Source organism: Gopherus evgoodei, chromosome 5 (genome assembly GCF_007399415.2).
Source record: "Gopherus evgoodei ecotype Sinaloan lineage chromosome 5, rGopEvg1_v1.p, whole genome shotgun sequence".
Taxonomy (NCBI): domain Eukaryota; kingdom Metazoa; phylum Chordata; order Testudines; family Testudinidae; genus Gopherus; species Gopherus evgoodei.
The window spans coordinates 90,421,346-90,565,524 of NC_044326.1; the positions used below are offsets into that span (position 1 = coordinate 90,421,346).

The following is a 144,179-nucleotide window of genomic DNA, read 5'->3' on the forward strand; positions in this document are numbered from 1 at the left end:
TCCATGAGTGCTTTAGCCCTGGATCACCCACAGAGTTGGCACCTATGGCCACCACATTCATATGGAGTTTATAGGACTCACTCTTTGGAAGTTAATGGGAAATAGTTTTGTTCTAGGAATAATTTTACTCTTTGTCTTCAGTCCATTACATTTCAAGGTCAGGGTCTCAGGCATCCTGCTTGTTTCCATTTTGTTACAATAACATGTATATTCCAGTAACAGCATTATGGATGCCTCCGTTTTAAAGAAAGATCCTTCAGATTTAGATTAATAATGATAATTTGTCCATCTGCCTTTTTTGCCAATGAAAGATTTCACACAACATATATTAGAAGAATGCTTATGGGAAGGGGCTAGGTTTAGAAGATAAAATAAAAAAAGAGCAAGTTAAAAATTACTTAGAAAAGTTAGATGCCTGCAAGTCACCAGGCCCTGATGAAATGCATCCTAGAATACTCAAGGAGTTAATAGAGGAGGTATCTGAGCCTCTAGCTATTATCTTTGGAAAGTCATGGGAGACTGGAGAGAGTCCAGAAGACTGGAAAAGGGCTAATATAGTGCCCATCTATAAAAAAGGAAATAAAAACAGCCCAGGAAACTACAGACCAGTTAGTTTAACTTCTGTGCCAGGGAAGATAATGGAGCAAGTAATTAAAGAAATCATCTGCAAACACTTGGAAGGTGGTAAGGTGATAGGGAATAGCCAGCATGGATTTGTAAAGAACATATCATATCAAACCAATCTGATAGCTTTCTTTGATAGGATAACGAATCTTGTGGATAAGGGAGAAGCGGTGGATGTGGTATACCTAGACTTTAGTAAGGCATTTGATACGGTCTCGCATGATATCATTATCGATAGACTAGGCAAATACAATTTAGATGGGGCTACTATAAGGTGGGTGCATAACTGGCTGGATAACCGTACTCAGAGAGTAGTTATTAATGGCTCCCAATCCTGCTGGAAAGGTATAACAAGTGGGGTTCCGCAGGGGTCTGTTTTGGGACCAGCTCTGTTCAATATCTTCATCAACGACTTAGATGTTGGCATAGAAAGTACGCTTATTAAGTTTGCAGATGATACCAAACTGGGAGGGATTGCAACTGCTTTGGAGGACAGGGTCAAAATTCAAAATGATCTGGACAAATTGGAGAAATGGTCTGAGGTAAACTGGATGAAGTTCAATAAAGACAAATGCAAAGTGCTCTACTTAGGAAGGAACAATCAGTTTCACACATACAGAATGGGAAGAGACTGTCTAGGAAGGAGTATGGCAGAAAGAGATCTAGGGGTCATAGTGGACCACAAGCTAAATATGAGTCAACAGTGTGATACTGTTGCAAAAAAAGCAAACATGATTCTGGGATGCATCAGGTGTGTTGTAAACAAGACAAGAGAAGTCATTCTTCCGCTCTACTCTGCGCTCGTTAGGCCTCAACTGGAGTATTGCGTCCAGTTCTGGGCACCGCATTTCAAGAAAGATGTGGAGAAATTGGAGAGGGTCCAGAGAAGAGCAACAAGAATGATTAAAGGTCTTGAGAACATGACCTATGAAGGAAGGCTGAAAGAATTGGGTTTATTTAGTTTGGAAAAGAGAAGACTGAGAGGGGACATGATAGTAGTTTTCAGGTATTTAAAAGAGTGTCATCAGGAGGAGGGAGAAAACTTGTTCACTTTAGCCTCTAATGATAGAACAAGAAGCAATGGGCTTAAACTGCAGCAAGGGAGATTTAGGTTGGACATTAGGAAAAAGTTCCTAACTGTTAGGGTAGTTAAACACTGGAATAAATTGCCTAGGGAGGTTGTGGAATCTCCATCTCTGGAGATATTTAAGAGTAGGTTAGATAAATGTCTATTAGGGATGGTCTAGACAGTATTTGGTCCTACCATGAGGGCAGGGGACTGGACTCGATGACCTCTTGAAGTCCCTTCCAGTCTTAGAGTCTATGAATCCTAAGTTTTTGTTAGTAAGCTTGAATTCACTTGTTTGTATACTTACAATGGGAGATTATCTCAGTTCACTGGGCTAGAAACATTAGTGTAACTGGCTTATCTCCATTGACTTCCCTGAAGTTTCCCTAAGATTTTTCCAGTGTACACAAGATAATGATCTGGCACATTGTCTTCCAAGAAATGTTTTAACAATGATGACATTTTTTTTTATTTTGTTTTTATTTTTTTACTATTACACTTGATTATTTGAGCTGCTGGCTGCACCCAGACTGATGACCAGGAAGTTTTCTTTTGTGGTAAAATATTAAATAGATATGGGCAAAAACTCAAACCCAAATCTGGAAGAAATCTTCTTTCTAGATCTAGTTTGAAAGTGCCAAAATCTTGCCTAGGGTGGCAGAAATCTCAAAAAAGACAGCTGACCTTGTATGATTCCTACCATTTTCCATTAACTATTGTTGAATCTGAACCAGTAGTTCTCAAACTTTCGTACTGATGATCCCTTTCACATAGGAAGCCACTGAGTGTGACCCCCTCTTATAAATTAAAAACACTTTTTTCTACATTTAACACCATTATAAATGCTGGAGGCAAAGTGGGGTTTGGAATGGAGACTGACAGCTCGCAACCCCCCATGTAATACCCTCACAACCCCCGAAGCGTCCCAACCCCCAGTTTGAGAACCCCTGATCTGAACCAAAACCTCAAACTAGATTTGGTTTCAAAACGTGAAGCAGAATTCTAGCATTAGATATTAAGGAAAACCTGACCTAAATCGAACCTGGTTCCAGCTCTGAATACTGCCTCTTCTGGCCATCTGTAGTATTAAATAAATTCAGTCCATTGGTTTTCACATGGGATACTCGGGGCATAGTCTAGTTGCCTCCTTCTCCATTATATAATGGCTTCTCAGTGAGAATCGTCCGCACGTTTGTTCATTAGCACAGGGGTGAAAGTTCTATTCTCTAGCTATATTAACATAAACTTCACTGGGCTGCGTAATCCTAGGCACTTGAGACCTAGAAGGGCAACCGTTCTGTTTGTTAGATTAGTTGTAATGTCTACAAATTAATTCTGCCAGTGTAATTTGATTCAGATGAATGGGATATCACCGAGTCTAGCATCTTAAAGAGGGGCATCTGAGATATATTTGTAAATAGGTGGTGGAGTTCAGGACAAGTGTCCTTTTCAAAGGATAAAGTATTAAAAGATTGTTTATTAAGACTAAAGTAGCTTTGTCCAATGATCTGGTTGTATTATTGTAACCATTTTTATAAAAAAATCTGTATCTTAATTCAGTTCACATATTTTTTCGAAGTTGCTATTTATGTGAATACTTATGTCTTTGATGGAACTGGAGCTTAATTGGTATTTTCTTCTTGGTTACTTATTTTGAAAAGCTCAGTTTTGTCACAGCCAGTTTTTAATCCTGAGCAACTCCCAAATGTATTTAGTGCACTGAGTTTATTGAGTAGTGCATGTTGGGGCTGGGCTAATATATGGAAAGGTCATTTATGTGCCGTGAAATATGATCAGGGATGTCTGCAGCCAGCATGCTTTTGAGTTCAGATGTGTGCTGCTAACGATTCTATATCTACAGTTTACAATATTGGCCAAATTGTGCTCTCCCCTGGCAAATCTGTATCTAATTACTTATGCCAGGCTTATCACAATGGTATCAGAATGTCCCCCTGCAGAAGGTCAAGGAATCCCACAACTTTCAGTGTGCAGACTTTCCTCCAAACCAACACTTGGGGGAAGAGTTGCGGCATTTGCCATTGTGTAGGGTAAGTGGTAGACACAACTTTTCTAATACACAGGTATTCCAAGGTCCAGAGGGCAGCCACACAGACCTCAGGGCAGCTGCAGAGGGTCTGGCATTCATGTAGATGTCAGAAACCTATGACATTTTTACATATAGAAAAGATATTTGAGATCAGTTGTGAAGGGTTTTTAATTAATTTTTTCTCTCCCTCTGAGCTCTGTAAAACTAGCCTAGTTTTACATTCCCAAGTTCTCTGTGGATTTTTCTCTATATATTGTAGATAGTTATTTAGTTTTAGTGTAGTTATTAGTTAAGTAGTTAGTTTTTGGTTTTTCATCTGATCCCCAATGCCAAGGGATGCCTCGATCACCAGGCTTCAAGCCCTACCTCTCCTGCTATGCCCCTGAGTGACCCACACTCAGGTTGCTTGAAGTGTCTGGGGAAGCTCATTTGGGGGCTTCTGCAAGGACTTTAAGCCTTGCACAAAGACGGTTTGGGAGTCCAGGCTAAAATTTCTACTAATGGAAGTGGCACTGAGACCTCCATCTGGGCCAGGCCAGTCAGACTCGGCTCCAAGTGCCATGGTGTCAGTAAGGAATGATCCTCCTATCGTATCACAGTCCCAGCACTGATCATCATCCCCAGTGCCTAGAAGAAAGCGTAAGAAACAGGCTGCTGAAAGGCGGTGATTCCCGGCAACCAAGATCTGCCAGGCATGGGGATCAGTAGAGTGCAATCTAAACCCAGGCACTCCTCTGCCTCGGCACCATTTACTCTGGCACCTATGTAGGTACTGTTGAGCCTGGAGCCAGAAGAGGCTTCCACATTGGTGGCACTGCATGGTACTTATGCTATCTTAACTACACCAGAGGCATTTGTAGCTGTCAGGGATCTCCTCTCATTGTCAGGTATCAGTATAAGCAGCACCACAGGAGTTACCATTATCGGTGCCAGCAGGTATGGAGGAACTGGTTGAATTGTTTTAATACTTGTTGCCATGCCAGCCTCACATACCCAGGGCAGTTCATCCTTTGGCATTGTCTGGTATAGAAGATAGAGTTTATTGGGACAGTGTTGGACTCTACCCAGGCCAGGGCATTCCTCACAGAATTACATTTCCTATCAATCCATTCCCTGGTGACACACCTCAAAGGTCATTCAGTTACAACAGCCTGAAACTGTTTGAGGCTCCTAGGCCATATGTCCTTGTGCACTTAGTTGGAACAACACACTGCACTACACCTTAGACCCCTCCAGATGTGGCTGGCCTCAGTGTACTCACCAGGCCATCTCCATCTGGACACTGTACTCCTGGTAGCTTCAGAGGTTCTTATCTCTCTGGATGGTGATTGGATCCTCTCAACATTTGTGCGGGCATTCCCTTCATCCGTCCTCAACCATCAATGACTCTAGTCTCAGATGTATCAGCTCTAGGATGGGGAACTCACCCTGGGACCCCTCAGAACAAAGGGCCCTTGGTCTTGGGCATGGCTCTCTCTTCATATCAATGTCAGAGAGCTCAGAGTGGTTCATCTTGCTCGTCAGACATTGCTGTTTCATATTAGGGACAGAAGTTTATTTGTTCTTACAGACAACACGGTAGCCATGTTTTATCTGAACAGGCAAGGAGGAGCTCGCTTTTCCCTCCTTTGTCAGGAAGCAATTCACCTATAGGAATTTTGTATAGCCCATTCAATCAACCTTGAGGCCTCTACTGAGAGCACAGAATGAGCCAGACAGATCACCTGAGCAGGTCTTTTCCCAGTCACCATGAGTGCTTTGTTCACCTGGCTATAGCCAGAGCATTTTCAAACACTAGGGGATTTCCCCAGATAGACCTGTTTGTGAACAAGTACAACAGAAAATGTTGCAAATTCTGCTCCCTTCAAATCTGCAGTCCAGGTTCCATCACAGATGCCTTCCTGCTACACTGGATGAGACAACTTTATTATGCTTTTCCCCCAATTCCACTCCTACACAGAGGGCTTTTAAAGATCAAGTGGGACCATGCCTGAGTTTTTTTATTAATAGTCCAAGCATGGGCCCGCCAATACTGGTTTTCCACTCTGCTAGACCTCAGGCAACTCCAGGCTTGCTCCCATTGCACCCGCATCTGATCTCTCAGGACCACAGTAGGTTGCTCCACCTGAACCTAAGTTCACTCGTAAAGCCAAAGCACATTTTATTTCTAAAGTAGCCTGCAGAGGCATATGAATGCTGCTAAGTCCAAGCCTTCATTTCTCTCTTGCAACCCATCTTCTGCGAGTTCTTCACCCTTCAAGAATTTGTGATGCATTTTTTTTCCCTGCAAAACTGTATTTTCTCTGAGATCATTTTAAGATTTTCTATCTTCGGTTTCAGGGCTTCATGGGATGAGCTTCTGCTCTAGGTTATACCTGTGTAGATCCAGCATTATTCTATTGACACCGGTGGGGCCCAGAGGGATTATATTTACCTTTTAGTAGCACAAGGACATAGAACAAAACTCTGGCTGAGGACATGTTTCCTCCAATTAGTGATGGACTGGATTTTGCTACAAGGCATCCAGGGACTTGCATTTTATTTGACCACATTTGATAAGAGCTGACTCTCTAATATAAAGAAAGCGTGGGAAGTAAATCCTAATAAAGAGAGTGAGGTGAAATGAATGATAAGTATCATCTGTTTTGGCTGAGTATGTTTAATCTGTATTTGATAGTAATGTTTCCAACTGAACACTTTTTCTTTTTTTTTTAACAAAAAGTTCAGGTTGTCAGTGTGTTTGGGTGACTCATTGTGCTGGCCCGGTCCAAAAAGTCTGAATCAGACATTACAATCTAAATAGAAAAGTCAGACAGTATATAAGCAAATGTCAAAGGTACATTCTCCCACTACACTTCCTGCTTACCCTATCGCTCTGTCCAGGTGTTTTAGCCAGTTTGTTACACCGTTATTGCCCCTACCTGCCTTTCTTAACCCTACCTACTTTACTGAAACAGAAACAAACAGTGTGTGTGGTGGTGAGGTGGAGGGAAGCAGTAATGTAGAGAGGAACAGGAGAGGAAGAAAAGAATTAGACAGTCAATGGTGTTTGCCTACTTCACAAAAAGTAGACAGGGTGTGTGTGTGTGGTGGCGGAGAAGGGATGGACAGACCATGGCTGGATGGGAAAAAATAGCCAGTCAGAGGGTGCCTGTGTTACTGAAAAGATCTAAGGTCTCTTTGGTCCCTTTGCAGTCCTTGCTGCTCTTTCCCCACCACCTACCTTCAGAGGATCTGGGCCTGGGGAGATTCCCACTCTGCTCTGTGGGTTCCTAGACTGGGAACATCCTGGTGGTCTGTCTTGCACTGAGATGTAACTCACTGCATAGTGCTTCTTGTAGCTTCAGTAAACAATTATTTGCATGATTTTGCTTTCATAAAGCTCAACAAGTATCTCAATAGAAAGAAAAAGCAGCACATCAAGTCTGCCAAATGCTGCCTTAATTTCTGCTGTACCCACCTAGTGCAGTGGGGTATCAGTGCAAAGAACAGAGAAGTGCAGAGTTCTGTAAGTTCTGCTTTTCAACCCAAAACTATTGTCACATCGTTGGTCTGTATCTCCCCTGCTATGTAAACTAAAATATAACTCTGTCAAATAGAACATACTTGTACAGTCCTACAAAGGGATGTGTCCTAAAGACACTGTCTAGCCCTCACCATGTAACTTTACAGAATCACTTTAGTATGGAAACACCTCTTTAAAGGCCTAAAAACTGGAATGATAGGAAAGAATTATAGAAAATGCCAAAAGAAAGAGGGATGGGGATTAAAAGTGATATCAAGGATGCAAGGCTATCATGATGTAAGATTCAATTATAGCCATCTGATCCACATCGGGTGCACGAAGGAAGTGTGATTAATATACTGTGAATCACAGACTAGATAGTTTTTCACACCATTGTTAACCTGGATCTCCTGCTGGGCTTTTGGGGCTTTTCCTAGAAGGCTGGATATTCAGTTATTTTTGATGGTAGAGGGGTTGATGCTAATGAGTAGGAAGGAAAGAGAATAAAGCAAAAAAGACACCAGTATAAGATTTTTCTGTAGCTGACACCAGCGAAGAGTATTATCTACGAAAGTTTCAACTAGTGTTAGACAACTTAGTAACAAGGGAAGTTGGATTCTTGAGTCATTAGGAGTAATTTGGAAAACACACCTGTTTTAAATAAGAGAAACCACCACTTTTTCTATTTTCACCACATCTGAATAAAAATATAAGGTATCTCAACTAAAGTAAAGTTTGTTTCCATCATAAATATGTTTTTCCCTTTCTCACTGTTTACTAAGTCATGAACTAGCTTGCATAACTGTATGGATAAATATTGCCAGAAACACATACCAGATTGTTTGAACAACTCTTGAAACCAAATACAGGATTGTTGGGTTGTATTTAATATTCTGTATGGTTTTTCTAGTGCATAATAAATGTTTTGAAGCAAAGTGCTTTCTCTCTTTGGATGTACCTAATGTTTTTGCCACAGACACAATTTTTCTCTGCTAATTACCAATGTGGCATTTCAAATGGTTTTATCGCGACCAGGGGCTGCTAACAGAGAGTTTCGCAAGGGAGTTCTCCAGTGAAGGAGGAGCAAATACAGCATCCTTAGGGTAAGTGACTGTCTGTATTACGTGTTTGTTTGTGTTTGGGGATTACTTGCTGTGTGCTGACCTTGTGTTTGTCAGTCTGGTTGTTTGGTTGTTTGAAGGACTGTGTGCTGTGGCTGGCAGTTGGAGGCTGTTAGCTTCAAAGGAAGGTCTGAAAGCTAGGAGCCTCTGGTAATTGGCTGAGCCTTAATCAGTGGGCAGGGCATTCACACAGGCCAGGGCTTTATAAAGCAGCGCACAAGCGACCAGACAGCTTTGCGACCAGGGGCTGCTAACAAGGAGTTTCTCAAGGGAGTTTGCAAGGGAGTGGGATGGGAGCGGGGACCCGTGCCAGTTCTATCTGTGTCCCTTTATTCCCCTTGAAACCTATAAACCAAACTACATTCAAAACCTCTTGCTTTAAACCACCCTTCCATTAACTAGGAGACAATGCAGGCAGAAGCCCAGCTGCAGAGTGGAGGCTATCCAGTTTATTGCACTGAGTGCAGCATGTATGATCACCTGCCCTGTGGGCAGGTGTCGTATGTGTGCAGTCGGTGAAAGGGGCTCCTGGCCCTCAGAGACCACGTACGGACTTTGGAGGCCGGGGTGACGGAACTGGAGGAGCTAAGAGAGGCAGAGAGGTATGTTGATGAGACTTTCTAGGACACTGTAGAATTGTCCCACCTCCGGTCAGACAGCCCCTGTGCTGTTGAGGAGGATGAAAGGTCCAGGGAAGCAGAGCAGTCAATGGGAGCAGAGGGAAACCTTCCCGTAGTTGGGACCGTCCTTCCAGATGGTGCTTGGGTTGCCTCTCGCACTGAGGTTACCTCTCTGGGGGAGGGAACTCCAGTTGCTAGGAAAAGGCAGGTGTTAGTAATGGGAGATTCGATCATTAAAAACGTAGATAGCTGGGTCTGTGATGACCAGGAGAACTGTATGGTGACTTGCCTCCTTGGGGCAAAGGTTGCAGATCTCTCGAGGCATCTAGACAGAGTTATGTGTAGTGCTGGGGAGGAGCTGGTCGTCGTGGTACATGTAGGTACCAATGACATAGGGAAGGGTAAGAGAGATGTCCTGGAGGCCAAATTTAGGCTTCTAGGGAAGAGACTGAAATCCAGGACCTCTATGGTGGCATTCTCAGAAATGCTCCCAGTTCCACATGCAGGGCCAGGTAGGCAGGCAGAGCTTCAGAGTCTCAGTGTGTGGATGAGACGATGGTATAGAGAGGAGCGGTTTACATTCATTAAGAACTGGGGAAACTTTTGGGATGCGGGGAGCCTATACAGGAGAGATGGGCTCCACCTAAACCAAAGTGGAACCAGACTGCTGGCACTAAACATTAAAAAGGTTGTAGAGCAGTTTTTAAACTAGGAGATGGGGGAAAGCCGACTGCTGCAGAGGAGCATGTGGATCGGACACAGACTTCTCTTAGAGGAGAGTCTGATGATAGAGAATCTCCAGGTTATAGTCAGGAGCAGAGGATGGAAGAGGATAATGTAAGGGCCAGATCAGATGATAAACAGTCACAGAAAAAAGAATCTGGCACATCAGAAGGGAAGACAACTAAACAGGGACAAGTTTTTAAAGTGCTTATACACAAATGCTAGACGTCTAAATAATAAGATGGGTGAACTAGAGTGCCTTGTGATAAAGGAGGATATTGATATAATAGGCATCACAGAAACCTGGTGGACTGAGAGCCATCAATGGGACACAATCATTCTGGGGTACAAAATATATTGGAAGGACAGAGCAGGTCGTGCGGGGGTTGGGGAGTGGCACTATATGTGAAAGAAAATGTAGAATCAAATGAAGTAAAAATCTTAAGCGAATCCACAAGTTCCATAGAATCTCTATGGATAGAAATGTCATGCTCTAATAAGAATATAACATTAGGGATCTATTATCGACCACCTGACCAGGACAGTAATAGGGATGATGAAATGCTAAGGGAAATTAGAGAGGCTATCAAAATTAAGAACCCAATAATAGTGGTCGATTTCAATTATCCCCATATTGACTGGGAACATTTCACTTCAGGACGAAATGCAGAGATAAAATTTCTCGATACTTTAAATGACTGCTTCATGGAGCAGCTGGTACGAGAACCCACAAGGGGAGAGGCAACTCTAGATTTAATCTTGAGTGGAGCGCAGGAGCTGGTCCAAGAGTTAACTATAGCAGGACCGCTTGGAAATAGTGACCATAATATAATAGCATTCCCATCCCTGTGGTGGGAAGAACATCTTAACAGCCCAACACCATGGCATTTAATTTCAAAAGGGGGAACTATGCAAAAATGAAGAGGTTAGTTAAAAGTGACTAAAGTGAAATCCCTGCAAGCTGCATGGGTGCTTTTTAAAGACACCATAATAGAGGCCCAACTTCAATGTATACCCCAAATTAAGAAACATAGTAAAAGAACTAAAAAAGAGCCACTGTGGCTTAACAACCATGTAAAAGAAGCAGTGAGAGAGAAAAAGACTTCCTTTAAAAAGTGGAAGTCAAATCTTAGTGAGGCAAATAGAAAGGAGCATAAACACTGCCAAATTAAGTGCAAGAGTGTAATAAGAAAAGCCAAAAAGGAGTTTGAAGAACAGCTAGCCAAAAACTCAAAAAGTTATAACAAAATGTTTTTTAAGTACATCAGAAGAAGGAAGCCTGCTAAACAACCAGTGGGGCCCCTTGATGATCAAGATACAAAAGGAGCACTTAAAGACGATAAAGTCATTGTGGAGAAACTAAATGGATTCTTTGCTTCAGTCTTCACGGCTGAGGATGTTAGGGAGATTCCCAAACCTGAGCTGGCTTTTGTAGGTGACAAATCTGAGGAACTGTCACAGATTGAAGTGTCACTAGAGGAGGTTTTGGAATTAATTGATCAACTCAACATTAACAAGTCACCGGGACCAGATGGCATTCACCCAAGAGTTCTGAAAGAGCTCAAATGTGAAGTTGCGGAACTATTAACTACGGTTTGTAATCTGTCCTTTAAATCGGCTTCTGTACCCAATAACTAGAAGTTAGCTAATGTAACGCCAATATTTAAAAGGGGCTCTAGAGGTGATCCCGGCAATTACAGACTGGTAAGTCTAACGTCAGTACCGGGCAAATTAGTCGAAACAATAGTTAAGAATAAAATTGTCAGACACATAAATGAACATAAACTGTTGAGCAATAGTCAACATGGTTTCTGTAAAGGGAAATGGTGTTTTACTAATCTATTAGAGTTCTTTGAAGGGGTCAACAAACATGTGGACAAGGAGGATCCAGTGTACATAGTGCACTTAGATTTCCAGAAAGCCTTTGACAAGGTCCCTCACCAAAGGCTCTTACGTAAATTAAGCTGTCATGGGATAAAAGGGAAGGTCCTTTCATGGATTGAGAACTGGTTAAAAGACAGGGAACAAAGGGTAGGAATTAATGGTAAATTCTCAGAATGGAGAGGGGTAACTAGTGGTGTTCCCCAAGGGTCAGTCCTAGGACCAATCCTATTCAATTTATTCATAAATGATCTGGAGAAAGGGGTAAACAGCGAGGTGGCAAAGTTTGCAGATGATACTAAACTGCTCAAGATAGTTAAGACCAAAGCAGACTGTGAAGAACTTCAAAAAGATCTCACAAAACTAAGTGATTGGGCAACAAAATGGAAAATGAAATTTAATGTGGATAAATGTAAAGTAATGCACGTTGGAAAAAATAACCCCAACTATACATACAATATGATGGGGGCTAATTTAGCTACAACGAGTCAGGAAAAAGATCTTAGAGTCATCGTGGATAGTTCCTTGAAGACGTCCACTCAGTGTGCAGAGGCGATCAAAAAAGCAAACAGGATGTTAGGAATCATTAAAAAGGGGATAGAGAATAATACTGAGAATATCTTATTGCCCTTATATAAATCCATGGTATGAATGCGTACAGATGTGGTCTCCTCTCCTCAAAAAAGATATACTGGCACTAGAAAAGGTTCAGAAAAGGGCAACTAAAATGATTAAGGTTTGGAGAGGGTCCCATATGACAAAAGATTAAAGAGGCTAGGACTCTTCAGCTTGGAAAAGAGGAGACTAAGGGGAGATATGATAGAGAGATATAAAATCATGAGTGATGTGGAGAAAGTGGTTAAGGAAAAGTTGTTTACTTATTCCCATAATACAAGAACTAGGGATCACCAAATGAAATGAATAGGCAGCAGGTTTAAAACAAATAAAAGGAAGTAGTTCTTCACGCAACGCACAGTCAACTTGTGGAACTCCTTACTTGAGGAGGTTGTGAAGACTAGGACTATAACAGCGTTTAAAAGAGAACTGGATAAATTCATGGTGGTTAAGTCCATAAATGGCTATTAGCCAGGATGGGTAAGGAATGGTGTCCCTAGCCTCTGTTTGTCAGAGGATGGAGATGGATGGCAGGAAAGAGATCACTTGATCATTGCCTGTTAGGTTCACTCCCTCTTGGGCACTTGGCATTGGCCACTGTTGGTAGACAGATACTGGGCTAGATGGACCTTTGGTCTGACCCGGTACGGACGTTCTTATGTTCTTATCCTGATTCTTTTTTAGACCATAAAAGTGGATGATTCCAATTATTCTTCTTGGGAAGCAGGACAAAATAAATAAAAGTTTTTGGGGGTACAGATCAAGCACTCATATCCCTAGTGGTTAAACTGAATTTACAATTATGTCTGCAGAGTACCCACAATTGCTGTCATCCTAAAGCATAGGAAAGACACAAACTATTTCAGTTCACTGTCTCTTGATGTTTTCTTCAATAGCTGTTCCCTTTAGAAGGGGAAAGCAATAACCCTACATAATTGTTGCAAAGTTAAAAAAATCATTATCTGTAGAATTACACTTAAAGGTATCTCAAGTATTTCCTTTTAAACTCAGTTGTCAAGAGTAAATAACTTGACCTGAAACTCTGTATACTACATTAAATCAGGAACATTGCAGAAAGAAAAAGAAGCAACATTATTTTGCCTAAATAGATTTTTGAACCTATTAAATTATAATAAATTATGAAGTTATGTCTCCAGTGCCTCCTAGAGCATGCTGGTTTCACAGTTAACAGTGTTGACAGAACATTTGTTTGAAGCAATGTCAGACATTTTCCTTGCAGACGTGTTATTCGCTGTGGCTAGGTATACAAGTACGTCCCTGTGTCCTAATTATTTGAAGAGAGACTTTCTTTAAAATGGACACAAAAGTGGCTTGGTAATAATGGAAGAGTTAATATAATAGCTTTTCTACTGGCTAAAATTCTTTGAGATAATATAATACAGTGGTATTACCATATGTGATGGGGTGTTCATCCCACGTCAGCCCTGAAGGGGTTGAAATGGCTCAAAAGAGGTGAATTCACCTTATAGGCTGTACCTGGGGGACAGCCAGAACCTGATAAAGGATAATTGCTGATGAAGCCTAGCTGGGGGAAGAAGTAGTATAAAGCTGGGAAGTTTTCACCAGAAACAGGGCTATAGTGAAAGAGTCTGTGTTTGCTCTCTGGGCATAGAGAGGTGGGTAGGAGGAAACCCACTGCAGAACAAAAATTCTAGGACCCTATACCTGACGGAAGAGGTTTACCCAGAGAGTTGCGAGGAAGAAATCTTGTGGAAAGTAGAGTAAGAAAAACCCAGGGCCAGGCTGGGTAGCTCTCATCTGCTGATGATAGAGTCCCTGGTCTGGACCCTGAAGTAGCAGGTGAGCCTGGATTCCCATACCAGCCATTGAGAAGTGGCACAGACTGGAAATTGGCACAGAAGACCGCCTGGGATGGTATACAGACAGTTGCTCCAGAGGGACTTTGATACCCCAAGAGGGGAAGACTATGTAGTGACCTAGCCAGAGGGTTGAGTCATGAGGAGGGGGGTGCTGTGAAGTATGGGAGGAGAGACCACCATGGTGACAGAGTCACTGACAGAAGGGGATGCCAACTGGGCAAGAGCTAATCCCCAGACCAGCCACGAGAAGGCACCATAGTAGTGAGAGAACCTTGTTACACCATAATCAGATTTACATCATATTGGGTAGAAACCTCTTCCTTAATCCTACACATCTAGTGTAGAACCAACTGTATAGGTTGGAAGGGTTATTTAGGTTCCACCACTCATTCACTCTTTGCTTTCTTCAGATACCACCAGCAAGAGCATTGATTAGAAACAATTATTGTGGAAGTTTTATTATAAATTATTTTTTGTTGCAGTAACACTGTGACCCTAAGAACACCCCAAGGCCAAAGGACAAGAGACTCTGTGAATCTTAGCTGGCCTGATTAGCACCTGGACAGAGTGATAGGGTAAGCAGAAAGTGTAGTGGGGGGGAATGTACCTTTGACATTTGCTTATATACTGTCTGTCTTTTCTATTTAGATTGTAATGTCTGATTCAGATTTTTTGGATGGGGCCAGCACAATGAGTCAACCAAACACACTGGCAACCTGGACTTTTTGTTAAAGCCACTTTTTCCTCTAGCCACTGGGGGCAGGAGGTTTTGAGGCTCTACCCGCAGGAAGGAGGGTGGGGGTCTCGGGTCTGCCACCCACGGGGGTGCGGGCAGAAGGGGCAGAGTCAGGGGCTAGCCTCCCCAAAGAGGGGCTCCACCCATGCACAGAAGCACTGCACGGCAAGCGGAGACACAACCCCTTACCAGGTTTGGGTTGAACCCCAAAGCGTCACAGACACCTAGAGGTCCAAATCAAGGATCAGGCCCCATGGTGTTATGTATGTGTACATATATGTAACGTAACAAAAATATTGTCCCTGCCCTGAAGAGCTTACAATCTAAGTATATAAGAAGGTGAATACAACAAGGAGACTGGGGAGTGTACAAGGTAAAAACATCTTTATTTGATACTGCAGAATTCTGCTGACAGACTTGCATACAAGATGGGGGAAAATATTTTTCCCCCATCACTTTTTTTTTTTGGTGCCACAAATCTAACAGTTCTATTAAATCTAGAGCAATAGGTGGGAAAATTTTAAAAAAGATGGAAAAGTGATTAGTAACAATGGCCTGTCTAAGATCTTAGGCTCAGAAAAAGCAGCAGGAAATCTTTCAAAACAAAGATTAGTCAAATATTGCTCAGGTTCTTTTAAAATACTTACAGATAGGCACATGGAGCCCACGAGTGACCCCAGTACAATTTGGGAACCAAATCTTTGCAAACCCATTAATAACCTTCTGTGCGTTGCCCAGCCTTATAACCCTGGAGAAAAGCAATTTCTTAATAGCAGCACACACCACCATCACAATTTCCCCAAGAGTTGATCTACAGCCACCAAACTGGTTAGTTACAATAGCAAATGGAGGTGATGAGCTTCTAGATGGCACTGGCCATTCATATGGAGGGAAGCTCTCACATAGGTGCCACCACTGACGCTCCACTGTGAACTCTGCACAGATTTCTTGAAAAAGGAGTTTTTGACATCCTGAAGTTCTGCCACCACTGTTGGTCATTCCAGATATGCAGCACTATTCTGTCCCACCAGTCAGTGCTAATTGTGTGAGCCCAAAAGGAGCACTTCAGGAACAGTTCAAGGAGAAGTATCTGCTCAGTCTCCTCCTCCTCCTCAGGGGCTATTAGTGCTCTTGTGCTGAATTAATTTAGATATGCTTGCAGCAACTTATTGACATTCACTACCATGGGAATTGCATTGCTCACCAATGCGTCCTCCATGCAGCCTGACAGCACTTAAAAATGGCACTGGATTGCAAAGAGCCAGCTGGATGATGGGATAAAAGGAGAGGAATCAGAGAATTATTTAGTTTGACCTCAAGTCCCAGAACTTCATTGCAGTCCAGAAGGTATCCCACAATGCACAGCATGAAAAATCCCAGAACATATACAGCACAACAGTGGAGCAATGCACCATGGGATGTCTGAGCACTTCTTTCAACAGCACTGTGCCATATGGCAGCAATGATGTGAGGCAAAACTACCTTAACTGTGAGATAACAATGTGGTGTGTACATAGTGTTTGCATACCACTTGTTGCAGTTCACGTAGCATGTCTCAAGTGAAAATATGCCTTTAGAGAATATGTTAAAATTGCTTATTTGGGTGATTCCTAGACCTTTTCCAGGCCATTTTCAAGCTTCTCTCTCTCTCTTGTTCCCCCATTTCCCCCATATGTGATAGTAATATGACGCAAGACGTGTATGTAAAATGTTTTGGCACTAGATCCCATAATCTTTTTTCTTTACCACTTGTTCATTCAAGTCCTTGTTCAGGTGTATTATTCAGAACAAATAATATACAACACTTTGTAAATCAAACAAACCCTTTTATTCTCATGAGCTGGATACACAGCAATCAGTCCATGGTCTCTAACACAGTAGCTGATGATTTTTGCTACAACAAATGGTTTATAAATGCTGATGTAAATTAAAGTGTCCCCATAGCACCAGTGGAAAATGGAAACATAGGACATTGCTTGCGCTGACAAGATGAGAACATTTGGACTTTACTCAGGAATATGTTCACACAAATTATGTGCCAGCATGGATTGTGCACTGCATAATCTACATCAAAAGACATTAAGTATTTGCTTCATGATTGGAATTAATTATCTTAATTTATAAATACTGCATAAGAATCCAGGAGTATCAATAATAGTAAATTCCATTGTTCTTTAGCAACATATTATGCATTTTCCAGAACTGCGCACTGTTAGGATATAGATATTCAGGCCTGTCTGCAAAGGCCTATACTTTAAGAATTTAGGTGTATTCTTATCATTTAGCTAGTTATAAAAGTATAAAAGAAAGAATCAAAAATCACTGTCTGTGTAGTGGCCTTCTCTTACTGTGACAGTCTGAGGCCTGGTTCTTTAGCAGCCATAAACTGGGAAATGTATGGTCACAGCCTCATGTTCCAAACTAGTCATATTAAATAAGGCAATCTGGAGCTGTTAGGAAGGTGATTCGATCTATCACCTCCAGAGAAAGGGAAGAGCCTAGAAATTTAGTTTGATAGTTTTCTGTCTGGTAAGAACTCACTTATCAATAGACACAGCTGGAGAACCCATATGTCTGTATAGATATAGTTGTGAAATCCTCACTTCTGTATTGTTTTGTATGTTTATTTGCATGGTCTCTGTCTGGTTCTGTGATTGTTTCCGTCTGCTGTATAATTAATTTTGCTAGGTATAAACTAATTAAGGTGGTGGGATATAATTGGTTAGCTAATCATGTTACAATACGCTAGGATTGGTTAGGTAAATTTTAGTAGAATGATTGGTTAAGGTATAGCTGAAAATATTACTGTATAAATTAGGGGCAAACAGGAAGTAAGTTAGGATTCGAAAATAAGGAAAAGGAACTTGAATTTAAGCTTGCTGGAAGTTCACCCCAATAAACAATGAATTGTTTGCACCTTCGGACTTCGGGTATTGTTGCTCTCTGTTCCTGGGAGAAGGACCAAGGAAGGGTGAGAGTGAAGGAATAAGCTCTCTACCACCCACAACCATGGAAAAAAATTGATTGTATTAGGTTCCATGCTAGAATATATAAACTGCATTTCTTTCCCTGCTTTGATCTAATTTTTCCTAGCATGACTATGGTTATCACCATTTAATAAATCCTGGAACACAGAGACCACATACTAGATTGAAAACCTTACATTTTGTCCCACATGAGTTGTTCACACAGAGTAATGTTAATATATCCATTTTTTTATAATGGCTGTCTATATTTATTCATAAATATTTCCTTGTCAAAGAGGATTTTTGTTACTACAAAAATGGAATGAATTCAGGCCAGATAAACTTAAGCAAACAAAACAACAGAATATATTTACATGACGATAGAACAATCAAATTATGAAATAAAAATACATTTGTACTGTAGGCTGATCTATTGCACAACAAATAATTTTCCACCCTAAACAAACATCATGTATACGTTTATTTGACAGAAGATTCACAAACCCATACAGAAAAATACAGCACCTAAATGTTGGCACTGGAGGAAATAGCGGGCCTGATTCTCTACTCAGTCTCAGCAGTTTTAAACAAACTTAGTAACAATTGTATCGACCCGGCATAAAGAGGAAACTCAGAACTACCTAATCTTGTTCTGCTGAAAGATGTTATTGGCTGCCATTGGGAGTGCAGGATGGTCTTGGATCCAAAGCCAATCACAAACCTTGTTAAGCCAACGGCTGTGCCACGTACTCTTTTTCAAGCTCAAAAGAAGACACAGTCAAGCCCCTTTATGTAATAAAAACAGCTGTGGGAGCTGGGGTGCTACACCAAAGGAACTAGGCCACATGGTAGGTCAGAGCTAAACCATGGGGGATTTCCCTGGTTGCAAATGCAGAGGGTGCAGATTCAGTTGTAGCTTGTGTCTTGGGGTGTGAGGGAGAAGAGCCTGGAGAAGAAGTGGTGAGCGTGACCACCAGAGGAAACACAGAGGCTAGGGACAGGGCTTCTAGGGTACTGAGCTCACTGGAGTGGCAGAGTTGGGGTTTTCTGAGTAAGGAAACTGCCTGCTGTAGTTTGTTTCTTGTTCAGGGAAACAGGACTTGGTGAATTAACAATATTACACTAAAATATATTTGATTCATATATAATCAAGTTCTCATGGAACTTTCCTATACTTTAAGGCCAGAAGAGACCACTGTGATCATGCAGTCTAACCTCCTGAAGAGCACAAGCCATAGGACTACCATGAAAATTCAAGCTGTGCTTGAACTAGAGCATATCTTAATTTCAAGATTTCTACTGACTGAGACTCCGTCACAATCTTTAGTAAGTTCAGTGGTTAACTACCCTCACTGTTCAAAAGTCACATCTTATTTCTAGTCTGAATTTGTCTAGCTGATTTTTAAACTCTAAGGGCCTGATCAAACTCCTATTAAAATCAATGGGGAGACTTGCATTGGCTGCATCTGAAATTGGTGGGTTTCCTAGAGAATTGGCAATATCATAAAATTTGACTAATACTGATCCACTCCTATGTCCTTTCTGCTACCACCCAGGCTTTCCACTCCCATGAGGTAACTTCCAGAATGATTTCCTAACCTGCTGTAGGCGTCCCTCCTGTTAGAAATGCACAGATTCTGTGATCAATCCGTCTGTTGAGACTGACAAAACAGTGCTAATTTTTATAAGGATTTTAATGATAGACATCTATCCAGTAGGAACTAGACTGAGAAAAATCACCAATTCATTTCATATAGACCACTGCACAGTCATCAGCTTTCACATATTTCCAACTTCCGGGCCAGATTCCAATTCCTAACCCAGGAACTGATGAATTGGAATTTTTGGTGGGCATGCAAAAAAGAATCAGGCTCCTACAGGTGGAAAACGCTATATACCATGACCAATTCCTTGAGCTACACCAGGGGTTCTCAAATTGGGGGTTGGGACTCCTTGGGTTATTACTGGGGGAGTCGTGAGCTGTCAGCCTCCACCTCAAATTCCGCTTTGCCTCCAGCATTTATAATGGTGTTAAATATATAAAAAAGTGTTTTTAATGTATATGAGGGGGTCACAGTCAGAGGCTTGCTGTGTGAAAGGGGTCACCAGTACAAAAGTCTGAGAACTGCTGAGCTATACAGTTAATTTTTAGTTACATTTTCCCACACTACATATAAATAGCACAATGGAAAAAATGTTCTCATTGGCCTGTGAACATACAGAACTGAATCCTCCTGGCTTTACTCACACATTCATCTCATTTAAAATCCATAGGATTAGTTGGGTAAGGCAAACAGAATTTGGTCCAGAATGTCATAGCACTTCAAACACAATAAAGCCAGAAAAGAGAGAGCAGGAAATCACAACTAGCTTGGCAAACAGTCTATTTGCCTGTCTCTTAATAGTGCACAGGTGGGCAAAATTTTTGGCCCGAGGGCCACATCAGGGTTGCACAACTGTATGGAGGGTTGGGTAGGGAAGGCTGTGCCTCCCCAAACAGCCTGGATCCTGCCCCCATTTGCCCCCTCCCACTTCCCGCCCCCTGACTGCCCTCCTCAGAACTCCCAACCCATCCAAGCCCCCCTGCTCCTTGTCCCGACTGCCCCCTCCCGGGAACCCCCGCCCCTAATTTCCCCCCGGGATCCTACCCCTTTATCCAACCCCCCCCCCGCTTCCTGTCCCTTGACTGCCCTCCTGACCCATATCCACATCCCTGGCCCCTGACAGGCCTCCTAGGACTCCCACTCCCAACTCTCCCTGTTCCCCATCCCCTGACCACCACCCCAGAACCTTCATCTCATCCAACCATCCCCTCCTCCCTGACTGCCCCCCAGGACTCCCTGCTCACTTACCCAACCACTCCCCCCACTCCTCGCCCCCTTACCAGCAGCAGGGGCTCACAGCTGCAACACCAAGCCAGAGCCACTGCACTCCCCACGCTGCCCAGCGGGAGTAGTGGGCCAGAGCATGGCCCATGCGGCGGCGTGGCTGTGGGGGAGGAGGGACAGTGGGGGAGAGGCTGGGGATTAGGCTCCCTGGCCGGGAGCTCAGGGGCCAGGCAGGATGGTCCCACGGGCTGTAGTTTGCCTACGTCTGTAATAGTGCCTTAAATCTGACTACGGTAGATGCTTGTGAAATTAAGTATCAGTTTTTGGTAACTTAATTCCCCTTCATCTTTTCATTCTATTCTTTGATGGGGATGACTGTTTCCTGTTAGAAGAATTACTAAAATGTTTTACCATCACTGCATTTTCACTGTACTGCATTATTGTGTGTATCCATTTTATTCACTTCATCAATGAAAGTTATAAAAAGCAGACAGATTCAGACAGTTTGAATTTACAGCTGCACAACTGCCTCTTTCAGTCCTGCATTTTCCTGAATATCCAGACTCTGGTTTCCATACACGTAGGCCCTGATTTTGTAAGCTGTTCTATGAAAGCAGAGTGCTGTAATTATGTAGAGCCTCACTGAAATCAGTGGGATATTACTTGGCCACAGGGGTCTGTTCACATGGGGCAACTTGCAGGATCAGAACCCTGTTTATTACAGTCACAGCTATGTGAGCTACTGGTTCCCGTGACTTTACACATGTGGTGATTGCTATGTGGGCTCTCAGCAGGGAACTGAAATAGGGCTCTCCAGACATGAAAGCATGAGACTGTATAGCCTGAGCTTAAAAAGCCAGCTTCTGTAGTTAGGGACTGAGACAGATTCTGATCCTGTGGGGATTGGGCACAGAAGAGGACTCCGAACACATACTGGTCAGTGATTTATATATATATATATTCTCATTTGCACGAGTTAAGCTTTCCCAGAAAATAAAATATTTGCAGTACTGTCATAAACAGATAGCTAAGGGTTAATGTCTCTTTCACCGGAAAAAAAAAGTAACCTGAAGCACCTGACCAGAGGACCAATCAGGAAACAGGATTTTTTCAACTCTGGGTGGAGGGAAGTTTGTGTCTGAGTTCTTTGTCTTCTGCCTGAATCTCTCTCAGCTATGAGAAGGATTTTTCTATTTCCTGCTTTCTAATCTTCTGTTTCCAAGTTGTGAGTACAAAAATGGTTTGTTGTTTTGTATTTACATGTCTACAGTTGCTGGAGTGCTTTAAATTGTATTCTTTTTGAATAAGGCTGTTTATTCATATTTCTTTTAAGCAATTGACCCTGTATTTGTCACCTTAATACAGAGAGACCATTTGTATGTATTTTTCTTTCTTTTTTATATAAAGCTTTCTTTTAAGACCTGTTGGAGTTTTTCTTTAGCGAGAAACTCCACGGAATTGAGTCTGCAGCTCACCAGGGAATTGGTGGGAGGAAGAAGTCAGGGGGAAATCTGTGTGTGTTAGATTTACTAGCCTGACTTTGCATTCCCTCTGGGTAAAGAGGGAAGTGCTTTTGTTTCCAGGACTGGAATTAGAGAGGGTGGACTCCCTCTGCTTAGATTCACGGAGGTTGCTTCTGTGTATCTCTCCAGGAGCACCTGGAGGGGGGGAAGGGAAAAGGTTTATTTCCCTTTGTTGTGAGACTCAAGGGATTTGGGTCTTGGGGTCCCCAGGGAAGGTTTTTGGGGGGACCAGAGTGCCCCAAAACACTCTAATTTTTTGGGTGGTGGCAGCTTACCAGGTCCAAGCTGGTAACTAAGCTTGGAGGTTTTCATGCTAACCCCCATATTTTGGACACTAAGGTCCAAATCTGGGACTAGAGTTATGACAAGTACAAGTTACTATGTTTTCTAAGTAGTAGTCAATAACTGAGACATGCAAAGAGCAAATATTTATCTAAAATGTTTATAAAATACACATAATTTTATAATAGTCTGTGGCGCAGTTCATAGTTCATCTTATTCTTGGCTATACTTCGCTTTTTTTCTGCCTTTCAGTCTTACAAAGTTATTAAAATAGCCAAACCGGTTGTCTCTCCATCCATCCAATGATTATATTGCTTGAAGTGCTAGCAAAGTTTATGGAGTTTCCCTTAAGCACTTTCAAAAAGAAAGCCTATTTAGGAATGTGCAGTAAAAATTTCAGCTTGTGTTTTGCAAACTCTTCGAAAGTCTCTATAAATTTAATAAAATTTCTTTCTTCGTACTCTTCACATTGTTTGCATGTTATTTTATTCCTGTTCTGCAAAAAAGAAAAAAAGAAAAAAAGAAAAAAGAAAAGAAAAAAAAAGGAGGGGGAAACAGAAGAATAGAAAAATGACAATTCTTTGAATAAAAATGGGTTTGATATTAAAACTGGAGCTAGTTGAATTGGTTTTGATAGACAGCCAAATCTTGCTCACTTTCCTCTTACAAGGAATCCCACTGCAGACAATTTCCACAGGAGCCCTGCTGGAGGCTGCCAAGAAACCTAAGTACTGAAATGTAAGTGGCCTGATTTTTAAACATGAACTTGTAGAGCTGCCAGTGACTTCAGTGGGAGATGCAAGTGTTCAGTCCCTTTGAAAACCAGGTGATATATCTTTAGGTGTCTAAATATGGTCCACTCTCCATGAATTTCAGTTTGAAAATGTTGGCTGTGGGGTACCAGTTTACACATGCACACACACTAGATGGACCTTCTTAAGTTTTTGTTTTGCTAACATTCTAGAAAACTTTATTCTGAGAAGAGCTAAATTCTGTCTGTGTAAATCAATGTGTGAGTGGATGACTGCCATTCACACCCCCGTCATGACAGCATTCTGACAGCAGAATTTATCTCAAGCCATTAAATGCACTTAAATGCACTTTTTTGGGGATTGTCCTCTTTCCAGTGATTATAGATGGCACTTACCGGACTGGTTGGTAAACTTGTATTCTTTGGTAAATTTGCCTTTACATTTGCCAGCACATTGCGCACGTACTGTTTGATTTTACATCCTTTTCTGATTTCACATTCATGGGAAATCACTTTCAACTCTAACAAAAAGCATTCCATCACTTGTACTTCACACTCATCCTAAAAATGAAAAATGTCAATGGCTTTACAATAGAAAAATTAAAGAAATAGGTGCATATGTGGTATATAATTTTGCAAACCAGCAGCTGATTTTGATCTACTGTGTATTTGTTTTGCCATGCAAATGTTTGTAAATATCTACATCTATCATGAAAGTTAATGTGTAGCTTGGTTAAATGACGTTTAAAGTTGGGTCAGGACACAACAGGCTTGGTGAAGAATGTAAATACCAAGATAGAATGGGAATTAATTAGGATATACTTTGGGGTATAATTAAGAATAATGGGATCAAGTTATTATTAATGATACTTAGCTCTGATATCAATTTCCATTCAAAAATCTCAAAGCATTTTTTAAAAAGGGAGTATCACTATCCCTATTGTACAGATGGAAGAAACAGAGATGGATTGATTTTGCCTCAGGTCACACTGCAAGGTCAGTGATAGAGCCTGGAACAGGACCCAGGTGTTCTGATTCCCAGAGCCATGCCTTATCCATGGGACTATATTGCCTCCCTCTTAAAAAACTAAAAATTTTGGCTATCAAGAAAACCTTCTTGACAGTAACATCTATTAGGTTGTGGAACCATCTTCCTAGGAGAGTGTAGAAGCTGCATAGAGGAGATCATTTTAAAATTAGATTGGCTACATGACCTCTCTGATTATTGTGATGTACATTATATCCCCTAAACTGAAATAAATGTGTAAGATAGCTATCCCTAGCTTTGCCATTCCTCCAATTAGAAACTATCTGAAGGTGGATGCCTAGGCAATTTAGATCTTAACACTATTTTAGAATGCTCCAGCAGAGTGCATAATGTTGGAGAATCATGTTTTCTTTTGACAAAAAGGAAAGTTCTTCCTTTTGATAAATATCATTTTGTCCTTTCTTTTAATTGACAAACTTCTATAGCCAATGATTCAGTAGCCATATCTGCTTACAGTCATCCTGATTAATACAAATAAAGAATGGAAATGTATTTTTAATGCTAATAATTTGGTTTCAGAAGCTTTGATCAAATTAAACATTGATTGCCTTTAGCTGGTTACTTCAGAAGAAATAAGGATATCACCCTTAGACCAATCTAGGTCAAATTTACAAAATGTACTTACTGGCTTGTCTGTATATGCAGTGTATAAACAGGCATCGATGCTCTAAAAGAAAACAGATTTGTACATATGAACAATAATTCTTGAGTTTAGGGATAATAAAGTCAATCCTACCAGGGGAATGGCTTAGCTCAGTGCTCAAAGGGTCAATCCTGCAAGGTGCTGAGATCACTGAAGTCAGTGGACGTTGGGAGTCCCCAGCACCTCACAGCATAGGCCCTTGTGAGCATGAGATTCCCCAGCACCCCACAGTATGAAGCTCAAAGTAAGAAGCACATTTCTGGAGCTGAGTTCCAGCAGTACTTTCTCAGAAGAAGCCTACTCCCAATTCTTCTCTTCAGAAAAACTCTCTTCTTGTTTTATCTGACTAAGAACAAATGCTGCAGAGATTAAAATACAGCATTGGAGGAAATAAAAATTGAAGAAGAAAACACTTAATTTAAGGGGCTGTGATGCAGGGTCCACCCCAAGTGTCACATATTGTTATCTACTCCCCTGCTTATTCCTGTGCTACAGCATTACATCAGATTTCTTCTTTCCCTCCCTTCTCCCCCTACTTACTTACTTACTATTTAAGCACTGGACTAGACAACCAACTCCAGGTCTCTTCCTGCCCAAATGATTCTATGAAAAGTTAATGCTTTGTGAACTTACATCAGATGTGTATTTAATCTCATGCAAATCATCTATAACTGCCTCCCACCTTCTTCTTTCAGCTTCTATTCCTGGTAGATATGCGCTGATGCAGCTAAAACAAAACAACCACAAAAACAATGAAGATATTTAGTAACATGCACACAGCTTTTCTGAAGATAATAATGTAACTGAGACTGGTTGGCAGAAGAGCAGTATCATATTACATATATGCCATATATGCAGGCATATGTGACAGACTGTGAAGCCCTATGATAAAGTATGGGACCACGAAATATATAGGGAATACTGATGGTACATACTAGTATGAGGGTTTAATCAGCAGGAGTCTGGGATGATCCTCTTACTCACAAGTGGAAAAACCACAAGTAAATTATGCTAAGCATCATTTTATCTCCTGGTGATAAAAGTCTATCCCACATCATCTTGTATATGCCCATATATATTACTGAAAAATTAATGTTACCAACTTTAAAGAGGGTCCAGCTCCACAGGGCCCAGAGTGAGAGGTTAAAACTATTTAAAGTAAAATATCTAAAATTGTTCTTTCTAGATATAATAATGTCACAAATTTGAAGTCTCCCAGCTTAGCTTCGTCCAAGGCTAGATTCAAGCTCTGAGTCCCACTGAGGAAGGAATTTCCTCTTCCAAATAGTACAGTGCCTATTTTTAGCCCTGTGAAGGTGTGGGCTACTCAATTTTTAAACTGTAACTCTTGATGTATAAAAAGCTGTCACTGGCTCAGGACTGAATTTTGCCTATCTTGAACCTCAGGGAAGAATTCCTTCCACATTAGACTGTAAGAACTTTGGAACAGGGACTTTGTTATATGTGCCTCACTCTCATCCTTTAATTGGCGGCCTCTAGGTATTACAGCAATACAGGTAACATTGGGAGAGAAGGAGGAAATATTTATTTGGCTGGTTGATTTTAACATAAATGGCAATTGTTTTAAGCCGCTCAATGGTTTGAAGTAGTCAAATATAATCACAGAGATTGATCAGTGGGCAGGTAATGTAGTCACAGGCATGTGATAAGTATATATGTATAACCTCCTCGTTCAATTTTACTTTCATGTGTAGATTATCGTATACGCCTCTAATTTATCACATGGTTCCCAGTCATAAACACGTTTTGATGATAATATTGTCCGTGACTGATAATATGCCTTTGTCGTGTACCTTTGATTATCTCACGTGGATTCCACCAGAATGACAACTAATATTTCAGATGTGCAATAGGTCAAACATCTGACAGAATTTTTTTTAAAAAAAAGACCCTCCACAAAAATGTTTTGGATGAGTGCATGTACACCAGCTACACACACTTTCACTGGTCTAAGTAGTAAGTTGGAAAAGATGGGCAACCACCTGGGAACATGCCAACAGAATCAAGGAGATGTTGGTTTGGTCACAATGTTATGGACATGTCAAGTATCCTCAGTTTGGGTGCTAATCTTGAAACACCTTAACCTGATTTGCAGAGGCATCCACATGTCCCACTGATTTTTAACTAAAGCTGTGGGTGCCTCTGAAAATCGGGCCCTTAGAACTAGATCCATAAGCCAAAATTTAGATTCTCAAAACTCCTGCTCAGCTGCCATCTTACCCTAAGGTGCCTAAGTTTCTGCTGGTAAAGTCCCTTATAAAGTACTTAAATAGTCATTGGGCTAAAGCGAGCGAGCGAGCGAAACAATGACTCTATAGTCTAGTGGTTTGGGCACTCACCTGGGAGACCCAGGTTCTACTCCCTGCTCCAAAAATAGTAAGCATTTTATACAAAGTGGAACAGCATGAACGGGAGATATGGAGAGCTCTGCCCTGGAATATCTTATAGTCCAGTGGTTATGACATTCACCTGGGAGGTGGAACATCTGGGATCAGGTCCCTGCTATAAATCAGGCAGAGTAGGGACTTGACCCCAGGTCTCCCGCATCCCAGATAACTGCTCTACACAGTGGGGCTATAAGATATAAGGGGGGCTGACAGCAGCACCATCATCTTCACCTGCTGCTGGCTTTTACGAATCCTATTCTTAGCACCTAACTCTCTTCATGCATTGCATAGGGAGCCTGGGCACCTAACTTGGAGCTGTGGATTCTGCTATGTGACAGGATGCCTAAACTTTAAGCATTGCAATGCCGAATCTAAGGCTTGTCTACATAGCAATTTACTGCACGGCAAGCCATGGTGTGAATCTACAGTGCAGTGAAAGTCCCAGAGTGCACTTGCTTTACTACTACTTGAAAGTCTAGTATATTAAGCTGCACTCCAACACTTTCACTGCACTGGACGTGACTGTGTGGCAAATAGGTGCACTGTATATTCTTACTGCCTTGCTAACTTGCCATGTTAACCCTTAGTTCCTTTTGTAGATCTAGAGTCTCGAGTTTGGCACCCCAAACTTGGTGGACGTTTTTGAAAATGTGAGCCTCAATCATAGATGCAACCACTGGGGGTTCGTTTGGGGGAAAAGAGTGGGACATTTCCCTCAAACTCCCAAGCAGGAGGGAGCAATAATGTCTTTGAGCCTGTGGCACAGGGCAGGTAAGGGAAGGCCAGTTCCAGCCCTTCTGCTGATTTTGTGTGCAGCAGTGGCAGACTTAGCATTCTTCTCTCCCTCTCCCTCTGGGATAACCAGCTGAGAGGCAGAGGTGGCACCCAGTTCAAACAGCAAGTAGATCCAGAGAAAAGAATCCAGCTTCCTTCCTGTTATCTACAATTACAGGAAAGGAGAGGAAGAATTCTCTCCCAATGGACCTGGAACAATGAAAGGACAGAGGACACTTACCAGCCCTCTTCCCAATGAGACGGAGGAAGGTACTGTTGGGATGGGACAAGACAGCCCCTATTAGGGAGACTTGACCCAAAAAGGGGGTAGGGAGTGAGCATGCAGGGCACATAGTGGGGCAAAGGACACTTAGCATGTGGAGCACAAAGCACTAGTCGGGGAGGAGATTAGGGAATACTGAGCCGGTGAAGAGGGTGTGACATGGAACGTGGGGAATCCAGTTTTGTAAAGTGACTGGAGATCATTGGGAGAAAGATACTGCACAAATACAAATAATTATTTATTTACTAGTTTTGATTTTTTTAAATTATAATTACCAAAGAATGAAGATGGTTATTCCAGCTGCATTATTTAAAAAGCTGAGAAAATGTCTGTTCAGAATAAGATACTGCTGGTAGTGGAGACAAATACTTCTCAGGTATGTTTTCTGAAAGATAAGATCCAGAAAATAATAAGTTACCTAAATGACCTGTATGGCACAATTTGACATTATAGATATTTTTAGTACTGATTTAATTAATCCATTAGGCAAGTCATCTAGTAAAGACAATATTGCATGTACTGGATATTTTGTAAAGGCCAAACCACTGTGTAGCTTTTTAGGAATAGGTAGTCACTTGCTGGTAGAAAAGCAGATGCCAGGGGCATAGCACAAGAAACTGGAATGTGTTCTAGATCATGGGTTCCTAGCTTCTTTCATAATATGGATCACATTTTAATACAGGTATTGTATTAGAGATCACTTGCTTTCCCACTCTTAATTTTGCAGACCACCTCCTGTCCACTCCTTTGCATTCCATAATATCTCCACAGCATCTACAGCAATTAAATATGCGAAAAAGTAATATTAGCAAAGGGTTTTTTAAAAAATGTTGTACCTTCTTTTAATGTAATTTAGCAGTTGGAAATACGAAGGGGGAGCCAGCTCTCCATGGATCATCAGCAAGTGCTCCATAATTCATAATTTGGAAACTTTCTTTCTAGAATGAGCCAAAACCACTCTTATGTAGACTGGCACAGTTCAATTATGGAGATGCACCTGTTGGGGATTGGGCCCTATGTTTTAGTGCTAATAATAGTCATTTATCTCACAGGGTTATTGTAAGGATTACTTATATTTGTAAAATTCTTTAAACATACAACGTTATATAGGGATTAGTAAGTAATATTTATTGTTTCCAAGATCCAAAGGCTTAGTTAAAATAATATAGCAGTTTGTTGATCACATAACTTTACATGTTTTTAGCGGAAGACAGTTCCAGGTACCTGGAAGCTAGTTATGTAAAATATCCACAACAAACCACAAATAGATAATTTGTACTAAAGTAAGAACATGACAAATAATCCTCCTACATGTTTTGATTTTCTTAACTGGTTCAGTATGGAGAATCACTCACAGTAGTGATTCAACTCATCTGAAAAAAAAGAGCTTAACCACAGTGAATGGAAATCTCAAAAATCTGAGTATATAACAGGTTGTAAGCCACCAGTGAAGGTTGTATGCTAAAACATTAAGTAACAAATTATCTGTCCATTTATAAGCCTATAATGAGAGAGAAGTACAAGCTTGTAGTTCTTTCAACCAGGACAGACCTACTGTGGTCACATCAACTTAAGTCCGGGTGCTAAGTATTATGGAGATTCAGCAGCCTCTCCATAATTAAGGTTGCAATCAGTTTCTGCTATAACTTTGGCTTGGAAAATCGATTTGACCTGAAGGTGGTCACATTTACTCTTAAGGCAAAGGAAAACATTTATGTACAGATTTGGAGAAAGTTCTTCAAAATAGTTTTCATTTACAGGTCATAAAAATATTAGCCATTTTAAAATTTTAATTTTAGACTAAAGTTTCTGTCAATTTCTATCTCAAAAAATGGCCCGTTACTCCTCCTTCAAACTGTCTATAAAAAAGTTAAAAACTAATATGTTCAGTATAACTGAAAACAAGAGGGTGTCATTAAGCAATTTTTTTTACTGTTTGTTGTGGACAGTTTGGGGCCCAATCTTGCTCAATGGTAATGGGAGTTTTTTATACTGATTTTAGTGGGTGCAGTATTGGGCATTATAAGAGATCTTCCTTAAGCCAAACTCTAGAAGCCCACAACTCTGGTAGTGTCAGTTGTTTTACTGGTGATAGCTAGTAAAAGCTAAGTAAAAGTTGCAATCATAATCCCATAATAAGTTTGATTTTGATCTCCCATATAACTTAAAAAAAAATCAAAAAACCAAAAAAGCAACATACCCCAAAATGAAGAAAACTTAAAATCCCCACGTTTTCAAATTTAGGATATGATTTAAAGTTTCATTGGCAACAAAGTTTGTTTAAATTGAGTAAGTAGAGCGATTAAAGTACCTTGTTCAATGTTTCCTTGTGTCCTTTTCCAACAAAATCACACTATGTCACAATTTTAAGCAGTGGTAGGTTTTGATATTGGCTGGTACAAGAGGCAGTATTATTCAAGGTCCAGAATTTAAAAAAACTCAAACCTTTAGAAATTGCCATTATTATAAAATGGCAATGGTGAAACTGCCAGAGCAGGAAAACCACGCATAGAGATGGAGAATATTTTCATCATTGACTTCTCACTCATCCAGGACTACTTTTCAAAAGGAAATTCCAGGATGTGGTAAAATTATCCTTTTGCTTGCATTCCACGCCAAAAACCCTTTTTTTATATTTGATACAAATATGGTTGCTTATTATGTGGTCATCATATCTGGACTAATTCATTTCTTTGTTTTCAAGTGCTTGAGTTTTGTAAATTTGGTAGGTAACTACATTACTGTCACTTAACAACCTTAACTGATTTTTGAAATAAAACATTTGGGTTTTGAATAGGTAGTGATTTTCTAATGCCTCTAAAAATGGGGGAAGAGGGGTAGGGAAGAGAAGCTCCATGCACACTTTCACAGGTGTTTTATGGTCTCATCAAGTTTTCATAAATTTACAGCATATCCAGTTAGAAAGTGCCTCCTAGATCATCTAGTCCAATGCAGGATCATTCTGTATACCAATTTATTAATTATTTTATCGTAACTATTTTTGAGCAACATTATTGATGGCAGCTCAACTATGGACTTTGATAAAATATTCCTTTGGCTTGAACTCACTGTTGCAGTTTAAAATTTCACCTTTGCCATTTTCAGGTTTTCATTTCTGGTTCCCCCTAAACCAGTAGCCAATTCATTGCTCTCTTGTTCTATATTATTATCTTCCTACTACATTTGTCTTATTTTTGGATAAAATAAAAATAGGGATCCCTGAACTGGGGACTCTACAAGTAAAAGTGAAGGAATAAATTATATTTAAATATTTTGTTTTTCACTATGCTGCACATACTGGTATCCACATATAGTGGCATTGTCAAAAAGTTTTAAAACAAAATGAACTCTATAGTAAATATAAGTGGGTGTGGCCAAAAAAACCTTCAAAATATGACACAAGCAAAACTATTCATTTGAAAAATGTCTTTATTAAACTGCTTTCTAATCATGAAGTTAAAATGAAACACTTAAAATTACTACCAGAGTAAAATCTAAGCTACAGTAGTAATCTTTCTTCACTGGGGACCTAATCATAATCCCATATAAGTCAGTCAATGACAAAATTCCCCTTGACTTTAATGCTGCAAGCCATAATTTTGCTAACTTTGTTGTCATAAAGAATTGAAGTTAAGTTAGACACAAGAAAGATTATAGCTACATAAATTATTTATGTTTTACATTAGAGAAGCTAAGGTTACAAGTTTGTGTCTATCAAACCATCTTTCAAACTACTTCATCGAGATTTACTCACAAATCTCTCTAGGTATTTCTAAGATGCTGTGGCCCAAATTTTTAAAGATATTTAGGCACTGCGGTACTCAATGATAGATAACTGATGTAGGAGCCTAAATCTTATTTTCTAAAGGGATTTAGGATCAAAGATCCCATGGACAGTCAATGGCATTTTTATATCCATATGCTATTGTTTATATCCAAGAGAAATTTCACTATACTATCCTGTGATAACTTTTATTGGGGGAATGTCTCCAAGAAGGTGAGGAATCTTACATTTTGCTCTAAAAGTAGCAAGATTTGGTTCATCCTTGTCTCCTGTAGCAGATAGCCTTCCACTGAGTAAATTCTGGGCTCCCAAGTTTCAATGTGGACTGTGTCAAGTGGAAACATCCCCACTGATGGCAGTGTTATCATGGCCTGAAGAGTGAAGTGGTTTCTGAGATCGCTAGGCCATTGCCTAAAGAATGCTGGAAAGAGTAAGGCCTTGAAAAGGTACTTGAATTAGAGATGGACTGTAGCACATGAAGCAGCCATGTGATATGTTGTCTCTTTCTTACCCACAAGGCAAGGCTCTCTGTGCTGAATGAAATAGTTTCTGGGAACCCTGGAGGTGATGAATGAGTGGCTAGGCCATACCCAAAAGAAATGATGAAGACAGAGAAAAGCATTTTCATGTATTGCTGCTATTCCAGTGCCTAGCTAGGAGCAAGGAATAGCACCTCATCTAAAATCAGTTTGTGGATGATCTAGCTTTCATTGACCAGCATGATGCCAAATTCCAGGTTGCTGAACCCTGTTACCTAGGCTACTGGTCATCACCTACAATAGATGTGGTCTGTGGATGGGAAAGTAGACACTGGGCACTAGCCTCTATTTACAGTCCACTATGCCTGTCACTGCTTGGGACAAGGAGGTTAGGGTTTCTGGAGTGCCAGTCCACAGACTTTTTTGACTCCTTTTCCCACTTACATTGAATCAGAAGTGTCCATGATTCTTTGCCATTCCTTCTGGTCCCTGGCACAGGTTTGTAGGTCTTTGTATGCCAGCCCTTTCCTCTTCAAACCTCTCTTGACAGAGTCTTTCCATTGTATCCTTGGTCTTCCATATCATTTCTTGCTGTCCTCTTCCACCCATGGTTTCTTTGCTGATTGTTCTTCTTCCATTCTTATCACATGTCCAGCCCATCCATCACTGCCAGTCCCACATTCATTTTCCCCCTAATTTCTTCCATGAATGCTCTGTCTACCCTCTGATTGCCTGCCATTCGCCTCAGAGTACTTTCTACTACCTGCATCTTTTCTTCCATTTTCGTAAGACCCACCATTTCCAAATGATAGAGCAGGCAGGGGGACACACACACACACACACACGCACTATCCACTATCCCTTTTAGTTTGTTACTTTATTGTTGATCCTGCGGTACTCCTGCTACCTCTTTCACTGCCGCCCATGTACATTTGGTTCATCTCTTCAGTTCTCCAGATCTCTCAACAATGGCACTAAAGTTACTTCCGAAGTACACAAATTGTCTTCTGATTCAATGTCTCTCCTGCAACTTCAATTAACAGCTCTTCTTCCACCTTCCCTACTTGCATAACTTCAGTTGCAGAGATGTAGTAATCTGCCAGTTTCCAAATGTCTCTCAGGGATACCAAGAATAACTCTGGGGATCTTAGTCTTCTCATTCAGTTATTCCACCTTGTTAGAATCCAAACAGTCCAAAGATGAATGGTCTTTCCCTGAATCCATACTTAGAGCTTCTCCTCACAGAAAACAAGCTGACAGCGTCACTGCCCACATGGGCTCTTCCTTTGATGATGGAGAGTGAGGAATGCATCTGACTACTAATCATCACAAACAATGACCAGTTGCTCTGAAATTAGCACTTTAACAGAAAAGTTTTTCATTTCCATTCACAAGGCTTCTTTCTCATTTGATGGGTTATTTAGTTACAGAGGTATACACAATGTAACTCTTTGCTACTACATTATAATGGGATATAGTTAGTAACCTTCCATTAGTTTTCATGAAATTTAAATACCAAATACACATTTATACATTTAATTATCACTTTCATCTACACTAATACACAAGTAAATTGGTGTGGGACTTTGGCATGAGATGGCACCTGTTCTGCCAGCATCACAGTATTATCCAGGAAAAACAGGAGCAACTAATAGAAACTTTGCTTAGATCTCTGAAGATGGGAGAACTAGACTGTATGGCAACTATGGTTTCCACAGTTAAAGAGAGAAAAGAGAGGACAAAAGGAACTACAGACCACCATGCAACTAACTGATTTATAGAGCAGTGTTTTGGGGGAGGGAGAAAGGCGTAAGGGAGGGGAAGAGGGAGAGGACTCATGGGTTCATGACTAAAATAGCTTGAGTAATCAGTCACAGTGAGGCTTGTGTACATTTCATTGAGCTTGGATTAGTAATGCGAACGTTGTCTAAATACAAAAATAACTAGCATGATCTTACCTAGGGGTTACGTTGCTTTAGTTACCTGTCATACATACACTCCTACAATCCCGCAATCACTCACACTAGCAGGTCAAATATTGAATATTTTGTTGTTTGATATTTTGATATCCTGGTAACCAATACTCAATAGGATTTCCAACAGGAAACCAAGATATAATCAATCAGAAATGAAGTTTAAAGCTTACTGCATCTTGAAAAGTAGGCTGTCAAACACCTAGAAAGATTTGAGCACAGGAATGGATTTTTCTGCTTATAAAATATCTCACATCAACAGCATGGAAGTTAGAAATCATTAATCCACGGAACAGGTATAATATGGGCAGCAGCAGGGCAATCATCTACACCTTGACCAGCCAATATGCCTCAGCTTTGACAGACCATTCAGCCCAGTGATTTGTAATGAAGTCACATGCTGATCAGAGGGTCCCCTGGATAATTTGAATAGGGGGCGAGAGGGCTACAGTTACATTTCCCAAAGTTGTGGAGTGAGGCAGCAGTTTATGAGCATTAAAAAGAACAAGTCACATAATCTGTGACCCCCACCCTCACTGCGGTGATAATGTTACTGGTCTGAGTGTAATTTACCTTATTTTGGGACTAATTGGCCTCCAGAATGAAGGAGCATAAGGTGGCTCTAAACTATTTTGTTCCCTCCTGCCCTAATCAGGTCCTGTAATTTGAAACCTGAGGTTGCCTAAACCTAAGGCCCTGCCCCGTATGGAATCAATCATGGGTGAGGAAGTTACAGAACATGATACAGCAATACCTTCTCAGAATTATAAATCTAAACTTTTAAAAACCCAGTTCCATCATATATGGCTTTGTCTTCAATAGAAAAAATTCACTGTGACTCATAATCATAAATTTGCTTGTTAATACAGACACCAACACTCCATAGTGATGCCTCAGCATCGGGCAGCCACCATACCCTGAAAGTTAGCTTGTCTTGTTTTTTTGGTTATGCAAGATATCTTCAGTGAAAGGAGCAGATACAATCAATCATAACAATTTATAGATGATGGCCCACCAGGAGGGGCAGCTCCAGACATTTCGCCGCCCCAAGCACGGCGTCATGCTGCAAGGGGGCGCTCTGCCACTCGCTGGTCCTGCGGCTCCGGTGGACCTCCCGCAGGCGTGCCTGCGGAAGGTCCACCGAAGCCGCGAGACCAGCGGACCCTCCGCAGGCATGCCGCCAAAGGCGCCCTGCCTGCCACCCTCCCAGCGACTGGCAGAGCGTCCCCCGCGGCATGCCGCCCCAAGCACGCGCTTGGCGTGCTGGGGCCTGGAGCCGCCCCTGCCCACCAGTCTCATCTCACAGGTCCCCAGAGCTCCCAGTCCTGTGTCCTATCTTGCAATCTACCTGTGCTCTATCTCCTGACTGCAAGTTACTGACCTTCATGTAGTTCTGTTCAGTGTCCTTGGCCCTACATTGCAATACGTTCAGCTTCGGTCATGTATGGTGTCCAATACACCAGTGAGAAGACTGCCCAGAAACAAGATCATGTATCAGGATGCAGCCACTCAACTAGTAGCCAATACCAAACTCTTGGTCAACCTTTGGGCCAAAGGAAGCAAAACCCCTGACTCTGGGACCCAGAGAGGAATGCCCAAAAGTATGAAACATAGCTTTGGAAATTGTTGGCCAGTCATGGATCAACCATAGAGGACAACAGTGAAGGGAAAATATAAAGGTGCTCAGCATGAGCTACAGCAGGGCTAAGAAAAGCAATTCCAAATCTGGTGCTGCCCCAAAAGTGTATCCTATGCAGATTGTCTAGCTGTCTGGAGAAGTTCACAATTCTGAGTGCCAATCTCAGGACAGACTGTCAAAAAGCAGGGCAGACACGCCAAACTGGTGGTATCTTCTATTATTAGATTTCACCAACCCTGTAAAAAATGTGAACTCCTGGATGACTGTAACAGCCTTATCATGGAGTCACAGACAGTCCCCTTGGGCATTCCAGTCTCTCTTGCCACCCAGACAAGCTGGACTTAGTGATAAATGGTCACTTACACCAAAAATCACAAAGATTCACGTTGCTCCCAGTCTCAAGAGCCCAGTCATTTTTCCCAGATCATTTGTATCTCATACCAAAGACAATGCCAGTAGCCTTAGTTTTGGTAGTCCTGGGGAACCATTCCTCCTATCTGAGTTCACAAGTTCAGAGCAGGCATTTTTACAATTATAAAGCAAAACTTTAATATTACCTTATAGCATGAGAGACAGACGTTACAAGTAAGATCAATGCACACAGCAAATGACAAGACTTTTTCAGAGTCTCAACACATCCTTACAAGTCTAACACCTACCTTGAACATTACTAAGATGGGTGAGCTGGTCTGGTTTCCAGCTATGAATTTGTCAGTGCTCAGCTGAGGTCTACAGACTTGGCAAGAGTCGGCACCTGGTTTACCAACATCACATAGGTGTCCATGAATCTGTAATGGTGGTCCACAGAGGCCTGCATAAGGACAGAGTAGTATCCTTTCCTGTTAATGTACTCTCTTGCTCCAAATGGAAGGCATACAATGGGTATTGTGCCAGCAATACAGGAATCCCATCTGTTAAAAACCCATAATATTACAAGGATGCAGGATTGCAATAGAGTGATAATTGCCTTGCAAACCTCAACAACTACTGTGCCAACCCCAGATTACCACAGATATCTAATCAGCGTCCACTGGGTGATAGCAGCACGCATCTGGACCATTACTGTAGCTCTCTCCCATGACTGCCATGATGCTCAAGGGCCAGCATGAGCTCCTCACACAGCTCCAGGAAAAGACGGTTACTCACCTTTGTAACTGTTGTTCTTCGAGATGTGTTGCTCACATCCATTCCAGGTAGGTGTGCGCGCCGCGCGTGCACGTTCGTCGGAAACTTTTTTACCCTAGCAACTCCAGTGGGCCGGCAGGTCGCCCCCTAGAGTGGCGCCGCCATGGCGCTCTATATATACCCCTGCCGGCCCGCCCGCTCCTCAGTTCCTTCTTGCCGGCTACTCCGACAGTGGGGAAGGAGGGCGGGTGTGGAATGGATGTGAGCAACACATCTCGAAGAACAACAGTTACAAAGGTGAGTAACCGTCTTTTCTTCTTCGAGTGATTGCTCACATCCATTCCAGGTAGGTGACTCCCAAGCCATACCTAGGCGGTGGGGTCGGAGTGAGAAGTCGCGGCACGGAGCACTGCAGTTCCGAAGGCCGCATCCTCCTCGACTGCTGGACCAGGGCGTAGTGGGAAGCAAAGGTGTGGACCGATGACCAGGTCGCTGCCCGACAGATTTCCTGGATGGGCACACGGGCGAGGAAAGCTAGCGACGACGCCTGCGCCCTGGTGGAATGCGCAGTCACACGGCCCGTAGGGACATGGGCCAAGTCATAACAGGTCCTGATACAGGACGTAACCCAAGAGGATACCCTCTGGGAGGAGATAGGAAGCCCTTTCATACGATCTGCTACCGCCACGAAAAGTTGGGGGGATTTTCGGAAGGGCTTAGTCCTCTCTATGCTAGAACGCGAGAGCCCTACGGACATCCAGCGAGTGGAGCTGCTGCTCCCTGCCTGAGGAGTGAGGTTTTGGGAAAAAAACCGGAAGGAAAATCTCTTGGTTGACGTGAAAGGCTGAGACCACCTTGGGCAGAAAAGCAGGGTGTGGTCTCAGCTGCACCTTGTCCTTGTGGAAGACCGTATATGGGGGGTCTACCACAAGAGCTCGGAGCTCCGACACCCGTCTAGCTGAGGTGATAGCCACTAGAAAGGCAGTTTTCCAAAAGAGGTAGAGCAGGGAGCAAGTAGCTAACGGCTCAAAGGGGGGCCCCATGAGCCGGGACAACACCAGGTTAAGATCCCAGGTTGGAGCAGGGGGACGGACGTTAGGGAATAAACGTTCCAGCCCTTTAAGGAATCTCGACACCGTCGGGTGAGAAAAAACGGAGCGACCGTCCGCACCCGGGTGAAAGGTGGAGATAGCTGCTAGGTGGACTCGCAACGACGATAAGGCCAGACCTTGCCCTTTGAGGGACCAAACGTAGTCTAAGATTTCGGTTACCGAAACTTCCATAGGGCGGAGATTTCTCTCTACGCACCAACAGGAGAAGCGCTTCCATTTCGCCGAATATGTGGCTCTTGTGGACGGTTTCCTGCTGCTCAAGAGCACCTCTCTCACAGGCATGGAGCAGCGCAGCTCGGAACCAGTCAGCCACGCAGGAGCCACGCCGCTAGGTGCAGCGACTGCAGGTCTGGGTGACAGAGGGTCCCGTGGTCCTGGGTAATTAGGTCCGGATGAAGGGGCAGGGGAACTGGGTCGGCTATGGCCAAGTCCAGCAGCATGGTGTACCAGTGCTGCCTGGGCCATGCCGGGGCCACCATGATCACGAGAGCCCTGTCCCTGCGCACCTTCAGGAGGACCTTGTGGACCAGAGGGAACGGGGGAAATGCATAGTACAGGTGGGTTGACCACTGGATGAGGAAGGCATCCGCTATCGACCCCGGCTCCCTGCCCTGAAAGGAGCAGAACGCTTGGCACTTCCTGTTCCCTTTGGACGCGAAGAGGTCCACCCGGGGATAACCCCACCTCCGGAAAATGGAGAGAGCGACGTCCGGGCGAAGGGACCACTCGTGTGACAGGAAGGATCTGCTCAATCGATCTGCCAGAGTGTTCCGTACTCCAGGGAGGAAGGAAGCCCTGAGGTGAATGGAGTGGGCTACGCAAAAGTCCCAGAGTCGTATCGCCTCGTGGCACAGGGAGGAGGACCTGGTGCCTCCCTGCTTGTTGATATAGTACATGGTCGTCGTGTTGTCCGTGAACACGGCGACACAACGACCCTGAAGCTGATGACAAAACGCTTGACAAGCAAGGCGGACCGCTCTCAACTCCCGCATGTTGATGTGGAGCCCCACCTCCTCCTGGGACCACAGGCCCTGTGTCCGCAGGGTCCCTAGGTGGGCCCCCCAGCCTAGATCTGAGGCATCCGTTGTCAGGGATACCGAGGGCTGAGAGGGGTGAAAGGGAAGACCCGCACATAATACGGACTGGTCTAACCACCAGCCGAGAGAATCTAAGACCTTCTGGGGGATTGTGACTAACATGTCTAAAGGTTGCCTTGCCGGCCTGTAATGACTGATAAGCCACAGCTGGAGAGGCCTCATGTGGAGCCGAGCGTAGTCGGTCACAAAAGTGCACGCCGCCATGTGGCCTAACAGGGTTAGACATGTCCTCACTGACGTCAATGGGGCTGACCGCAAACGTTGAACGATCGCCGCCATGGTCTGGAACCGTTGCAGAGGCAGCGAGGCCCTGCCCACAGTGGCATCCAGGACGGCCCCGATAAATTCCACCTTCTGCGTGGGCCTCAGAGTGGACTTGTCTGTGTTTATCAAGAGGCCCAGACTTGCAAATATGGCGGTGATCATGCGGACATGGCTGTTGACCTGCTGTTCCGACGTGCCCCGAATCAACCAGTCGTCCAGATAAGGGAACACGTGGACACGGTTGCGCCGAAGATGCGCCACGACAACTGCCATGCATTTTGTAAACACCCTCGGGGCCGTGGACAGGCCGAATGGGAGGACTGCAAATTGATAATGAAGAGCCCCCACAACGAAGCGGAGAAAGCGTCTGTGGCGCGGCCAAATGGCAATGTGGAAATACGCGTCCTGCATGTCGAGGGCGGCGTACCAGTCTCCCGGATCCAGGGATGGAATAATGGTCCCCAGGGATACCATGCGGAACTTCAACTTCACGAGGTATTTGTTGAGTTCTCGCAGGTCGAGGATAGGCCTGAGGCCCCCCTTGGCCTTGGGGATCAGAAAGTAGCGGGAATAAAACCCCTTGCCTTTCTCGTTTTCCGGAACCGCCTCTATAGCTCCTTTGCTGAGGAGCGTCTGCACCTCCTGCCGAAGGAATTGCTCGTGAGAGGGGTCCCTGAAGAGGGACGAGGAAGGAGGGCGGGAAGGAGGAAACGAAACAAACTGCAGGCGGTATCCCGTCTGCACCATGCTTAAGACCCAGCGGTCCGATGTTATTTGGGACCACGCCGGGAGGAAAAACGAAAGGCGGTTGGAAAATGGGGGGGAAGGATCCATAGGGGAAACTGTTACCGCGCCCTCGGGCGCACCTTCAAAATGAAGGCTTAGGACCAGGCGGGGGTTTTGAGGAGCCTTGGTTCTGCCCCCCTTGGTTCCCAGACTGCCTGCGCCTGCCGTTCCTGCCGCGGCGCCTGTAAAGGTCCTGCCGCTGGCGGAACTGGGAAAACGGCCTACGTTGTTGCTGTTGTTGCGACCTAAAGGGTCTACGCTGCGTCACGGGGGTGTGCATCCCGAGGGACCGCATGATGACCCGGTTGTCTTTTAGACTCTTGAGTCTGGGGTCTGTCTTATCGGAAAACAGGCCCTGGCCTTCGAAAGGAAGGTCCTGTATAGTGTGCTGGAGCTCCGGCGGAAGGCCGGAAACCTGCAGCCAGGAGATGCGACGCATCGTAACTCCTGACGCGAGGGTACGGGCAGCCGAGTCCGCAGCGTCCAAGGAGGCTTGTAAGGCCGTGCGTGCGACCTTCTTGCCTTCGTCCAAGATGGCCGTAAACTCTTGGCGAGCATCCTGCGGCAGCAGCTCCTTAAATTTGTCCACTGCCACCCAGGAGTTAAAGGCGTATCTGCTCAGCAGGGCCTGCTGGTTAGAGACCCTGAGCTGCAGCGCCCCAGCCGAATACACCTTACGGCCAAGGAGGTCCATCCGCCTGGCCTCTCTGGATTTGGGGGCCGGAGCCTCCTGGCCGTGACGCTCCCTATCGTTCACCGATTGCACCACCAGTGAACCGGGAGTCGGGTGAACATGTAGATATTCGTATCCCCTAGAAGGGGCCATGTACTTTCTCTCGACTCCTTTCGCTGTCGGAGGGATGGAGGCCGGGGACTGCCAGATAGTATTGGCGTTGGCCTGGATGGTCCGTATGAAGGGCAGGGCGACCCTGGTGGGAGCATCAGAAGAGAGGATGGTGACAATTGGATCCTCTATCTCCGAGATCTCCTCTGCCTGCAGACTCAGATTTTGAGCCAATCGCCTGAGGAGGTCCTGGTGCGCCCTGAGATCCAGCGGGGGGGGACTGTTGGAGGAGGTACCCGCCACCGCCTCATCCGGGGAGGAGGATGATGAGACCCCAGGCACGAGAGTGTCCAACTGAGGGTCTTCCTCAGCCCTCGCCTCTGCCTCCGGAGCCACAGCGGAGTCCTGCTGTTTGGACCCTTCCTCCCCTTCCGGGGAGGGAGGGGGGCGAGACAAGGAGGCTTCAGGGGCCCTACGTTCCGCAGTCGCCGGTCTAGCAGGGAGCTGCTGGGGGCCCTGGGCCTGATGGTATGCCCAGGGTGTCCAGAATCCCCACTGTTGTGGGCCTTGGTCTTGCAGCGGCGGATCACCGAACAGCGCCGCCTGCCGGTCGGTGCCCAGCGCATACCCGCTGTCCGTCTGGGAGGATATGGACGGCTGTCTCGAGGGCCACGGTGGGGCCGACCCCGGATGGTAAAGGTCTGCGCGGGCCGGCACGGAGGATCGTCTCGGTGCCGGGGACCGGTGCCGGGAGTCATATCGGTGCCAGGACCGGGATCGGGACCGGGATCTGTCATGGTGCCGGGATCCTGATCGGTACCGGGTGCCGCTTCGGTACCGGGACCTGCCACCAGCTCGGTGCCGGGAGGTCGACCGGGACCTACCACCAGCTCGGCGCCGGGAGGTCGACCGAGACCGGGACCTGCCACCAGCTCGGTGCCGGGAGGTCGACCGGTGCGGCGAGTAGCGTCGGGACCTGCTCCTGGAGTCGCGGTGCCGGTGTCGTCGACTGGAGCCTGACCGCGACCGCCTCGATGCCGACCGTTGCCGCGAGTGCGACCGGTACCGCTGAGGGGAGCGGTGCCGGGACTGCGAGCGGCGTCGGGATCTGGAGCGCCCAAGACGTCGGGACCTGGATGGCGAACGACTGTCTCTGGGCGGCGCTGACATCATGGGCTTGCCTCTGGACACAACCCGCACCGGAGGTACCGGGGGTGGCAGCCGAGTGGGCTCAGTCAGGGCAATAAGGTCCCGAGCCGAGGCGAAGGTCTCCGGTGTGGATGGGACCACTACCTCAACCCCAGATCTCATGGGGGAGCTCGGCGGCACCGGACTCAACGGACCCGCCGGGCCCGGAGTCAACGGTGCTGACGGTGCCGGCGGCGCCGCGGCCGATGTCGAGGCCGGGCGCTCAAGCCGGGTCTGCCTGGCCGGAGTATCAGACTTCGACGGCCTTGGCTCTGATTCCAGTGCCGGAGAGGGTCGGTGCCGAGGAGTCTTCTCGGTGCCGGAGCGATCCGGTGCCGGTGCCGATACCACGGCCTGCGAAGCCGACGGGTCAAGTGCCGCCTCCATTAGGAGAGTTCGGAGCCTCTGATCCCTCTCCTTCTTTGTCCTCGGCTTAAAAGCCTTACAGATGCGGCACTTGTCGGATCTGTGCGATTCCCCAAGGCACTTCAGGCACGCTTCGTGGGGATCTCTGGTAGGCATGGGCTTCTTGCAGGCCGCACACTGCTTGAAGCCCGGCGAAACAGGCATGAGCCTGGCGCCGGGTGCCGGGAAGGGCTAAGCCCCCGGCGAAGAACTACTTAACAACTATTTAACTAAACTATCTACTCAACAAACTAATTAACAACTATAATGGAACTAGAGATGAACGATAGATAAACGATAGAGAACTAGGAGAGCTAGGGACGTGGAGGACAGCTAAGCCGCGCTCCACAGTTCCAACGACCGACACGGCGGTAAGAAGGAACTGAGGAGCGGGCGGGCCGGCAGGGGTATATATAGAGCGCCATGGCGGCGCCACTCTAGGGGGCTACCTGCCGGCCCACTGGAGTTGCTAGGGTAAAAAAGTTTCCGACGAACGTGCACGCGCGGCGCGCACACCTACCTGGAATGGATGTGAGCAATCACTCGAAGAAGAAAGTTACTTTCCCTATATGAAAGTTCTGGGTCCACTGCTAGTCATCCCACATTTCCATCACAATGTAGTTCCAACATTCTGTGCGTGGTTCTGGTCCAGAAGTGGCAGTCTGTGTAGCAGACTGTTTTGACCCAAGTGGTTAGCCAATATTCAGGGCCTTGCGAGTTGTTTCCTTTTGGGGAGAAAATGATGTTGTGGTGTGGTATTTCTTTGATGCAGTCCTGTTTATTTATAAAGAATATCCTACTTCCCTGAACATGATGGGAAACAAACAGCCAGAGAAAGTTTCTTTGCTCCCAGTTCCAAGTCTCTTTCCAGACAGCATTTTACCTGAAAGCTCTCTCTCCATAGCATGAACCTGAGAAAAAGCTAAAAGTGCTTCTCCGTCTGTCTGTCAAGCTTTCTTGCTGCCTTCTCTGTATGCTTTTGTGGTGTTTTTGCTGCTTCTCACTCACACACACACTCACACAGCTCCAGCAAACAGTGTTTTGCATTTGCATTCAGTCCCCAGGAAAAACCTTCGGATCAGCTGGTTCCACTCCTCCTCCAACTGTGCATGCAGCCTGTGTTTTGGGTGGTGGCTCCTATTATTCCAGCTGTTTATTCCATAAAGAAGAGCTCAATTACTTTGTGCATTTATCCTGAATGAAGGGCAGCTGTTACTCCCACCAACTTCAGTGAGGTTTCACTCAGCCTCTAGCATAAGATAGCATCAGCTGAGTCATTGCCTCCACGTCCACCTGGTACTGACCTTGTCCCCACCTTCTTGTACCAGCAACCTGCCATTATGGTCTGTTCCAGGGCAAAAAGCTGTCCCTTTAAATACTCTCTGCTGTCTCTTGGCAGCAGCTTCTGCAGAGGCATGTCAAAGATACATTACCTCCATACAAGCAACAGCTGTTGGTCTCAGCTGGACAAGCAGGACCCATCATTTAGAGGACATGGAAGTAATTGCACGCCAGCCTGGGTCCTGCCAGGAAATGAATTTCCTGAGCCTTCAACATTTTCTGCTCACAATTCCCAGAAGGAACAGTCTATTCTTGCTTTCGCAGGGCACTGTGGGACAAACATGTTGTCCCACAATGCCCTGAGAAAGCAAGCACAGAATGATGCAGTGAGTTGTGGTGCTATGAATAGGGATGCACAAAGAGTGGAACAGAGGGCTCAGGCTCTCCCGGCCTGTAGATGGCAGAGGCAGCAATGGGAAGCAGAGGCCCCTTGGCATGTCTGAGCATGAGAGAGTGGGCACAGCCACCGAGGTGTGGAGCGCCAGCCTCCCCCAGGGGCTCCAGACCTGCTAGTCCCATCCTGCCTGAGCAGCCAGGGCTGAACCACCTAGGTCCAGGAATTATGGACCCAGGGCTTCCCCTCCCTTGCAGGAGAGTGAGCAGTGGTCAGAGTGACTCCTCCTGCCCCATGTGACCTGGGAACTTCTGATGTCATGATTCCTGAAGCTGGGGGCACAGGCCCTTGCAGCCTGGGCAAGGCAGGGGCTGACGGGCCCTGCGGCAGCTACAGCTGGGCTTAGGGCCCTGGGGTGACCCTCTCGCCCCACCCTGGAGGCTGGGCCTGCTCCCATAGCTATGCCAAGCTCAGACTGACACCCTAAGAGGCAGTGGAACCAGGATGGTAGTGGTGGGGGCTGATGCCCCACAATGGAAATATTGTAGGTGGCCAATCTGTGCTTCTGTCCCTGTGTGGTGTTCCCTGTAAACTGCGTGTATGCATGGGGGGTGAAAACAAGTGGTACCCAGAGGGCATGGAGCAGCTGCCGTGGCACCTGCCAGTCTGTAAACCACTTGATCTGGGCCCTTTCCACAGCAAAATTCTGTTTGCACCTCTGGCTACGAACCATGGGAGAGGTACACAGAAACCTCTGTATTTCTCATGACTGGATACAGCACCACTGTGGATGTGACAGCAGGCGTGTGAAATTTGACTGCTGTTCTGCAGTGTGGTCACACTGTATCAAGGAAAGGTAGAGCAAGATGACTCGTTGAGGTTAGGATGCACTGCAAACAATGCCTGTGAAAACTTTATTATATTAAACCAAGACACTAAAGTCAGATATACAAGCAGTATGGTTCAGAATGGAAGCAGAGTCCATTGGAGTTATGCCAACTTACACTCACTGATGCTCTGGAAATACTCTACTGAGGGAGCAAAGAAAACGGAGCATCAAGTGTGTTAAAATGCATTGCAAACCACAAACCAAAGAACCTAGTGGCTTTTTTTTTTTTCATTTCTTTGGCATTTCCCAACAGAAAGCCAAGCAGACTATGCGACAGAAAGAATTTCCAATCTCGGTTAGCCCCCCATTCACATCTATCACAGAACTCAGCAATAAGCAGAAGACTCATCCTTAGTTACTCATCTTAGAAAACAGGAGCTGCAAAGAATTCCCTGCTCTATGCAGATAAACATCCAAGATTTCAAATAATTGGTGCAGAATGCACCAAAAGATGAAATGTCAATGTGAACAGCTCTTCTCTCTGACACACAAGTTTACAATGCTAGAAGCAACAGAGAAGTTATTATTATTAGGGTTGGTTTCTTTAACTCCTACAGATGATGGTTATGGTTTATTACCTGACTAGCAAGCCAAGAATACATAAAGTAATATAAAGCTTTCTGTCTGCAAATTAAGCAGGACCAAATCAATACACAAGTATATTAAGCTGAATGGTAGCATCAGAGCTCTGTCAGGAATACTATCACCTACATTGTTATACAGGTTATGGCATAATGTTCACAACTTTTCTTTAAGCCACAGTATGATGAGTCCTGTGGCCAATATTTTCACTGAGACAAAGTCATTTATAAAAGACTGAGAAAATAAGTTCACAAATGTTGAAAGAGGTATAGAATAAAAGGATGATTAATCCTGAAAAAACACAAGTAATCCTCTTGATATTTTTCTGTTACACACCTGTGGAGAACAATATTTTGACAGAAAATAAGTAGGGCTGTCACTTAATCACAGTTAATGCTTGTGATTATTTGAAAACAAAATTAACATGTTAATTGTATATCTCTAGGTGAGGCATCGGTGGTGGAGGGCCAAAGCCCCAGCCCGGAACTCTGTGGGCGTTGGGGGGTGGGGGGCAGAAGCCCCAGCCCGAAGTTCAAGAGGCGGGAGGGGGGGATGGTGCTGAAGCCCTGAACCGAACTGTAACCCCACACTCTGAGTCCCAAGAGAGGCTGAAGCCCAGAACCCTGTGTCCCGAGGGGGGATTGAAGCCCAGGGTCCGGAGCCTAGCACTGCTGAGGGGGCTGACACTTGGAGCCCCTCCAAGGGGGGCTGAAGACATGAGCCCCAAGCAGGGCTGAAGCCCAGGGCCCCCAGCCCTGAGCCTATATTTGAAAATATAGAAAACATCCAAAATATTTAAATAAATGTTATTGTTTAACAGTGCAATTAAAACTGTGATTAATTTTTTAAATCACTTGACAGTCCTAAAAATAAGTATAGCCATTCATAATATTATTGGCCTACACTCTTTGCTGGCATCCTTTCATTGATTCAACATACAAAAATGTTTGACCCAGAAGCAACAGACTTCAGCATGTGTGACTCTCTGTACCCCAAAGCAACACCCTGGCACCCCTACATCTATCATGGTGATATAATTATGATGTGTTTTGTACAAAGTATGCTTTGTGAAGTACCATTTTAAACATCTTAATCTGCTGAACATTAACATCCTGTTAAGTTGTATGTGCTATCGTTGTATGTGTAGTTATGAAGTTTTGCTATGTATGTCTTATTGAAATATGTTGTGAGATTTGGGAACACCCACAAGTAACTTTTCAGGTACAACAAGGAAGAAGCCAGACAGTGCTGATGGCCCATTGAGGGGAATACACACTCAGAGATAGCACGTATACAATGGAGGCTGTTTGACTCATGTCATAGCGAAGGATCTTTCCAGGAAGCTGGAAGAAGCTATAAAAGGGGTGTCATAGGTCCAAGGCTCCCACTCTTAGGGGGTCCCATGGGGAGGCAGATCAGCACTGTATGTTGCTAACGCGGTTGCAAGCATCGCAAAGCATTTCAGGGGAGGGTCAAAAGTGTAAGTAAGTGTGAGATGGAAGATTCCTTTGCAGGTTGTGAGAGGCCAGAGGGGGGACAAGAAAGAGAGCAGAGAATGGGTTAACTCAATGGTGTAGTTGGCTAGCTCAGTCCGATAATAAAACGCTACATTGGCCCCAGTCCAAGGTCATGGCGCCAGACAAGAAATTTGCAGCGCTAATCTCTCACTCAGCCACAGATAGAAATAAAAAAAAAAAAGTACACTGAACCAGGGCTGCAGAGAGAAAAAACACAGGCGAGACAACGAGACAGGGGAGGGAAGCAGAGCTGCGCGTCCCTGGACTGTTGTGTTCTGGGAAAGTTGAGGAGACCACAGAAAGCCGGTTTGGACTGATACAAAGAACACCAGAAATAGAGGTCGTGGAACAAAACACCCCAAAGGAAGCTTGGACTTAAAAACTCTCCTGAGGGCTGGAGCAATTTGAAGATTACAATGGCCCCTGGATGACCTGGGCCCAGGACAGATCTCCCATCCACCCTTTCCCCTCTTCGTCTTCCGTTACACACAGACTTAGCCAGCCTTGGGTAGAGTGTGTGTGAGTATGAAAATGGCTTAGGGCTTGGGGCACTAATGCTTTCTTCCTTCCTCTGAGTGACGTGGGAGCACCTATCACTCTCTGCTGTTATTTTATTATTTTATTAATAAAGCTTTAAAACTTAGACACTTGGTGTGTTTCATCATCTCCTCCCTAAAGATCCTGTGGCCTCAGCCTGATCACCTGACACCTCAGGCGGATTGGTAACAAAAATCTGTCAGAGTTTTGGTGGAGAAACAACAGGGGAGGGGGGAAGCAGAGCTGGTGTGGTATGGTCTCTGGTCCCTGGAGCTGGTGTATTTAAAAAAAAATTAAAAACCACAACAAGCTGGTTTAAACTGGTACAAAAGCCACCAAAAACAAAAGTTGCAAAACAAAACACGCCCCCAAAACCCCTCAGCCTAATCACCTAACGCCTCAGGCAAACTCGGTGTGTCCCTGCCTGTGAATTTGTGTGTGAGTGCAGGACATTGAGAGGTTTGCAGCTTGTCACATTATCACAGTGTGAGAGGGAGCCCAGGTTGGTAAGACAGAGGGCTCAGTGATACCCCAGTACCAGGTTGCACCCCAGGGAACCTGTCACAGCGTGCACAGAAAATAATTGTTAGCAAATATCTTTATGCTCTAAGAATTATTTTGGGGTCTTCTATGGCCTGTGTTACACAGAAAATCAGACTAGATGATCACAATTGTCCATTCTGGCCTTGGAATCTATGAATCTTTAGTTGTGCATTACACAGCACTTGAGATATGCTGGTGCCTGAAACTGAAATAACCAGGATGAGTTTATATCTCACATACTGCTATTTATTGCTAAAGGTCAGTCAATTATGTTATGCTGTTTTATTTTGTTTTGAATAATGATAACCATTGCTAAAAACCCCAAGCATTCTGGAGGTGATGTGTTCTATAATAAAAATGCACACTTTACCAATTGGAAACACCATATGTTTAAACAGACAATAATTGAACATGAATAACCTCATTTTCAAAAATGCTAACCACTCAGCACCTCCCACTGAATGAATGGCAACTATTTGGGTGCTCTGCATGTTTGGCTATCAGGTCAGGGATTTAGGAACTTACATTGTTAATGCTGCTTCTGAGTTAAAAAAGATTACATGATGAGTCAATGCTAGGATGTAAACATGCAGACAGCGATTCAGTATGTCATTTTCAAAAGCACTTAAGTGGCTTAAGAGCCTATGTCCCATTCATAAAAGGGACGTATGGCTTGTCTTGGGGCATAAATCTATCCCACACTAGCCTGTCATGCATTAAGTGTCTGTGAGGACCTTGCTGCTATGCACTAAAAATTCCATTGTGCACTTTGATCTATCCTGCTTTGAAATGGGAGTAGATTAAAGAGCAGTAGGGGACTTTTAGGGACCTGTGGGAATTCCCCACAGCAGCAGGGTCCACAATTAGTGTGTAGCAAGTTAGTGCAAGTGTTTGTATAGATATGTCATTAGGCACTTAGGGCCAGATTTTTTAAAGGTATTTAGGTGCCTAAAGATGCAGAAAGGAGCCTAACTCCCATGGATTCCATAACTGGATACTGTAAGTTTAAATAATAGAGCTTTACAGAGAGCGGCAGTTCCATTTCACAAATGCTTTTGAGATTGGGAAACTTGGCTTTGCTCTGAATCAAATGGAAAATTGAAAAATTAGAAATTCTCTGTAAGGAAAATTCAGAAATTGTTTTTGTTTCAGATCGACCAAAATGTTTCATTTCACATTTGACTTTTTTACTTTGCATTATAGTATATAATATAATACAAAATCAAAATTTGGTTCAAAATGAAAACCATCTTGTTCTAAAAATGTCAAAATGGGATATTTAGACATTGTCAGAATTTTGTTCCAGTTTTTTTCTGAAACAAAATTCTGGTGAAACTGATTTCATGCAGCATTTTGATTCTGACGGAGGCATGTTTTTAAATGGCATATGGTTCTGTCCAAATTTCTCCTGGCAGTTCTTCTAAATAAATAAATATGTTAAATGTACAAGAGGAGACTGTCCAGTGACATCATGGTAGCATGTAGTATAGTTTAAGAGCTGCATTGTATCTGTTTTAACTATGGCTGGAAATACTTCAAAGTATTCAGTCTCAGAGTGAGTGAACTGCCTTACAGTGCTCTAATAACCTTACGGTTATTGAAGGAGCAGAATCAAAGGGCTCAGAGGAACCCACACCCAGCGCTCCTCAGGCAGAAGAATACTGCCATCATTCATGGCCCTTGTTAGGTCTGGGAAGCTTAAAAGGAAAATACTGGGAACACTCCCAGAAGATCCTAGGGGAACAAATATTTAATAATGTGCTCTTCAATCTAGCACAGAGGTTCTCAAACTGTGGTCCACGGACCCCTCCATTCAGGAGGTCCAAAGATAGTTCCCTTTAAAGTATGCGCCTGGGCAGCCACACATGAGAGAATGAAGGGCCACCCACTCTAATTAGGTGCCTGGACCCTGGAGAAGACGCACATGTAAGGTGAGGTGGTGGCCTTGGAGGGAATAGAGAGTAGGTGGGAGGTGGCACTGGAGTGAGAAGAGGGGGTGGGGGAACTTGGGATGTGCTGGGGTGTGGCGGCCAGAGAAAGTGGCAACTTTCCTCAGCTCCAGGACTGCGGCTGCCAGGGAGAAACGGCCCACCTTCCCAGCCTCAGCTCTGTGGCTGCTGTGGTGGGGGAGAGAGGGAGAGACACACCTCCTTCCCAATCTCAGCTCGAGGGCTGCCTTGGCAGGAGAGAGGGGGCACATCCATCACATCAGAAAGGTAAAACTACTGATATTAAAATATGAGTTGTGTGCTTTTATTTGTAGAACAAAAATGTTAATTATTAAGGTTTTTTTTAATATAGTGCTTTTATCCAAAGCGCTTTACAATAGTTAGCTAATGGTACAAACAACATTTGGAAAGATCACTAAGTGGTCCACCAAGACCCTCCGCAATTTTCAAGTGGTCCGCAAAGAAAAAAGTTTGAGAGCCACTGATCTAGCAAATAAAGGTATAACATAAACTAATGGCTGCAAGTAGAAGCTAGCAAATTTAGATTGCTAATAAGGCATACATTTTTAACAGTGAGAGTAATTAACCATTGGAACAATATACCACTGACCATTTTTAGATCAAGATTGGATGTTTTCCTAAAAGATACGTTCTAGGAATTACTTTGGGGAAGTTCCATGGCCTATGATGTACAGGAGGTTAGACTACATGATCACAATGGCCCCTTCCAGCCTATGAATCCCTAATTAGATGTTTATTTCCTCTGCTTAGCGCCAGCCTCCTCTGCACCACTCCCTACCCCTCTCTCCATAACTAGCACATTTATGCCGTCTTCCATTCTGCATTATTTGATTGGAATTGACTCCCTCCTGGTGCACAAAGCCCTGTCTCTCTCTGTTCAAATCCCTGCTCGAGGGATTTGTACTACTTCTGTGAAACCATGTAATGATAGCCCTCCAAAGATAATTTTAAAATTCATAAGCCTCAAACTGCTTTGAGACTGAACTTTCCACTCTCTGATTATCTTGTGAATCGTGTGTCTGAACTGCATTGTCTGTCGAAATACAGTGAAGGCTCCCAGAGTCATGGGACATGTCTTCTTTTACAGTATGCATTGTTCAATACCCAGCACAAAGACTGGGCTCATCAAAGAATAAAGAAAAGGAAGGAAATGGAACAAAGAGATGAGCATGAGAGAAACTGGTACTTTAGGAAGAAGGAATGCAATAAATGAACAAAATCAAAGAGTAATGTAGACATGATAAAGAAGGAGTGAAGGAGGTTAAATAAGTTTTGTAGTATTATATGAAAAGATGGTATATGATTATTAATTCTTAGAAGAAATCCAAAATAAGATTTCAGAAGTATCTTATTTCAAACATTTTATTTTCCTGTTACTGATGAGCAGCAAAGCTATGAGTGAGTTATAAATGTCATCCCAAATGAGGGCTGACAAAATATTTTTACTACGTCGTACCACCATATCTATCCATATTTCTAAGAAAAGATTTAGACATTTTTTAAAATTGGTAATTTTCATAAATGTCTGCCTGTGAAGCAAGGCTGCCTGAACCCCAAGCCATGAAGCACTTAAGCACATGTTAACTTTAAGCAGGTGTCTAGTGCTAAAGTTGAACATGTACTTAAATTCTATGCTGGATCAGGTCCTTAGTTGCTATTATTGCCAATTACAAGGGGATTGAAATGACAGGCATAGTCTGACCCATGAATTTTGAACATTTCTAAATAGACAAACTTCTACTTAGAGATAATAGCAATAAGGACTTAGAATTCAGTATCTTGGAACCTTACAGGGTTAGCAGGGAATCTTCCTCTTCCAGTGGTGTAAAGCCCCCATTTCTAGTTCTGATGCCATAAATCACTTTATGCATTCACATCTATACACATACAGGACTGAATATTGCCCATCCTACTCCCATACCAATGTAATTTTGCATCTGCATGTTGATGATTGGGATTATACATGGGGAAGGAACAAGTAAAAGTTCCTTTCCTGGGTTGTTTTAAAAAATGGTGGGGATTTGAAGCTACTTAGAGGAGTTGGAATGTGTCATGATGCAGATTAATTAATTGACAGAATACAAGTATAGGGAACAAAGTTGCATAGATTATACCCTCTCTGGGGGCAAGAACTGGCTCTTTGTTATATGTTTGTACTCTGTGTAGCATGATGAAACCCTGGCCTCTAGGCACTACCATAATACAAATAAGTACACCTTTACCCCGATATAACATGAACTGATATAACACGAATTCTGATATAATGCGATAAAGCAGTGCTCTGGGGGGGGGCGGGGCTGCACACTCTGGCGGATCAAAGCAAGTTTGATATAATGCGGTTTCACCTATAACGCTGTAAGATTTTTTGGCTCCCAAGGACAGCGTCATATCGAGGTAGAGATGTAATAATAATGCTAATTGCAGTTTTCACATGGTATTACTATAAAGTGGTTATAAAGACAAACGTATGCCTATTATTATTCCCTCTCATTCATCAGTTGGTCTCATGACCAGCAGGATCAGATCATTCTTTAGTTCTCTGGGCCAGTTGGTAAACATGGAAAGGAGCATTTTCTTCTCTCTCTCTCTCTCACCCACCTCAAAAGTCGTCCCAGCTAAAGAGTTGATATGCTCTTGCTGGGGGACAATGTCTGCATCTATTGAAAGGACAGAAAAAGTGGAATCTTTAATGAAAGAGATAATGTAATAATATATATGGACCTGTTTGGCCTGATAGTCTCATGCCATGCTTTGGACCCTGTTCTTCACTTGGCCCCTTCAGCAATTGATTTTCACCACCACAGCCGCAAGAAGATATTGCTCCTCTCCCTCCACAGCAAATAAGTAAGACTTGGTGCGGCTCCAACAGCAATTTTTTCCAGTGAACTCACAGACAGAATCCTGTGAGGATTCAACTCCCCACAAACATGAGCCTGTCAGACTGGTAAGTCCATAGGAAGGGGTGTCAGAAGGGAAATAAAATATATGTAAACACACGCATACAGCGTACACATACAGATCAGAATATGGGAGAAAGTAATCTGAAACCACAGTAGTGTTATTTTATGTTCAGTGTAAGCACAAGAGTAACTCTTACAGATCAATCATGTCTATTAGACTAACACATCACTTTGAAAGTGAACTGAGTCTCTAAATGCTGTACCAGTGGCCTCAGACCAAGTCTGGTTACACTAGTCCGTGGATAGCATTCTTGACTGGTGTAAATCGTTACAACTCCATTGACATAAGTGGAGTTTTGCCCATTTATGCCAGCAAGAGAATCTGGCCCTTTGTTATTTCCTTGTACTCTACAAATCCATCAAGGTCAAATGAAGTCCCCATTGGTCTCAGATAGACATATTATGTTGTAAGCATACTTTGCTGCTGTTATGATAATAATTTATCAAATTTGGTTTTGGTGGAAATTTTCAAATTCATGTCTATCATGGACAATACACATGGGTGGTATCCCATTTAGGAGGTCACAGGGCCATTACTGCTTGATTTTTTTCCCAGAGAGCTTTGCTGTACTCAGCTTAACCGCATGCAATCAGGCACTTTCAGCTCTGAAGCCTGGTTCAATGGGGTGCATTTAAGACTTGAAGACACTTGGCTGAATGTAGCTAAAAATAAAAACAGCAGTGAAGATTCAAAGGAAAAGCCAGCACAGATAGGGACAATATCCTGTTCAGAGTACCCAATCTGCCAACTCTTCTCAGCAATACACAAATTTCCTTATGCAAATATTTGCGGGACTTTTTACTGAACGCATATCAATGTATCATATCGGAAACATACTATTAATAAATCCTAGTGGCATCCCAGCCCATTTGTGTCACTGTGGCAGCTCAAAGGGGCCTAAAAGCAGCCAGATCTGTTCAGCTAAAAGTTCTCCTGGTATTCTGAAACTTTCAGCTGCTGTGCCCAGGTGCTATGCCCTGCTCCCTGTTAGCTGCAGCAGGAGGGGCATGCTGGGGGCAGGAGGGGCATGGCTAGAGCTGCTGTGTTCAGACCATCCCATGTCGGTGTGTGGTCCCTGGGTATTGTTGCCAGTTGCCATGGGTTACAGCAGCCCCTAGGATTCCCTAGCCTAAACTGGGCTGATATGGGCACAGAGTGGCACTGATGATCAGCGAGCCATAACAGGCTTCCTAAAGCTCCTCCACCTCAGCTGCCCCAACCAGAAGCTCTGTGCAGCACAGAATATGGGGGTAATTTGAGCATACAAAAGAATTACACCTTTCTCTACTAATACACACAGACTCTACCACTACTTGTTAAACGGAGTCCAGTTTCAGCTCAAATTGTCAGTTTTTCTCTAGAGCTCCTGCAAGCTCGAAGGCTAATGTGTAATTTTTGAAAGGTGACCACACCGCTTTCATATTCTTCTGTTTTGAAATAAACCTAGTTATCCATTTCTATTGCATGTCATACACCGTTCTATTCATCACTACAGCAAGGCAGGCTTACTGGCCCTATTCTGCACTGTGGACTCTTCTGCTATATTGCCAGTGCAGAGCGGCCCAAAGTCAGCATACAGTAACTCCTCACTTACCGTCCTCCTGCTTAACATTGTTTTGAAATTTCGTCACTGCTCCATTAGGGAGCATACTCATTTAAAGTTGTGCAGTGCTCCCTTATAACGTTGTTTGGCTGACTTTACAAGGGAGCATTGCACAAGTTCCTCTTCTCCGCCTCCTCCCCCTCCCTTTTTCCCAGCGCTTCCCCCGCCACCAAACAGCTGTTTGGCGGTACTTAGGACTTTCTGGGAGGGAGGGAGAGAGGGAGCAGGGAAGCTGCCCCCCCGACAGGCAGAGCCACCCGGACGGAACACCGGGACTTTAGGGACTGCAGGGCCCTGGGCTAAGGGGGCCCCGGGGCCCTGGTCTGCAGCTCTAAAGCCCCTTTCAGAATGCAGCCCTGCGCGCACGGGCTGGAGGACTCAGGAGGAGCAGAAGCAGCTGCACAGCCAGTGGCCAGAGAGAAGCAGCACTTTCCCCTGGCGCTTCAGGGGAGGAGGGAGGGGCAGGTCCCAGAATCGCAGCCATGGGGGCGGTGCCGCACTGCACAGAGCTACCTGCACACCCCCTGCACCAAACAGGTGCTGCCCCAGGTAAGTGCTCTGTACCTCTTGCCTGCCCCAGCCCTGGGCCTCCTCCCGCATCCCCACCCTGAGCACCCTCCCACACCCTAACTCCCTCCCAGACCCCACACCCCACCCTGAGCTCCCTCCCGCACCCTAACTCCGCACCCCCAGCCCTGAGCCCCAGGGATAAGCCAGGGGCACCGCCCCACCACAGTACAGTACAGTATTGTAGAGTATATAGTGCCTTTTGTCTGCCCTCAAAAAATTTCCTTGGAACCTAACCCCCCGCATTTACATTAAATCTTATGGGAAAATTGGATTCGTTTAACATTGTTTCACTTAAAGCTGCATTTTTCAGGAACCTAACTACAACATTAAGTGAGGAGTTACTATATCTCGCTACTGCAAGATCACCTAAACATAGGGGAGCCTCTGATGGTGTAGAGTCAACATAGTGGCTCCTACATCACTGTCTCCTCACTGCTCTATCGGAGAGCATGGGTGGTGCATTGCGGGGCACCGGTGGTTCCCTGGCAGCCAGCAGAACCTGTTCTAAGTAACACTTAAAGGGCTAGCATGGCACACAGCCAGGCTATGATCAGGAGAGTATAAAGCAGGGCTCTATGACATATTTCCACCACCTCCTGAGCTATTATCCTCGCAGGATATCCTTATCAATAAACTAGGCAAATACAATTTAGATGGGGCTACTATAAGGGGGTGCATAACTGGCTGGATAACCGTACTCAGAGAGTAGTTATTAATGGCTCCCAATCCTGCTGGAAAGGTATAACATGTGGGGTTCCGCAGGGGTCTGTTTTGGGACCAGCTCTGTTCAATATCTTCATCAACGACTTAGATGTTGGCATAGAAAGTACGCTTATTAAGTTTGCAGACGATACCAAACTGGGAGGGACTGCGACTGCTTTGGAGGACAGGGTCAAAATTCAAAACGATCTGGACAAATTGGAGAAATGGTCTGAGGTAAACCGGATGAAGTTCAATAAAGACAAATGCAAAGTGCTCCACTTAGGAAGGAACAATCAGTTTTACACATACAGAATGAGAAGAGACTGTCTAGGAAGGAGTATGGCAGAAAGAGATCTAGGGTCATAGTGGACCACAAGCTAAATATGAGTCAACAGTGTGATACTGTTGCAAAAAAAAGCAAACGCGATTCTGGGATGCATTAACAGGTGTGTTGTAAACAAGACACGAGAAGTCATTCTTCCGCTCTACTCTGCGCTGGTTAGGCCTCAACTGGAGTATTGTGTCCAGTTCTGGGCACCGCATTTCAAGAAAGATGTGGAGAAATTGGAGAGGGTCCAGAGAAGAGCAACAAGAATGATTAAAGGTCTTGAGAACATGACCTGTGAAGGAAGGCTGAAAGAATTGGGTTTATTTAGTTTGGAAAAGAGAAGACTGAGAGGGGACTTGATAGCAGTTTTCAGATATCTAAAAGGGTGTCATCAGGAGGAGGGAGAAAACTTGTTCACCTTAGCCTCTAATGATAGAACAAGAAGCAATGGGCTTAAACTGCAGCAAGGGAGATTTAGGTTGGACATTAGGAAAAAGTTCCTAACTGTCAGGGTAGTTAAACACTGGAATAAATTGCCTAGGGAGGTTGTGGAATCTCCATCTCTGGAGATATTTAAGAGTAGGTTAGATAAATGTCTATCAGGGACGGTCTAGACAGTATTTGGCCCTGCCATGAGTCCTAGAATCTATGAATCTATGAATTATAACCAGGGATCTGGCTCAGTGACTTCCATGTCTTCACTACAATAGGTTTCCCTGCCAAGAAAAGCATTCTAAAGTGCTTTCATGATTGAGCATTTAGTATTTCTGTATTATCTATGCCAAATAATACTTCTAGGGGAAGAACTCAACACTTTTGTTTTCAACACCACTTTCATTATCAGTTATTGTTTTTATCACTCTTTCTATATTTTGGTCTACAAACAAATAATATGTTGTAAATTCCCTTCTGTATTGCAGTTTCTCCAGCATGTCTCATGAGTCTATAGAATCTTTCTACGATTTAATGCAGAGTTCTCATCAAATAACAGGATTCCAGAATATGATCCCATTTCATTATTCCTATAGCTATCAAACTTTCATACTTTTTTCTACTTTCTAAATTCCTCCTGAAGTTTTTGTAAGATGGGAAGAAAAGTCTAACAGAGCAAGTCTACTGAATCGGTTACATGTACACTTAAAGATTTTCATTTTGTAGATACTTAAAAAAGACTGACATAAAGTTCTCTGGCTTCTTTTGCTCAACAGTATAGTTTGTAATTCTGTCTTTTTGATATTCATTCTGTAGACCGGTATCTGGCTAAAACTAATTTCTGTAAAACTGCAGCTGTTGAAGATAAAGGATTGTGTAAATGATTAGGTAGAGCCCCTGAAAAAGGGATTGTTTTATGTTCTGTAGTCTAAATTATTGGCCAAGTAATACACCCATTAGCTCCAACTTTTTGTCAAGCACGTCTATTACTAGGTCAATCAGAAGTGGAAAGAAGTTGTACTTACCCCGTTCCCTCTTTCAGGAGTATTTCTTTAGGAAGGGAGCAATTTAATAAGATAGCTCTAGAGATTAAATATAAGGTATCTATATCCTAAATTTGGAACTAAATCTATTTTGCTCAAGACAGTCTACTGGATTGATAACTCCGTCCTCCTGGAGCTGTAGGTAACAAGGTTGGGTGAGATCGGAGAGGTTCTTTGAGATGTTCCATGCATCACCAGGTCCATAACTTGGGACAATACTGAGTCAACTTGAGCTGCCTTCTTTACCTGAGTAGCGGTGATGAGTGTATTCTCTACCTGTTCAAAGTAAAAGATTTCCTTCTGGGCAATATCTTGACATTTGACTGGTAAAGGCAGCCTTGAGAGACCATCCGTGATTGCCATGCAGAGTGGATTTCCGATATTTGATTTCGTATGTGTGTGCTGAAAGCAACAATGCCCAACATTGCATACGACTAGCAGCTAATGGAGGAATGCATGTGCGGGGTCCAAAAATTGAAGTCAGGGGTCGATGGTCTGTGAGAAGAGTAAACTTCCGTCCGAACAGGTACTGATGAAACTTCTGAATTCCGAAAACAATTCCTAATGCCTCACATTCGATTTGGGCATAGTTAGTTTCTGCTTTGCTTAGAGTGTATGAAGCAAAAGCAACAGGTCTCTCTTCTCCCAAGGGCATAATGTGTGACACGACTGCTCCCACTCCATAAGGGGATGCATTGCAGGCCAACTGTAGGGGTAAGGATGGATCAAAGTGCATCAGAACTTCAGAATTTAGCAATGCATCCTTAGCTTTGTTAAATGCAACATCACAGGCTTCAGTCCACTTCCAGGCCTTGTTCTGCCCAAGGAGTTCGTGAAGTGGTTTTAGTAGTGTGGCTAACTGTGAGATGAACTTTCCATAATAGTTCAATAGTCCTAGAAAAGAGTGAAGCTGGCTAACATTTTGAGGAGGAGGAGCCTCCACAATAGCCTTATCTTTGGCAGGGGGCTTATGAAGACCTGTAGCATCAATGATGTATCCCAAATATTCAACAGAGGGTTGGAAGAATTCACATTTGTCTTTGTGGACTCGCAGTCCATACTCTTCCAGTCTTTGTCGGGTAGTCTCTAAATTCTTTAGGTGATCCTCCTCATTCCTTCCAGTGACCAGGATGTCATCCAGATAGCACTTCACTCCTGGCATGCAACACAAGATCTGGTCCATAGCCCTCTGGAACAGGGCAGGAGCAGAAGTTATTCCGAAGGGTAGGCGACAGTATCGACAAAGCCCCATATGCGTCACAACAGTCAACAGCTCTTGGGATTTTTCATCAATGTGCATCTGTAAATACACTTGACTCAGATCAATCTTACTGCGAAGAGGTCATCGATGAGGGGAGGCAGGTATTGCTCTGCACACAACACTGGGTTGACAGTGACTTTAAAATCATCACAAATCCAAAGGGAGCCATTTTTCTTCACTATTGGAACAATAGGAGTTGCCCATGGGCTATGGGTAACTGGTATTAGGACTCCATTTGTGACCACGCGCTCTAGGTACGCTTCAACCTTCGGCCTGATGGCATATGGCACAGTTCTGGCTTTCAGATATTTTGGTTGACTGTCAGGTTTAATGTTCAATGTCACAGTGATTCCCTTCATACTTCCTGGATCCTCTCCAAAAACAGCAGCATGTTTCCTTAGTATAGTAGTCAGACCGGTTTCTTCTTTAGTCACTCGGTGCACTTCTGCCCAATTCAGCTGGATCTTCCTAAGCCAAGACCTACCCATTGACCTACCAATTAAGGCTGGATAATTACCTCTCACCACAAACAGTGGCAATTTAGCAGCCTGTCCATTGAGCTCCACCTTAACATCAGTAGTGCCCAACATGGGCACAGCTTCTCCCATATACGTCTTCAGCACTGTTTTTGTTGCTTGAAGCAGAAGATGCTGTAGTTTTTCTTTATACACAGTCTCTGAGACCAGCGAAACGGCTTCACCGGTGCCCAGTTCCATGTGTATAGGTTTGCCATCCAACAATGGGGTTACCTAGCATTCACGTGAGCCCACTGCCAAAGACAACCATGGAGTGGCTCTTCTTCTTGTGATGAGGTATCTCCTTGGTCATCCTGGGTCTGCTCTAGGATATGCAGATTTCCCTTTTTGGTCAGTCAGACCACAGACCTCTTTTTCTTTTGTTTACAGGCAAACACAATGTGTCCCTTTTTGCCACAGTGTCAACACACCAGGTCCTTACACCAGCATTCTGATGCCTGGTGACCCGGCTTACCACAGTGGTAATATTCCTGACTCCGCATGGTTTTGGGGGTAGGTTCCTGTGACACCTTATGCACCCTAGGGGATGCACCGATAGATTGCGCCTCCTTTGTAGCCAGTTCCATGGAGACTGCAATATCAATGGCCTTCTGTAAAGTAAGCTGAGCCTCTGTCAATAGGCGCTTCCATATAGCTTCACTGTGCAGGCCATAAACTAACCTGTCACGTACGGCATCATTTAACATCTCCTTAAATTCACAGTGTTCTGCAAGCTTTCTCAAAGTTGCTACAAATTGTACAACTGTTTTGTCTTCTTTCTGGTCTCTTTTGTGGAATCTATATCTTTCAGCAATTACCAGTGGTTTTGGAGAAAAATGGGACCCCAGGATTTCCATAATGTCACTGTAAAATTTAGTCTCTGGCTAAACAGGGTATAGTAAGCTGCGTAGCAGGGAGTAAGTCTTAGCCCCTATAACAGTTTAAGAATATTGGCACCTTCTTCTCTTCTGTAATGTCATTTGCAATAACAAAAAGCTCAGAACGCTCAGTATATACATGCTATTGCACTATAGTCTCCTCAAAAAGTTCCAGTGGCCCTGTAAGTGTAGCCATGATTTTAGTTTCAGTTTGCATAGTCAGTGCAAATAAGCTAGTTCTCACCCCCTTCCAGCAGCAAAAAAAGTTTTTGGGGGTTTTTTTTGGAACCTTAACTTCTACTTCCATCTGTTGCTGGGGCAGCACAGAAATCCCATCCTCGTCGCCACGTTGTTATAATGAGGTAATAAGGCAGGTTGCTTTCTCTTTGACAGGGCTGAATAGATGTCACAGATTGTCTGAAGACTGCTTTCCATAAATAAAATCTGTTTGGACTTTATGTATCAATGGCTTAATTTCAGTCTTTAATTTTGTTGCTAGTCTTCTGGCATAAATGTCACTGTCCGTATTTAAAAGGGCAATTGATCAAAACAGGGATTCATACCCAACTATGTGTTTCTCTTATATGTGTAGTGGTAGCACGATGCATTAATCCTGGGAAACTCCCTTTTCTCATGTAGTTTTCAATAGCTCTTACTCAATAAAGGGGCTTTTACTGCTGGAAAGTTTTTTAAAATGTAGCAATAACGTCATCTGATCCCCGGATTTTTTCTAAACTTAGGCTGTTTACAACACTTTCAATCTCAGTTTTAGCTCAGGATATCCCATTACCTAATTGTATCTTCTGATGAGAAGACAGGTAGTTTTGTTTTTTCTAAATAATGTTGTATCTGTTCTGAGATATTTACATATTGTGGGGTATGTAAATTAGCCTAGAAATCCCAAAAAGCTCATTTAATAATTCTTAGATTTTGCTTCATACCCTCTTTGGTTTTAATTTGACATATATATTTCTTATGAGCTCTCCCTTAAGCAGATAAGCCAAAATCTTGTCAGCTTTATGGCCCTTTTCAAATAAAGCTCTTTTGACTAGCTTTATTGGCCACTCAGCTTTCACACAGCAACGTATATTAGCATTCTATATTGTTTTTGTTTTCCTGCACTTCAGGAAAGCCTCCAGTCTTTTAGTTTTCCTTTCAAGGAAGTCAATTCTTTCCAACGGTCTTTCTTGTAAATTGCTGATCACTTCCAATAACTTATCTTCAAATTGATACAGTAGCATTACAAGTATATCCTATAAAGTTTAATTTTACATATTCCAGAATCTCTCTTTTAAATTTCCAGCTCGACCTTCGTTGTTCTGCACTAGGATATCATTTAATTGCCAATATTTTCATTGTGTTTCTCCTTTATAGTTTGTACATCTAACATGTTTAGAATCATTATACAAATTGTGATTTCCAAAAAATATAACCAAATTGTATTCCCAACTTAATGGTTTACTCAAGATGTGTTTGTGAGGGATGCTGATGTAACCCTTCTGCCAGCTGAAGTCGGCAGCAACAAGGGCTGGGTTCAATATCTAGGGGTTCCTCTTAACAATACAAAACAGAGCTGGCTCACACCCCCGTCCACTAATCTGGGAAAATTTACCACCCCTGGGCACCTCTAAGAGGCAAGACTTCTATCTGACTTGAACTTGTAGAGGTTCCACTGCCACTGGCTGCTCACAGAGTGCTACAAAGATACCATAGTCCCTCCTAAAAATACGCCCACATGTTCTGCACTTACTCAGGCATTCTCTGGCTGCCTGTAAAGTGGATTTAACTGAGCCCTCACTAAATGCCTCAGGTATCCCTGTTATTAGGAAGCAATGGTGGGCAGCATATGGAAGCTGGTAGACTCTGGACGCCAGTCCCCACCATCCCCTGCCCAACATGCAGAGTTGTTAAAGAAAATGTCAGGCTTCTTAGGGAGAGGGGACAATGTTGCTACCTGGTGGTGTGGGCTCTGCCTCAGAGTCCAAGACACCATTTGACCTTCCGCCTCTCCACTATTTAAAGACAGAGCTGATTAGTCTCAATTGTCAGCATTGTTTTGTTCAGTGCTCCTTCGAAGTGAAATTATTGATTAACCGGGTCTAGCTGCTGAGCCTTCTGTGAGACAGCGTTGCAGTGAAAGAGACTGCCCAGCCTACACTAACAGTGATGTTCCCCACTACTCACTTAAATAACAGAGAACTGAAACCACTGAGAGCTAGGTTAAGTGGTGGAACCTCAGCATGTGGCACTGTAGAGAGTGGCAAGTGGCAGCAGAGAAGCAGCAGCAGTGCCAGAGTGAACAGCGGCAGCAGCAACCCGCAGTGCCAGAGTGAACAATGGCAGCGGTGCCAGAGTGAATAACAGCAGCAGGTGGCAGTAGCAGGCAGCAATGGCAGAGTGAATAATGGCAATCAGTGGCAGAAGTGTCAGCAGCAGCTGAGGCATTGGTCAATGCTTCCCCTCCCTCCAGGGGTAGAAAGTGAACGCACAGGAATGCACCTCAGAACTCTGGGTCTTTGCAGACCCAGGACAGCCAACAGTGAGTGGGGTGCAATGGAGGGAGAAGGGAGTGTTGTGCTAAAGGGACATTTGTTTGTTGGACTTTCACACCAAAAGATGGGAAACTGAAGCAAAGTTTGTGGGATTGGCTTGGCTTATAATCACATTTTCAAATATGGTCATAGTATTTTCCCAAACTAATGCTGGGTTCCCATTCCCTTTTATTAAAAGTTCTTGTTTGTTATACACAGACTCAGTGCTTGCAAGTGGGGAAGTCTTGCTGCTTAGAGGTGCTCAAGGCTGGTGGTAAGCTTTTCCAGATTACTGGATGGGGGGCTAGGGCCAGTTCTGTTGTGTAACATTAAGAGGAACCCCTAGATATTGAACCCAGCTCTTGTCGCTGCTGACTTCATCTGGCAGAAGTGTTACATACATAGCCTATAAAAGCACAAACACGTTAACAAGAAAACTTTTTTTTTGTTGGTAGCCTGTCAACTACCTGGTGCCATCCACTCAGAAATATTCCAACAATAACCTGGGACAGACCTCAAACATTCCTCCCAATATCAACATTTTAATTAGTGAGACAGTGTAGGCTGTTAACTTCCAGATCCTGCAAACACTTAACACTTAACTTTACACACGAGTGGTTCCATGACTTCAGTAGCACTACTCATGTACATAAAGTTAAGCATGAGTATAAGTATTAACAGAACTGGGGCCGGAGTTTGTAGCATATCCTTAAATTTTTAAAAATCACAATTATAAACTAGAAACACATTCTCTTACAACAGCCTTTCTAAAACATTGGTATATTTTCTTTGTAAACTATCTTTAAGTTGATCTAAGATGTTAAAAACATGAGCAATCTTTTCAAGTTTAACTCTGCTCCTCTCTGCTGCGTTCAACACATGGTGGTCTGCTGCAATCACAAGTGAATTGTGGAGATCCATATTGATTGCCAGAAGATACAGGTAAGCTATAAATTATTTGGGGATAGAGAATAATTTAACTTGATTCCTGTAAATAATTCTGAGGATTGCAAGGTATCATACAGTGAAGGACAATCCTTTGTTCTAGTCATTTTACTGGAATAAACTGCATCTTTCTTCTGAGTGCATGTCTATTCTAGGAATTATTCACTTTACCTACTACTGGTTCAGCACCAGTGCAGTTTCAGTAAAAGATGAACAGCAAGGTTAGACAACACAATGTTATAAACATACGCACATGTTTGCACTACAGCTTTCACAATTCTAGACATCAGCTAAGAATATTATTTTTACCATAAGAGATATAAAGTACTTTTCACTGTTAAATATTAAATCTTGGAATCTCAATAATTTTATTAGCACTGCTTTTGGAATGGGTGGTAAAGGCTACAATGTGGATTATAATACAAATACAGACCCAATATCCTCCTATTGCAAAAATTTCCTTAAGAAAGCTATTTGTAGATAACAGTATATCTCCTCCTCCTCCTCTAGGAAGATGTACCAGTCTCGGCCATTCTTCTTGTTCTGTATTCAAAAATTTTCGTGGATCTTTACAAATCCTGTTTGATTTTTCCAATTTTAAGAACAAGGTGTCACTACCCTATCCTCCATGCTCCCCATGCAGAGTTCTACCACAGAAAATCTTTCTTGGAAGTTCTTTATACCAGACTTAATATTATCAGTTGTCTCATACACAAAAGTCGTCTGCACTGAAAGCTCATATCTCTTTGCCTTTCCCATTGAATGTTCCGCATTGCAACTTGCAGGCTTCTTAAACTGGCCTCGTTACTCTTTGCTTGGGAGCTGAGCAGGTTACCACTGCCAGTTGTGAAGCCTGGCAAGTCTTAGTTGAAATCAGTGCACCTGAGTCTTTCTGGTGTGGCCTCTCAAACAGAGCTAATCAAAAATCAGAATTTCCATTTAGTAGGAAATTTCAAAGAAGTCTTTGTTCTAATTTGGAATACAATTTTTCCTGCAGACAGAAAATATCAAAAAATTATCATTTAGGAAAAATCAAACTGTATCAGTCCAATTTCCTCTCTTTATGAAATGCAGCAGATGGCTGCTCTGACTCCTGGAGACTCACCGGGCAGCCCAGGTGGTCCCTCGGAATTATTGGAATCTCCTGGGCAGAGCAGGGCAGAACCAGAAGTTCTGAGAGCCCTTGCCTGAGCTGGGATTCCCAGGGCTTCCAATTGCCAGCTCTAGGAGACTGTGCATGTCAGGGCTGCTCCTGAGCCATGGAACTTGGAAGCCCTTGAGTCCCCAGCAGGCCACCAAGTTAGCTAGCAGGAAACAAGGCAGGTTTTGTCACAATCCTGCCTCTGTTTTGGCAAAGGTTTGTTGAAAACAAAACATTTCCACAAAACATTTCAGGTTAGACAAATCTGCATTTTCTTGGGGGGGAATAAATAAAGTCGGAAAATTCCTGACCAGCTTTACCCTTTACATCACACCTGTGGCATAAAGGGACGCAATCAACCCGTCAAATCCACCTGTGTTAGGAGGGATGCTCCAGCCAGCAAAAGAGCTCCGCAGGGTCCCTCTCCCAGACCCAACACAGGAGACAAGTCACGGGCAGGCTGTGGATGAGCCAGGGGAGGGAGAGGGCACGGCAAGTTTGTTTTTAAAAAGCATCACATACGTGGCAAATAAATGTTCATTATCGACAAGTAGTTCTCCCAGTTTGAATATTAAGAAGAATATTTTGTCCTCACTTAAACCTGTGTGCCTTGAATTCTCACACAATTTAAAATGAGAGCTGCAATATTCACATGTCACTTGAATTATGCAAAATCAGCTACAGGCATACATAAAATGTCATGTATCTGAGAGTCATTTTGTCAGGGCAGGAGATGAGTGGGTTTTATGTCCTTCCAACCTCTCCCCCTCCCCCTCAAAAGAGAGAAATATGTAAAAAACAGAACTTGATAGAAGTTCCACACACATTCGCTAGCAACAAGCACACAAACTTGAAAAAGGAAGGTATGCAGCTATAGTTTGCTCACTGAGTATACGCCAGTCATCCCATTGTATAAACATAAATCCATGTTCCGTTCAGGTATAATTACATAACACCTTAATTGCTAACAAATATTAACAGTATTATTTTTATAGGACAAGTACACAGATTAAGTGTCACTACTTATGATAAGTCAATCAGCAAAGTCTTGCACAGGATAGTAAAATGGAAGAAAGGGAAAAGTTAGTGAAACTGCCTAGAGCAGTGGGTCTCAAACTTTTTTTATTGGAGACCCCTTTCACATCGCAAGCCTCTGAGTGTGTCCCCCCTAATAAATTAAACATTCTTTTTAATATATTTAACACCATTATAAAAGCTGGAGACAAGCGGGCTTTGGAGTGGAGGCTGATTGCTTTCGACCCACCATGTAATGACCTCACAACCCCTGAGGGGTCCTGACCCCCAGTTTGAGAACCCCTGGCCTAGAGTATACATCCACAAGATAGCTAACCACAAAAGATCAAGTCATCTTTCTCAGAGCTTACCATAAAATTGATAATGACTTATCACTTACAGTTCATGCTATGATTAGTCAAAAATCAAACCTAAACAGTGTAATTTGTAACAGCAAACTCATAGAAGAGGAGTTTAATGGTTTCATGTTCATAAGAAATGTAAAAGCTTTCCAGTCTGAGATTTCACTGAGTCTTCTCTCCCTCTTCTTTTCCAGCTCATCTCCAACTGATGAAGAATGAAGGCTAGAGACTTATTTAAACAATACTGATGGACCTCTGCTTTTATCGTATCAGAAGAAATGAGGGTACCAGGCCATATCCATTTATAAAATCAGTGTAAAAATACAGGCAGAGGAGTTCCCTTGTTTCATATTATGGGTGCTGCATGTTTTAGACTAGTCAGGTATGCCTCCTCTGAGCTACATGAGAGACACTGTACATTACCTAATACACTTTCACAAATCTATTGGAATTGGGAGTATAAGGATTTAGTCAATTTTCAGCTCCTACTGTTCTTTAAAAAGATTTCCTGAGCTGTGCTAAAGTCATTATAGCAAATGAAGCCTCTAAATGTATTCACTCAGTCAAAAGCTATATGTATTGGACAAGTATGGAATATGGAATTATACAATAATAACCTGTACAGAGTACACACAAATGTCAAGTTTCACCTAGTTTAGAGTCAAAACTACACAAACTCATCAATTTTTGCATAGTTTCTATTCAAAATCATAAACCTCTCCCTCTCCCAAGGATTCTTATCCACAAATAACTCCAAAATACCCTCTTACTTTTCTGTTGTTGGGGAGCAATGGCTTGTGGCCCTCTCTGCTCCCTATGGCAGCAACATAGCCCACTCCCCTACATTTGGGAGTGTGACTGTGGCCAGAAAAGTAACCCTCTCTCTACTCACAATCCAAGATTTTTAAGAGACTCGGCTGCCTGTCCACACTGTCATTCAGCAGCACTGGGATCCAAAAGACTCCATTGACAATGATTGCTTATCTTGAGTGGCCTCAAATACCTTAAATGGCAATATTCCAGAGCCTGTTGCAGGATGGAGAAAGCCTATGGTAAACTAGATGGGAAAAGGGTAGCTCTAAACTGGGCTAAGTTTGATAAAATTCAATGCACTTGTCAGGTTCTGTTAGAAAAGGTTCACAAGGGTCTACTTTTTTACATGCTTTTATGTTTCAATATGTTACCTACTGCAAAGAATGAATACAGGCTACAGAAATTAACTGACTAACTGAAACCTATTATTTATAACCTGTTTTCTTTATTCTCTGCTTTGCTACTTGTCTACATTTGTTCCCACTAAATAGTCATAAATGAATGTGTTAATTAAGAGTTTACTACCTCTATATTGCAAATAATATTCACAGCGATATTTTTAGAACTGGGAGAATAAAATTAAGACAACACAGTACACAAAAAACAAGTTAACCACATGGTTCAGTGGACACTGAACCAGGAAAAGTAATCATTAAACCAAGCCTGCACAACTCGTGAAGCGGCGGGGGCCACATTACTCCAAAGAAAACAGCTGAAGGCTGAAACCTCCCAGCCCCGCAGAAACACCCCGCCCTAGGGCCGCCCAGCCCTGCGGAAACAAACCCTCCTTCTCCAGCGCCGCCCCACCAAAACAGCTGTGGGCCAAAAAGGAAGGTTGGAGGTGGGGAGGTGATATTTTATTTTAAATCAACCAGGGGCTCCCAGCTGAAGAGGTGGCTGGAGCCCTCAGGGTCAAATTAAAGGGCTCAGGGCTATGGCGGCTGGGGGAACCCGGTAGGGCCGGCTCTAGGTTTTTTGCTGCCCCAAGCAAAAAAAAATTTGCCTGCCCCCCCATCCAGCCCTGGGCTCCCCCCTGTACCTCCTTGTAGCCCCAGTCCTGGGCTCTCCCCCCACCCACCCACACACACCCCCTGCCGCCCCAGCCCTGGGCTCCCCTCCACCGGTGCCCCCCCGCCACACCTCCTGTCGCCCCAGCCCTGGGTCATTGGTAACCCGCTCCCAGGGTGGGTCATTCAGCAGGAATTTTGGACGTGCACAAAACACAGACAGGATTGGTTCCCATATGGTTACAGAGCTGCAGTAAAGTGGATCAATTTTCAGCTTGTGTGACTGGAGGATACCTGGATGCATATTATCAGACTGTCCTCCATAAATGAGGAATAGTTGAGGTGCCTTTATTATTCTTTTGTTCCACTCTTTCTTTCTATGGGGAATTTGCCAATGCAATATCACTGTCTTCCTTTTAAAACAAACAAAAAGGCAATGGCTGTTGAAAATAGCAATTCCAGTCCTAATAAGCATTTCTTGCTCAATTTTATCCTACTTTTTCTACAGCAATTTATAGTGGATCAGTATATTTGATTTGGGAGAAATGAAGTAACAGCTGCCCAAACTGAGCGTGAGCACTCCTGAATTTTGAGGTGTTCAAATCTGGAAGGCAGGTGCTGGGGGGAGCAGGGCTGTGGGCTCCGCGGGGGAGCATGGCAGCAATGTGTCTGGAGCTGCACAGAGCCAGACACGCTGGTCTGAGTGGCATAGTAAGGGGGCTGGGGGTTGGAGAAGGAGTAAGGGGTTCCAGGGGGCAGTCAAGGGACAGGGAGCAGGGGGGGTTGGATGGGGCAGAGGTTTGGGAGGGCAGTCAGGGGACAGGCAGCAGTTGGATAGACATGGGAGTCCCAGGGGTTTATCAGGGGACAGGTAGGGGTTGGTGTCCTGGGGGAAAGTTGGGGGGGTCTCAGGAGGGGGCAGTTGGGGACAAGGAGAAGGAAGGTTTAGATAGGGGCTGGAGTACCAAGGGGCAGGGGTCTCAGGAGGGGGCAATCGGTAGACAAGGAGCAGCGGCATTTAGATAGGGGGTGGGGTCCTGGGGGGCAGTTAGGGGTAGGGGTCCCGGGAGAGGGGTATCAGGGGACAAGGACCAGTGGTGCTTAGATAGTGGGTGGTGGTCCTGGGGGGCAGTTGGGGCAGGGGTGCGGGGGAGGGGGCAATCAGCAGCCCTGGGCGTGGATTCAAAGAGTTTTGGGGTGCCCGCAGCATGGGGAGCTCTGAGCCCTTTAACTCCCAGCTGCGGCTGGGATTTAAAGGGTTCTGGGTCTGCCAGTTGCTGCTGGGAGCCCTGAGCCCTTTAAATCCCAGCCGTGGCCAGGATTCAAAGGGCTCTGGGGTGCCCGAAGCCACGGGGAGCCCCGAGCCCTTTAAATTCCAGCCGTGGCTGGGAATCGTTGCGGGCAGCCCAGAGCCCTTTGACTCCCGGCCGTGGCTGAGATTTAAAGGACTCAGGGCTCCCCGCGGCTGCCGGCAGCCCAGAGCCCTCTGACTCCCGGCGGTGGCTGAGATTTAAAGGGCTCTGGGCTCCCTGCCGCTGCGGGCAGCTCAGAGCCCTCTGACTCCTGACAGCAGCCGGGATTCAAAGGGCTCTGGGCTGCCCGCAGAGCGCCCTGTACGGGGGATTTAGAATCCCCACGCGGGCCGCACAGTGAAGCTCCATGGGCCACATGTTGTGCAGGCCTGCATTAAACAAGTGAAGTACAATAGTTAAATGTTCAATGCATCTTAAATAAAACCCTTCCCCAGGTCCCAGACTCTATATAGATAACGATATTTTCAAAAAGTATATTTTAAATCCATAGCAGTATACTGCATGTCAAATCTGTAGTGGCACAGTCAGTTATAGATTAATAGGTATGCAAATTTGAAAAGACAAAACAAACTGATGTGCTGCAGAAGAAGGTATATTTTTCTACCTGCATTTGTAGATTATCCTTGGGTCTGCAAGAGCTAAGCAGAAGTCAAAGAAGGCAGATACAAGGCTTAGTGTCAATAGGATCACAGATGTTAATCAATCTGGCAGACTTCAGCAATTTTTCCAAAGCTATGCTCACTATAACCTCCCAGTTTGCATTTCAAAGGTCACGTCATATTCACATTTATCATTTCCTTAATCACAGATTATTGCCTGTGACAGGGAGGAGTCATTTCTGTGTTATTGTTAAAGTTTTACAAATATACCACAACATTATATAGATTAGCTTTTCTTAAGGTGGACTGATTTCTGGGCATTCATTTCGCTTGATAACTTGGTTTATATCCCTGGTTAACTACAGGTAAGTCAAATGTAGTCAATAAACTTAACTTAAATGAAATATTTGAGGTTTTTTAAACTCATTTTTTAAAATACAGATAGAGTATCTGGCCTAAGTGGAATTTTTCTTTTAAAAATTACTGTACTTGGCATTCTGGCAGCATATCCCATGATCCTTTTGCTTTGCTGCTGAGGTATGTGCATTCTGGGATTTTTCTCACTGAATATTGTGGGATTAAAGTGACCAGATGATACGATTCTATAGGGACAGTCCTAATTTTTGGAATTTTTTCTTATATAGGCTCCTATTACCCCCGCGTCCAACCCCAATTTTTCACATTTGCTGTCTGGTCACCCTATGTGGGATGCCTAGTGGAAGGGAGGTGGAAGCCAGTGGAATTCTGGGACTGGGATCAAATTAAAAAACTCCCATGAATGCACGCTCTCTGTCCCATGATTCTTCTCTTTCAGGGCAGGCTAGTGCCATTTTCAAATTGCTGACAGCCAGCATGTACCCAAGAATTACTCCTAGGGGAATTCTGCACCACGGCATGTGCGCAGAATTAATGAGCCGTGCATATTTTTAATTTTTTGCACAGAAAAAAACTTCTGCTGAAAAGTTGCTGCAGAACCAGAGGATGCTTTGGTGATAGAACATAGCAGCTGCTCCCAGCCAGCTAGGGAAGAGAGAGAGCCTACAGAGCCTTCTTCTCAGTGCCTGTTACACCAGGTCAGGAGAGAGGGACTATGGGGAGACTGACAGTGTAGGGCTGCTGGGGGATCAAACAGGGGATCATTAGGGCTACTAGGGGAGGACAGATTGAGGCAGAGCTGAATGGGAGTGGAGGTGGAGGGCCACGGGGGGAGGGAGTTACAGAGCCACATGGTTATGCAGGAGGGGTGCAGGGCCACAGAGGGTGAGGGGAGTGGCTGGGTGGGGGAACAGAAACACATGGGGATGGGGAAGGGTTCAGGGCTACATAGAGACAGAGGGTGGCTGAGTGGGAGCCCAGAGACACATGGGCACTGGGAGAGTAGGTGCAGGGCCACATGGGGTTGGGGAGAGTGGGTGTCTGAGTGGAGGTGGAGGGACACGTGCCTGACTGAATAGGAGAGGCTAGGGCCAGCCAGGGTCTGCATAGGGGAAGTTCTCTAACAGTCCTTCCCCACCCCTGCAAAAAACCTGTTCCATACTTTCCCCATCCATACCCAACATCCATACTCCCCCATTTTACAGTGCTGTTAATACATCTGTTCTCCCTACCTTTCCCATTGTCCCTAGCCCTGCTACTATCCTTTCTAACAATGCACAAGTGCTGAGGGGTTGTTACCGCCTCAAGGAAAGATTGTATTAAGGCCGGACATAAAGAATTAAGGTTATTATTAAATAAGAGGCATCTAGATGTAATGTGTGTATGTAAATAGGTGTGTATAAATAAATCAGAGGGGAGTTAGTCAAAAAAGCCCACCTTCCTTGCTAAATTGGTAGTGAAACAATGCCTGTGCCCATGGAAAGAAATAAAGCAACAAGGAAAAAAGGATCAGGCCCAGACAAGCAGGCAATCACAGTTTGAGGAAGCTGAAAGAAAGACAGTAAGAAGTTAACACTGTAGATGAAGGAATTAAGCAGTAAAACTTTTTACAAATGTTAAAAGAAAGTGTTACGAAAGGAAGTTTCTTGGTTTCTTTGCAGACATTCCTTTGGGAATGTCTGTAGATAATCCAGGCAAGAGGCTATATAAGAAGAATCACTTAACTATGAACAAGTTAGTCAAATTTGCTTACAAAAAACAAAATCAAAAAACCCAAACTTGTGATATGTACAATCTTCGTTTTATAAGTTTAAGATGAACTGGTGTTGTTTTAAGGTTGTAAAATCGAGAAATACTTTTGCCAAACAGAAGAAACTAGTGTTGTTTAATTTTGATAATTAGCATTTAATCCTTAAGGTAACTTAATGCTTTACAAGATTTAAAATTTTTTTTAATAAAAGCCGAAGTTGTGGCTGCAGCAGGGCAATCGAGGCCAGAAGAATGATAAAAGATTTTAAATCTGTTTTGGTAACAAATAGCGGCTAGAAGCTGTAGCCAGTGCCCCACACCAAGCCTTAAGGTGGTCTGTGTAATCAATGGTCACTTTGCCAAAGTGAAGCCAAAATAGGTTGTGTTTTCCTTTTCAAATCAATGTGTGTTTAAAAAGCAGAAGTTAGAAGTTAATTGTGTCCTTTTAAGACAGCGTCTCTAAGCGGCTGATAGCTTTGAATCCAAAAGCAAGCCAAAAATGTCTGTGTTAATGTAAATCACCTAAATGATAAACATAGAAGCCATTAAAACTTGACCTGCTTATAAAAACAAATACAGGAAACTATGGGGAGTAATTCCTCAGTTTTGCCTGCAATCAGCAAGGGTATTTGTGAAGAAAAGAATATTTTAAGCAATAATCTGCCAATCCCAAGGGCGTAAAAATATGCTCTCTTTGTCTTTCAGAAAAATAGGAAAAGCTGATACCAACTGAAAAGCCAAGAATGTTCTTGGAGTATTGCTGGGTACAATTTGCATCCTGATTGCCTTTGGCGCTTCCAGGACGGCTGCCTACTTGCACCCAGGGTGCTCTGGCCCTGCTTTGCTCCGGTGCACCACAGAGTGGCGCGTGTGGGCAAAAGGGAAATGATTGCTGTAGTTAAATGAGACTGCTTTGTACTGGATTTTTTCTCCTGTGGCCCAGCAATACTACCATGACTGGAGGAGTAGGGGAAAAAAACAAGCAGTTATTGCTTCTATTCCAAAGAGGCTCTGATAGCATTTTTAACACGTATTTCTGATTTCCTCCTCCCTGAGATTCTTTCCAGTCTTGGGTGAGACCTCAGAGATGGTAAGTTGTGTGTGCATGTGGAGGTCTAGATTAGAGTTGCCAACCCTCCAGGATTGTTCTGGAGTCCCCAGAAATTAAAGATTGACCTTTAATTAAAGATTATGTCGTGATGAAATCTCCAGGAATTTATTTAACCAAAGTTGGCAACTCTAGTCTAGACTGGGATTTCAAGGGTGTGCAGTATAGGCTGTTTGGATGTGCAGTCGTGCTTTGGATGCAGTGGAGTATTGACAATTATGTTCCTGGCTTGGCTTTTCAGTTTAGGTTGTGCCTTGGAGGAGCTTGGGTGGTGTTGGAGAGTTTAGCAGAGGGGGGGAGGTCTCTGCGGGCAAGCTGGGTACTAAACCTCTCTACATTCCCTTTAGACTGCCCTGACTCTCCAGGATTTTGAAGCACATGACCAGGTGGCAGAGAATGGTCTTTCTCAAAAAGGCAAAGGGCAGTGAGGTATGCTATGAAGTTATTGACCAGGATGGTGCCACCAGAAGTGCTGCAGGATCGAAAGGGAATTGTGAGTTGCGTTGGGGGCAGTGACTGAGCAGCTATATTACAGAATGTCTGGGCCAAAATCAAAGCAATTTCTCACTCTTAGATTCTGCTTTATCTCCCCTGCAGATGTGCTGAAAGTGCAGAGAAAAATCAATTTGGTTCTGCACTGGTTATTTGAACCCTTAACTGCTCCCAGTCTTTTTCTGTATAAACCTGTGAAAAGAGATTAAGAGCTGTATCATTATGCTATCTCTCAGGTAAACTATTTGTCTTGTATGAATCTTTGTTACAGGGCATAGATACCTCTGACATTCAGGGGTACAACCCAGACCAGTGAGGAGCTGTGTCAGCCCAGCCCGGCACATTTGGGTGCCTCACAATGCTCTGCTGCTGTAAGTCCCATGTGGGTCCCTCACAAACAACCAAACAGCATGCTGCTACTGCCTTGCGTGTTTGTGTATAGCTGTAGCCTGTAAGCCATACATCAATCACACTCTGGCTTTCATTAGCCTTGGTTTCCACTTGCAGGATGACCCCAACACACTCCTAGTCCTGGATTTCCCCCCAAAATGTGTGTTCTGCACTGTCCAGTCCTCTCCTGGACAGTCCACATAGATTAGGTCTGTTGCCCCTCTAGAGGGGTCAGTATACAACAGTTTGCCATCCTACATGGAGTTACCCACACAGTTCACAACACTGGATTAGTTTTGATTAAAGAATAAAACAAGTTTATTTAACTCCAAGGAGACAGGTTTTAAGGGAGCACAAGTATAAGGCATTAAAGTCAGAAATGGTTACAAGAGAAATAAAAGTAAAATACATCTTAGTATTAAAACTAGACTTGGTTCAAAGTGAAGTCCCTTACCATACTTCCCAGAATCATTGCTGACCAAATTCTCAGGCCAGGATCTGCTCCCAAAATCCAAAGGCTATATTGTATTTGTGTAATTGATTATTCCTTCCGAAGTTTAGGACTCACATTTGTCCTTACTGAATTTCATCCTATGTATTTCAGACCATTTCTCCAGTTTGTCAAGATAATTTTGAATTCTAAACTGGGGCTTTAAGAATGTAACCTGGGCATATACATGATTAATGGTGACAAAAAATTATAACTTTAATACTGGAAAAGTAGTGTTCTCGAAATAAGGTGGAATGGTTGGATAGCCTTACTCAGATTGCATCCCTGCTGAGAGTAATGTAGTCCCATACAAAAAAGCCTACATTAAAATAGAGTTAAGATTGAGAATATGTATTAGTAATTTAAGAGTAAAAACATTACAGAGAGATTGCAGTTAGCCTAAAACCAAGAGTTACACAATTTAACTCAGCCCTATATTGATACCATGCAATAGCCATATGATTATGATTCCAACATTTTGTGTCTGGGGTCCCAGATTAGATTGAACTGACTTTTAAAAGCACATTAGCTGTTTCCATTTGTTTCCCATCATGGTATCACTATAGGGCAAAGTTAAGATTGTGTGAGTACTTTAATGTGCATTTCCTGACATATTTGGATTTCTGTTACATGTAATCTTAACTCTGCATTTATAATGCTTTCTCTTGAGTTACTTACAGCATTCTTATAATGAGTTTTACCTTTAAAATTATTGATACTTCAGTTTTTGGTCTGGGGAGTTCCTTGGTTTGATGCATTTTATTAAAAATTTCACATTGTAATACCAAACAAGAAACCCAAAGAGAAACTACTATGCTATATTTCTAATGGTTTGAAATATGTAGTATCAACCTTAAATATCTTATTTAATATTTTTAACTTTTAAGGGCAAAATGCACCAGAGTAAAACAGTCAGAGCTTGTTGGCCAGTAAAAATGGATAGACAGCTGCATTGTATCTTCAAAGCAGTGCAAAGCAACTGGAGTGTAGTGGTTAATCTGGCCTTTAATTTGCAATTGATTTTGGGGTTTAAAGGGTGATATTACAGAGACAGAAACTGTGTGAAAGGAAGGGCAATGATGAGCCAAATCTAGGGCTCCACCAACCCCCAATGTTTCTAGTTCAGTTTCCCCAGCAGTGCTGCCTTGGTGCGTAGCAGAGCTGAGGCAGAAGAGTAATGAGGAGTCATCTTTCAAGCACTGATGCTCAAATTAGTATGCAGCTACAGAACTGTTAAAGAGCATTGACAGCTGGGCCAGGTAAACTGTACAGTCTCCCTTGTATCTTTGAGCCATTACAACCAAAAGAATTGTTGCATGAAAATTAGCTCTAGAGAAAGGATAGTAATTGGTTTAGTTACTTCTGATATCACAGTAGCCCATCTTACGCGTTACCTGAGCTGTTGAACTGACCCTGCCTGTAGCTTATAACAAGTTGATACAAAAATTGTTAATAATGTAAACTTTAATTATACCTTAATCTCTTTAAACATAACCTCTGCATGAAACTGTAATCAATTTTAACTATCGAGAATGTTTGAAGAGTCTGTTTTATTCTATTATTGCTATCATTTGAAACCAAGAAAACCCTGATGCAGATGATACATTTATTTAAAAACCCAGTGTTTAATTAAGTTTAACTCTAACTGAGAGATTTATATAACAACATTCCAGGACTGTCACTTCGTGTGTCACTCTGAAGCCTAGATTGTCTGTTGAGTCAGGGTGAAGCAATGGAAACAGTTACAAGCATGTTTAGAGCTCTTTTTGCTTAAAATATCACCATGTTTATTTATCATTGAGATTTGTGGTCTGCTACTGTCCACTTTTTAAGTACTCAGACATTTTTTGGGTTTTTTAAACTGTATGAATTACATCTGTAAAATAGCATGGGCTTTCACCTTAATTACTTATAAAATCTTGAAAATTCATTCATTCTTTAGCTCACAGAGAAAGTGCTGTAAATGTGGGGAGGTTATAGAATATTTTCCAAATGTAACAAAGATGTGAATCGCAACTTTAAGTGTGAAATGGAACTGAACCTGTAGTGTAGTGTCACAACTAAGGCCTCCATAATTAAATATAGCATATTTTCAAAACATTGCTTAAAAAAAAAAGTTGGTACCATTTATAAATTATATTCAGAGAGTGGAATTAAAATGTGAAAGTAATAAGTTTTGGGGGGCAATGAGCATGTTTCTGTTATGTGTTAGTATAATTGAGTCCTCATCTCTGCAGCACATAAGTCCTACCACAATACAAATAATATAAGATTAATATTAAATATGACAATACTATTTGTTAGCCTGTTTTTAAAGGTTTTGGGTGATTTTAATGGGACTTGTGCTCCTAAGTCACTTAAGAGCTTTTGAAAATTCCATCCTTCATCTTAAAAGGGACAATTTACTTCAAATATTTTTGTCTGTTTTGTTTGTCTGATTTGTGGGATTAGTTAATAACTGATCTATGAATATATTTGTCCAGGGAATAATGCCAATAGTAGCTATGTTAAAACTGTATATCTATTTTTAGACAGACTTAATATTTTAAATAAGAGAGAAAAAAGAATCAGTAACTCACAACCAGACATGCTGATATCTGACAGCAGCCTGACAGAGCCCTTTGTCTCATTCTCCATTTAATGTCAGGTCTAATACATAGCAACTATGCTCTTAACTACATAGATAAGCACCTTCTTAGCAGTGTGAGGATCCAGACTGTATAAAGAAACCAACCAAACAAGCACACACAGGGAAAATATCTGAAATAGTGAGAATTATAGCATGTATGTGTGCAAAATTATATGTCCAGATTTCTCGGATGGGTGCAAATCTCTAAACAGCACTAGATATCATTTCATTTAAACAAATTTCAGACTGCAGCAAAGGTGGATAATTCCAGTCTCTCTCCATAGAGCAGAGCCCACCGCAACCCAGCAGCTCTCCTCTTTTAGCTAGATAAAGCAGACCAATTTCTCAGGCTCTATAGCAAACGTATCTCATCAATATACCAATTAGAGGTCTTCTGCAATCCTCACTTGTCAAACTATCAAACCTTTTTAATAGTTACAGGGCCAAAATAGGCTCTGAATTTACACCAAACATTTCCTCCTTAACCATCATTATGATTATGTAGTCTTCTGTACAGGAAGGGACAGAGGAGTAATGGATAGGGAATGAGGGTGGGGGGACAGCTGACTTTTAGTTAATGTGGTAATAGAATCCAAAAATATTACTAATTTATTTTTCTGGTATAGATCAATCTGAACTACTTACTGTAAATCAAGAAATGAGTAAGGAATTATACAAAATGCTAGTCCATAGCAATCAAATTAAGTTGACAATCTTATCAGCAAGACAACTGTACATGAGGTGGAAAGTACTGTTAAGGATTAATATGATTCAGTCATATTAATTTCCATATATATTTTGGTCATCTTCTCCTTGGCTGCATTAATGTCATGATGCAAATTGGAGTTCACAGTATATTTTAGACAGCATTAGAATTGTAACTATTCAGTAACACCAGCAAGTTCTATCTTGGAAGGTTTAAAATCATCTACAGTATGTCAGAAAATTCTAGAACAAGCATAATTATGACAATATATTAAATTGGAGTTGAAGCAAGGGTAGGAGACAGAAAGGGGAAAATATCTTTATGTGAGAAAGGATAATGGAAGAAAGTCTTTTTTTGTGAGAAACAAAATGATCAGACTTGCAGGTTTAAAGATAAAGTCTATTAAATATATTATTTTACATTTATTTAGTACCTTCAGTCAAAAAGTCTGTGGAAGAATTTTACAACCATTAATTATATTTCATACAGAGAGAGAGGTAGGAGATATTGAAATCATCTCACCATTGAAAGGTAGCTATCTCTAGCGAAAAATTCAGCTGGTAGTAACACACAGCATTGTCAAACAGCAATTTAGGGATATGAATTGAAGGAAAACAGCCAAATCTTTGGTCCCTTCTCTGGCTGCTGCAAAACTGGCTTAACTGGCCCATATGGGAGGCAGAATGTCATTATTGTAGCTAAATGGGAGTTTGGCCAGGACATTAAGGCTAATAGTTCTACTTCTGCAAAAAGTATCATGAGATGTTGAAAACCCAAAAGTGGGACAAGCAGATTTTTCTACTGCAACATGAAACAAGTACTTTTCATAGCACTGTGCAGTTTAATAATATACTTGGTCTCTGGATCAGAACAGTCAGAGAAAAAAAAGCAACTGCTGAATCACTAACATACCACTATTTGCATCACTCTGATTTTCCTTGGAAGTCTCTCCTCCAAATATTGACAATGTCCAACTTTCCATAGTTTGCTTGGAAACTATACAGCTTCAGAACATTGCTGAGAGATGTTGCACACAGAGTAATCACGATGTCTGTTATAAGGTTGCCTAACCATTTCCATGATCCCCCTATTTTCAATTGTTTATAACTTTGACAAATCTTAACCTTTCAGGATGCAGTTTTCCATGGTTGCAGACTGCCTCAAGTTGATTTTTTTTTGGGAGGGCAGGGAGAAAAGGGAGGATTAATCAAAAACAGTGCCACTGTTTTCAAGAAAGAGGTCAATGAAAAATAGCAAGTTTTGGCTACGTTAAAAAATAAAATTCCCATCATCTTTTGAACAGCTCTAGCACCTCAGTGGTTTGAAATAGGACCCTGAAGTTTGAGAAAGGAATAGTTCTGAGGTCAGCCATTCACTGTCCCCATGAAAATCCATCCAGATTTTACCAAGTTATAAACCATGTAAAATCGCCACTTTTGCACATGCACAATAGAAACTGCATCACTTCTGAAAGTTCAGACTCATACTGCATCATTCTGAAATAAATGCACAGCACCATATGTCCATACAGGACACAAGCAAAATGGCAGTAATAACTTCAGTTGCTGTTTCCCTCCATCAAATACCCTGTATCCTAGGTTAAGCAATGTAATGATCATGACAGTTATTAAATAACAAACCTGTGAACAAAAAAGAAATAAAACTGATACTAGACGTTGCTGTGCTAAATAAAGAACACTAATAACAATTACATAAACTTAAGAACCTTCAGCATTCTTTGAATAATTTTGGTAAGAATGGATAATAGGGAGTGAAAAAACACAAGAGAACCAATTTTGTCATCTAAAAAATCAGGATTAATTTAAAGTTTTGAACTTACAGTATTATAGAAGTGTAGGGTTGGAACTGTTGAATTATATCTCCTAATTATTGTATACCATTTGGAACATAAAATATACTTAAACCTTTGTAACAAATGCGACTTACTTGAGTCCACAGCCAGTGCTGTGCTCCAATAGAGTACCATGGTGGCCATGCCATCACCAGCATGGTGCCTGCTGGGACATCACTCAAATCAGAAGCAGATTTAGCTACATCAGAAAAGTTCTTTTGAGGATCTAGAGGTGGAAAAAAAATCCAGTAGGTTTAATGTTGGGCTGAAAGGCATTCAGAACATTACAACTATTGGGGGCATTCAGCACATATAGTTAAAGTTGCTGAAATTTTGTAAGTCATCTTTAAATCTTCCAAATGTTGGAAAAACAAGACATGGACTTTGAAAAGGTTCCATTTATCTGTTCAGTGCTGGAGACCCATCTTGCTTCTGTCATCTTTGAATGCTAAAGTATGTCGGGTTTTTTGGAAAGGGGTGTTTTGGTGGAGTCTGTTTTTGTGATTGATAACAAGAAGTCACAAGAGAGACTGAAGCTAAGTTAGAAAAGGAGCAGTACTAGTACCATTAATGTCAAAAGAGTTCCATGCTTGATGCAATGGTAGGAGTGTTGCCTTAACAAAACCGAAACGTTGCTTTTTGTGCATGCACAAAGTACACACACACACACACACACACACTTGCCCCCTGCACAGACAAATGTACAATGCAGATGTAGGAAAACTCCTACTGTAATCACTATATTATGAAAGAAGCTAAAAACAAAGTAAATTAAGTAATTATCAAAACATGGCAGGAAGGCCAGTTAGTTCTTAAGAAGCTACCCATCATTTTTTCCCCCAGCTTTATTTAAGCAGTGCTTCTGTAGTGGGGTGGCAATATGACAGCTGCCCAGCCAGTATCTCTTACTGTCCTCTGAACACTCCATTCCCTTTTATATTACATTTGTCTCAACTAAAACAATGAAAGTAAACTAGCAAATTTTGTTTCTGTTTTAGAGTCAGCTTTTGGTTTTTGCACTCTTGGGTTCTGGTACACTTGCACAAGTGTTTGGGAGAATGTTTGTTTAAAAAAATCTGTTGCCATTTTAATTTAAACAACGTATATGGAATATTTCTAATTAAGTTCTGTAAAAGCTCATTTTACAAAAAGTAAAATATGGACAACATTTCACCTGAGACCAGAACTGTAACCACAGTGGGGCGAGCAAGGCAGCCACCCAGGGCGCAAAGTCACAGGGGTGGAAAAACAGGGCCAGAGGTGACGTGTGTATGGGGGGGGGCACATTGGGTCACCGAGGGGAGTCAGGGGATGGAAGTGGCACTTCCTCCCAAAGTCCCACTGTACAGGGCCACTCGCCCCCTAATGGGGCATGCCCAACAGTTTGAAAACCTCTATGGAGCAGTCACATGCCCCCCAGAACCTTTAAATTGTGTCCACCCCCCTCAACAGTTATGGTCATCTCTGAATGGGGCAGAAAAATGATGAAAAAACTGGCAGGGGGCACTAATAGGCTTGCTTGCCCTAGTGCTAAAATGCTTAGTTACAGCTCTGCCTGAAAGAGTCCCTTTAACTTGTACCAGCTGTTTTTTATGGTTAGGCTTAATCACAAAGTCCAAACTGCTGCTAACAGGGTGTGATGGGAAAGGCCACCATCCCACTGACAGCAAGCCCAACAAGAATCCCAATTAGGCACACCTGCAGAGCATGCTGCACTTTAATAAATTGAAACTGGCCATAGAGAAGTTAGCCAAATCTACCACAAGGGCAGAACGACCCAGTCCAGTAATTCATCACTTTCTTTCTATGGCCTGAGGTCAGATAGCATAGTTTTCCCATGTACTTTTAGAGAAGAATTTTTTCCGTTGGCTAGATATGTTACAACCAAAAGCAAATAACAATTCAATGCCTTAATAAATCTTTCTTAACCATAATAGCTATAAAAACAAAATACCCAATACTCTGAGACCTAAAGCTTTCTGTAAAATAAATATTTATATAATTAATACTTGTATTTTATTTGCAATATAAATAGCTACAACAAATCTAGCAAACAAATTACTATATAATACCATTATATCACTTACCAAAATACTGACTAAAGCACTTTACCAGTGCTACTCTTTGGTTTGAAGGGAATAAAATTGGGTCCCCAAGTGGCTTTTGCCATTGAATTCAATGGAAGCAGGCCCAAAGAAAGTGATGGCTATAGTTAAAGTTGCCTAACCCTTTCTATTGTAAGATCCGGTTGTCCATTGCTTATAACTTGGCCAAATTTTAACCATTTGGACTGAAAATTTCCATGCTAAGTGACTGCCTCAGACTGACTGATTTTTTTTTAAGTTTCATCAAAAATGGTTCAAACATTTCCAAGAACAAAATTAGGGGAAAACGCATTGTTTGACTAATTTTAAATTCTTACAGTGATTTCACTGAAAAGCTGTAGCAGCCTATGCTTCTGAGCAAGGATTTGAAATTTGACTGCATGGAAAATTTGCCCAAATTTGGCAAAGTTGTAAGCCTTTAAAAATCAATTTGCATATGCTCAGTAGAGGTTTTTGGAGCTTGCTACCTAAATTCTCCAAAGATTCCATCCAGAGTTCCAGGGCTGAGTGAGGCTTTCCCTGCAATTGTTCCTTCTGGAAGTTAGGAGCACTGTGGTGAGAGACACTGGAACTCAGAGAAAGGAGACTGTCTCTCCTATGCTCTCACTGAACTCCTTGCTGGCACACAACCAGCATGGAGGAGAAGGACTTGGATACTGAGAGATGAGTGTAGGAATTGGGCAGGAGACTGAGACAGGAATTTGGGATGGGGAGGGAGAATGAGACAGGAACTGGCAGGGAGAGGAGGGCTGGAAAAAGAGGCTGGATGGATGGGATACGAAGAGAAGGGTGATCAGGCTTTGAGGGACAGAAGCAGCAGGGTTTATAACCACAAGAGCACTTCTTCTTTCCTGCAGTTTCCCTATTCAGGGTTGGGAAAACACTATAAAACTCTCCAAGACTCATGATTGTACACCTATCTGTCATGCAAATTGGTCTCTCTACAGTCCAGTGGTATCGAGTACATGTATCTTTTCTTGTGGCTGGCCAAGTCTCTGTTCCATATATCGGGATGGATTGAAGTACAGTATTATACACTCTATAGTAACTTTATTGGCATATTTTTAATCACAGACAACTGCGGGTAAACTCCTTCCATTTACACCAAGCAGCTTTGATATGATGCTGGGCATCACTCAGTAAGGCACCACTGTCAGCAACCACTGATCCTAGGTATTTAAATTCTTTCACTCTTCTAAGTTCTCTGCCTGTAACATCCTTTATTGTGGGTCCTCCTCCCTCAATTATGAAAGCCTCAATCCTATCAATATTCACCCTAAGTCCCACCTGCTCAAAACTGTGTTGCCACTGTTCAAATTTGGTTTGCAGAGTCTCACAATTTTCCACACAAATCACTAAATCACCAGTGAACAGCATATTCCAAGGCTGCTCTCTTAGGATATTCTCACTTGTTACATCCATGACAACCACAAACAAAAAAGGCTATAGCTCCATTCAGTTTTGACTACGGTAGTCACTCTATCATACATATCCTGGACAAGATGGACATATGCTTCTGGCACACACTTCCATCACAAAACTCCACCAAACTACTTCTCTTGGTGTGTGATTGTACAACTTCTCCAAGACCAAACTCAGTTGCTGCCTCTTTTCTCTGAGCTTCTCCATGAGGATTCATAGACCAAATATAGCATCAAATATACTCCTTCCCAGCCTAAATCCATATTGACCCTTCCAAATTTCAATTGTTCTATGCAGACGCTTTTCAGTAATCTTCTCCTATGCTTTCATAGTATTTGTTGTCAGCTTAATTTGGTGATAATGAGCACACAGTGTAATATCTTCTTTATGTTTAAAAATAGTCACCACAAAGCTTTTATGCCATTTATCTGACGTTTTCTTTCTTAAGAATATCACTGAAGAGACTTGTAAACTACCTGACACCGTCCTTTCCCAATGACTTCAACAAATCCATTGGTACTTCATCATGCTCAGGTGCTTTCTCCTTTTTCATTTTCCTAAGTGCCTCTACAGCCTCTTCTTCCTGTATGCACTCTATCATGCCCCAATTCATTTTACATGTTCTTAATTCCTCCTTTGAATTCTCTTCACTCATTCAAATCACTCAAGACTTGGTTGAGTCACTCTTCATTTAGAATATTCTATATTCATTTCTAATATGAGAAAACTCATTCACACCCTTCATCATCGTGCCTTATCAAGTTTGTAGCTGGTCTTTTCTCCCTCCCAGCCAGTTATACAGCTCATCACAGCTTAGCTTTAGCGGATCCCATTGGCCCGGAGCAGCGATCGGCCGGATCTGTGGACGGGGCAGGTAAACACACCGGCCCGGTCCACCAGGGGCTTTCCCTATACAAGCGACAACCCCTGTTTGAGAAACCCTGTTATTCAGTACCTCTCCTGCTGCCAAATGACTGACTTCCAAATATTGCTGCTTTTCACCAACTTCTTAATAAAAAAAATACTTAAGCTTTATCCTCTCATCCCCGATTTTACATTGGCACTTAATTTAATGACTGGAAGACTGAGACTGCTGCAAATGGCTTAAATGTAGTGTAAGCTACAGTCTGAATGAGCTCCACCATCTATTGGTGAATTAGGGGAAAAGACCTCCAGACCAGACCATATTTGCACAGACACACCTACTTTGCCTAGATGATCAGCAGGCAGTCCTACTTTGCTGAAGTGATCAATTTTGACTGGTTTGGGGTTAAAAGTCACCTTAGTGTTGGATGAAGGGATACTGAAATGTTATCCTTATTGTATGAATAAAAGGGCAGCTGAACCAAATTTAATATGCCCTAATGGGGTGGGGTCCAACTAATGTTAACCTCACTCATCAAGTGACTGGGGGTAGGAGTGGAAGTGATGCCAAATCCAAGTGAAAGAAAGAGTGGGTGGGGATAGGTGTTCCTACCGGGTGCTGTAGACTCCTCTAAAGGAGTTCTAGATGCTATTTGATTCCCCTCTTCCAGTATTTAAAGACAGAGCTGATCTGACTCAATTGAGAGGCCTTATTTCTTCTCAGTGATCACTAGAACTGAGATCACTGATGAGCTAGCCTAGGAGGCTGAGCCTTAGAGCCGGTTTGGGGATGGTGTCATGGTGAAAAGCAATGTAGAGGAAGAAACACTGAGGTTCCCCATTAGCAGGCAAATCACAAAGACCTGGAATCACTAAGAACAGGGCTAAGTGGTGGAGCTTCAGCACATGGCATCGCAGCTAAAGGCAACAGCAAGCAGAGACAGCAGCGAGACTAGTGGGCAGCAACTGTGGCAGAGGCAGTAGCAGCAAGCAGCAACAGAAGCGGCAGCATCACTAGCAGGCAGTGGCAGAAGGGCCAGTGATGACAGGGGACAGCAGCAGCAGCAGCGGCAACAGCAGCAAGCAGCAGCAGTGATGGAGGCATTCTGGGACTTCGCTGACCTCAGACAACCAACCGTAAGTGACTTGCAGTGGAGGAGAAATGGAGGAGTGGTATGTTAAAGGGATTTTCATCCATCAGACTTTCACCTAGCAATGTTAGAAACTGAGGCAAAGGATGACTGCCCAAGATACTGTGGGGTGGATGTTTACTTATTTTTTGCTTACTTATGAATCTTGTGCTGGTATTTCCCCAAATTAATGTGCAGCACCCTCGCCTTTTAACAAGTTTACTTTTGTTATACATAGATTTAGTGCTTGTGAGTGGGGAAGTATTGCCTCTTAGAGGCACCTGGGGTGGTGGCTCGCTTTCCCAGATATCTGGGTGGGGTCTCAAGCTGGTTCTAGGTGGTTCTGAACCCATAGATATTGAACCCAACCATTTTTGCTGCCTCCACTACCTGGCAGAAGGGTTACAGCAGAAACACTTGTGGAGCCCACATTTTCTAGATGCACATGGCTACAATGTGAAAGGGCCAAGCCGACCCCTACAATCCTTGACTGATTGGTGGGCAGGCAGAAAAGAGAGATGGCCCCAGAGCCCTGACTGATTAGAGGATGGGAGGGAAATCCCACCCTTAGCTTCCTGTTGCCAGAATACCTCTCACGGGGGAGGACAGTGATGCCATGGCATAGAGGGAGCTCTGCCCTCCCCAAGTTGGGAGAGGCCACCTGGTTGGTGCTGGGCCAATTCGCTGGCACAGGGATGGGGCTGAAGAGAGCTTAGGTGAAAGCACATGCTGTTGCTGCTGCTTCTAGGAGACCTACATACAGCCTAAATCTAGAGTTAGAGGATCGGCATCAGAAGCAGGCTAGGAGAATGGCCCAGACACTGCAGCCTTGACCAGCACAGTGATCATGGGGATGGACAACAGGCAACACAGCTAGATAAGTGAGGTTCTGGAAATAATCTGGAAACTGTCAGAACAAAACTGGGCTTTTTTTCCCATTTTTTTCTAGAGGCTTGGTATGGAAAAATTGGGGGGAAATTGAAAAAAACTTTGTGAAATATTCTGTTTGCCAGAAGCTGGGAATGGGCAACAGTGGAGGGATCACTTGATGATGGCCTGTTCTGTTCATTCCTTCTGGGGCACCTGGCATTGGCCACTGTTCAAAGACAGGATACTGAGCTAGATGGACCTTTTGTCTGACCCAGTATAGCTGTTCTTATATTTCTTCTCAGAATGACCAGTGACAGAATTTTAGAGTAATGTTTAAAATGATATTTAAAAAGTGACAAAGAGTCCTATGGCACCTTATAGACTAACAGACGTATTGGAGCACAAGCTTTCATGGATGAATACCCACTTCATCTGATGCATAACATGCGGACGTATTGGAGCATAAACTTTTGTGAGTGAATACCCACTTTGTCAGATGCAAGTGGGTATTCACCCATGAAAGCTTATGCTCCAATACGTCTGTTAGTCTATAAGATGCCACAGGACTCTGTTGCTTTTTACAGATCCAGACTAACATGGCTACCCCTCTGATACTAAAATAATATTGTTACTGCTACACTCGAGTCGTTCAAAATGTTTTCCAATAACTAATATTTGAAATGAAGTTTTTTCAAAACTTACAGTATTAGGCAATTGTAATTCCTATATACTAGTAGGCCTATATACCATATATATCTATGTAACCCTCAGTCAGTAGAGAGCTGCAATTTTACTAGAGAACAGGACTGAGTCCAGAGGCCTTTCCTTGTGGCTTGCCGCCTGCTTGCCTCCAGTGACTTCTGTCCTGGAAGTGGTGTTTGGTGTGGAGACAATGTGAGAAGAACGGGACAAGCAGTTGCTACCCTGAAGCTGCTGTCCTCCTGACTAGCCCTGGGAAGCAGCCCATTCGTCCAATAGACCTTATCTCTCTGCAATGGACTGGCAAGTTGACACCCTCTATCCAGCAGGGGAACCATTTGCTGCCTGCTTGCTTGTGCAGAGTCACTGGGGCAGATGATAAGAGTCGTGGAGAATCTTGAGGGGCTGGAATGGATCCTGCTCTGAGTCCCGACCCAGAGGTCCACAGGAGGAACTAACTGCCCTGGTGGGGAGGAGCTCTTGGTTTTTTTGTTTTTGTCTTCCTCAGACCATCTGCAACCGTCTTCTAACGTATGGAAGTATTTCCATACTGAAAGTCATTCAGACAAAAAAGGTTGTGTATTTTGCAAATACTGCCAAATGAAACATGCATTTCCAAATGCTAACCAGGATGACCAAACCCATTTTTGCATGTATGAAATGTCCTGCAGACATTAAACTATCTTTCATGAGTGGAAATAAAGGTCAAAGAAGAACAGCATAAAGTAGATGACACTGACAGTGGTTGCACTTGCAATAAATGTTTATGATCCTGCTTCTGTGACATCATCAGCTGGAAGTATTGTACACTCAAGTTCAGCCATCAGGAAAACAATAGGCATCTTAACCAGTCATATCCAAAAAAAACTCCAAAATGACTTCATTTATAGACAAGATGACACCTGAATATCAACAAAAAAATTACCAAGTTCAGACACGAGTGATATAGGCTTCTGGTACTCCATTATCAGTCACTGAAAACAATTATTGCCAGGCAGCATTTAAACCATTAAGACCATCATACCAGTTACCCATTAGATATTCTTTGAGCAAGCCTTTTCTACAGCTATAATATGAACGTGTAATACAAAATTAATGGGGTTCTTTGACTAGCAGTACTTACAAATGGGTGGACAAATGTCTGGGAGGGAGGAATTATACCCTGAGGGGCAGTTCACATCTCATCATGGCACGTTTGGGACAAACCCAGGCCAGACTCACAGGAACAAAGGACAGCAACAAAGGATCTGTTGGACTCTGGAATGAATCCCCCCTCTTCCCTTGATCAGTTTGCGACTACGATGAGGTAATGCTCACCTCACTCTGAAGGGCCTGGGGGACAAAGCCAAGAGGGAAGAAAGAACATGATAAAAGGGAGAGACATTTGCCATGTTCCCTCTCTTCCACCTCCATTTACAGACACCATCGCCAAGTAACTGGCAACCAGCCAGCCTGTGGTGAGAAGCATCTAAGTTTGTAAGGGCACTGAAAGTGTTAAAATCAGATTAGAACCTGTTTTGCTTTTATTTCATTTGACCAAATCTGACTTGTTATGCTTTGACTTATAATTACTTAAAAATCTATCTTTTGTAGCTAATAAATTTGTTTATTCTACCTGAAGCAGTGCATTTAGTGTGGATTGTGTCAGAGATTCCCCTTGGGATAACAAGCCTGGTACATATCAATTTCTTTGTTAAATTAATGAACTCATATAAGCTTGTTGCATCCAGCGGGCATAACTGGACACTGCAGGACAGAGGTTCCTAGGGTTGTGTCTGGGACCAGAGATATTGGTTACAGTCATTCAGTTCCACAATCCAAGCAGCAGCTGGCCAAAAGTGCTCACTCACATAGCTGGGAGCAGCTTACATGCTAGAGGCTGTGCGGTGAACAGCCCAGGTGATGAACAAATGCTTGCCTGTGCTAAAGCATAACAACTAACACAAAATGCCTACAAACTTTCACTAAAAGAGTTATCAACATTCCACCTAAAACTCAAAACAGTTTTCTTACCCCATGGCCTGATCACTGTGGCTGTGGTTTGTTTTTTTAAAATTTGTTTATCTTTAGTTTAGATTTTAAAAAACATTAGAAAAGAAGAAAGAAAGTGGGCTGGAGAGGGGGGAAAGTGAAGGAGGGGGCGCTAACTCCTTATCTCTGTTTAAAAAAAAAAAAGCTAACTTTTTTACATAAGCTAATTTTGTCTTGTATTTTTTGTATAAATCCAAACTTTAAAAAACAAACAAACAATCTTATGTGTTTTAATAAAAAAAACAAAATTAACAAAAAAATTACACATGTAAACTCCCCTCAATTACCAGTTTTCGTATTCTTAGCCAGTTCAGTTTTGGTACTTTAAAACTACTATTTTTAAACGGATGGGCTAGTATCTTAAGCCTTTTTCAGTTAACTAAACTTCTATAAATGTCCCTAAGAGTGGCCTTGTTTTGTTACAGCTTAGTCAATACTGCTTTTTCATGTTAAACTTTAAAAAAAACAAACGAACATACTTCAAATAGGCCTCACTGCATACAGAATATCCTTTAAAAGGGTCATGTTATGTTCCATCTCAGTCAATCCTGTATTTTCATGTTAAATGTTAAAAAAATGTTTATTTAATATAATGAAACACTGCATGTTTAGCAAGTGTTAAAAGTATGGGAGGGGAGTCAAGGGGGGGTGTTCTTCCGATAAGCTATCTCTGAGCTTCATGCTGTCACAAAGTGATGTTTTTTGTCTTTTACAATCAGTAAATGGCATAAAATACTTTTTAGAACTTTCACAACGTGTCTTTCAATGTAATCTCACCATCTGTTAAAACTTTAACAGTATTAAATAAAAGTTAGAAAAGAAGTCTGTGTAAAACAACAAGCAAACTGAAGGGCTGACCCCTAAAGCATTGCTAAGGCAGACTATAGTGCATGGATTGCTGGCTAACCTAATTAGTCTTATCTGTTTTTAAAACATAGAGAAAGCCACAGCTCCAGCCTGTGATGTATTATTTTAATAAAATCTATGGACCCAAAACAAACACAGGAACTTGTACCTGTGTCTCAGCACATGGGATGCAAACATTTAGAAACAAAGACATTCTTATAATGCAACAGAAAAAAAAATGAAACAAATCTATAAGTTCTAAGAAAATGAAAGCTTAGTATAACTTTTACATGGATTTGTTAAAAAGTGAGGAGGAAAATAAACTGCTCTCTGATCCACTGGATTACAGAATAAGGGGAATATAAACTAGCTGTTACTACGGTTCTGTAGTTTTAACTCAGGGGTGTTTCTGCATGCTCCTTTTTTATTGAAACACACCTGTAAAAATGTTAAATAAAGGGCTGTATCTTCATATAGGCTTGCCTTTTAGAGCATTTATTCCTTTACAAAACTTAATATAACTTTCACTTGTATTTGTTAAAAAGTGGGGGAAGCAGCAGCCTTCTTATCTCTGGTCCACTCCCTCACAGAAGCTGTTTTTGCTAACAGTGGCTTTGCAGCAAAAGCATGCTGCTTCAAATTGCCCTCACTAAAAAATGACCAATGTTAGTCTAAAACCTTTTTATCATTATAATTTACTTTTATAAACAGTTTGTCCATGGTTTTAACCCTGGGATGGTTTCTGAATGCTAATTTTTTATTGAAATGCATATGTAAAAGTGCTAAATGAAGGGCTGTTACTTCAAATAGGCTTGTCTTTTAAAGTGTTTATTCCTTTACAAAGGTTAATATAACTTTCACTTGTATTCGTTAAAATGTGGGGGAAGAAACAAACTTCTTCTCTATGATCCACCGGTTTCCAGAATAAGGGAATATAAAGTGTCTGTTACTAAACCTCTGGGATGTTTATGAATGCTCTTTTTTAAAAATTGAAACATGCCTGTAAAAATGTTAAATGAAGGAATGTGTCTTCATATAGGCTTGTCTTTTAAAGTGTTTATTCCTTTACAATGCTTACTATAACTTTTACCTCTATTGGTTAAAAAGTAGGGGAAGAAGCAATCTTATCTCTGATCCACTGGCTCACAGATGCTGCTTTTTGCTGCAGCTTCAAATTGTCCTCACTAAAGATGTAGGGAAAAGCTTTAGACCCTTTTTGTTAGTAAGGATTTGTGGGTTTAACCCTGGGGTGCTTCTACATGCTCATTTTTTATTGAAACACATGTAAAAGTTTTAAGAGAAGGGATCTTTCTTCAGATAGGCTTGTCTTTCAAAGAGATCTTCTTTTCTAATCCACTAATTTAGAAAACCAATGTTAGAAAAAGCACAGGAGAAAACATTTTTTATTACTATAAATTACTTTGATAAATTGGTTGTCTGTGGTTTTAACCCTGGGGTATTTCTGCATGCTCATTTTTTTATTAAAATACCTATAAATAAAGGGCTGTTTCTTCAAATAGGCTTGTCTTTTCAAGTGATTATAAAATAGAGCTTTATTCCTTTACAAGACTTGATATAACTTTTATTTGCTTTTGTTCAAGAGTTTGAAAAGAAACAAACTTCTTATCTCTATGTCCTGGGCATCTATCAGCCTTCTTTCTCTCTTATTCACTGGCTAACAAAGCCGTTTTTGCTGCAGCTTCAAATTGTCCTCACCAAAAGCATAGGGAAAACTTTTAAAAACTGTTTGTTACTAAGGGCTTATGGTTTTAACCTTTATTAAAGCATCTATGTAAAAGTACTACATAGCAGAAAAGATGCTTGGGGTCTGTTTTTTTTAGATAAGGCAGTTAAAGGGCGGTAGGGAAGGGAGGGGAGGGGAGGGAGATGGCTCTTGTTTAAAAATCTTGGGACTACAGGATTGGTTCCAGAAAATGTATTCTATAATGCAGCTACAGAACAACATCTGATTGGTCTGACTCAAAGGCAGAGATAATTAGCCTGACAGGTTGTAAGCCTTGGGAGCTCTCTCTTTCCCCAGGAACAGTCACAAGGGTAAGATCTCTCTCGCTCGCTCTGATTCATCCATGCACTGCCTTTCTTTTCCCTTTTTCTTCCATTTTAATCTATCTTTATAAGTTTCTCTTTTATTTAACCTTTTTCAATGCTCTTTTCTTAACCTACCCTTATATTCAATATTTTAAATGGTTTCCTATTAACCTTCCGTTATACTTTTTACCACGTGCTTACTAAACAGTCTCCACTTTATAAAGTTCCTTTTTTTCTGCCATGTGTTCTTTTTAACCTAACTTTGTATTTAATAAACATTTTAAATTTATTTCAGTTTTTTTATTCTTTAATAACCTGCCAAACTAGTCCTTTAAAATCTCTCCTTAATAAACCTAACCAAAAATCTTTCTTTTCTTTAATAACTTGCCTCTATTCTTTCAAACTAACCCATTTAAAAACAAAAATCTTTATTGTTCTTTAAGGTCTCTCATTCTATTCTTTAATAACATGCCAAACTAGGCCTTTAAAATCATTTCACCTTACTAAACCTAACCAAATAATTTTTCTTCTATTTAATAATCTTTCTTTCCTTTTGTCCTCTAAACCTAACCAAATCTTTCTCTCTTTTTTTTTTAATCTTTAAGGCCTCTCTTTCTATTCTTTCAACCTTTTTCTCTAAACAATCAACCAAACATATCAAAGCACAAGCACGCTGTGACGGTGCACCCCATAAAGCTTTATGGAAGTATACTTATGAATGTATATATGACATAACCGGAACATGTTTTATGCTACATATGCCATGTAACATATCTCTGTAAACATATCTCTGCCCAATCAAGAAACATAACGAACAATGGATCTTGGAAGACTCCAATCCACATAAGAAGTCTACTTGAGGATGTTCAAAGTAGCATGTGAACCATGGCTGCTACCTGTAAGTTCTGAGTCATGCATGGACATGTGACTTGCCCATGTGACTCCAAAACTTCATCTTGTAGCTGGGATTCTACACAGGGGGAAGGAAGGGTGTCCACCCACAAGAGAAAGTCTATTTAAACCCCTGAGAGACCCCTCCATTTTGTCTTCAGCTGGCTGAAGAGATAGCCTCTCCACACCCAAGAATACATGAAAGAAACTGGAACAAAGGACAGTAACTGCAGGGGGTGTGAGTGATTGCTGGACCCAGACTAGAAGGAGACTAGTCTGTAAAAGGAAGCTTACTGGAACACCTCTGAGGGTGAGGTTTTATCTATATTCAGTTTTCTTACTGTATTAGACATAGACTTGCGTGTTTTGTTTTATTTTGCTTGGTAATTTACGTTGTTCTGCCTCTTACTACTTGGAACCACTTAAATCCTACTTTCTGTATTTAATAAAAACACTTTTTTACTTATTAATTAACCTAGAATGTGTATTAATACCTGATACATCTCTCTCTATCAGTGCTATAGAGGGCAAACAATTTATGAGTTTACCCTGTATATGCTTTATACAGGGTAAAACCGATTTATTTGGCATTGGACCCCATTGGGAGTTGGGTATCTGAGTGTTAAAGACAGGAACACTTCTTCAGTTGCTTTCAGTTAAGTTTGCAGCTTTGGGCATGTGGTTCAGACCCTGGGTCTGTGTTGGAGCAGACTGGCATGTCTGGCTCAACAAGACAGGGTGCTGGAGCCTCAAGCTGGCAGAGAAAGCAGGGACAGAAGTAGTCTTGGTACATCAGTTGGTAGCCCCAAGGGGGCTTTTGTGATCCAATCCATCACAGATGCAACATTCCCCCTATTCAAACATAAAAAATATATTTTTTTTAAATGGCCGATGGCACCAAACTTCAACACTAATGGAAACAGGAATGGAGGGCGGAACGTAAGTCCAAAGTGGGGCATGGAAACCTTTTAAAAAAATACATGGTGATGAATACTATTGAGGCATATACTACTGAGAACAGACATACTACCGAGTATATTAGTGCAATATGTGAAGTACTAAAGAAGACTGGAAGTAGGAAAGTATTTGTTCTGATGACTGACAATGCCACTAATATGAAAGCAGCAAGGGACATTTTAATGGAAAAATATCCACATAATACTGCAACAGGCTGTGCTTCCTATGGCCTAAACCTGCTTCTTCATGAAGGTTGGCATATTGGAAAATATCTTTGTAAGAGCAAAAGAAGTTATAAAATAAATTTAAACTACTCATATTGTAGCTGCAATCTTTAAGAATTGGATGAAAAGCATGATAAGAATAAAATGGTAATGCTGAAACTTTCTAGCAAAACAAAATGGAGAAGTGTGATGTCATTTGACAGTTTATTATAAACAAAAATCTTTTCAAGAAACAGTGAGAACTGAACAAAGTATTTAAAAGGATACAACACACTGTCAAATCTTCTGGGTTCACCTGCAGAACTCTCTGAAGATTCTACAGCCGATTGCTTCTGCAATCACTGTATCTGAATCAAAGTAATTTTGTCAGACATTCCTCAACTTATAGTAAAAATAAAGTTAACTGTTTTGAGAATTTAAGTGCACCTCCACTCACAAGTCAGGAAGAAGTAAAAGTGAAGGACTTGATTTGTAACAAAATTCTTCCCATCTGTGAAATAAATACACGCTGTTGCAAACTTCTTGGATCAAAAGTAGCAATGTTAATGACGATAGTATTGTTACAGCATTTGACTGTATTCTTAAACAAGCAACACACTTAGACCAGATGTTGGAAAAGTACTTTTCAAATGTTGCAGAATCTCTTCCAGTATTTGGTCCAGGAGTGCAGTCTGGGAATCTGCCAAGCATATTACTCCTACAACATGATGGCAAGGCCTTTGTACAAACAATCTTTGATTCCTCTTGCTTCTCGTTTACTTTAGATTCTTCCATCTTCTACAGCATGTGAAAGAAACAGGTCAACGTATGGAAATATACAAACACAATCACAGCTAATGTGAAAACATTGAGAAGCCTATTTCAATTTGGACAAATCTTCAGTTTAATGAAGAGTCCAGAATCAGAAGTTGTGGATCTTTCAGACAAACGGATTTTGATAGAGAAATCACAAGGAAAAACTTGAGCTATGCTAACATTTACAAGATTATATTAGTAACCAAGCTGTTTAAGTATTAGTATAATTGTTACTTATAGGATGGCTTGCTTTGCCTACTATCATGACACTTACTCAATATATGATAGGTTTCAGAGTAGCAGCCATGTTAGTCTGTATCCGCAAAAAGAACAGGAGTACTTGTGGCACCTTAGAGACTAACAAATTTATTTGAGCATAAGCTTTCGTGGGCTACAGCCCACTTCATCGGATGCATGAAATGGAAAATACAGTAGGAAGATATATATATATATACACATACACAGAGAACATGAAACAATGGGTGTTACCATACACACTATAAGGGGAGTGATCAGTTAAGATGAGCTATTATCAGCAGGAGAGAAAAAGGACTGTTTGTAGTGGTAATCAAAATGGCCCATTTCCAGCAATTGACAAGAAGATGTGAGGAACTGGGCGGGAGGGGAGGAATAAGCATAGGGAAATAGTTTTACTTTGTGTAATGGCCCATCCACTCCCAGTCTTTATTTAAGCCTAATTTAATGGTGTCCAATTTGCAAATTAATTATAATTCAGCAGTCTCTCGTTGGAGTCTGGTTTTGAAGTTTTTTTTTTGTAATATTGTGACTTTTAGGTAGGTAATCGAGTGGCCAGTGAGATTGAAGTGTTCTCCAACTGGTTTTTGAATGTTATAATTCTTGACGTCTGATTTGTGTCCATTTATTCTTTTACATAGAGACTGTCCGGTCTGGCCAATGTACATGGTAGAGAGGAATTACTGGCACATGATGGCATATACCACACTGGTAGATGTGCAGGTAAACGAGCCTCTGATAGTGTGGCTGATGTGATTAGGTCCTATGATGGTATCTCTTGAATAGATATGTGGACAGAGTTGGCAATGGGCTTTGTTGCAAGGATAGGTTCCTGGGTTAGTGTTTTTGTTGTGTGGCGTGTGGTTGCTGGTGAGTATTTGCTTCAGGGGTGGGGGCTGTCTGTAAGCAAGGACTGGCCTGTCTCCCAAGATCTGTGAGAGTGATGGATTGTCCTTCAGGATAGGTTGTAGATCCATGATGATGCGCTAGAGAGATTTTAGTTGGGGGCTGAAGGTGATGGCTAGTGGCATTCTGTTACTTTCTTTGTTGGGCCTGTCCTGTAGTAGGTGACTTCTGGCTACTCTTCTGGCTCTGTCAATCTGTTTCTTCACTTCAGCAGGTGAGTATTGTAGTTGTAAGAATGCTCGATAGAGATCTTGTAGGTGTTTTTCTCTGTCTGAGGAACTGGAGCAAATGCGATTGTATCATAGAGCTTGGCTGTAGACAATGGATCGAGTGGTCTTGATGAAAGCTGGAGGCATGTAGGTAACTATAGCAGTCAGTAGGTTTCCGGTATAGGGTGATGTTTATGTGGCCGTCATGTGGAATGATCCAGGCTGAGGTTGATGGTGGGGTGGAAATTGTTGAAATCATGGTGGAATTCCTCAAGGGCTTCTTTTCCATGTGTCCAGATGAAGATGTCATCAATGTAGTGCAAGTAGAATAGGGGTGTCAGGGGATGAGAGCTGAAGGAGTGTTGTTCTAAGTCAGTCATGAAAATGTTTGCATACTGTGGGGCCATGTGGGTACCCATAGCAGTGCCACTGATCTGAAGATACACATTGTGGCTAAATGTGAAATAGTTATGGACAAGGACAAAGTTACAAGGTTCAGCCACCAGGTTTGCCATGAGATTATCGAGGATAATGTTCCTGATGGCTTGTAGTCCATCTTTGTGTGGAATGTTGGTGTAGAGGGCTTCTACATCCATAGTGGCCAGGATGGTGTTTTCTGGAAGATCACTGATGGATTGTAGTTTCCTCAGGAAGTCAGCGGTGTCTCAAAGATAGGTAGGAGTGCTGGTAGCACAGGGCCTGAGGAGGCAGTCTACATAGCCAGACAATCCTGCTGTCAGGGTGCCAATGCCCAAGATGATGGGGCATCCAGGATTTCCAGGTTTATGGATCTTGGGTAGCAGATAGAATACCTCTGCTCAGGATTCTAGGGGTGTGTTTGTGCGGATTGGCTCTTCTGCTTTTTCAAGGAGCTTCTTGAGTAGATGGTATCAGAGGGTAATGGCTTGTAGAATGTGGTGTTGGAGAGCTGCCTGGCAGCCTCTTGTTCATATTCCAACCTATTCATGATGACAACAGCACCTCCTTTGTCAGCCTTTTTTATTGAGATGTCAAGAGTTGTTTCTGAGGCTCTGGATGGCACTGTATTTTGCACGGCTGAGGTTATGGGGCAAGCGATGCTGTTTTTCCACAATTTCAGCCCGTGCACGTTGGCAGAAGCACTCTGTGTAGAAGTCCAGTCTGTTGTTTTGACCTTCAGAAGGCGTCCACCCAGAATCTTGTTTGTAGTGTTGGTAGGAAGGTTTCTGTGGGTTAGTATGTTGTTCAGAGGTTTTTCGGAAATATTCCTTGAGTCAGAGATGTCAAAAATAGGATCCTAGGTCACCACCATCAATATAGGATGATAATGCATTATTAAAGAGTCTGATGTTTACTTTAAAGTTTGGATATACACCCAACTTCACTGTTGGTCCTTACTATTGTCCTGTGTTAACTACATTATAATGAATATGCATAAGGATGGTCTTTTCCTGAGCTTTTTCTGTAGAGGCAAGAGTTTCCTCTGAATCTGCATTGGAACATCAGGTCTCTATGTACATACTATTTCAGAGTTCTACAGAGATAGCCTTCCTTTTTGTGTATCAGTCAACAATATTGATACTTTCTACTTTCAACATTTTTTCCTATTTTAGAGAGGCATCAACAGGGGGAAAAATACATTTAAGTACCTTAGGATGCAGCTCCATCTCTACTATATACTAGATATATTTGTCATTATTCAAAGTAAGGAATTTATACTTATTTCATAAATATACCTAGCAGTACTTTCTATATGTTAACTAACTTATAAATAATACATCTGATTCTGAAAGAAGTAAATTAAGTTTAGTTTTGAGAAACAAGTAACTATGGCAGATATTCTCCTTTCTTCTGGAAAAAAAACAAAACTCCCCCCCCCCATGCCTTCAAACTTTCTGGAAATTTTACATCTCTAAACACAGCAGAAACTGGGACTCATGGCTCCAAGCACAAACCACAAACCCGGTTTTGGAATTATGAGACTGGGACCAAAGCAGGGGAGGGGTGCTGTTAATAGAGTTAGAGTGTATTAATCTGTGATTACGTGTTGGTGACTCATGACATCGTAATATTGCTGTGGTTGGGAGATCTGTGGCTCCTCATAGGGACCCTGAATAGTTCCTTGTACTAGCTGAGTTTTTGTCTCTGCCCAGATAAGTGGTTTACATTTGAGTGTGGCATCTATTTCTCAAGTTAATTCCTATCTCCTCAAAGGTTGTAGAAGGAAACCAAAGGGCTTGGGCCTAGTGGGAGGTAAGCAGGGTTCTCTCAGGCACATAGCTCAGGATTTGGGATCCACTTAAACATCTTGTGTTCCCACTGCACTCTGCACTCAATATCTCCTCAATGTACCCCTTCACCAAATATTCTTCCTGTCAGAATGGATGAGCATGCTTATATTCATAGCACAGAACATGCTTTCCTTTCTGCCAAACAAATCAATTTTCCTGTTCTTCACAGCCAGTGTTTTCACCCTCATCACTAATTGTGATAGGTCTCCTGCCTTGGCATTAGCCAAATGTTGGACAAGTTAGTCGAAGTCCAAATATGTCCCTTCACAAATAGCATTATCTAAGCTAGTGGAACATTAATCTAATCAAAGTTAGTAGGTGCAAAATTTGACCAATCTTAGATGTCAATCTGTTCTAAGTAAAATCTGTTCTAAGAGATCTGATGGAATGCTGTCATACAAAGGAGGCTGCATAGCTAATTTTATCAATAAAATGTATTGTTTGAGACTCTACAATAAGTTAGCGCACATTCTCTCTGTAGTGAAAGGCTCACATGTGAGTTTAACTTTTCCTCACACATAATCATCTATTCTTGTGAAATGTCAGTATACTGAAATATCTAAAAATTCTATTCCGTAAAGTTTCCTAGATTTTTGAACTTTCCAGTGCCGAGTTACTTACAGTTGTTTGGCAGCCAAATAACTAATATTTTCTAGAAGTCCGAGTCTATGCTTAATGTCAACCAGTGATTTAGCTGGAGTAAAATGTGATAAACAGCCCCTTTTATTTAAGGCCACATCTGGCTGACCTTTTAGAATTGTATGTCATATAAAAGCTTAGAAAATTGTCATTCTGCAATCAGTTTTGCACCTAATTTGAGCAGCCATTCATTCCTTCCTTAATGCTGCTGAAAATATGCTGATCTCTTAATTTCCACATTTTGTAATGTAGCAATTGAGTGCCCTGTTTCTGATGACCACCTCACTGTTGGTGCAGCCATCCATCTAGGAAATCCATGTGTTGTGCAGAGAACAGAAACAGAATCATTCCAGTCCAGAAAGCCTAGTAGGCAGAAAGGGAGAGAAATGAACTGCAGGTCCAGCAAAGTGCCCAGCCCCAGGCAGGAAAGAAATGCATCTGGGGCACTGTTTCCAAATTAAAAGTGCCAGTCCTGAAAACACATGCTTCACTTTAACCACGTAAGTAGTCCCACTGACTTCATGGACTAGGCAGATGTTTACAGTGATGTACATGCTTAAGGGGCTGCAGGACTACATGAGGGTACAGGAGGGGATGAGGGCTCTGGGAAGGAGTTTGAATGCAGGAGTGGGCTCCAGGTTGGGGTAGGGAGTTGTGGTGCCGGAGAAGGTGCAGAGTGCAGGCTCCAGCTACTACATGAGACATGCCTTAAATTTTTGGCAGAAATGTCTTTCATCTCACATTAATTTTTTTCAACTCTACAACCTTGTCCTCCATGCTGTCCAAAGGGGTGCTTTCCTTGTAGCATATAATTATTTATTCACTTGCATATGAATAGTGCTTGTAGAATTTGTTGGACTCAGGTTGTTGTTGTTGAGGCATATGAAGACAGTAGAAGGAGAGTGCCTACAGGTCAAGACCCCTGTTTCTTCTGACTCGGCCACAAGAACTATTGTTTATTTTTACTATTCTGCTGCCAGCCGGGTTGAAATAGTAGTGAGGCAATGGCCCTGGAGCTAGAGGTCTTAACAAGAGGAGCTTTCTGCTTGTTTGTAAACACAATGTGGAGGATATTGGCCTAAGAGATGTTGTTAGCCATATAAACCATTCATTATAACACATTCGTATTTCTCAATTGTATTTTGCAAATCAGTAATTCTCAAATCTGTGCTGAAATTTTTGAAATCATCATTTCCGTATTCTTATCAATTCTAGCTAAGGCTTACTGCATCAGTTTTCAACATCAGTGAATGGTTTCATATGTTATGGCGGAGCATATGCTTCCATTCTCTGAAATCTCCTAAAGTCAGCTGGCTTGTGCAAGAAATTAGGAAGGCAGCCACAGGGCCTGGGTCCAACTCTGATGAGTTTTAAATAAGACTCATTATGCCTAGCAGGAAAAATGATGATTCTTATAGATGGAGTCATCATACCAAGTGGAGAAACTATGGCTCAGTTAACAGAGACTAACCAAATATATCACTGAATAGAAAAACAAGAAGCAGAACTGCCCAACCATATATAGATATATATATATTTAGCTCTGCACACTAAAATATCCTTATTAGTATGAGTTAGTGTAACATTATTTTCCTTCTTTTGTATTATTATGATTTGCAATGACATTGTCCTTGGTCTCTGTAGACACTGTGCGTCAGAATTTTATTTGTTGATAAATTAAGCCTTTTTTTGCCCTCAGCTGTTGCATGTGTCATCTATTTTTGTAAGCAAGCAGTCTGCTGAAATTCACAAGAGCAGAATCTTTTTTTTTAAATAAACAAATACGTTCATTATTTTACAAAGTAAACAAACAGGCACAATCCCAGTATTGCCAGCCTCAAATGTTAAACAATCATGAGCATGACCCCGACCCCGACCCCCATCCACCCACCAAAATGAAATGATTTTTAATGTATTTTGGTCTGTCTTGATTTTTGACCTCCTCCTGCCAGGGATTCCCGTGGGGTGGGGGACAAGTGGGGCAACTTGCCCTTGCCCCGGGCCCGCAGGGGCCCCGCGAGCCCTGGCCCGGCGGCAGTCCGAGTCTTCGGCGGCATTTCAGCGCGGGGTGGGCCTTCAGCGCTGCCAAAGACACGGAGCGACTGAAGGGCCTCCCGCTGCCAAAATGCCACCGAAGATCCGGACCGCCGTCAGGTGAGTACAAGTGCCGCAGCTCCCCTGCTTTGCCCCAGGGCCCCTGAATCCTCTGGGTAGCCCTGCTTCCTGTCCATCCCCATTGTGCCTATGTGACAATTAGCATTGCCAATGCTCCCAGAAATATTCAGCATTTGGTCCCTGTTGCAGGAGTTCTCACCCCCACTTCTGCCTTGCTGCCTCATCCCTGCCCCTCCTGCAGCTCCTAGGAAGCTTCTTCTCACTCTCCCAGGCCTGAGGTGAGCTGCGATAGGGTCCCTCTTCTCCCCCTTCTGTCCCTTCCCAGGTCAGATGTTGCAAGGTAGGAGAGTTGAGAAGCAGAGGAACTGCCCCACTGATCACAAAAGAAGATGGGCGGAGGGAGCAGTGCCATTCTGAGCTGTTGGGCTTTTTATGCTCCCTGTTTTTCTCCCCTCTCCTTCTGTGAAAATGGTAGTGAGGGCCGGGGAAAGTCCTGCTGCTTCCTGCAGCATGCCTGCAGAGCCACTCTTCCCCCTGAGGCAGGGCAGTGGGGAAAGCAGCCCATCAGATGGTGGTTTCCCTAAGACAGAGTTGAAATTCATGGGAAGGCTGGAGCTTCTCCCATCACTACTAGCAGGACCAGCTCAGGCTTTTTTGCCGCCCCAAGTGGCAAAGGGGGGAAAAAATGCCGCAATCAGTGGCAGCTCAATGCGCCACTTCATTCCTCGGCAGCAATTCGGTGGGTCTTTCACTCCGAGAGGGACTGAGGGACCCACCACCAAATTGCCGCCGAAAACCTGGACATGCCGCTCCTTCCCATTGGCTGCCCCAAGCATCTGCTTCGTTCGCTGGTGCCTGGAGCCTGACTAGTAGATTGGCTGTGGCCCCAGCCAAAATCACAAGAGTTAACAACCCTGGTTCTGCCTTGCCAACTATTGCCCCCGTGAAATCTAAACACCCATATTCCCTACATAGTGTCTCTGAGAAGCAGTAATTTAGATGCATTTTGCAACACAAGTTCAACTAGCATTGCCAGCCCTCCTGATTTCTGACCCTATCTCCCAGAGGCTACTGAAACCAGACTGGGAGATTTTAGGCGCTGACACTTCAGCATCGTAGTGGGGCTAAGGCAGGTTCCCTACCTGCCCTGGCCTCGCGCCACTTCCGAAAGTGGCTTGCAGCTCCTGGGGGAGGAGAGAGAGGCAGGTGGCTCTGCACTCTGCCTCCCCTGCAGCTCCGACTCCGCAACTCCCATTGGCCAGGAACTGCATCCAATGGGAGCTGCAGAGGTGGTGCATGTAGATGCAGGCAGTATGTGGAGCTCCCTGCTCCACCCCCAAGGGCTGCAGGGAAGGGCCAGCCACTTCTGGGAGCAGTGTGAGGCCAGGGCAGGCAGGGAGTCCGCCTTACCCCGCTGCGCCACCGACCACAAGCCATCCAAGGTAAGCACCTCCCAGCTGGAACCTGCACTCTGCACCTTCTCCTGAACCCCAACCCCCTCCCCAGCCTGGAGCCCTCTCCTGCATTCAAACTCCCTCCCAGAACACTCATCCCCTCCTGCACCCAAACTCCCTGGCAGAGCCCTCACCCTCCATTGCACCTCAACCCCCTGCCCCAGCCCTGAGTATCCTTCAGCACCCAAACTCTCTGTCAGAGCTTGCACCCTGCAACCCCTCCTACATCCCAAACCCTTGACCCAGGCTCAGCCCAGAGCCCTCTCCCACACTCTAAACCCCTCAGCCCCACCTCCCAACCCAGAGCCCACACCCTCTGCCCCTGCCCCAGCCCAGTGAAAGTGAGGGAGGGTGGGGGACAGCGAACAACTGGGGTGGGATGGATTGAGTGGGGGAGGCCTTGGAAGGGGAGGGGCAGGGTTGGGACCTCGGGGAAAGGGGGGCAGAGGGCGGGGCAATGGTGCTTGGTTTTTTGTGATTAGACAGTTGGCAACCCTAAGTTCCACAGGACAATATCCCATGTGGGAGGGAGCTTTTCCTTGGCTCCCATTCTCCCCTGCCACAATACCCAGGCTGCATGAAGCTGAGCTCCATAATTATAAGCAAAGAAGCACTCGAGAGAGCTGAAATTGAGAAAAAGAAAATGCTGCAGCATAGCCAGGCTTCTGTTCAGCACAGCTCCTACTTCCTTTTCCATGGTTTCATTCTCCATACCATATAGAAGAGGGGAGCAGTCAACACTTACAGAACAAATTGAAGACTTATAACTGTTTAAGATGTTGTGGTGGCAGAGTTCTAAAGTTTGGCATAAAATTAATTGCTGTACAGCTTCAAGATTTGCTTACATATCTTCTCACAAAGCCAGCTGTCAATTGAAGAGGGAGGACACATCTCAGAGGCAAAGTTATTTACAATACACTGCTACACCAAGTCTGACCATTTTATGTCCAATACTTCAGAGCAATGCTAGTGAACTTCAGATTGCAACTCGTCAGTTGCACAGTGCAGATCATAGCTTGTTGGGATTCAGATGGGATTTTCTATCAGTTTATCCCACAAAGCATGAGATTTGCTTCCATTTATTATTTTAGTTTGCATAGTTAAAATGTCATTAATAGTCCTATAAATTGCCCCAACTATTTTAAAATTTAGCCAAAACATTTGTCTCAACAACCTCTCAAGGTTAAATTCTAATTTATACTATAATATCGAGTGTCTCTTTATTTTAGGTCAGAATGAAAAGGAATCTCTTTTATATTTATTTCACCTATCCTGCAGGAGGGAATAAATGGACGTGTAAATACAGGGAAACATGTAAATAATGGCCAAAGGGACTGCCACGTTTCTGATCATTTGACAGGTATTCACATAACATAAGCGGATTATTATAACAAGGAACCACTAGCATGTTCCACTATATTTGACATTGTAATCCATATTAGAATATATCTTAAAAGAACCAGGCATAGATATACAGGCTGGACGCAGAAGAAGAGATCCCCTCAAAGACATTGCCTGGACACAATATGGTGAATTTCCTTGCTTTTGTGGATTTTATCCAAGTAATTTTGCAGGCATAAAAAAAGTGACCCATGCCACTTGACTATCTTTAAACGGAAAATACAACAGTCATTTTTTTAAAGTGCAGAAATACTACCGCATTTGCCCTATCAAGCATATTGGCCAGTTAAGAGCAAAGTCCTAACATTGGAATCTGCTACATGCCCCAGCATCCTTTACTTCAATAGGACTTCATCTAGGTTGTAGGGTCCTATGTTAATACATTTTGATGTTTAATTACACCTTCTCATTAAACTACTTCAAGACCCATCAATTAAAAAACCGCACACTTCTGCCTCTATTTAACCTATCATTATTAAAAGTAGATCCGGAGACTACTGGAACTTTCTTCTCTTCCTCTCACAATGTTTACTTTATGTATTTTGCACTGTTTTCTGTATAATTACATTCAATGACTACAGTTGATTTTCCCTGTTTGCATAACTTTCACAAAGCAGCAAGGGAGATAACTTGTTTTAATAGGAAACAGTGACTGCGAGATTATAAAAACACCGGTGGAGCAATCAGAGGCAGATGTAGGACTGGAAATTACTGATTAGATACACCTAAAAGTTAAGCAGAACACAGTCCTCCTTTCACTAACATTAAGATATAATCATATACAAACAAATAAGAAACACACGCCCGATGAATGTTGCTAAACTAAAGTTTGTAAAATACTCACAAGTCTGGGAACGTGTCTGCAGAGAAAGCATCAGTGGAGAGCTGCCACCAATGACAGCAAATCACATTCTCCCCACAGCCCGCCCAGTCCAGTTTTACTTTCGGTTGTTACGACACGAATGAAGACTAGTTAAACCTCAGCAGGGGTCAGTTGCTCGAGCTGTGACTGAGACTGAAGCTAATCCAGGAAATACGGCTGGGAATTCTTCCTTCTACGCACCGTCACGCTGTTAGGTTTGCAAAGAAAAGAAAACTACGGCGAGGCGAGGCGAGGCGAGGCGGGAATGCCAGGGACCTGCAGGCTGGGGGGGTTAACAACCCACTCGGCGTCCTGCGCTGTCACCGCTATACACCCAGCTGTTTATCAGCCCATAAAGGGGAAGGAAAATGTGCAACCCCCTTCCCCCCTGCACAGCCAAATTGTGTCCCTTCCCGGTAAGAGCGCTGCACGGGGCTCCTGGGAATACCTCACCATAGCGGGCTGCTTCACTCTCCTCCCAGTCCCTGCGCCCCAAACAGGAGGCGTTCTGGCAAAGCAGCCCCCACTTGGGCAAAGAGTTGGCCCTTAGGGGAGAATGGGTGGCAGAGCAAAGAGGGAACCTCTTGAGACGTCAGAGCGGGGCAGAGAGGCGGTGCCTCCTGCTGCCTTCCCCACTAAAGCGGTGCCAGGGCAGACAAGGCACAGGTGGTGAGCTTTGTGCAGCTATATGTCCTATGCACATTTAATAAGCAAACAATGTGAGTGAGTGTAACCATGCATTTCATCTTCAAAAAGAGTGTAAAGCTAGCACTAGCGAAAAGGCACTAACCTTTACAGCTCCAGGGCAGGAGGTCCTCTGTTTATCCCCAGGGTAGCACTACTGAGCTTTCAGCTGGAGACTTCTAGAGGAAAGGCTCTGAAATTCATTAGCTGCTTGTCTTTCAGGTAGAGAGCAGGAGTACTTGTAGCACCTTAGAGACTTAATATTTATTGGAGCATGAGCTTTTGTGGGCTACAGCCCACTTCATCAGATGCCTACGAAAGCTTATGCTCAAATAAATATGTTAGTCTCAAAGGTGCCACAAGTACGCCTTTTCTTTTTGCGGATACAGACTAATAGCTGCTACTCTGAAACCTGTCTTGCAGGTATTACCCAATAACTGCAATTTTAAGGGAGGCTTTATTTATTTAAGTTCTTGCTAACTAAAATCTACACTTAAAACTTTGCAAAGTCAAATACTGGGAAATTAAGCATAACTATGGCATGTCCTGTCTGTAGAATCTTAATTCTGTCAATTTGTGTATATGAACTAGAACGGTCCTTGTTACCATTTTCCCAGCATGGTTTTGTGCCAAGGACCTTCAGCTTCATCTCTTTCACTTAAGCTCAAGGAGTAACTAGTAATATAGTAGAAGTAGGCAGTTATCCTCTGAGTGGAGGGAGAATCATTAGAAGGGGACACAGCCAACATCCTATGACTGCCAAAGTTTACCTAGATACCTCAGTTCTTATTCTTAGCTCAGGGAGCAGCAGAGTGTTGTCTAGTGGTGAGAGCAATGGGTTTCAGCCTATAGATTTGGCACATTCATTTTAAAAGGCAGTGTGATACAGCAGATGTGGCTCTGTCACATTAGCAACCTAGTTTCTTCTCCCACCTTTGCCTGGAATGACCTTGGGCACTCTCTCAGGTACTCCATTTATAACATTTAGGAAATTATAGTTATCTGTTTCCTAGCATACAGATACAAGATCTTGATCGTTAATAATAGTTCTGAACTATACAAAAATATTATTACCAGTTAGTAGAAAAACCTAAGAGCAGAACTCCAATCTCATCCTCTCCTGGAAACTCATGCCTGGCTGTGCAGACTGTATAAGCAGTATCTTGGCTTCTCCAGAAGGAAATCTGTATGGGTTCCTGCTCAGGTCTGTTTCAGTTAAGAGGCTCAAATGTCACTTTGTAAAGAGTAGTATTTATTTAGCATTTGTGTACTTGTCAAGCCAAGCAGTAGTGTTCTTAGTGGCCAAATGCAGCTTTTGAAGCCCACTGCTGAATTTGGTTAGCGGGCACTCCTCGACAGTGTGTACTATTGTTTGATCTGTGCTGTAGCATGGATTGTCTCAAAGACCTCAACGGTGCTGGTTGGCTGCACAGAGGCCTTGCCCAGTTCGGAATCAGTTAAGAAGGGCCCACTGACAATGTGACGGTGGGGTGGGGTGGCTGCCGCACCCCCATGCTAGAGGGGGCTAGAGTAGGCCAGAGTGGTTGTGCAGGATGGCAGCCAATAAGGGAAGGGCCTACTGAAAGCCAATCAGGGCCAAGATTAGAGCCAGCCAATCGGCTAGACTAGGTCCTCTATAAAGGCTGCCCAAGAGCAGTGCAAGGAGTCTATCCCAGGCCTTCAAAGAGTAAATGTCTGTTTCCTATGTGAGGAAACTAGCACGTGGGGTGGGGTGGGGCAGGGCAGGGCAGGGCAGGCTTGGGGAAGCTGAAGGGAACTCTAGCCTACTACCTGCCAGGCTGCAGGCCCTGAGGGAAGGGCATAGCTCGTGTGAAGGGGAAGCAACCTAGGAGAGAGATGCACAAGGGGAGAGAAGGAGGGTAGGATGGCTGCTGCCAAAAGTCCCTGGGTTGGGACCTAGTGTAGAGGGCGGGCCTGGGTTGTTCCCCCCTCCCCCCCCATCCCCTTGCATAGACACTCAGCCATTGGATGTGGCTGTAGTGGACTGTACCAGACCCCTGACACAAGGGGTTAAACTTTGAAGTGTGGTTGATGACTGTTGCTGGGGTGAAGAGAGAGACTGCTGTTAGTCCATCCTCACCCCCTTCTGTGTGTGTGGGGGGGAGGGTTAAGGGGCAATGGCCTGAAGAAGGACACTGTTAAGCAGGAGCAACATGAGTCCAGACACCAGTGAGGAACAGATAATGGATGGGATACCACCAGCAGCGGGTACTTCCTGTGGACTGAGCTAATTTCCAGAGCAACCAGTGGGAGGTGCTGTGGTGCTAAGTCCCAACCCCATAACAGGTGGGCAAGCAATAGGGTCAATGATGAGCAACTGATTGGTGGTTAGTGTTAAGCACTAGTCTTCCCTCAACAAGAGTAGTGTTGACCTGGGACCTATTCTTTTTCTTTTCTCCCCACTCCCCAGCAGTGAGCAAAGAAAAGCTGAGAGCAGGAGCTCTGGGCAGGTGATTGCTGCAGGATTCCAGCTGCTGGTGTGAAAGTACAAGTGAAAAGGAGACTCCCCAGGCAGGAGTCCCCATCACTATTTACTTTTTTTTCCCCTATGTGTGAAACAAACACCTGCCTAAGCACAAATTTCAGCTGATACAAAAAATTCAAAACCTTCTTTTGATTAAAGAAATGGCTTTCCCCTGCCCCCAATCAACAGATTTCATAAGAAACTTTTGGGGTTTCAATATATTCTGTGTGGTTTTTTTGAGCCTGAATATTTTGATATTTGAAACATAGATGCCTTCTTCTTTTTTCCTTTTTGTCACTGAATGGAGTAGAGTGAATGATATTTAGAGAGAGTTTTTTTCCACTCTTTTCATTTTTTCCTTTATTTCCCATTTTCCCTTTTGCTACTCTGTAGATTGTAACTTTTCAAAACTTCCTCAACTATGGAAAAGCTACAGAATTAAAAAACCCAAGACTGGGTATCATGAATTGTATTCCCTCAGTGACAAAGAGGGGGAAGGAAACATTTGTGTATGCCTCCCTTTGATTTTTTTTGAAAACAATCTATTTCAAACCCTGCAAAATGGAAACACTTTAAAACTGTGATTTGTGTATGTGTGTGTTTGGTTTTTTTTTCCCCTCCCATTTTTTGACCAGCTCTAACAAGCTTCCTCTGGTTACTTTTGAGAAGTGTTTCTCTAGCATTTAACAGGTTAAAATATAGATGCCAATTTCATTATAAAACCATACCTAAAGTAAAAATACATTAGTAGTATGTAAAAATTATCCAGGTGTCAGAAAAATATTATGCTATAGTGTGCTTCCAGTACCACCTGCATTCCCTTAATGTTTAACTCATCAATTTTCTTAATACATAAAAATGTGCTTCCTAGTTACACACAAGGCACTTTACAGCTGCCTAAACACTACTAGCCATAGCATGGTGCTCATTTATAGCATAAATTATTCTGGTACATTGACTACCAGCAAAACATCCCTTTTTAATTTATGCAAGTCTCATTTCTAGTGGACACAGGCTATTTGGCAAGATATTGACAATTACTCTCACTAATGAGCAACTAAATTACAATTTAGTAATTTCAGTGCAGTGACAAAGTGAATAATTTACTGTGTGTATATTAAACTGGAAGTATGAATGTAACACTAAAATAAAAATGTAATTACTGACCTAAGCAGCACCCCAATTTAAAAAAAAGTCACCTTCCCTGCATTTGTGGCTCCACTAGAAGAAATCAGTTTTTATTTGCACTTCATTTCCAATGAAGTCAAGGTCAGTTTTTCATGGAATTATGGGTGCCGGATTGGGCCCTAAAACATTGCTAATAGAAGAAAAAGTGCTATCAATATCTATAATAGCCATGTGTTGTATATACAAATCAAAATCATGTGGGACAGCAGGGAGAATAGGAATACTGTTCAGTGTTTACAACGCTGCATGTACAACACAATACAATGGTCCATGAGTGGGGTTCCTAGGCACTACCACAATATAAATAACTACAGAATACTAACAAGATGTGACTGTTCTTAGTGTGCCCAGGATTGGATTCACTTTGTTCACCCACCCCCAGCAAGAAAGACACAGATGTGCTTGAATGGATGTTAGCTCCCTGAGACCATCACCCTGTTAATCACCCAGACAATGTGGTCTGGTCTATGCCAGCCCTTATGTTGCCTTGCAGGTTAACAATTCGTGCACCCCAGTCCCTAAGCTCCTGTGAGGCATTTCCTCTGTAGTGTCCAGGCCCTTAGCCACTGGAAACACAGTAATACCAGGTTTGCTGTCCCCAAGGAACACTGTACACACTTGATTCAACTTAGGATATATTTGTAGTGAAATATATATAAACACTTCTATCCCGATATAATGCGAATTCGGATATAACATGGTAAAGCAGCGCTCCAGGGGACAGGGTTGCTTTACCTCATTATATCCAAATTCGTGTTACTGCAAGCGGTTCCTCTGTGCCCACCCATTACTTGCTGCAGCCCTCCCTGGGACTCCCCTGCCCCAGCTCACCTCCACTCCGTCTCCTCCCATGAGCATGCTGCAGCTCTGCTTCTCTCGCTGCCCTCCCAGGCTTGCTGTGCCAATCAGCCATTTGGCACGGCAAGCCTCAGAGGGAGGAGAAGTGGAGCTGCAGTGCGCTCCTGGGAGGAGGTGGAGCGGAGGTGAGCTGGGGCAGGAGTAGCACACAAGTAAGGGGGGGGAAGGAACCGCTTCCCCGCCCCAGCTCACCTCACCTCTGCTCTGCCGCCTCCTCCCACAAGCACGCCCTCAGCTCTGCTTCTCTTCCCTCCCAGGCTTGCCGCACCAAACAGCTGATTGGCACAGCAAGCCTGAGAGGGAGAAGTGGCTGTGGCGTGCTTCTAGTGGAGGAGGCAGAGCAGAGGTGAGCTGGGACAGGGAGCGGTTCCTCTCCTTACCCTAATATCACACAGCCTCGCCTATAACATGGTGAGATTTTTTGGCTCCTGAGGACCATGTTATATCGGGGTAGAGGGGGTGTGTGTGTGTGTGTGTGTGTGTGTGTGTGTGTGTGTGTGTGTGTGTGTGTGTGTGTGTGTGATGCAGATATATTTATAGTGAAAACAATCATACATTTATTATCACCTCTCAAGATTTAAGAGAGAGTGAATAAGGATAAAGAAAATAGAAGGGTTACATATAAAACAAAATCAACACACACTTTCTACAGACTAAACTTAATAGGCTAATTATCTGTCTTAACAGCCGTATTCCACTGAAAGCCTTCTGCAGCATTTCCAACCAAGGCTGGCTGTGATCCCATTTCCATGAATGTAAACATGCTGTTTGTTTACCTCTTAGGTGCTTTCCTTGTCATCCAGTTATAGTCCAGTAAACCTTTGAAGTGTGCCCCCAGATAAGGCTCTTTTCCCATTGCAGTTCTTCACTTCCTGTAAAATTTCACAAGCATTCCCATGCACTTAACGCAGACAGATGATTGCGAATGAGACAATAGTGAGTTTATATTTCAATAGGCAGATGGATAAACATCTGTGGTCTGGCAGGAAATCAGTGTTTCACCTCTTCTGGGGATTAACACCTTGATGCAAACTATAAGATAACACCTGGCATAATGGCAACACATACATTTTATGATGATATTCATAGCCAGTGTGACACCAGCTTTCTTTTGATACCTGACATGACATTCTTTGGTGAAGCAGGCTGTACATACCAGGATCAGGATATTCTTGTAACCTCCTTGCCAGCTGGCATTAAGGTTTTCGTAGGGTCACACATGACTATAAAAGAAAGTCAGCTGATGTTGAACAGTCCACCCTTGCATAAAAGCAAGAGTCCATGGGCTTGAAAGGACAGATTTGACCTCAGATATGTCCCCAAACAATTCTGCATAGGCCCATACTGCTTCTATAAACTTCTGCATGATTAAAGATGAACATGGTCCCTCATTTGCTCACATTAGTTCTTTTTCAGCCAGATCGAAACTGAGGCCTTCTCTCCTTACACACCCTGAAGCAGCTAGCCTCTCTACAAATTAGAATGTTGCTGATGACATTTTTAAGGGTTTCATCATGATTTGTGGAAGTGTAGGGATGTAGAAGACATCTGAGTGCCAATGGCACAAGAAAACATGTAGAAGTGTGTTTGGGAGGGAGTCATTTCCTGAGAATTTTTAACTAGAGCCATACCCCTGCATCCCAAAATATTTCTGCAAGTGTGAACTATTTATCTGATGATATGGTGATCTGGACTACAAGAATGTGGAGGAAAGAGTAGACTCTGAAGAACTGGCTGTTCTTCCCTAATAGCTAGGGGAAGGGAGTGCCCAGACAAGAATAGAATGAGGAATAGCTGTAATTTTGGCTTCTCCCCAATGCAGCAGGCAGTAGAGCTGAGCCTTTCCCATCTCAAATGGAGAGGTAGGAAGATGCGTTCTGGCAAGGTAGGAAGGGAATACTAGTGTGTAAACAGTTGAGAACCTTGGTGGTACTCATTACAGCCAGTAGCAGATTGCTTTCCCCCAGAAATAAGGGGCAGTCAAGGAGGAAATTGTGATGAAGTCACAGTTCCTTCACTGATCTGCTCCTGCATGGTGCAGATGCGCAATCCCTTACTATGAGCTGACAGTAAACTAAGTCTAACCTTTACTTGACTTGCTGTGCAAGTTATAGTGTTCAAAATATCTCAAACAACAGCATTTGGTAATTGCCCAGGGCCAATTATATCATAGTACAAAAAACAAACAAACAATCTATAAACATTGAAAGGCTGTAGGGCAGGTTTGGATTTATATTATAACTTGCACTACATTTAAATATATGGATTTACATTTATTGTGAATATATTTTTAGATGTGAATGTTTGCCCTATGAGAAAACTGGCTAACTCCCACTTTATAATCTATATAGCATTTCATAGACTCCATCACCTCTCAGAATTAAACTTTAATGAATCTTACATTACACACTCTTCAGATTGGTTATTAAAAACGTTTGGCATCTTAAAAATGCTATTTAATTGTCTAGACACATCTGGTGGGCTATTAATATTCTGCCTTTCTAAAGTAGTCATAGTAGTCCTGGCACATTGCCATTTTTTATATCTAACATTACCATTAAACATGAGGAAGCTTTACTTGAACTAGATTGTTTTAACAAATGAAAATCATCCATTGTCTGAAGGCATACAATTGCTGAAGACATACAATTGCTAAACTGGTGAAGTCATAGTAATGTGGAGGGAGATTACTGGATCATTTCTAAGGTATATAGCAATATACATGAGAAAATAGGAATGTTTTTAAGTTTGTGACACATACGAAGTGCTATAGAGAAGTGCAAACTAAGGCCCTAATCCTGCAATTGATTCACATGGGGCTACTTGCACCCACACACAGCCCTACTGACTTCTGTTGAGACTCTACAGTTAGGTGCAATGACCCTACTAGGCGGACCCAATTGCAGTATCACAGCCTAAAAGTTTACCATAAGATCTGTTCCTTGTTAAATCACATTACAGGAATAAGAAGATATTACCTCCAACTGTAATAAGGTGCTTGTCACAATAAGATAAAATCAGAGCTCTTTAGTCTCTAATTCTGCAAAAACTTACCCTTAGGCATGTGCTGAATTCTATGTCTTCCCTCCGGGGTTCACTCAAGTTACTTCTCTCAAGTTAGCCTAGTGAGAGTGGACACAGTGCAGAGAACATTCAAGCTGCTGTGTCCACAGGGCACTACACATGCTTATGTATGGCACTATAAGACTTCTAAGTGCACGACCCACTGTTCTTCGTGCTGTGGTAAGCTTAGCCAGTCTATGAATTCTTTCCATGTGAATTGTGGGAGAACTTGTCTGTCCTTTCTGGGCACATGGAGGGGAACTGTGGGAAGGCAGTGGAAGACTAATGCATTAAGGTAGTACTAGCCTCTTTCCACACTGAAGGCTGGTTGTGTTAGCAGCAGATGAATTGCACTCCCTTGAGCTATGGCTAATGCCCCTTGATGGGCCAGCCAACTTGAGTTAGAAGCACCACCATGCTAGAGCTAAAGGATTGTATGTGTGGATGGGATTCAAGTTAGGGGCAACACTCAAATTATAACTCTTGTTAATTCTGCAGTGAAGACAAGCCCTAAACGTTTGTAGGATTGGGGCAATAGTTTTCCCCATTGAAATATTGTGACCGGGGTTCCAGTGGAGGACATCTGAGGTTACCTAATTAGGGTGAACTGCAAAGCATGGGGCAGACAAACCCCAAAGCTGGTGGATAAGTCAATACTTAGGTTTACCAAGCCAGCATAAATCAGCTTCTTTATTACCTTACTAGTAACTCAGAAGTCCAAACAACACAGTTTTCTTGAAGTAACCCAGCCTAAGGCCTCCATCCACGTACTCAAGTCAAATATGATGAAGACTTCTGAAAATCTTATTTCATCATAAGAAAAAAAAGGTTCTACCCATCTCAAAGGATCAGACACATTACCTCCCATGCTAATGACTATTCCAGATCTTACCCAAATACATGCTACAGCCAATTCTTATTAACTCAACTAAAATTTATTAAAAAATAAAATGGAGAGAGTATGGTTAAAAGATCAATATACATCAGACATGAGTTCAATTCTTGAGGTTCAGATACATAGCTGAGATGGTGAGCTTTGTAGCTGCACAGAGTTCCTTTAGAATTTAGTTAATAGGTTATAGTCCAATGTCCAATATCATATACAGGGTGTACCAGCTTAACTGGGATCTCATCTTGTGACTCAAACTTCCCCTGATGAAGCATAAGCTCATCTGAGGGACTGTTGATTACATTATTGACCACTACCCATACGCATGTAAATACACAAAAACCACAAACATTATCTCCCAACATGTCTTTAAGGGTTGAATGTGAGTCATTTATTTTGCAGGATGTTTAACCCTTTATGGCCATGTGTTATGCATATAATAGGCAAAGCAGATAACACTGGCTACAGTTAAGTTTGGCCAACACTTGCCATTATAAGACCATATTTTTAGTTTCTTATAAGTAGGGCTGCATATTTGTCACAGTATTTTGTATAGGAAATCATGGGACAATCATGATAAATTTAGTAAAAGTCACAGGTTACTAAATTTTCCATGACTGCTCCCTAATTTTTGATAAAAGATGCCATGATAAATTAAATTCAACCACATCTCAAAGGCCAGCAGCCTTCTTCTCGGACTCCTCCTCCCCCGACTCCTCCTTGTTCCTAGGGGTGCAACAAAGGGGAGAGAGCCAAGAATCCCAGGACTGCCCCACCTTGGCAAGTTGTGAGCAGAAACCCAGCAGCTGCCACTCCTTCCCTCATGGCCAGGCCAGAGACAGAAATGTCAGTGACCCTGTGGCTAGGGACCTGCCACCTGCACAGGAGGTAATGGGCTGGGGTGCCTCCTCCCCACCCAACAGTGGAGCCCCTGTGTGAGTCCCAGTGCTGCAGGCTTGGAGGAGAGGCTCCAGCAGGTTTCCGCGCCTCCTGCCCAGGCAGGAAAGGAGTGGGAAAAATGGCTGCAGCCCAAATGCCATGGCTTTCCATGGGGAGCAGAGATGCTAGGGGCCCATAGGGCTGTACAGTATCTCCCTTGTGCTTTCTGGCTATGCCCCACCCTGGCATCAGAGGCCTGGGCTTGGCACATCCCAGTATTTCCTTACTTGGATGAGACCTTTTCCCTCCCCCTGCTTCCACCAGTGAGACCAGAATTGGCCATGATCTCTGTCCCTGGTGCCAGGCCCATGTGGTGGGGGGAGGGGCGCTTGGCAGCAGGTCAGCATGGACCAGGCAGGGGAGTTTGGGAGCCAAAACTACTGGGCCTGGGAATGGCAAGGGAGCCCATCCCACACTCACCCAGAAGTGGCAGCTCCTGTGTCCCCAGGGCTGGGCCCAGCTCCCCACTCCAAGTATTATGAGCTTGCAAATGGGGTTGCAGCATCAAGAGAGGGGCAATTAGGGCATACTTGGGCAGTGTTGTGACCCCAATCCCAGGGCCTCCTCTCCACACCTGGCCAGTGACGCACCCACCTAGATCCTTCCTACAGGCCATCATGGACAGACAGAGGAGTCACATAGAAACTGAGAAATCATGGTATCCATGACTTTTTCTGCATCATGACAAACCTACAGACCTACTTATAACTTAGTCTGACCTCAACAGTTTGGACTGAAATTTTTCATGCTGGGTATCATCTTCCTCAGACTAAATTTTCCAAAGTTCAGCTTGTCATGGTATAAACCCCCACTCTGAACCTTAGCGTCCAAAAGATGGGGTACCAGCAAGAATTCCTCTAAGCTCAATTACCAGCTCAGTACTTGTAGCGCTGCCACCAACCAGGAATTCCAGTGCCTGGTACACTCTGGTCCCCCCAAAACCTTGCCCGGGGAACCCCAAGACCCAGTCCCTCTGGATCTTTACACAAGGAAAGTAAACCCTTTCCCACACCGTTACCTCTCCCAGGCTTCCCCTCCCTGGGTTACCCCGGAAGATCACTGTGATTCAAACTCCTTGAATCTTAAAACAGAGAGGAAAATCCACCTTCCCCCCTCCTTCTCTCTCCCCCTCCCAGACTCTCCCTGAGAAAGAAAGTAATCCTAACACAGAGAGAACATTAATCTCTCTCTCCCCCTTCCCTCCTTTCTCCCCACCAATTCCCTGGTGAATCCAGACCCCGTCCCCTGGGGTCTCACACCAGAAAAAAAAAATCAGGTTCTTAAACAAGAAAAGCTTTTAATTAAAGAAAGGAAAAACAGTAAAAATTATCTTTGTAAATTTAAAATGGAATAGGTACAGGGTCTTTCAGCTATAGACACTGGGAATACCCTCCCAGCCTAAGTATACAAGTACAAATTAAAATCCTTCCAGCAAAATACAAATTTGAACTCCTTCCAGCCAAATACACATTTGCAAATAAAGAAAACAAACATAAGCCTAACTCACCTTATCACCTAGTACTTACTATTTTGAATCTATAAGAACCTGTATCAGAGATATTGGAGAGAAACCTGGTTGCACATCTGATCACTCTCAGAACCCAGAGAGAATAACCACTAAAAGCTAACAGCACACACAAAAACTTCCCTCCCTCAAGATTTGAAAGCATCCTGCCCCCTGATTGGTCCTCTGGTCAGGTGACAGCCAGGCTCACTGATCTTATTAACCCTTTACACACAAAAGACATATGAAGTATTTTTGTTCTATTAACTCTTACTTATCTGTTTATGACACAGCTATTTCCAAGAATGAGATTGTGGAAATATGTTTTTCTGCTTTTATAGCAATAAATCTTATGTTTTGTTGAGAAGTCCTAGTGCGTGAGCATTTTGGAGCAAGTGCCTAAAATTTGCTGAGGGCTGCTTTCATGTCAGTGCTGTACATTTTCCTGTTCCTGTTAAAAACTGCCAAAATATGGTCATATTATAAGCCTTTGAAAAATCTCAATTTACACAGGCTTAGTGCACAGGATAGACAGTGCTTTGGGAATGAATCAGACCCTGCCAGAATAACAGATGCAAAATCTGCAGACACATTTCCAATGGTACAATGATCAACATCTCCCTTTCAAGATCCATGGGTGCTACACATGCCTATCTCAACATGTGGTATACCTCATCCAGTGCATTAAATGCCTCAACAACAACTGTGTGGGTGAAACCAGACAATCACTATGCTCTTGAATGAACTCACACACAATGATAAAAGACAAAAACACCATATCACCTGTGAGTGAACACTTTTCCCAAAGTGATCACTCTATATCTGCACTATCAATCCTCATCCTCAAAGGAAATCAGCAAAACAGTTCCAAAAGATAAGTGTGAGAGCTTAAATTCATAACTTTGCTAGACACTAAAAATCATAGTCTTAATAAACACATTGGATTTATGGCTTATTACAGCAATTGGTAACCCACTAACCCCACTTTTTGTCCTTTGACCACAAAGGTGTTGTTAAACCACTTCACCTTGAATGGTCCCTTGGAATATGTGCTACCTACTTATGTTAAATGTCTGTTCATCCTTGTGTTTAGCTGTGACACTCTGAGTACCTTTCCCAGAGCTAAGGAAGAGCTCTGTGTAGCTTGAAAGCTTGTCTCTCTCACCAACAGACATTGATCCAATAAAAGATATGACCTCACCCACCTTGTCTCTCATTGTAAAAAGTAATAATTAGCAACCTCTTGTAGGAATTAAGATTGATCAGTTTTCATTTGTTTCATGGATATTATCATAGTTCCATTATGTCCATAAGAGAGAAGTATATTGGGTGAAATCCTGGCCCTAATGAAGTCAATAGCAAAACTCCCATCTAACTCAGAGAGGCCAGGTTTCAACCACAATGTATTTTTTCTTGTTAAAGGAATTCAGCATTTTTGGCAATGGAATTAGCTCAGTAAAATTCTGTTGGATAGCAAATATATGACCATTCCATACTGCTGTTATATTGAAGAAAATAATTTGACATAATGGATCTCATACAAAGAATCAGTTTTGACTCCTGAATTACTAGGCAAGGGAAAGCTGCTTAGCTAAAAGAGTACTGTCTCATTACCTTTCTCTTGACACCTTGTGCTTGTCTTTTTAGTTTATCTTTTAATTCTCTCTCTACAAAATCTTTATTTTATTTGCTCTGAGGAGTGTACTTGGTAATTTATTCTGTACGTTTCATACTACTTAGATGGAATCATTCTACATGGAGTCACTTTTCATTCTTAGATTTCTTAATTTATAGATTTTCCATGATTTTTGGTATTATCTCTTGTATGGACAGTTTATAATTCTGCTTTTCTGATATCCTTTATAGTTTGAATCTTCCAGTCAGTGGCTATTGAACTCTTTATTTCCCCTGGTAAAAATAAATTTAACCTTATTAATCTTTCTTCATAATAACAAATATTGTTAAGTCTGGTATTCTCCTGAAGCATTCAATACTTGTATGCTCCCTAGAGCAAGATACTGCTATCAATCCAGCGCAACTGTGGAAAAATGTTTGTCAATTTTCCTTTTTTCCCTACAGTCTCTCCCCCCTGCCCCACCCAGTATTTTTGCATAATGTTTTGTCAGTGCGCTTGGCTCCCAGATGTTAGTTCAGTAAAATTTCTCCTAAATTCCAGCCTCTGTGCCTTCAATCAAGTTATATTTTTCTAGACCGTCTCTCATTAAATCCTGTAATTTTAAAATATTTTGCCCCAACTTGTCTATGGTTGCATGGAGTACTTTTTAGTCCTTTTTGGAATGACAAAATTTTCAATTTCCAGTCTGCAGGAGAAAGATGTTATATGAGCTGGGTATGCTAACCCCATCTGCATCCTCTGTTTAATCTACATTTTTGGAATGTTACCTCTTTTACTCAGCCCTTATCATTGCAAGGTTCAAAAGACAATGAGCCTTTCTTCCCATGAACAAATTGTGAAATATATTTGAAAATAAACCAAAAATATTCCAATGTGATTACCAAAAGTTAGCTTCATAAATCAATTTTCTCACTGCTACACATGTATCCTGTTTTTCAGAGTTGGCAAGCACTCATAACTCTCAGTAAGTCAATGGGAAGTGCAGATACTTAGCACTTCTGAGTAAAAATAGACCAGTTATATAACTGCCTGAAGAGGGATTTAGGTGCCTAGCTTTAAACACCTAGGTTTGAAAGTTTTGGCCAAAGATTTTAATTGCTGGTGGTATTTCTGAGTCTAGAGTCCTTACTTAGGGGAAATTTGCACTGAAGTTGTATCAGATTTAGGCTACTAAATCACATAGTAATAGTCTTAGGCACTGAGGAACCTAAGTCCCATTGCCTTTGAGTGACAGTCTCTTAAGGCCAGATTTTAAAAGGTATTTAGGGCCAAGATCCTCAAAAGTATTTAGACTCCAAACTCCTATTGATTTCAAAGGGAGTTTTGTGTCTAGACACCTTTGAGGATCTGGGTCTACGTACCTAAAGATGCAGGAAGGAGTCTGGTGGGATTTTCAAAAGCATCTAGGCACCTAAGTCACTTTCAAAAATGAGACTTAGGCTCAGATCAATTATGTACTTTTGAAAATGTTATCCTCACACCATATTCTTGTGATATTTCCAACACACCTAAAACCAGGCAATATTGGAAAGTTCACACATAATACTTGTCTTACTAGGTGTCCTGCCTGATTTTCAGACCAAATGGTCTGAACCACCAAACCCAAGCTGTGTTTATAAGTACCTAATTTTAAACTAATAGACAGTTACATTTTTTTTTTGTACTTGTGTGTAGCTGCCACTTTTCCTTGTTTCACTCCTACTCAGAACAGTTAGTCTGCTTTTCCCACCCTTAAAAGCTCCATTTCTCTTTTTCAGGCCCTAAAACTATGTAGATTGCAGAGGTTAATTTCCTTTTAAGATCTGAATTAGCTCTGCTCTCTGTCACCTAGCAGGGGTCTTTAGAAAAGTAGCCTCTCCAACACCACCTCCTACAGGCTGAGCATGTCATCCTTTTCAGATAAAAAATAATTTCATGTATGCATAAATTAGCTCAGTTTAATTTAGCAGAAGCTTTTTGTTCAATTATATGGAATATATTTTTAATGATGAATGCCAGTTGGGGATACTTTCTACAGAAGGATTAACTTAGCTACATGTGTTCCATGCATCATAGTACTGTAACATAATGGAGCATTCATGTGATTTCCTTTAAATGCTGACAGTTACCTTTCAAAAATATTTCTTTAGTTAAACTTATATAGAAGCATTAGAATGGCCAATTTACTGAAAACCTATACATTACAGCTAATATGTGGCAATTATTACTTAATTGGTGGAAGTGCAAGGTGAAAGGGAAGAAGGCTTTATTACTGCTGTTCTGTTAGGGCACTATCAACTGATAAATTGCTATATAATTTGTTTGAAGAGTTTTACTTTGTAATAGCTCTAATAATATTATATTCGCAACTGTTTTTTCATGTATGTTTGCAAATTTCATTGTTAATAACAACCCTAATGTGGTATTCATTAGCCTGTTAATTACATCTTCCTTTAGAAACCTCTGCTTCCAATTAGCTTTAATGACATCAGAGTCATTTGTCTATGCTGCCATTTTTACACAATGCTTTCCTATTTAAATTGCCTGCTGTTCTATCTTAATTAGATTTAATAACAGCAGTGGTGGTTTATAGGGGACTTTTTAACCCCATTTGATGTCAGACCATTTATACCTGCTTGAAGCAGGCACTGAAAATGTTCAGATTAATCCAATTACCTTGAAAGGTAGCAGATTTCAGTTAATTTACATGATTCTAATAAAGGCAAAACCCCTGTGAAAGGTCAAACTATATTATCTGCGCAAGTATGTAGAAGTGTAAGTTTTCTAAATATACTGCAGAGATGGGAAAAATCAGCAATAAAGAAAGAATGTGTCATTCTTTTATTAAATATCAGGTGATCAGAGAGAGAGAAAGAAAATGAGTTAGTGTTATTAAGGGCTCAATCATATCTTAAGGCAAAGCCTCAAGTATGGGGCAGTTCAGGACTTGCTTGCTTGAGAGAGTGCCAACACACTTGAGTAATACATGGGAACAACAGTGTATTTAGGCATTGCTCCACTGAGCGTTTCAGTGGAAGAAATCAGGGTGACTTAGACGCCTAAATATTTGTGAGGATCTGGGCCAAAGTGCCCGTGTCACTTTTGAAAATGAGAATTAGGTTGCTAAGTCACTTAGGCCTTGCAATACTGAGCAGAGCAATGCTTAAATGCTTTTAAAAATCTGAGCATATAGTGCCTATGTCTAGGGTGCTCCTTATGCCACCTAATGAGACCAAAATCTCAGCTCTCATTAAAAAATTAATTTTCTAGCCCTCAAGAATGCGAAGAAAAACTTGGACCTGAGTGTAACAGATGCTGCCTGACTCTGTAAACAGTCTGAAACAATAACTCCAAGAGATATGTGTCAGGCTGTCTAGAGTGGCTCATGAACATGGATGCCAACTTCAGAGCAGACTGTCAAGAAACAGGGCACAAACCCCAAACTAGTTGAAACAACAAGGAACACTTGTGGCACTTTAGAGACTAACAAATCTATTTGGGCATAAGCTTTCATGGGCTATAACCTACTTCATCAGATGCATGGAGTGAAAAATACAGTAGGCGGGTATAAAGATACAGCACATGAAAAGATGGGAGTTGCCTTACCAAGTGGGGGATCAGTGCTAATGAGGCCAATTCAATCAGAGTGGATGTGCCCCATTCCCAACAATTGACAAGAAGGTGTGAGGATCAACAGAGGGATAATTACTTTATGAAAATTACTGTACAAAAATTACTTGGCAAATCACAGCCAGTGGGAGCTGCAGATGGACGTGCAAATGTAAACAAATGGTCTGGTGGCCTGCCAGCGGCTTGCCCTGACGGGCTGCAGGCTGCCCACCACTGGTCCACAGTAATTATCTGCAATACAGCAGTTTATTGAGAAGGAATTACACAAGCAGTAAAAGGTTATATTAAGCACATAACTCCTATGTTAGACATTAAGAGCTATACTTTCCTCTTAACAAGTCTTTCTTTCACAAACATACACAAACAGGCCCTGCGCTAGCCTCATGCAGTTCCTGCTTGGCAAACAGAGAGGGTGGTTACCAATTTTATAGACAGCTTCTTTCCTCCTGCTTGGTTCTTCTCAGCCCTCTGGTCTGTCTCAGAGTCCCTTGAGGCAAGGCCTTAGTTGCCTTGAGACCCCTCTGGTTCACAGTCCTACCTGAGCCGACAGAGCAGAGTTTTGGCATTGCTTCTTCAAGCATCAATCAAGGAATCCCAACCACAGTAATGTACTTTGCTTGATTCTTATACTCTTTTTCCTCATAGGAGTCACATGTCTTAAAAGTATTCCCAGTGGGGATGTGATTACTAATTTTTACCTAATTAGTGTTTTAGAAGGGACCGGGTGGGAGAGTAGGGGGTGATACCAAATGAAGATCACCCCACGTTTACCCACTCATCAATCATTCACTCTGGCTCTCTGCATGGTGACCTTGCTGTAAGGTCACTACAACCAGGTTGACCTGTGCTCCATGTTGGAACGTTATACATGTGATAGTTACTTTTGCATGGGCCCATATTTGCCAATCAATAGGTTCAATTTCAATCCTACATGCAGACTTTGATCAAATTTGCTTCTGCTTAAAGGGAACCTGCTCCCAGAATGCTCTGCAGCCATTCAGTCATGTTCAAGCCATGTCAATTTATGCTCACACCATTCATTCAGTATGGCCACACACCAGTTTTGCACCATCCCAACATTCACCAATCAAGTAACAAGTGTTATAACAGCCTTGACATGGAGTCATAAACATCAGATATTCTGGCCTATATTGCCACACAAGCAAGCTTGCCTGTGTGATAGATGGTTTGTTAAGCCAAAAATCACCTCAATACTCAGGTTACTCCTAGTCCCAAAAGACCAATCACTCACCCCAGTTCAAGTACACTGTAGATCTCTCACCAAAGACAGCTCTTGTAGCCGATCCTATAATGCTAACCAAAGATGTATTAACTAGGAAAAATAAATGAGAGTTATTTCTGAGGTTAAAGCAGGTAAACATACACATAAATGTGGTTCCAAAAGATTATAGTAGCTGCTATAATATGCAAGCTTTATATGCCCTTTAAGGCTAAGCCGAGCTAAACACCTGGGGACCCCTTGCTTAAGCTTAGAAATCTTCACCACTCCAAGTTCAAGCAGCATAGGGATATCAATTTCTCCTTACCAGGGATTTTTATTCCCTTCTCCCCAGTGTTCAAGCTGTGATGGGACAAGGGCTTGTGCAGGTACCCGCTTCGGGGGTGTTAAAGGAAGCAATCAACAGAGTCTTTTGTCCAGTGATGTTCCACAATGGCCTGTCTGGTGTCTATAGGCCTTTTTTGTTGGGGAGGAGATAACACCTCTTGTGGTAAACTAGTATTTCACACTTGCTAATGCTTCTCCCGTGACTCGGGGGGTTTACAGTCTTAGCATTTTTATAGTTAAAGAACAGACATTTAAATATTGCCTTATAACATGGAATACAGTCATTATATGTAAGATTAACACATGCAGCATCCTACAAGCACTTCATAAAGTCTAACCATTAAACACATCCTTATAACCGTAATGTATCTATTTTAACAATACCAGCACACAGGTGAGAGAGTCTGGTTTCCAGCTATGCATTGTACAGTGAGGCCCAGTGACTTTGGCATGAGCTGGTACCTGGTCTGCCAGTGTCACAATATGTATTGCCCCATTCATCTTAATTGAGACCCATTGCCATGGCAGAGAAGGGTGGCCTGGGGATGTGTTCGATGAGGATCTTATGGGTTGTGTCTAGGCCCTGGACTGTCTTAATTTGACTCTGGATCTCTGAGATGGTTTTTGTTTTAGGCACTCCCAGCATACAAGGGGAGCATGCCTGGTGTAGTATAGTTTCCCTCTGTGAACCTGGCCAGCTTTGTTTGCCAGTGTGTGTGCTGGGAGCAGGACTTCCAAAGGAGCATACACACTGCAGTGTGTCCCAGCTACTGTGCAGGGGCACAAGGAGAAGTGCAGAGAGAAAACTCTTTGTGCTCTTCTGTCTCCCTGTTTCGGCCTCCACAAAACAATCAGATCCAGTCAGGTCCTAAGTTATTTCCACCTCTGCTTCCTTATTCTCAAAGGTAACACAGAGAGAGGGAGAAACAGAGTATTGGTATACTAAGTACTTAGCCCTTATAGGTCCGTATTAAATTGTAAGCTTTTCAGATAGTGCTTACCACAATGGGCCTTGGGTGTCACAATAAAGAAACAGAGGGGTAGCCGTGTTAGTCTGCATCTGTAAAAGCAGCAAGGAGTCCTGTGGCACCTTATAGACTAACAGACGTATTGGAGCATGAGCTTTTGTGGGTGAATACCCACTTCGTCGGATGCATCCGACGAAGTGGGTATTCACCCACAAAAGCTCATGCTCCAATACGTCTGTTAGTCTATAAGGTGCCACAGGACTCCTTGCTACTTTTACAATAAAGAAATAAAGCATAATTATATACTATAGTCTTTTTCAGAGATTAGTTAATAAAACCTCAGAGGCCCAATGCAGAAAGTAATATTGTTGCCCCTTTGACCTGAGTGGTCAGTCAACATTCAGGGCCTCACAGGGTTGTTTCCATTAGGAGGAGAAATTGGTAATAGGAATCAGGTATTCCTTTATTGTAGACTTGTTTATTAATCAAAAAAGTACACATAGTCCTGTTTCTCTAAGCATAGTAGACACAAATAGCAGGCAGTTTCCTTGCTCAGAAATCCCCAATTCTGCTACTCCAGCAAGCTCAGTGCTCAAGAAGCCCTGTCTCTTCTTCTTCCCAGGATCATGTTCACAACTCTTCTCCAGATTTTTTGCCTTTAACACAAACCAGCTACAAAACCAGTATCCTAGCCCCTGTGTTTGCAATCAGGGAAACTCCTCACCCTGTACAATTTAGCTTTAACCTGTTATGTACCTTGGGCAATCCCGCTGTTGTTTGTAGCTGTCTCTAATATATAAAGGAGCTTAATTGCTCCTTCCATTGAGTAAGAGTGTTTGGCACCTCTATTGACTTTCCGTGATTGTTTTAGAGTAAAGACTCACTTGGTGGCAGCCATTAGCACCTTTCAGAATAACAGTGTTATGGCCGAGACAAGGTGGATGAGATAATAGTTTGTATTGGACCAACTACTGTATTATTGTCTTCACTTTGCAGATAGAGAATCTAAGGCAGAAACATTAAAGCCAACATTTTCAAACCTGGATACCTGAAGTTAAATCCATAATTAGGTGCTTAATTTGAGGCACCTAAATCTGAAAAAAACTGGACTAAATTTTAATCCATGGTGGGGATAAAAGCAGGGATAAAAGACATCTAAAGTACATTAAAACTACTTTCCTAAAAAGCAGGGAGTTAGAATTTACGATTTCCTGTCCCCCCAGCCCAATATTTATACATCCAGACATCTTTTGTAAATCTCTCTTTAAACATCTTGTAGTACAAAGTGGATGAGCAATGGATATTGCTATAATCTAAGCAGAAAGTCCGTCAGAAAGTTTCATAACACCAAGTGATCAAAAGACCAACAAGGAAATTATCCCCTTAGATCTGCACAGTGGATTTAGATTCCACTAGTCTGTTCCACCCATAGATAGAATTCTCATTGATATTAGGAGGAACCTAAGAGAGCCAACATTTCCACTGTGTGGATATGAAAGAAAATTTTGCCTATGGTTCTAATGTTTTATTTTATCCCTATATATTCCCATTTACTTCCTATGTACATTGGGATGGGAAGGGACACACCCTCAGACTGATGTGAGGGAGGCTAATGAGGTCTTCTGGGCCTGTTCCATGCTAATGAAATAAACTTGCAAGGCTTATTCAGGAGAAGGAGCTTAAAGGGTGAATTTACCACAGGAAGAAGTCTGCTCTCCTTAGAGGCTGCTAGTAACAGAGGTAGCTCAACTGAGGTGGAGACAATTGCAAGATGTACTGTTCCTGAGGCTACCCTGACTGCTATGGAGGTTATACACCCCAGGAAGAGCAGCAGAAGGTAAACCCTCTGAATGGGCACTAGATTCTGGGAGACTGAGCCCTTAGAACTGAATATTCTGAGAAACTGGTCCTCTTTCCAAACAGATATTCATCCCTTGTAAGAGGAAGGAAAAGGAGGAGCTGACCCCACTGCCTGTGAGTGGTTGCCCTGGAGAGCTTCCTGCATGTGTTGCTGATTGGGGGGGAGAGACTGAGGATAAACAATGGACAGGGGGCTAGCTGTGGGAAGGTTTGAGAAACATGTTATATTTTTTACTTTTAATAAAAATCTAAATTAAAGGATTTTTCTTTGCTGTCTCAAATTAAATATTTAGCAGTGTTTAGAACCAGATTGTTTTCAGCTGCTTTGTGGATGGGGTAGGGGATTTGGCTTTCTCACTCTGACAGCACTGTAGCCAACCAAGCACAAAGTGCAGTGCCTGGACTTTTCCCTACTAGTGCCAATGAGGGCCCTGATCACCCAAAGTTTGTGGGGAGGAGTAGAGACCATGGTAGGGCCGGTGCAACCACTAGGTGAACTAGATGACTGCCTGGGATGCCAAAAAGCGCACTCGGGGAGGCGGTCCTATTGGCATCCAGTGGGGGTGAGGCGGGCGAAGCCCGCCCACTTCTAAAGGGCCTCCCCCCAGCCTAAGGGGAGGACCCACAGGTCTGGGACACCAAATAATTACGGGGGACAACTAATGAAAAAAAAACAGGATCGGGAGTGAGGTCATAGGGCTAAACGAAGGGAACCCGATGGGGACACCGAGCAGAGAACCCCGGACAACGCCCACTGCTCCTCGAAGGCGTCAAGGGAGCCAGTGGATGCCGCCCAGAGGAACTCTGCCCGGATGCGTGAGCAGACGGAGGAATGGAAATAGGCCCTACAGTCGCAGGAAATCCCGTCGGCCAACCTCCTCTCCCTGGTGTTGTAGATGGTCAGTTTGGCCAGGGCCAAGAGGAGGTTGAGAAGGAGATCCCGCGACTTCGTGGGGCCACGGATGGGGAGCGTGTAGATAAAAAGGTGAGGGGAAAAGTGCAACCAAAAACGCAGGAAAATATTCAGGAGGAGCCGGAACAGGGGCTGCAACCTGTCACACTCCAAATAAACGTGCGCCAAGGTCTCCTTCTCACCACAGAAAGGGCAGGTGCTAGGGACAGATGTGAACCACGCCAAGTACACGCCCGTGCTCACGGCTCCGTGAAGGAGCCTCCAACTGATATCCCCGGCGGGCCTCGGGACCAGGGCAGAGTACAAGCTGGCCCACCGGGGCTCCTCACCCTCGAGAGGCGGCAGGAGGTCCCGCCATTTGGTATCAGGGCGGGATGCGAGGGTGAGGTAGTGAAGGGTATGGAGCACGAGCGAGTACAGATGTTTCCGTGGCGCGGTCTGGAACAAAACCGGCTGCTCGGGGAGGCGGTGGAGTGGAGGTGAGCTGGGGCAGGGAGGCACAGGGAGGGCTTCCTGCAGCAAGTAACAGAGGGGTGGGGGCAGGAAGCGAGTGTGTAGGGGAGCCGCCCCCTGCCCCAGCTCACCTCCACTCTGCCTTCTCCCCTGAGTATGCCACCCCTGCTCTAATTCTCCTCCCCTCCCAGGCTTGCGGTGCCAAATAGCTGATTGGCACCAGAAGCCTGGGAGGCAGCAGAAGTGGAGCGGCACTGGGGAGAAGGCAGAGCGGAGGTGAGATGGGACAGGGAGCTGCTGCAGTGGGGGCTGCCTGGGGGGAAGGGGGTGGGAAGCTGCTGTGGGGGGAGTGCTGCAGGGCTGGGAGCTGCTGCAGGGGGGCTCCCTGGGTGGAGGGAGGGTAGGGAACTGCCGGGGGGACACTGCAGGGCTAGGAGTTGCTGCAAGGGGGGCACTCCCTGGCACTTCCCCATGGCCCCTGCCCGTGCTTTGCCTCAACCCTGCCTCTTCTTGCCCCTGCTCCACCCCAACCCTGCCCCACTCCCCTGAAAACTGCTGCCAGGCCTGAGCCTGCACTCATCGCATGGTAAGTGGAGGGACCCGGACCCAGCCCCAGCCTGGTCTGCTCCCAGCTGTGCTGCCACCGAGTTCTGGGGGGTGGTTTCCCCCTCCCCTCAAGCCTGGGAGCCAGGGGAGCAAAGCAGGCTGGGGCCCCAGGCCTCCATGGGGGGGATGGGAGCTGGCTACTTCCTATGGGTAGTGGAGTGACCCGGCCCCAGCCTGCTCTGCTCCCCTGGCTCCCAGGCTTGGGGGGAGGGAGGAACCTCCCCCCACCCTGCACTCGCTGGGAGTCAGGAGAACAGAGCAGGATGGGGCTGGGTCACTCCACTACCCAAAGGAAGTGGCCTGTCCCCCTCCCCTCCAGCCTCCACAGAGGTCTTGGGTCTGTCCCCCCCTGCGGAGGCCTGGGGCAGGGCCCCACACAGTCCGTCCCCTCCCTTCCCCGCGGAGGCCTGAGGCCAGCCCTCCCTCCCCCCATGGAGGCCTGGGTGGGGGGGCTGCATAGGGCACCAAAATAGCTAGGGATGGCTCTGGATCCCTGGGCCGGAGGGAGGGGCGTAAAGTGGAAGTTTTGCTTGAGGCACGAAATATCCTTGCACCAGCCCTGGACACAAGGCAGCTGAGCAGAATTGACTAGACACACACAGGAAAGAGCATGTTGCATTATTCTATGGGATATTGTAACAATTCTGTTCCATTTGCACATCTAGCAGTTTTAGGAGCTAAAACAGGAGTTGGGCCATTCATTTTCAATTTTTATTTTGTTTGATAAATTCCCAAGAAACTCCAGTAGTTTTTTGCATCACTTTCTATGTTTTTGTAATAAACATCACTTTCTCTAGTTTTTGTTCTTTTAAAACCACCTATATTCTAATTGGAGATATACCAATGTCCTAGAACTGGAAGGGACCTTGAAAGGTCATCGAGTCCAGCCCTCTGCCTTCACTAGCAGGACCAATTTTTGCCCCAGATCCCTAAGTGGCCCCCTCAAGGATTGAACTCACAACCCTGGGTTTAGCAGGCCAATGCTCAAACCACTGAGCTATCCAGTTTGTGTTTGTTTTTGTTGTTGTTTGTTTTCAAGCCATTTTAGCGTGAGTAGTTCACTAACTCTTTTTTTTAATTGCTTCGAATGCTGATAAGTACCTGTGCTATCTGCAAGGCTGTAATGTGTATGTGGTGGGCATAGGATTGGCAACAGTATGTACACCAGCTCTCGAGTTGTTCTAGTAGTGATCACCTAGCTTCCTGCTCTTGAAGAGGAGGTGGTAGCTCTGTGATCTGGGCAACCCAGGTAACCAAACCACCATCTAGTCTTCTTGTTCTGAGTGGTCCTCCTGAAATCCTTTTAAGAATTAAATTTGCTTCTCACCTTTCTCTTTGACCTTTATGGCTAGGTCTACACTAAACTTTTGATGGTATAACAATATCAGTTAGTGGGTGATTTTTTTTTTTTACCTGCTTTTTTTATTTTTTATTTTTTTTATTCATACTGGCAAAAGCACTCATGTATACACTGATATACCAGTATAAGTGTTTATAGTCTCCTCTCTTACTCACCCTCCAACCCCCACATGGAATAATATAGCTATACCAGCAAGTTTTCTAGTATAGACCTGGCCTGTACTCTCTTGAAGGCTTGACACTCTTGGTCATATTTGCCTAAGTTAAAGGGTTGGCTTCAGATGGCAAGAGTTTCTATTTAGAAGCTAAACTTCACATCCCATGCTCTGAGGGCTTTATCCCACACCACTGAAGTCAATGGAAGTTTTCCAACTGACATCAATGGGAGCAGCAGCAGACCCTCAGTGCAATACCAGTGTATGCCAATCAGTCTCATTATTGGATTATAAACTTTTTGTCACAAGGACTACACCTTCCTCTGTATTTGTACAGTACCTAGCACAACAGGGGCCCAATTCTGATTGGGGCCCAATTCTGATTAGGGCCTTTGGGCACAGCCACACAAAGTTTAAAGTGACTATTTCATAATATATATATGAACACATACTATGCAATATTATAGTTAGGCAACTGGGATGATTACAAAGCAGCATCCCATGAAAGCAAATGGGGATTTGTAGGAAAATTATCAATGCTGTGCCTTGAGACACCTCAGTACCACAACTGGATCTCTCACACAGGGCAAAGGAAAAGTATCTGAACAGAAAAAGCATCCTTTAGGCTAGGTCTATTAATTTATACATTAATGGAACTATCTATCGTGATCACCTATTTGTCAGCATTGTCCCTTGGCAACAGTGTCTCTTTGACCACATAATAGCTTAGGTCTAAAATTACTTGTGATAAATGAAGGGGGGGACCAAGGGGGTAGTTCCCTTTTATGGACCCAGCCAGTCAGTTAGCTACAAAATCCCTATTAGTAGCTGTTCTCTACTTGCTTTACCTGTAAAGGGTTAAAGCCCATAGCTAAAAGGCAGGGAGTGGGCACCTGATCCAAAAAGCCAATGGGAGGGCTAGAAGTTTTTTAAATGGGGGAGAGGAACTTTCCCTTTGTCAGTCTGCTCTCTCTGGAGAGGAGACACAGAGCAACAATGCTGTAAGAGGCTTGCTCCATGTATGAAAAATCATTACATCATACCTAGAAACTACTTATTTGAAACCCTAGTTATGTAAGTAGATCAGGAAATGTCTAGGAAGATGTGATTAGGTTTATCCCTTTTATTTCTGTAAGGCTTGTGGACTCCTCTATGCTAACCCCCAAGTACTTTTGTTTGCTTATAACCTTTAAGCTGGATCTCAAAGTTATTTGAATGTGTAATCCTTGTAAGTGGTTCTTTTTAAAATCTAAGAATAGTCTTAGTTTTTAGATGTATTTTCTTTTTTTGTTAAAATTTACCTTTTTTAAGAACAGGATTGGGTTTTTGTGTCCTAAGAAGTTTGTGCATATATTTAATTATCTGGTGGCAACAGCTGATTTCCTTTGTTTTCTTTCTCAGCTCTTCCCTGGAGGTGGGGATGAAAGGGCTTGAGAGTCCCCCACAGGGAGGAATTCCCAAGTGTGCCTTCCTGGGTTCAAAGGGGCTTTTTGCATTTGAGTGGTGGCAGCATCTACCCATCCAAGGTCAGAGAGAAGCTGTAACCTTGGGAGTTTGATACAAGCCTGGAGTGGTCACTATTTTTAGAATCTGTGTGGGCCCCCACCTTCTGCACTCAAAGTGGCAGAGTGGGGAATCAGCCTTGACATTGCTGATGTATGATGTGAGGACCCTCTTGCCAATATCAGGAAAGATGTCACATCTCTGACTGTGCTGTTTCTTTGCCTTTTTTCTCTAGATCTACATTTAATTTCAATTTTAATAGGTTTTATTCCCAGTCTCTCTAATGCCTAGTCAATTTTGATCAAATATTTCTTTAACTATTGTAGTTCCAGAATTTCTCTGGAGCCATTCATCTTAGTTCAGTGCCTTCTCCTCTCTGATCTTCCACCTAATGGTATCTAGTTTCTTTTTGACTTTAGCGATTATAGTGAATAAAAGGTATAAATGCAGCAGATCCCAATCTGGAAAGTGAATAGCATAGCAATAAACTCTACATAGATTTAGACACCAATACATTAGCAACCAGACTAAATGCCTATTTGTATCATGTCCCCGTTCTCTCCAGGAACAGGTTGTGTTCCATGAGATCTGTACGATGTCAGTGAATGACAATAGACTTAATGCATGTTGACCCTACAAACTTAAGTCGACATACAGCCACTGCAATAATTTCTGTGGTTCTTCATGTGCATGCTACCCTCCTTTTGTTGGTGGTGCATCTCCTCACCAGGATTGCTTGTGCTGACTTAAGAGGGACAATGGAGCAGGGAGGGCTGCTGCTTAGGCTCTCAGCTGGTTAGCTCTATAGGGAGCTGAGAGTGGAGCAGTAGCCATCTGACAGCTGGAGCCCCCCACCAGCTCTGGGGTGAGAGCCCCAACCCTGAACCTGCAGGCTCACAGCACAGAGCCTACCAGCCTTTCTGTTCAATTTCATGGCTCCAGCTGTGAGCCCCCTGCTGCAGAGTGGAGCTGTGAAATTGACTGCCAACAGCCAATGTAAGTGTCTATATGAATGCTGCATCTAGACTGACATGAATGCTGCACCTATCATGAAGGTGGAGTTATGTCAGTGTAGTAGGGCATTTACATCAGTGGAAGCAAGGCTGTAGTATAGACTGTGACATAATTAGGCTGCCTTACATCAACCTAACTCTGAAGTGTTGTGACAGATTTTTGTTACCAATTTGCCTGAGGTATTAGGCAATTAGGCTGAGGCCACAGGATTGTTTGGGGAGGAGATGACAAAACACACAAAGTGTTTAAGTTTTAAAGCTTTTATTAATAAAATAATAGCAGTGAGTGTTGGGACTGTTTTTACATTACTTAAAGGAAGCAAGAAAGCATTAGTACCCCAGCCCTAACCCACTTTTATATTTACACGCACAACCCGAGGCTGGCCAAGCCTGGGTGTAATGTAAGAAGAAGAGCGGGAGGGGTGGACGGGAGTTCTTGCCCCATGCATGGGTCATCCAAGGTCCACTGCGATTTCCGCCTTGCTTTGGCTTTCAGGAGGGTTTTAAGTTCTGGGTTCCTTTTGGGAGTGTTTTTGTTCAGGGCCCTTAGTTTCTGGTGCTTTTTGTACCAGTCCAAATGGGCTCACTGTGGCCTTCTTGGCTTTTCAGAACACCCCAGCTCTAGAGACTGTTTCTCCCCCCCCCCCCCCGTTGGCCTTTGCCATTTTATTTGCTCTCACTGTTCTTACTGCTATCTCTGCAGCCCTGCTTAACTTTTTGGGGGGGGGAAGGGAGGGGTGGTGTGTGGTTTTTTGTTGTTGTTTTGTTTTTTTTTTTATGACTGACAGTTGCAAATTTTTTTGTCGCACCCATGACCTTGAACCGGGGCCAGCGTCTTATTTTTACACAAAGCTAGCTAAAGTGTCACATTAACCCCCTTTTTTTCCCTTTCTTTTTTCCCACTCTTTGCCTCTTGCTCCCTGCAAGAAAATCTTTCATTCCACACTTATACCTTTGACCTTCCTCCCCCTCCCCAAAATGCCTTGCAATGCTTACAATCACGTTAGCAACATACAGTGCTAATTCGTGTCTCCATGGGACCCCTGAGGGAGGGAGTCCCTGGGCCTGTGACAGTGTAAACCAGCCCTTAGGTGGGAACAAGCAAGACAAGCCATACAAAATATGACCAACAGTAGCCACATGTCTGAAGCAGGTTCTCAATGATCTGTCTAGGTCAGTTTTTGCTGATGCTGTACACTGCAGAGGCAGATGGAATCGTGGAAGGTTTTCATAGGAATGGGAGACAAGAATATGCTTGCAGACAGATGAAAATGAGCCAGTGGCAACCGAGCAGGTCAAGTTAAGGGAGGGCAGCAAGGTAGGGGTGAAGGAGGATGAGAGGCAAGAGAGGATGAGGTCAAGAGAACTGAAACCAATAGGAAGAAGACTTCAGAGTTAAAAATTACATCAGCTTGAATTTTGGAAGAACAAAATAAAAATAGCTGACAAGAAAAATTTTAATCTCTTTTGTTGTTTGGACTCTCACAGGGCCAGAGCTATAAAACCAAAAGAGATTCCCTAGGGTTAGACATTCAGAGCTGACAGATGACTACAACTGTCACCTCTTAAAACCATAGACTACAACTCATTTGTGTATATAGTAATAACTCTCTCATTTATTTTCTTTGTTTACTATAGGATTGGCTACAAATACAAATTGACCTGGGGTAAGTAACTAGTCTCTTGAGACTGGGAGCAACCTGAATATGTTGTGATCTTTGGTATATAGCAACCAGTTATCACATAGTGCAACTTACGTGGCTGACAAGATAGACTGGGAGCCAAAGGGGACAGTCTGTGACTCCACGATGAGGCTTTTATAGTGCTTTAGGCGTTCCCATTTGTTACTGCGTTGGTGAAATCTAATTAGAGAACATATAGCCAGTTTGGAGTCTCTTCTGTCTCTTGACAGTCTGCCATGAGGTTGGCACTCATGGTTGTGAGCCACTCGGCACAGCATGACACCTTGTGTGTGGGGGTTCAGTTTTTGGTTTCCCCCTCGCCTCCTGCTCAGAAATCTTCTGTCAGATGCTGTCATTTCATACTCAGCTTTGAGATGTGGTTCAGATAAACTTGTGCCAAACAGAAGGAGAATGTGCACAAAACATAGCTTGACGTGAAACTGAGTTAAGGATGTTGAAAATGGCTCATGTAAATTCACATACTAGAGTACACAAAATAGCAGGTAGCATTGCTGCAGTCAAACTCTAATCCCAAGAACACTAACACACAGAACAATTACATCTCTAGAAAGAGCAAGAGAAAGTAGATAAAGGACATTGATGGTAAATATTTCCTTTCCATGCCTATACAGCTTTATTTAAATTTTACAGCCTTATCCCCTATCTTTAATGTGAATTCTTCCTAGAAAGTTCCTTAGCAAGACATTTTAGAGTGAAATTAACAGATTGCATAGATTAAATTTCTGTCTCAGATATACTCCTTATGGGTACAGACATCATGGAGGAGAGGTACTTGATCTGTTAGGGTACACAGAACCTTGACCCCCAGCTGATACGAATTGAAGGCATTCACCTTCTTGAAGAATTAGACTCTGATTTGGGAACTCTTAATGTGTAACATTAGAGAACATTATACCTGTTACCACTTGTAAGCATTTATTTAAAAACTAAATACAGATATCTTGGAGTGCCCATAAGCCAATCATTTTAATAAGTTCTGTTATAAAAATTCTTACGTCACAGATCAGCATTAATCTGTCAATTCATGGGAGAGTGTGGAATTATTGGTGAGAGAAGTACAAGAATTGTGAACCCTGTCTCATTAAATGCAGGTGCAAGGCCGGCAGTGAGTTGGGGTCAGGATAACTTCTCCAGACAGGATAACTAACATGGAAATCATGGACACTAGGCTAGAGCAAGGGGTAGGTTGCCCTTGGAATGAAAGGTGCTTATTTGGAAGATATGAGAAGGTGGACAGTCACTACTGCTGTGTGGATCCACCTTCTGCTCATCTTTCCTAATTAAAAATCTTCCTTAGAAGAATAGAAAGCTATAACATTTACCTAATACACTGATTACATTAGCAAATGACTGAGGGAAGTCAGAGCCTGATATCAAGTCCTAGATCAGGATTCTGCACCATTGAGTTTTGGGAGCTTTGCCATTGAATTATATGGAAGCAGACTTAGACCCTTAAAGGGACACTATGGGCAGTGAGAGGTATAACCAGCACCTCAAAGGAGCTTGAAAAGTCTGAGTGCTATGTCAGGTCAGGGATGAAAATGACAGACTACTTGAAACCAGAGATTCTTTAACATGTTGTCTGGCAAAGGTCTGGTCTACACTAGAGTTTTCATCATTGATACCACTGGTGGTAACTTTTGTGTATGTGATGGAAATAGCTTGAACAAGATGCCTGTCTCATCTGGACCTGCCGTGAGCCATTAGAAGACATGGGTTGAAATGTTGGCAGTGAGGGATTAGCTATTGGACCAATGGGGCCTGTGCAAAGGGGCCCCGGCGAACGGAGGGGTGTGGGGGGGTGGGAATGGGCACCCCTGGGCCCCAGCTGGAGTGCCTGATGGGCAGAGTGGGGTGGGGGGGACTGCAGGTGGAAGTGTGGGAAGGAGCCCCATTTTCTTTGGCCTGGGGCCTCACAAACTCTAATCTTCCCCTAAGTGCTGGTAGCTACCAGCACATTACCTACACTACAGCTCTCACCATGGCTACTACTAGTGGAGCTGTACCAGTAGTAGCAAAGCAGAAAATCTTAGACATAGGGCTGGTCCACACTACGGGGGGGAAATCGATCTTAGATACGCAACTTCAGCTACGTGAATAACGTAGCTGAAGTCGAATATCTAAGATCGGATTACTCACCCGTCCACACCGCGCGGGATCGATGTTTGCGGCTCTCCCTGTCAATTCCAGAACTCCGTTGGGGTTGATGGAGTTCCGGAATCGATATAAGCGCGCTCGGGGATCGATATATCGCGTCTAGATTAGACGCGATATATCGATCCCCGAGCAATCGATTTTAACCCGCCGATACGGCAGGTAGTCTGGACGTAGCCATAGACAAAAGGGGCAGAGATGAAACAGGAGAAGCTAGGGTCAGGACCTGTTCTCAATATTTTACTTTTAGGGTTTGAGGTTACTATATTACTAGAGGGTGGAAGGTCTTTCTAAGGTGTGAATGAGTTGTACATGTTTCAAACTGCAAACGCAAATTAATTAGGAAATAGTGCATGGAAAAGTAACCAGCTAAGTATAGATTAATGAGCAGTTTCTTCTCAACTGTTTTTTATATTGTGGCGCACATGGCAAGGTTGTTTGGCTCAGATGCAGTTTTTTCATAGGCGTGAGTCATCAGCAGCTTGCATTCTTGGCATTGTGACCAATGACCCGGACATCTGATCTCACACTACTTATCTTTCCGCTGATCGGTTCTGCTTTCTTTAAAAAGTGTAAACAAGTGTTCAGCTGTTATCTGCATATACAGGAGAAAAACTCCTTGTGACATTCATTTATATGTAATACTTAGGCACAAATGCCTTCTTGCAGGGTGGCTGCAAATTTTAAAAACTTGTGTGTATCTATAAAATGGAATCTGAGAACCATTGTTGTTTTAAATGTGACCTTAACGCCTGGTCTACACTGGGGTGGGGGGGTTGATGTAAGATCAGCTACGGTATTCCCATAACTGAAGTTTCGTAAGTCAACATATCTTATTCCAACTTACCTCCTGCTCTCACGGCATGGGATCGACAGCTGTGGATCCCCGTCAACTCCGCTACTGCTGCTCGCTCTGGTGGAGTTCTGGAGTCAATGGGGAGCATGTTCGGGGATCAATATCTCGCATCTCATCTAGATACAAGATATCGATCCCCGATAAATCGATTGCTACGCGCCGATCCAGTGGGTAGTCTGGATGTACCCTAAGTCTAGGAGAAAACTGAGTTCTCTCCCATATTCCGCTTCTGTTAGCAACTGTCATAAGCAATTCAACCTCAAGATTAATTTCTAGCTATACTGGTTCTGGAGTGTATTAATTTTAAAGTCAGACTGGAACTATATTTGCCATCTTTCCATTGCTCCATATCATAACTATCCATACACTTAACACTAACACTTTTACCTTTTAAATTTAGAGCAAGTCCTCACAGAAATAAATCCAAATCTCAGAACTGAATTGCTTATGACTGATGCTAAGAAAAGTGGAATTCATGTGAAATACTTTATTTCCAATTCTGCACCTGTGTTAACAAAACCAAACTCAACATTACTAGAAAGAGCCAATGGGTGCAATCTAATTAGGAAAAGCTAGGTATAAAACAACAACAGAATCCTGCCTTATGAAAACTGCACAGCGCACAGATGACCAGTTACACATCCCAACTATCACAGGGGCAGAATAACATAAGGCTTCACCAAAAGTTTTGAACCTAAAATCCCCCTCGCTGCATAGCTTTTTATCATAGTGGTTAGAAACATCTAAACTGAAATCAATCTTGAAAGAGCCTCCTGCTACTTTCCTTCCATGCAGTTTTACAAGCAGTAAACAAAACAAAAAAACTCCAGCCTAGAAAAGTACAAATCAGGAAAAGGGCTTTCAGGCTTTCTCAAAATTCAATGGCCTGATCAACGCAACTGTCTTTCCTTTTCTCCTCTGAGTGTAATCCTTCCTTTTAAAACTGAGTTAAAATAGGCTCAGCTACACTTAATTAGCTCCCACTTAGTAATGCCACCCAAAGGTGCCACAGAATCCAGACTGAGAATTAATGCCTAAAGCTTCAGACCTTAGGTTGGTTCAGCAGGGCTTTCTCATAGCAATGAAACTATGGGTATGTACACTACGGGATTATTCCAATTTTACAGAAACCAATTTTTGGAAACAGATTGTATGAAGTCGAGTGCACGCAGCCACAGTAAGCACATTAATTCAGAGTGTGCGTCCACGTACCGAGGCTAGCGTCGATTTCCAGAGCGTTGCACTGTGGGTAGCTATCCCATAGTTCCCACAGTCTGCCCTGCCCATGGAATTCTAGGTTGAGATACCAATGCATGATGGGGCAAAAACAGTGTCATGCGTGATTCTGGGTAAATGTCGTCAGTCAATCCTCCCTCCGTGAAAGCAACGGCAGACAATCATTTTGCACCCTTTTCCCTGGATTGCCTGGGCAGACGCCATAGCATAGCAACCATGGAGCCCGTTCAGCCTATTTTTTTTTTTTTTTTACTGTCACCCTATGTGTACTGGATGTTGCTAACAGACGCGGTACTGCAGCGCTACACAACAGCATCCCCTTGCCTTTTGCAAGTTAGCAAAGACGGTTACCAGCCCTACTGTTCCATCTGCTGCTTTGCAAGTTGACAATGATGGTACCAGTCATACTGTACTGTCTGCTGCTGTCATGGGTGCTCCTGGCCAGCTTCGGTGAGGTCGGTCAGGGGCACGTGGACAAAAATGAGAGTGACTCCCCAGGTCATTCTCTTCTTTGTTTTATCTAATGGAGAGTCAGTCCTGCCTAGAATACCAGGCAAGCCTACTAAAGAACCAGAGAGACAAACAGCTACTCCAGGTCAGAGCCTCAGACATCCCGCAGAAATGATGAGCTGCATGCCATTCTAGGGGGTGCCCCTGCAACAACAACACCCATTGCTTCCCTCCTCCCCTACCCCTCCTGGGCTACCATGGCAGTTATCCCCCCATTTGTGTGATGAAGTAATAAAGGATGCATGAATAAGAAACAACACTGACTTTATTGCCTCTGCAAGCAGAGATCAGAGGGGGGAGGGGAGGGCAGCCTCCACCTGCTATGATATTCCAGGCAGGAGTGAATCTCCAGGAGACAAAGCTTAAAGAAGAAAATGACCAGGAGTCATTCCCATTTTTGCCCAGGAGCCCCCAGCCGACCTCACCGAGGCCAGCCAGGAGCAGTCACAGGACGACAATGATGGATATCAGTCCTACTGTACCGTCTGCCATCCACAAGGGAAGGGAAGGGAAGGGGATGCTGCTATGTAGCGCTGCAGCACCGTGTCTGCCAGCAACATCTAGTAGACATACGGTGGCATTGAAAAAAGGTGAGAAACAATTTTTTTCCCTTTGCTTTCAACGGGGGGGGGGATGGGACACACAACATATACCCTGAACCACCCGCGACAATGTTTTTGACCCTTCTAGGCTTTGGGTGCTCAGCCAAGAATTCAAATGGTTTTCAGAGTGCGGGAACTGTGGGATAGCTACAGTCATCAGTCGCTCCTCCCTCTGTGAGCGCCCATTTCATTCTTTGGCTTTCTGGTACACTTGTCTCAGCTCCCTTATTTCACGCAGCACTGTGTCGAGTCCCTGTTGTGGCTTCTATCGATCATAGCCTTGGAGATTTTTTTTCAAATGTTTTGGCGTTTCATCTATTGGAACAGAATTCTGATAGAACAGATTCATCTCCCCATTCAGAGATCAGATTAAGTATCTCCTGTACGGTCCATGCTGGAGCTTTTTTTTGATTCTGGGACTGCATGGTCACCGATGCTGATCAGCGCTCCATGCTGGGCAAACAAGAAATGAAATTCAAAAGTTTGTGGGGCTTTTCCTGTCTACCTGGCCCGTGCGTCCGAGTTCAGATTGCTGTCCAGAGCGGTCACAATGGTGCACCGTGGGATAGCTCCCGGATGCCAATACCGTTGAATTGCGGCCACACTAACCCTAATCCGAAATGGCAATACCGATTTCAGTGCTACTCCCCTCATCAGGAGGAGTACAAATATCGATATTATGAGCCCTTTATATTGAAATAAAGGGCTTCATTGTGCGGAGAGGTGCAGCATTAATTCGGTTTAACACTGCTAAATTCAAAATAAACTCGTAGTGTAGACCAGGCCCAAAGTAGTGTGCTGCAGGGTCATGGTTTCCTCTTACAGGAAAAGGTGTCAATCTTCCTACATATCCTGTCAAACCAGCTAAATTTCACAAAGAGACAGAATACAACAGCAGCAAGAAGAAAAATGAATAGGTGAGTTGAGAACACTTTTTTTTTTTTTTTTTTTTTTGCATTTGTCAATGAAGCCTGAGTTCATGAGGCTACTTGGAGTTAAGAGATGTGGAAATACAATATAGAGACCAAGAGCAGCAGCAGCAGCACAGTAAAGATACCTAGGCACTTGCTGTGAATCACAGGCTTTTCCAGAGGTCTGATCCTGATCTCCTTGGAGTTGATGGGAATTTTGCTGTTAAATTCAAGAGAAGCAAGATTAGTCCCTTGATATACCCAAATCTGAGGGTATATCAAGGAGTTCCATGTTTCTGTGCACACTTCTAGTGTAGAAGATTTTAAAAGTAGGGAGATGCAATCTTTATTTGTAAGCATTAGTTATGCGTTACATCTCTGAGGTAACAAGATGTAGAAAAATTATGGGTAATGTACATTGTTTGCTCTGATTTTTTCCTCTTGTTCTAATAGCCTCTATCTTCTGCATTTGCTCTGATCATGAAGCCATCTGCTGAAAGCTCATGTTGGCCCACTTAGACTTTTCAGGCAAAAACAATTCTACGTCATACAATTGGCTTGGGTTGTAGCATTTAAGTTGTCTTCCCCCCTCCACACCCCTCATACTGCTGTTCAAATTCTCCTAATTCCACATAGTTTTCTAATGAACTTTTGCTCCCAGTTTTTATTACCTGAGATTGTCTAGAACACCTTTTTAGAAATACTAAAAAGTAATTTCAGAGCTAAGTAAGCCATATGCTATAGTACTATAGCAATAAGACATTCAAAGACAACTTTGGGTAATTAGCAGCCAGCTGGCTGAAAAGATTTAAGAACGTAAATCTTTACTCATTCAAAAAAAAATTTTCAAAACGGTATCTTTTTTTAAATTAATAAAAGTATTGATTAAATCACACTTTAGCTTCCTGATTCAAAGATCATGATATCCAAAAATAATTTTTCAATACTATTTCAGTATTCGCTTTCTGTGCCTAGGATCTGATATAATGCCTATTGAAAAGGAGAGGAGTCTTTCCAATGGGCTTTACATCGGTTACTATTCTCTCCACTGCCTATTATTCACTATTTCCATCAACATTGTTGCCAGTAAATTTTTGAATAGGTCCACACCATTTAATGACTGTTTGTTTTTTCTGTGAATTATTCTAGTGAATTAAACAAGATGAGGTGGGGTGGATGGGTGGGTGTTTTTTGTTTTTGTTTTTTTAACTACTTTCCAGTCTTATTAACTCCAGGGCAGAACCCTCATTTATTTCCAGCAAGGTGAAACACTGCAATCCTCCTTTCCAAAACTGGCTGCAGTAGCTGCCTCATCCTTTCTGTTGAGAATGTAGGGTGTGATCCAGGAAGGGACTTGGGTGTTGGAATGCTGAGCATCACTGTGTCTAACTCTTGAGTCCCTGGGCAGCAGGTGAAGGAGCCATTGGGGTGAGGCTAGCTCCTGGCCTCTCCCTCCCCCACCAGAACACACATACAGCCCTGGAGCACCAGGCAGGTGGCGAGAGTGCTCACAGCCCTGGGCCTTGTGAACACCAGCCCCAGAAGAAGAGTGGGAAGGGAACTGGCAGTAGGCAGGAGGGGAGGCTGGGGGTGGAGTATGGGTAGGGCCATGCCAGGCTGTTCAGAGAGGCACAGCCTTCCCTGGCTTATGATGCTCACTGCCCATGGCTCCCTAGAAAATCACAGAAACAACACTGCAATCCACAAAGCCTAGTTAGGCATCTAGACTCTCTACAATGATTGGTGATAGAGGGATGCCTAAGAATGGGATCCACAAAAGCCAGTATGCTAGCCTACGTGAGGGGAGAAGTGTACTAAGTCCTGCCTGCTGTCAGGCATAGGCACCTAGCTCTCCACAAATGGGAACCTGCTGTAGGTATAGATGAGGGTGATCACCTTTTCAAAAGTCAAAAACAGGACACATGCAGGAGCCCCTCCCCTTGCTCTTCCTCTTTCCCCCTGGCCAGGCTGGAAGCCAGTCAGGCAATGGTAAGAACAGCCCAGGGAGCCCCAGACCCTCCACCTGTCCTAGTTTGGGGGTTGGGGTGCCCAAGAGCAGCCCCAAGCCTGTGTCCCTGCCTCCCCCCCAGGTTGTGCCACTCAGGGCAGGTAGAGGGTCTGGGGCTCCGTACAACTGGCCTGCAGTCTCTGAGTGACTCTTACCATGGCCCAGCTCTGGCTTCCAGCCTGGCCAGGGAGCAGAGCCTCACGGGGAGGGGGAGAGAAGTATCAGGGAATGGGGCCTTACGGCAAGGGAGAGAGGGGCTAAGGCCCACCCCACCTCACCCCTGCCCCCACCTGGAAGAGACTGGCACTGCCCATGAGCCTTAGTGCTGCAGAGAATCTGGGACAAGTGCTGTCCTGGAGTAATTCAGCATGGGACCAGGACCAGGACTTACTGAGGACAGAAAAAAATTAATTTCACTTTTGGAGAAGACATGTACAATGCTGAGAGTTTCTGATTCCACATTTCACATGGTTCCACTTGGAATACCTAATGTGTTAATTCTAGACATAGACCGGAGTAACAAAACTTGAATCCAGACTCAGATCTGAATCAACATCTGAACCTACCAAATTTCAGGGTGTGTTAATTCTCTCGTTAGTTGTGTTCAGGAGTGGATCACATCACTACTCCTGGTCATGTGATACAGAAAGCAGTATTCTAATATTAATGGGAGTCAGACTTTCATAGCTTGTATAGGCCAAGCTTATTTCACACATGCAATGCTCCTTTCATTCCTCCATTGCCTTTGCCCCCACTCCACGAGGTCCCTCTGTGCCATCCTTCCATCCCTTCTATTTCAAGGATTCCCTGCTGCTCCCCCATAGAAGGGTCTGTGTACATGTGCCCTTTCCCTGCCCCTTATTATTGGACTGGGAGTTAAACCCTTCAGCGTGACAACGTGTTTTCCTCCAGTGGGAGGATGACAGATGAGATGTCTTCTGTCTCTTGTCTACTCATCCCTCCGGTGTTATGCTGGAAGGCATTAATGGATGCAATCAACCAGTTTGCTATATAGGCAATTGTAGAGGTGCTTGAAGCTGTGACTGTGCTAAACAGAAGGCTGAGGCTCTAGTTGTCCTTTATTCCACCTCTTTCCCCCTTCCTGTTCTCTGATTTCCCCCCAAATCAACAGGGGTTTGGTCAATGATGCCTAGAACATTCTCTAACATTTTGGAATCGAGTGGATGTGAATTCAAAAATTCTTATGTACACAGACACACTCAACCTGATGCCATTTGTGTTTTTATATGTAAGCCCTTTGCATGCTCAGCCAATTAGTTAAATAATATTTAGTGCTGTTTAAGAAAGAATAGATGTTAAAAAGGTTTCTAGTATACTTATAAAGGCTTTGGCCAAACAGAGTATTAATGATCACCTCCATAAATTAGAAATCACTGACAAGAAAGAAAAGACAATTCACTTTGTGAGGATTAGATCACAATACACAGCTGGGATATAAATACCAGAGCCTTCTAATTTCTTGTAAACAGTACCAGCCACCAGACTC

General features: G+C 43.2%; 1 protein-coding gene and 1 long non-coding RNA gene across 8 annotated transcripts; one reads left to right on the top strand and one right to left on the bottom strand.

Annotated features, from left to right (window-relative positions):
* Positions 1 to 22,405: 22,405 nt before the first annotated feature.
* On the bottom strand, positions 22,406 to 106,249 carry IL15 (interleukin 15). 7 transcript variants are annotated; one of them, XM_030563817.1, is made up of 7 exons: positions 106,231 to 106,249; positions 80,542 to 80,672; positions 28,564 to 28,673; positions 25,457 to 25,550; positions 24,806 to 24,847; positions 23,529 to 23,693; positions 22,406 to 22,877 (listed from the first exon to the last, which is right to left on the bottom strand). In XM_030563817.1, the coding sequence occupies exons 2-7, from the start codon at positions 80,602 to 80,604 to the stop codon at positions 22,752 to 22,754; spliced, it is 600 nt and encodes a 199-aa protein (XP_030419677.1). In that variant the 5' UTR covers positions 80,605 to 80,672; positions 106,231 to 106,249; the 3' UTR covers positions 22,406 to 22,751. The 7 variants fall into 7 exon arrangements, with proteins under 7 accessions (XP_030419677.1, XP_030419673.1, XP_030419674.1 ...); XM_030563813.1 differs by lacking the exons at positions 80,542 to 80,672; positions 106,231 to 106,249 and adding exons at positions 36,823 to 36,974; positions 105,423 to 105,995; XM_030563814.1 differs by lacking the exon at positions 106,231 to 106,249 and adding an exon at positions 105,423 to 105,994.
* Positions 93,629 to 95,572, top strand: LOC115652149. Its single transcript, XR_004000563.1, has 2 exons — positions 93,629 to 93,663; positions 95,299 to 95,572. It is a non-coding gene; the product is annotated as an uncharacterized LOC115652149 (long non-coding RNA).
* Positions 106,250 to 144,179: the final 37,930 nt, after the last annotated feature.

Coding starts and splice junctions, on each gene's coding strand:
- IL15 (XM_030563812.1), bottom strand. CDS start 80,590: ATGGCCACCATGGTACTCTATTGGAGCACAGCACTGGCTGTGGACTCA. Junction 24,848..25,456: donor AGATTAAATACACATCTGAT/GTAAGTTCACAA, acceptor GTTTTCTTTTAG/AGCATCGATGCCTGTTTATA. Junction 23,694..24,805: donor CTGCATATACAGACAAGCCA/GTAAGTACATTT, acceptor TTTCATTTTTAG/GATGAGTGTGAAGTACAAGT.